A 121,896-nucleotide genomic window follows, 5' to 3' on the forward strand; every position below is an offset into this window, starting at 1 on the left:
TCCAAAAACATTATTTGGAGTCAAGTTGAGCAATTATATTAGGGCCTACTGATACATGCGGATGTACAAACATTGTGATGTTCTTTCGTCACTTTCGTAACAAAAATACTCATTTAGAGGCATACATGCTTATAGACGGAGTTCTACGGTATTATAGTTATAGATATAGGGCATAATGTTGCATTCGTTATACGTTGACAACAACTTGTCCCGAACAATGTCCGTAGTCCTCATTCCCCATCTGTGACAAACGATATACGATGAGTATAGAGCCCAAGAAAAACAAGAATGGATAGCCTATACTCTTTGCACACCAAAAATGAGCAAAATAAAACAAATATTAGTACATAACCACCAATAGATGCACCGATATACAAAGAGAACAACGTCTGACACGACTTGTGTCAAATAAGGGCGTGTGGGACTATAAAAACTAATGCTATAACATATTCGTATGTCAGTGGTCATTTCATTCACTTGTAAGTTATGTTCATAACGTTCCTTATGATATTACTAGCCGATTACCCGGCTTTCGCGGTTAAGTGAAGGCAACATATCGCGATTGATATACACGTTACCGGTTTGCCTTTATATTACAATCGCAAATTTCTTGTCTAAGGTCAGGACCGCGCCCCGTACCGCGATACCACGTCTCATTTGTAATTGTTCGGACCATTTTTTCCGACAATTTCGCAAGAAAGCTTAAAATTTCTCCTGCATGTACCGTATATATTATAACTTACGCATTTGAGCTTATAAGGGTTTTTTCATTCTAAAACCGTATAAGTGTCACGCAAAATCACTAGTTCTTTCATGGCAGTGTTGGGAACTAACATCTTGCAACAATTTTAAAACTTTAGTTGAAGATAATTCATTATCTCAACATTATATGCAGCAAATTGTTGACGTTTTTTGTTTAGATTATTCATCCAGTTGTTTAAAACATTATAATGTGAATCTTATTCTGGAACAAAAATTTGCAACCCACACCACTACGTTGCACAAGCCTCCGATATCATTGGATTTAATCTGATCACTGTGACATCTGATTGATGATGGTGTGACGTCATACGACGGGGAACGTCCCCGTCATCTGATGTCACATCAATCAGATGACTGATGAAAGTGAGTTGCAATTTTTAGTTCCAGCAGTATTTATAAAATAAAATGTTGAGTTGTTAACATGCAGAGTTGTAATGAGTTTTCTAAAATGTAGGCAAGACGTACGCATACAGGCTGTCATGGAAGTACTGTATCGTCGGGAACTGATTTTTTTGGGTATTTTAACGCATAAACCAAACAAATAACCGATGATGGTTGAGGAATATATCAGCTGTCACATACTTTTTGAATTTTGACAATTGACCGGTCCTTTTTTGAAATAGAAGAATTTTACGAAACTACCTCATTTTCAGCCCGTTCCACGGAGTCAAATTTCTCTATGCGCTGATGATGCGCAGTGTTTAGCACTTCGAAATCGAATACAGATCATGGGTTGATATTTGAATCCGTGGAAAATGGGGAAGTTCTTATATTTCAAGACCGGGGTGGTCAATTGTCAAAATTCAAAAAGTGTGTGATAGCTGAATTATGCCCCAACCACACAAGTTATTGTGTTATGTTTAGTGTGGCGTGAGCCAAACAATTATGTTTCCGACGATACAGTTCTTTCAGGGACACCCTGTACAAATTGGACCGTATAGGAGTAGAGGTAAGGATATAATTAGGAGTAAATTTCATATAATGTTTCATGAGTATAATCTATGCTAATTATTATACAGTGGCGTAGCCCGGGGGCGTAGCTGGGGGACGTGCCCTGAGCGCCGTCTTAGGGCGCAAACATTGGGGAAACAATTCAAAGAGTTATAATATGTTGCCAAAATGTGCGATTTGCTTTTTCCCTTTTATCTGTTTGCGTGAAAATGAACCAAATGTGGGCATATTGAAGGATTCATAATTGCTACAAATATGTGCGTTGAATTTTTGTATCGCTAGTTCCCTCCCTCCCTCATTCCCTCCCTTTCTTTTTATATTTTCGAGCGTCCTGGGCAAAAACAAAAATGGGGTCGTCAACAATTAATAATTTCAGTCGGCAAAAATATTGGGCGCCATTCTGTATCCTTGCCCCGGGCGCCACAGCCCCTGGCTACGCTACTGGTATTATAATACACATTTTATGGATTTGGGGTTAAGGTTAAGGTTAGGGTTTATCTAATAAATATATTTCTCACGAGTCACATCCCTGCATGGTGTAAGTTGCCGGGGTAAGTTGTTACACTATAATATTCGTGATACAGATATGATAGACGCCCTCTGATGAAAATCTCGGGAAGATAAGCTTTTTCCTAACAAGATAAAATGAGGGCGAGGGATAACCCCCTGCTCTCATCAGCCTGCTCATCAGGCTCCGCTCTCATCCCGGGCTCTCATCCCGGGAATCTACTAGTTTAAACTCATAATACGTGAATTGCTTCACAATATAAAACATCTTTAGAACTTTCAACTTAAAATGTATATACAACGACAAAAATGTAACAATTTAACAAAGTCAGAGATTTGTCACAGAGTTAATAGTGTTCTGATTGTTATGGTCCATTCCCATAGCGATATTTGGACATCCGGGATCTTGTAGTTGTGTATAGGGATCCATATTGAGGAGCACAAAACTTGCTGTTGCTGATGCTGCTGTTGTGATTGGTCGTGCATTTGAGGGGTGCTGCCATCTGTCGTCGGCTGCATACTATGATATTCTGGTAATTTTGCCTGTATGGAATAATTTAAAACAGAAAATTAGAAGTTAATTGATATACAAAATTTGGCATGTTTTATGTCTGTGACTACATAATTTGATATCAATTGGCATACGGTATTTCATTTGAAATGGAATAGACCGTTATAACTTGAAAGTAATTTTTCGTTTATCTTATAAATCATGTAATCATTAACATCGTGAAACAATTACAGGTAATCATGGTCATGCTGGTCCCAGTTCCTCGAAAAAAAAGACCCCAACGCAATATTGGTCAGTTGCTTGCAAAAATTTCAAAACTTTCGACAATTTGAATCCTGTCAAAATTTCATTTTGATATTGAGAAAATCGTCATCATCAGCAGTAAGCTTATTTTGACAATAGCCTTTATTAAGGGAAGGGTATGAACGTTTGGACAGTATTTATTGTGGGACATTAGAGCACATCAGACATATCGAATTGCATTCTGAATACGAAGAATGGCCTTCTGATATCAAATAATTTTGATTTTTGAAATTCGCAATGTAATACACATTTTATGGCAAATTATTAAAATTTGATATTTTTGATATTTAACAGTACTCGAAGTAAACTTTATAAATCTGATGATTTCTACCTAAAGTGTATGTAGGTGGGATGAAAAGCCGACGATCAATTGAAAATTTTGACCTTTCGTATTGAAGATATGGATTTTTTCCCAAAACACCAAAATAAAATAGGTCTTTTTGGGAAAAAAAATCCATATCTTTAATATGAAAGGTCAAAAATTTCAATTGATCGTCGGCTTTTCCTCCCAGCTACATACACTTTAAGACTATATCATTAAATTTATAAAATTTACTTCGAGGACTGATCTCCAAAATGTGAAAAATATCAAATAAAATATCGTGAATTTCATAAAATGAAAATTATTTGATATCAGAAAGACATTCTTCGTATTCAGAATGCAATTCGATAGGTCTGATGTGCTCTCATGTCCCACAAAAATGCTGTCGAAACGCTCAAAACGCTCATTCCAGTTCCTTAAACTGAACCAAATTTTGACAGGTAGGCCTAAATGTCAAAATTTACGAAATGTCGACAGTAGCTTAATTCATTAATTGTCAACAAAATGGGGTAAGATGTAATCAACGGCGGCAATCTAGTGGCGAACTTTCGGACAAAATCATGCACATACTACTGAAAGTCGACACAACTTGACAACAATGCTAAAAGTCGTAAGTGCTTTGCCCGGGTCCCGGGGCCGTGTGCTTTGTTGCTTTTGACAAGGGCCTTGGAGCTCAAAAAAATTTAACCTAGTTTTTGCAAGATAATACGCTTGGTACCTTTTTGTTGAAATTTTGGCTTTTATGGCTCTATATATTTTACCAAGCATTTTTGACTGTCAAACATCGACATTAAAAGGTCAACCCCATGAGAACTATACCTGCCGATTGGCCAAAAAGAAGTCTTCATTATCAATTGGCCCAATCAGCAACATTGTTAGAATAATTTCACCACACAAAAATCGAGGTGAATTGGTGATTAAAGTGAAAATATCATGTAATTGACCAATCAGAGGCAATGTTAGATCGCCAGGTAGTGCTCAGGGGGTTCATAAAGGTGTGTATAGGCTATAATAGCTCAATTGATAAACTATTCAGCTTCCCCCATTTAGTCAGTAAAAATGATCTCACCTTTTCCCTGGCCCAAATGAACCCTCTCGTTCTGGCCCATTGGTAATATGCACCACCGGCTCCCGGTAACCTCGTAGTCATGGTCAAAGTTTCTTCTAAATCTGAGATATATTCAATAGCAAAGCGCAATGCTTGTATTTTTGACATCTTTTTTCCCGGTTGTTTTCGGTGGGCAAGTTTACCGCGTAGTGCCTCAAAGGCATTGTTCATGTCCCTCATTCGCGATCGTTCGCGATCACTGGCTGTCTTGCGTTGTAGTATTTCTCGGTGCTCCTCTTCTGCTGGGGATATCATGTCATCGGGGGAACCCATACCGTTTGTATGATGGGTAGCATGTTGTAAGAGTAAAATATCGGAGGTGTTGGTCGGTCTGTCGTGAATATCGATGTTTTCCATGGTTGTTTCTGTATGTAATGAGAATGAAAAAGTAAAAATTATTAAATAGGTTGCATTGGTCGATCTAAGATTGACTACCATAGGCTTTACTTGGTTCTTTTATGAAATTCTCACTATTATCTACATCATAGGGGCCTATCTAAAATGATGAAATTATTCTTCCAGTGGTAGGGTTACCACTGGGCCGGGCCGGTGCACGGAGGTAGAAAAAATAATAATCCCGGTTCGTCAGAACAAAATATTTTCATGGTTTTATGAAATGCAGAAGGCATTATGTTTCATACGTGTCAAATGGCGCATTGAAGCTTTTGTCCAGTGCTATCGGGTCCTGCCCTTGTCAGCGGGTCTGAAAGATCCATTTTGAGGTTCTTATAATTTCCTATAGAACCACTCAGACTAGAACCATTGCTGTATTGTGTGTACCCATCTAACGATTGGGCTATTCCAGAAAATAAGTGCATACCCCCTAGCCCCTGTAGATATGGTGGAGGAGAGTCTGGAAATGTCAGGATTTCCAAGATTGTTTTCTGGAAAACGACTGGAATTCCAGTTACTTGAAATGGCTTGGAAATGCAATTAAATGAATGAAAAATCACGGCAATGTCTAAAATGGCGCTCAAATTGAGGATTACTGATTTTGAACTATTTTTCTGCTGGATTCGCATTTCCAACAATCACGACTGGACAAAAAGTGCGGAAATCTGATGAATTCCTCTATAACATTGGGGGTTGGCATCTATTTTCTGGAAAAGGACCATTTTCTCTCAAGTCGCATTTGAATATATGTCTGGTAAAATAACGAGTAGCTCAATTCAATTACAAATCATGTCAAATGTATCCCCATGCATAGTGTGAAGTTTGACATATAGGCCCTAGTCAAATTTGACATGATTTAACGTCAAAGTTTGACTGGAAATCGTATGAAATCTTATTTTTGTTAAAATCTTGTCAAATTTGACTATAGACCACATCTTTTTTTTAAAAACAAGCCGAGCACTTTAACCGTTTTTATTTCGGCTTTTTTTTGTATTTCAAAAAACACTAAATGTGTCTTCATAAACAAGGCAAAACAAAACATGTACAAGAAAGCTTTCTTATAATAACTTTGTTATCTCTATAAAGTTCTTATCTTATTCTGATCACTCCACCATTTGCATTACATCTCTCTCTTATCCGCATTTTGACAAAGACTTTGGAGTTGTGCCCGAAAATCGACGAGTTCAAGTTTTAGGGAGGTTTTGTACAAATTGAGGCTTGAATATTTAATTTTTAAAGTACCGTGTAATATATAGAATTAATTGTGTGATCCATAATTTCTCATGGTTCCTGAGAAAAAACAACAGATTGAAAAGTTATGTTTTCACTTATCTAAAAATTATGCCGATATAATCCCATTCAATGCATTATCAAAACAATAATTATAGTAATGCACAATCCTAGAAATGATGATTAAATATTGGTGTTATTAATTGTGTCAATCTGTCTTTCTATCACTGGTGGTTTTACCAGAGAGAATTGGTGGTTTACCGCTTACGTGCGATTAGCAAATTGTGCATATACCGTGAATAAATGATGTTGAAGGTTGAGAGTTGGATCACCCTGAAGGGGCGATGGAATTCTATTGTTTGAACAATAATTCTCACAATTTAATTGTTCGATTGACTTTTTGGTAACAACAACTACAGCAAATAAACTTGTATTATAAAATATATATCTTCATCATCATCAGGCCAAAAAAAAATTGTTGTGTTGCCCTCACAAGGCAAAAATCAAGAGGACCGGACGGTCGGAATTTTTTATTTTTTTAATTATATTTTTTTATTTTATAACATGCTATTTCTACTATTTTAAGGTTACAATGAGTGGCTAACAGTATTGTACACTAAATTTTCCACAAAAAATTAAAGCATGAGCATTTAAAATGCCAAAGAATTGTTGAAGATGCACTTTTGTTGTGACTGAAAATGTTAAAAATCTGACTTAAAAAAAAAATCTGAATTTGAAATCTGAAAAAAAAGGGTCGGTATTCTTTTGTACACTAAAAAACTTTTCCAGAATTTTCAAAAATCGGACCGGTCGGGTGAGGGCAACACAACAATTTTTTTTTTTGCCTCATCATCAAACAGTCAGTTTATCTCGCAACAAGCTATACCTCTTTATGCCACAAAATAAGCCAAGTTTATACTTTTATTCAGAAACGTTTGTGCGGGTCCGCAGGCCGCCGGCCGCCCAAAGACATTGATTGGACCTAAAATGCACAGCATTATATAAAGTGAATTCCTGATACCATGGAAACGGAATTAGCTTCAAGATATGAGAAAAATAACATATAGGCCTAATGATCAGGAATCAAAATTAGAAATTGCTAAATTACTGGACAGTGCCGAGTGCGGACCGCTGCAAAAATAAATCTGGTAACGAATCAAAGGATCGGTCACCTATCTTTGCACATTTTGTGGGACTTGGGATCAGGCACCCCAAATTGCATTTTGATACGAAGAATATCCTTCTGATAACAAATAATTTAAAATTTTTTGTTAAAATTCGCGATATAATACAAATTTTATGGCAAATTATTAAAAACTGTCCTCGAAGTTAACTTTATAAATCTAATGATATGTATTTAAAGTGTATGTAGCTGAGCTTAGCTAAGTTTCAATAAAAGACCTGAAAATGTGTTCGCATACTCTATAGCAAGAACATGAAGATCAACAAGTCCCTAATAAGGGTACATGTAAGCTTTATAAAATAAAAATCCTATGAAAAAAAACACCCTTTCTTATGAGCATTTTACCGGTCATTTTATTGACTTATCTTTCACTTTCCAGCTAATGCCTAACTTACTAAAACAAACACAAAGTGATCAGACTGCAAAGTACATGAAGGAGATTTGCATAATTTCAGATTCGACGCTCTTATTGGTTCCCAACTTTAATATTTAGGAAATATTTCTTGTACTCGGAGATAAAATCTAAAGTACAATGCAGCGGAGGATCGGAAGATCAAGTTGATAATTCCATATCTATCTCCCGGATCTATATCCATTTCATACATTATTTATTTAACAGTTGAATAATTAGAAATAAATTTGAATTCTGTTGCTGGATTTTACGCTTTTAAGTATGAAGGTTTTTGACACAAAACAAGAAGATACATATCTTGTTTTAAGGAAGTGTTGGTTTTCCGTCATGTTAAAAGTATAGAGAAACAAAGCAAAGTGCTGCATGACGAAATTGGCCTAAGGCGTTCTGAATAATCTCTTACAAGTATCGCCCGTACCGCGCCTGGTACTTTGGAGCATGTTTGGAACCAGTAAGAACACTCATGGTTTAAATGTAATTTTATTTTGTGTCCTCATCAGATTTGGGGGAGGAGAAAAAAAAATCAAAATATAAGAACCTTTTATAGTATCGAAGATGGAGGTAACCATTGTTACAGTCCTCTCATCTTTGCATCTTTAGATGAAAGTGTTTCTTTCTTTCTTTCTTTCTTTCTTTCTTTCTTTCTTTCTTTCTTTCTTTCTTTTTTCTTTCTTTCTTTCTTTTTTCTTTCTTTCTTTCTTTCTTTTTCTTTCTTTCTTTTTTTTTCTTTTTTTCTTTCTTTATTTCTTTCTTTCTTTCTTTCTTTCTTTGTTTCTTTCTTTCTTTCTTTTTTCTTTCTTTCTTTCTTTCTTTCTTTCTTTCTTTCTTTCTTTCTTTCTTTTTTCTTTCTTTCTTTTTCTTTTCTTTCTTTCTTTCTTTCTTTCTTTCTTTCTTTCTTTCTTTCTTTCTTTAGTCTTCTTTCTTGCATGCTTGCTTGCTTTTACTCTTAATATTTAAATACGACGCACACTATTATTATTGTAAGTAAATACTTTCAAGTATTACATGTACAGTTAACAGCGGTCTTAAAATTCTCTAAAATATAGGGCCAAAATGTATGGCAAGCCACATATCCTGCCCAAAGTCGTATCCTGGCTACATCATCCAGACCGAACCCTTTGATTGCTATTTAGTCCTCTTGTATCGGATAGTTTATTTTCCTAAGTGAACATGGATTATTCCTGGCTTATCAACCGCAAATTTGTGAGAAAACCATTTGTCCCTTAGGGTAGAATCTTATATAAGAACTTGGAGATTTCATGATCTTCTAATACGAAAGGGTCAGTGCATGAAAGGGCGATATGAATCACATTTAAGGGCTGGGTGTGAACGTTTGCACAGATTTTTTTTTTTGAAACATGAGAGCTTATCAGGCATATCAAATTGCATTCTGAATACGAAGAATGTCCTTTTGGTATCAAATATTTAACAGTCCTCGAAGTAAATTTTACAAATCTAATGATATGTACTTAAAGTGTAGACCTATGTAGCTGGGATGAACAACCGACGATCAGTTGAATATTTTGACCTTTCGTATTGAAGATATGGATTTTTTCAATATGAAAGGTCAACATTTTCAATTGATCGTCGATTTTTCATCCCAGCTACATAGTAAAGACTTCGAGGAATCAAAAAATTTTAAAATATCAAATTTTAATAATTTGTCATAAAATTTGTATTATAGGCCCTATCACCAATTTAAAAAATCAAAATTATTTGATATCAGAAGGACATTCCTCGTATTCAGAATGCAATTCGATATGTCTGATTTGCTCTCATGTCCCAAAAGAAATACTGTCAAAACGTTCATACCAGAGCCCTTAAAGACTATGCGTGGAATATAATCTTTAATTATTCTCTGTTATGTATCTTTTTGTATCCCATGCCAAGTTAGATCATATCACAGAAAAGAGTAGACTGTAAATAGCTACATATTTATTTAGGCCTACTTGGTTAAAGGCATAACACATAATTTATATTATGTGAAATCAGTCTTTATAAAAGCAGTAGGCTAGTCAAATTATGAAAAATTAATGGATTAACCCACCACTAATTGCATCAGAATCTATTTAATCACCATTCATTTCAGAAAAGCATATTTAATAACACGTACATCAAAATTCCCCAAAAATCAAGTAGTGGAACAGTGCCTAATTTGCATAAGGGACCGTTCACAAACACTTGTTGGGGGGGCTGATGCAAAAACATTTTAGCGCGAAAAATTTTCGCCCCCACTTTTTCAGGTCTCAAAAATTTCAGCCCCCACCTTTTTGACATGAAAATTATGGGTCAACCAATTTTACCATAGGCAGATACCGTAAACGTTCGCCTAATGACGCACATGATCTCCTTTGCCATGTACAAATAGAGAGCTCCTCCTCTAAAAATCCCAACAAGAAATAAGGGTATGTGCCCTATTTACTGGTGGGATTTTTATGGGAGGGCACTTTTAGTTTGTGTCTAAAATTCCAGTTATGTCGAAGGGAGCCCACAGGGCCATTTAGGCGAACGTTTACGGTATATAGGTGGTCCCAAACATGGTGTTTTGGGGCTAAAAAAAGGAAGATACACGTCACAGGGCATTATTGCTCTAATTTTTCTTAATGGAACTTTAGGGGGAGGGGGGGCAAACTTTATGGGACATGTGCCCCCCCCCGCTTCTACCGCCTATGTAAAAGAGTGACGAAAACGTGATCTGAGGGACCACCATTTCAATCTTTGAACAGAACATTTAATTCCATGTTTAAAAGTATTATTGTACATGTGGTATAGATTGTATCATTTTGTAAATCGTTCAGAGTAGCATCGTTGAGAGTAAAAGTTGTTGCCGACGTAGCAACCTTGTCTTCTATCGTTGAGAGTAGCCTAACACTAAGTTGACTATATTTTTATTCTTCCTAAAAAAATTGAAAAAAGTGTGGTACACTCTAAGAAATAAAGGTTGTAAAAAGTTTCTAAAGTTGTCCTCTCAGGAGAACCCTTAGAGGTTCTCTAAAGAACCAAAAATGGTTCCAAAACCGTTGAACATGTCCCCAGAACCGTTTTCGGTTCTTTAGAGAACCTTTAAGGGTTCTCCAAAATTAAAGAACCTTTTTGAGAGGTTCAAGAGGGAGGGTTCTCCTAAGAGGACAAAAAAGGTTCTTAGAGTGTACTTTACTATTTTGTTTCACTATTTTCTGAGTGGTCTTGGAGCAGTCCCTCAGCAATGCTCAAATTTCACTCTTGTACAGGCTATTCCAGTTAAAGACTCGACCTTAATTTTCGACACAGGGAGTGTGAATTTCAAATGGCGTTACTTGATTCATGTGATTTGGTGACTCCATTTGAAATGTACACCCCCTGATTAAGGTCGTTTCATCCATAAAGGTGTAAGGCTTTCAACCGGAATATCTTTACTGTTTCTGTTTCGTAGAATACATTGCTTCATTTATTGTAAGCTTGATTAAGCATTTGTTCACAATGTTTATTTACTATAAAGCAAGGGGTAGGCCTACTTTCACATAAACAGTGCATTGCTAAGCCTCAGTGTAGAAAGGTTGTCAGAAGTATATTGTCAATAAATAAATGTCCTATACGAAAAGAAACAAATAATAAACAGTTACAAACAGGTATTAATACCATGATTCACTTTATCATAAAGCCAAAATGGTGCACACAATAGCGTAAAACAACATCACAATATACATGTACATATCATCGCAAAACTAAACTGTTCCATAAGGGACGCACCATTAGATATCAAGGGGGGGACTGGGTAGCTTTTGAAGACAAAACAAAAACATTATCTCGCCATCTGAGCAACAACAAAAATTGCTCCACCTCAGACTTAAAATAAAAAATAAAAAATTGCTTCACCTCAGAACAACAACAAAAACAACAACATTTGCTCCACCTTGGACCAGGAAAAGAAAAGATTTGGTGTCAAAAGTGGACCTTTTGAGAATGTTTCTTTCCAAAAAAAAGGAGCGGTTTCATTGTTTTACAGAAAAGGGTAGGCTTTAAAAAAATTACTATGAGGTTTAGGGGGGTGCGTTGCACCCGCACCCTTTTGCTCTGAAGTGATGTCCAATTTTGGCCCGTACCATTTTGTCCTCTTTGAAAACGTATAACATTACCTTGAAGATCAGATATAAATGATAAAGTTATGAACCTCGAGCATGAACCGTGCAGCCTATCTCTCCGATCTATGGATGAACTAGAAATATGCATACTGCACCACCATTTTGCACTGAATACAAAATACCCAAAGCATTTACTCCAGAATTATTAACCAATTTTGTTTGACTATTTCTCCTTATACGTTTGCGTATTCGTTTATATAATGTTCATCATAATAAATATATTAAATAAAGCAATGGAAATTTTCTATTCTAATATAATTTTTTCAAATAGTAATATTTTTGGCTTGTCGACTTGGCTGGAATATCGCCGAGATAGGGTTAATATTCCCTAAGAAACCGGTTAAGGCACAGTCTGTCGGCTGCCACTGCTAAGCAAATTAAATAGCGTAGGTAATCTTACAAATGAGTCCAATTTTTAACACGCTCAGGGAATCATTATTACATTGTCATCCCTGTATTAACACGATTGCTCACACTTTTATCATCCAATTAAATGTGAATTAGCGATTCTATGATTTCTATCATTTATTTTCCAAAATTGATATTAAAAATTCAGATTTGAACCTCTATAATTATTTTCTTTAGCAAATCAGAGTTCAAATATCAACATTCAACCTATAGTCTGTATCCCTTCCTCGAGGCACTCTCAGGTAAAATCAAATTTTGTGATTTTCTTACAAGCTGCTAATTTTTCTTTCCGAAAATATATACTTTTATATACTTTATACTCATCATCATTATGTTTAGAGATACAATACAATAAAACAACATCTAAATTACCAGAGGAAGGTATATGGACCATATCTTCAAATTCAAATTTGGGCAAATAAAATCATCATGACAATTTAATACACGAGAGACATCGGAGAAGAAGAAGAAGAATGAGAAGAAGAAGAAAAAGAAGAAGAAGAAGAAGAAGAATGAGAAGAAGAAGAAGAAGAAGAAGAAGAAGAAGAAGAAGAAGAAGAAGAAGAAGAAGAAGAAGGAGGAGGAGGAGGAGGAGGAGAATATGATTATGATGATGATGATGATGATAATGATGATGATACTGAAGAAGAAGATTATACATACATACATACATACATAAAGGTATTTATATAGCGCCTTTAAAATTTATCAAGGCGCTTAACAAGGAGAGAAAGGATGGGGAAAAAAGAAAAACAGTGGAACAAGAAAGAAGCTAACTGAAAAGGTGAGTTTTCAGTTTCTTCCTGAAAACTGGAATTGATGGAGACTCCCTGATGGCTTTAGGGAGTTTGTTCCATTCCCTCGGGCCAGAGACAGAGAAGGTATTTAAACCAGATCCTCTATGTGCCCTAGGCTGACTAAGCAGAGTCTTATCGGAAGAAGATCTCAATTCTCTTCCGGGAGCATAGGCTGAAAGAAGCTCACAAAGATAATTGGGGGCACGGCCCTGAGAGCACTTGAAAACATAAAGCAGAAGTTTAAAAAGAATTCGGTCCTGGATTGGAAGCCAATGCAATTGAATGAGAAGGTCGGAGGTACCAGTTGAGCGAGGGACAGAGAAAATCAAACGCACAGCACGATTTTGCAGCTTCTGCAGTCTATTTCTTTCACCTTGAGTGATACCATAGAGGATTGCATTGCCATAATCAAGTCGGGACAGTATGAGAGATGGTGGTGATGAAAAAGATGATGATGATGTAATGATGATGTCGAAGAAGACGATGAGAAGATGATGATGAAGAAGAAGATGAAGATGATGCAGAAGAAGACGACGACGAAGAAGAAGGTGGAGGAGGAGAAAAAAGGAGGAGGAGGAGAAGAATATGACGATGATGATGATGATAATGATGATGATACTGAAGATTGTGATGATGGTGGTGATGATAATGATGATGATGATGATGGGGATGATGATGATGATGATGATGATGTAATGATGATGACGAAGAATACGATAAGATGATGATGATGATAATGATGATGATGAAGAAGAAGATGAAGATGAAGATGAAGATGAAGATGAAGATGTAGAAGAAGATGAAGAAGAAGAAGGTAATAATGACGAAGAAGAAGGAGAAGAAGAATGAGTTGATTTGATTTGAATTCATTCAGGAATTATATTCAACAATAACATAATGATAACATAATTATTGATAAAAATTATTTCATATGCAGTTACATTAAAATAATTGCATACAATTAAAATCAGATTAATAATAGATTTACACATACAACTAGCTGGACATGAGAACAGTCATATAGGGTTTACAAAAAAAAAGCTTTTGAAAAGGGCTTATAAATGCAATTTGGGACCTTTATAAAATATAATAATTATACAAAATAAAACAACCCTTTAAGTTATTTACAGAATACATGGGGGCTTCATATAACTCTCCAAATTAAAAGAAATTATCACTCCAACATGTCCAATGGAGTGAAATAAGAGTCGTTAACGCCATGAGAACTCCCTGCCGATTGGCAAAAAAGAAGTTTTCATTATCAATTGGACCAATCAACAACATTGTTAGAATAATTTCACCACACAAAAAAATTGGGGTGAATTATTTGCAAAGCTCCATTCTGATTGGTGATTAAAGTGAAGATATCATGTATATTGACCAATCAGAGGTAATGTTAGATCGGCAGGTAGTGCTCAGTGGGTGAAGTTAGAGTTAAAGTCACTATGAAAAGAGTGAACAAGGAGTGCAATAATATTCACTTTCAAATCAGTCAAGTGAGCAAAATCCACTCTATTGGCGTGGTCACTGTATCTTGGCACTCCATAAAAGAGCATTTTAATTCTTATACATGAGAGTGTTACATTTGAAATTAAATACGTTTACTTTCAAATACCAAGTAGAAGATGATTGAGTTTAATTTCAAATTTCAAGAATTAGAAGAAGAAACAGTAGAAGAGGAAGAAAAGAGTCCTAAGTTTTGTGATTTTATCATCGGAATGACAGGGTGATCTGATAGTATAACACATGGTGTTTTCCACACATTGAGATCCATCACCTTAACATTCTTATATACAGGCGTCAACATTGGGGGGGATGATTGTATGGACCATCCCCCCCTGGCACAATATTGGAAAAGTAGTCATGCCGATCAATTCAGATCAGGACCTACCCCCCCCGGATCTACGCCTATATCCTGCAAGTAAGCTTCGTGCAAGCCCTAAATTTCGTGTAAGAAGGAGTACATGACCGCTTTAAGCATATGCATATTATCAGGGAATGACCGTACGGCAAAAAAGCCAGAATTTCAAACCAAACTATAAATATCTCCCCACCCTATGGGCAAAATCAACAAATGCACAAACAAACAAATACCACCAATACAAACAAATAAACACAATGTTTATCAAAAACGCTAACCAGACTGAATGACGATTTTTACAAATAATTTTGTAATGCAACCAGTTTCTAGGATTCTAGGATCCGTGATGCAGTTCAACCCCTTGCATTATTGAAGATCCGAAAAAATATCAGTAATTTAGAAATAAGAACCACCTAAACTTATATTGGAGGTAATATTGCAAGCATGTATTTTTAAGGCCCTTCCTCCTCTGTCTGTATATCATATCAATATACCGTATAGTTTATACGATGTTCATGGAAAGACATCAACAACCAGCTGCAATACTATTTTGAAAATGACTCTTCAATATGGAAGGTCTTTACGCTATCGGTTCTGTCGAAGCTTCATTACTAGTATTATTTTATAGTGTTACCAATATGACATAATTAGGGATTCAATCATATTAGCGGCGTATAGTTTTGTAAGGATGTCCAGTATTAATTAAAGTAAATTTGCCAAAAATCTACAACAATTAAATATTTTAGGCCAATTTTAAATACCCTTCATCATGTTCATTGCCATACAGTTATGTAGTACCGGTATATAGCGTGAAGCGTCTGATCGCATGGTAATGGTTCCAAACTTTATAGGGTAACGCTGTAAATTATGGTGGTATTTTGTGTTAGAATGAGGGGACTGATTCAAATCTATAAAATCTAATAGTACAATTTACTTTTTTAAAAGCATTATGTTGTCCCTGTCTAAAGAATATGGGATTGCGAACTGCAAACAATATTGTTAGACCGTCATGAGGTACTTTCGTAACATGCATCAAATGCCTTTTAAGACAACTGTCTCTTTAAAAGAACACATTTCTTCTTAAAAGAACATTATTACTTATTAAACTTTTAAGTCATTGTTAATTGCCGTTGTTCATATTTTCAAATATTAAAGAACATAAAGTACTCACGTGTCAAACACGGCGAAGCTTCGTTGGCATTAGCGCAGTTGTTCCTTTCTACCTGAGCCGAAGTATTCTCCTCTTCTTTCTTCAACCAGCTCTCCGTGACTGTCACCGGGTACATCCCCGTGATTCACTCTGCTGAATTATCCCCACCACTAAAATACCCAGTTTTTAACCCTCTAAAGCATGCCGGGAGATAACGTGAGAACACATTGAACAGCCAAAAACAATGCTCTTATTTTGGTAGGACACCCAATTAATATACCGGCGGGTAAGCTTTGTGAATGCGAGCGGCAAAAATTGGATACCAAGGAGTTTACGGTATCTTCGTCTAGTCTCTGAAATCGTACGGGGGTGCTAACCTTTCTTTACTAATTGGTATCCATGATTATGATAATACAACCATTAGAGTCTGACGGGAGTATAGTAAGGAAGGTGTGGTCGTGGGTTTTACAGGGCTGTCGAATGCTGGATCATCATGATCAGGGTGCCAGAGTAAGGAAAAACGCATGAAGAAAAATGGCATTGTCAATTTTGTCCCAATATTTCGAGCCGAGGGTAAACGTGACCCCCCTCTTCCCCCGGTCGGTACGCCTCTGCAAAAAATGGTTCGTTCATACTTTTGTGTTCATACCTTTGTCCCGGTATTTCGAGCTGGGGGGGGGGGGCGGCACCTTGACCCTACCTCGCGGTCGCAACACCTCTGGAAACCAATACCCAAGTTCGTTCATACCTTTGCTAAAAGTTTGCCTCCAATATTAGGAACAATCCAAAAGTTTGACGACGTCCTATAAACAACAGCGCTTTTGTTAAGGTGGCTGTGTACTCTCAGACATGCATGTAGCAAAAGTGCAATAACTTTGTAATTATTCGCGCAAGACATATAAAAGTATACATTTTTATGAAGGCAAGACATCAATAAATCTTAATATAAATACAGATTTGGGGTAAAAACAACAATTCTGAAGAAAATCACAAAAAGTGAGTTTTTGGCAATATTTGTTAGGTACATCATAACAAAAAACACTCTTTCCAAAATATTTTATTTTGTTTTTAGCTTAATCTTGAGGCTCCGTTCCAAAAACGGTTTTTTTTTTTTTTGATATTGGCCTTATTTTTTGAGATATTGACCATATAAGGCATCAAATTGAACTTTTTAAAATTCACAAACGCTTATTTGCACAAAGTGATGCCTAAAATCGGAAATAGACCAAAATATAAAAAAATGAGAAAACCGTTTCTTGAGTCGATCATGCTTTTTACAATGATCATATTTGCTTACCTAAAGATGCTGTATTTATTGAGTTATCGTGTACCTAAATCGTCATTTTACCGAGAAAATGAACATTGAAATAATGGCCGTTGAAGTTTAAAGTGGTCACATTTTGCACTTGGATCGGAGCTCACAGGAGAATGCGGCATTTCTCGTTTTTCTACCTTACATTACATAAACATCGGGTAAATACACGGCCCCTTGAGAAGTTTGAGCGAAATCCATTCATAACTTGATATTTAAATCGGGGAAAGAACTTGAAAAAACACACATTTTATCAGCTAAAACGGAGCCATTTGACCACTAGGTTTTTGTGAAATCAGTGCTTCCGTGGTGTTTCCATATTGATGCGCCGCGCTTGCAGATAAGCGTCGCGTATGCGTAGCGTATTTGTGCGTTAACAAATTGCGCGATACGCAACGCGATGCGTTGTTGCGCGCGTGTACCCTGGCTGGTACAACAAAGATTTTCTTTCTTTTTCAATTTCAAACACGAGTGGAATAGTGAAATAAAATTCTAAAATATTGCAGTTGGAGTTTACAAATCTGGATTTTCATTCCTTGTATTTATAAAAAACATAACAAAGTATAAACATATCAAAAAAACTCAATTTCGCGAAAGAAACAATGTCTATAGTACACAGCCGCGTTAATAGGTAGTCCTTCAAGAATGACATCGGCTATGGGGGGGGGGCCTCGGCGAAGCTATATATAGTTTTAAACTTCTGTCGGCCGAGAGTCATTCTTGAAGGACTATTAGGAGGTTGACCCCATTCCCTCCCTCCCTGTAATGTAACTATTGAAAACATGTACTATAGTACTAGGATATGATAGAGGCATTCAAACAGAACAGATAGTCGCACTTGCCAAAGATCACTGTGCATGGGGAAATCTTGTGGTCGCCTGCTCCACAGCCAAAAGATGATAATGATGATGATTATCATTATTATATGCCTATAGTATAGGACGTCACCGAACTCAGATGGTTTGTTCCTTTACTGCAGATGAGGTGACATTTATGCAGTGGCGTAGCCAGGGGAAGGGCAGCTGCCCCTTGTGAGAAGTCTTGCCCCCTGTGGGATGCTGTACGCCCTGATATGCAAGATTTTTAGCCCCTTTTTGTACTCTTTAGCCCATTTTCGTCAAAGTTTGCCACCCTTTTAAAAAAGTTGGCTTTCCCCCTCTTTGCCCACCCTCTGAAAAAGTGCTGGCTACGCCATTGCATTAATGTTTATAAAGCAAAGGCAAGGGACTGGTCTGTCGATATATATGCTTGAAAGAACAGATGATCACTTCCTTTATCTGATTTGGCGCGAGTTTTAAAAGCACGCGCATTTGACTGGCAATCAAAGAACGATGGCAACTACCAACCAACTGTTCACCTGGTTTATTTTCCCCCACCTAATCTGTAGGCCTATTATTAAAAACCAAAACATAAGGTACCCAGTGGGCACAACTGACGTTGAAATCACGTTGAAATCAGGTTGAAATTTCGACGTCGAAATCAATTTCGACGTTGAAATCAGGTTGAAATCACGTTGTATTTGCAAATGGACCTCAACCTGATGGACTTCAACCTGATTTCAACCCGATTTCAACCTAGAGGTTAGTTGAAATCAGGTTGAAATTGCAACGTTGTATCAACGTTGAAATTTCAACCCGATTTCAACTAACGCCTAGGTTGAAATCAGGTTGAAATCAGGTTAGGTTGAAACTTCGACGTTGTATCAACGTTGATTCAACGTCGAAATCCTAACCTGTGCCCACTGGGTAGACTTCAGACCAAAGACATTTATGCTCCAGGCCCAATATGTGTACTTTTGAATTTGAATGTGTACGCACTCTTCCTCTGTGCGCCCAATAAAGGTATATGGCTATCTTTCCATAATTTCAACTTGGGAGCACCCCCGGAAAAAAATCTCGACGCAGTCTCAAATCCGCTACTAAGACCTCACAACGTAACAGTATTATCATAATTATACATATATATACACCCCTTTATTATTGTGTATATGTATGAATTTAAAATCGTGTTTTTATCGCAGTAAAATTGAGCCCGCGGGGTGAAAAGAGACGGTTTATACGAGGCGGTGACGCGTAAGAGCTATGAGGGAAATCTGATAACAACCCATCTACGGTATCACTCACTTCTATCGAAGGCGCTTCTTCTTCATTAGACTTTTTCAAAACACTCATTAATTGATGACGTAATGTAGTGCAATAGGAGACATGATAGGGAATACAAACTTAGGAGTTGTTCCTTTGTAAAATACCTACCTGGGAACTTAGCAAAACGCCAAAACCGGATCCTTTGATTTGCATAATTATTCTTGTTTCAAACCACCCAGTTTTAGCTCCAAAAACCAAAAATGATAAAATAAAGTGCAAGGTTCTAAAGTGCCCTAGTGCACACAAGCCCTTAAAACAGTTCATGACAATTTAAGAACCCTTTAGAGAACCACTAAATGTTTTTCATGCTTTTTAGAGCACCGCAAAATAGAAAAGGTTCGGCATTCTTAAGCGCATCCGAAAAGTTATGGTGGTTCTAATAAAGAAACATTTTTGTGCATTTTTTTTGTGCATAATAGAGCATTTAGTCTATAATCAAATATACTATTCCTCCTAAATTACATTTAATGTTGTTCCAAACCAGCTTTCTTAATTTGCCTCTTAATTTCTTCACAAGCAATATAATTTGACAGAGACGTTACTAAATATACTCAAAAAAGCCTGCAAATTGTGGAAAAAACCAGCGCGTAACTTTGTGTTAAAAAGTCTTAAACGGACTGAAAATAAATCAAAGCCTTCAAATTTAGACTGAAAAAGTACATCTCCGGTTTCATCGCTTCTTTGAGGACCAGGTTTTTGTTCCGAAAATCCGTTTTCTTATTTCGCCATCAAACCAGCTTACCAAAACTGAAGACTGGTGTCTTGATCAGAATATTGTTGGAATGCTTATCTTGCTTAAACTTTCAACGGAGGACCCTCCGTCTTCAAGTGGAGTTTGGCTGACTCAGATCAGAGAGTGAGCTATGGCAAACATTTGCATTTGTGGGGCACCATTTTATATCATGTCAGGAGTCTATAATAATAAAAATGATAAACTAACACTCATATTAAAACATTCAAATATAATTTGTCTCCATTGCAAAATCCTGCTCAATTAAGGGCAAACGTAAGAGAAATTGAACAGATTTGCTATAAACTAGGTGATTTATATCTTATTATTTGCAAAAAATCCTAACTTCGAAGTTGAAATGCGTTTAAAGGTCTTTACTCCGGTACGCCCCAGAAAGTGACGCATTGCATTGCAGTTCTGCGCCTCGCGCACACCCCTCCGCAACTTTCCGTTGACTTTTAATACCTTGACTGAAACCGATAGGGACAAGGACGTGTAGGCCCATACACCAAAATCTCAAATAGTCAGACAAAGATCTCCCAAATACCATGTGAGGTGGAGGAGGGGGGGGGGGGGGTGGTGGGACAGCTGGCTGAAATGATCCCCTCGATTTACCCATGCGATTACAGTCTTAGCACTAGATGTAGAACTTAACTTCTCATGCGACGGTCAGTCTAAAGCCAAGAGAAAGTTTTCTGCATGAGAAGCTAATTGTTACGTAATATCTTAATTCAACCTGAATTAATTAGTAACAAATATAAACAAACAAACTGTTTATGATATACCGCGAGAGAATTTATTAAATTGAGCACAATGCTGCCACATTAACTTTTTACATTGGTCTAATGTAACAAACAATTCTTCATTTTCGTTGCATTCACTCGAGCCATTTTTTTTTTTTTTCATTTTAAGGATTTTTGAAGAACTTTACAACATGTTTGAAACTGAACAAAATAACTGAAGAATTGTTTTAGTAAACGAAGGGCTTACAGACTAAACTTTAAAAAAAGCAATTTTATAGAAAGCAGTAACCCCTCCTAGCACATGTAGCAAACTTAAACATATTTTGTGAAATATTTCGTCAAAACGTAAAAAATATGTTTTTGAATGTTATGGAAATGTTATATACCCTTTATATATACCTTTTATATATAATAGACGTTTTTGGACAACCTTTTGCGAATAATGTCGAAAACGTTTTGTGTTTGCTGGGAAGGTAGCCAACAGAACCGGTGGGTACAAATCGGCAAAAGGACTGTCTTGTCTGTAAAGAAATAATAAAAAATTGGCCAAATTTTTAGATAAATATCCACCAAATCATGAATTTTCTGTTATATTGGTCTAAAATGTATAGGCTCCAAAAATCAATGGTAAATGTCTGCTTTTGGTTAGAATGGAGACTTTTCTTGAAAAAGTTTGCATTTGGAAAATCGTATCCCCACTCTCCGAAAAAAAATCCAGGCTATAGCCTGGAAATAAGAAAGCGTAAATGTTGGGTTATGTCATAGACCATTTAAAAACGGTCTATGGTTATGTATAGTTTTAAGAAGTTTATAACATTTTCAAATGTTGCCATATAACATGTCTAACATTTGCAACTTAAAAAAACCCGGTGTTTTTTGTAGGTTTTATACAAATTGTTTTAAAACTCTTTTATGATCTTTATATAACCCAATATCATAATATTGAAACGTGTTGACCATTTCCTGGAACCTAAAACCATTCAATATATGATTATGTCGCAATACAAGATATTCAAACGAATTTACATCCCGGGATTCGTAGTACCCTTCTGTTTTTAGTACATGGGCATCAATCCGGGGGAGGGGAGGGGAAGAGGACGTGTCCCCCACCTTTCGGCAAAATGACCCATTTGCCACTTTTTGACAATTCAGGCCGATTGTCCCAAACTTCAAGCCGGATTGGCGCTAATGCACATGGGTACACGACTCATTTTGGTTGTTTTACAGCTTTTAACGTCCAACCCACGCTATATTTAGATGTTTATTTAAAGTGTCTCTAAGAAAAACTTTTCAAACTCTTCAGCTCCACGGTAATCGCCCGGCGTAATCGATGTCTCTCAAACAAAAATGCAAATTCTATTTTGAGCCCCAATCGCCTGAAGGCTAAGTTGCGACATGTTGTTCATTTACACTTATCTTGTCCCTCGACTTAAAAATGGAGGTCTGTTCATGAGCTAATTAGCAATTGTTATTTCCCATTGATTTCATTATTACCACCTGAATGCTTCAGTTAACCATATTATATATGCCCGGTGTTTTTAGGAGAGCAGGTAGTGGTCCCGTGTGGGAAACACACATGCTGGCGAAGAATCCCGTGTGATGGATCAAATATGACCCGTAGAGAATGGGGAACAGATGACGTACAGATACCCGCTAGCGCAATTCAAATGGAAATAATGTGGAAATATGACTTTATGTGTTCCATATTTGCTGTGGGAAATAAGAGAATTTGGTTGACCTCTTTTTCATTTGTTTGAAGTATTAAAATATCTTTAATCTGCATAATATACGTTTTTTATAAGTTGTCAAAGAAGTCCGAGCCATTTATTTTGATCAGGTTAAATTTAAGCCAGTCTTGAGGGAAAATTTCGATAAATATAGCTAAGATGTCGTAACTTCTCCTAAATCACTGGAGTGCTGGACTCTTCCAAACTTGAGCTCTTATCAATTTCAACAACAACAAACCAATCATACGTATTCAACAGTTTAGTCAACTGCTACCATTAAACACATTGTTTTCACTTTGTAAAGAAAGTGAAGGCAAGAATGTGTTGAGAATGAGTGTTTTGAAACACTAATTCTAAACACATTCTTGCCTTTAAAAATGCTAAATACTGTTTTTGCAGTGTATACAATCAAGTCGCACAAAATGCATAGGTGTAGTAGACTATGAGCCCAGATTATTCAGCTCAGAAGATGGTTATGTTAGTGTAGGGCCAAGATTCAATATTCCATATTGCTGCTGGGCCACAGCCTGTACAGTATATGGTGCCAAAGTAGGGCAAAATGCAATTATTCAGCTCATGAGACACGTGGACAAAACTTGTTGGATATCACTCCCATGACAGGAGGATACTTGTCATGCCTTACTAGCAATGACAGCAATTTTGGCCTGTACGGGGCCCAGACAGTAGTCCCAAAGGGGTCCCCCATATTATAGTGTTATTCAGCTGAAGAAACACATGGATGAGTATTTTTGCTTCTGAACTATTGCACATTTGGGTTTACAAAAATACCAATGACAGTAATTTTTTCCTGTGCGGGGCCCCAGACAGTAGCCTCAAAGGCCCGGCTCAAAGGGCCCGATGTCCCATAACTGGTTATTCAGTTAAAGAGACACGTCGATGGATCTTTTGAATGGGAACTATTGCACATTGGGGTTTACAAAAATAGCACTGACAGCAACTTTTTCCTACACTCCTGTACGGGGCCCAGACAGTAGTCTCAAAGGGCCCGATGTCCCATAACTGGTTATTCAGTTAAAGAGACACGTGGCCATCTGCTTGAATTGTAACTATTGCATATTGGGGTTTACAAAAATGAAAATGACAGTAACTTTTTCTTGTACGGGGCCCATGCAGACAGTAGCCTCAAAGTGGCGACGTCCTGTAACTGGTTATTCAGCCAAAGAGACACATGAATGGATCTTTTTGAATAGGAACTATCACATATTGGGGTTTACAAAAATAAAAATGACAGGGGCCCAGACAGTAGCCTCAAAGGGTTGTGCCGAACGAGGCTTTAAAATACGCTACAAAGAGCTATTTATTGCTGATATTGGTATTGATGAGTAGGCCTAACTAGTTACTGCTGATATTGGTATTGATGAAGTAGCTAAACAGCCAATATTTGTATTGATGAAGTAGATATCTATACTGCTGCTGATATTGGTATTGATGAAGTAGCTATCTATTGCTGATACTGGTATTGATATAGCTATCTACTGTTGATATCAATATTGATGAAGCAATATCTGATGCTGGTATTGATGAAGTTATCTACTGCTGATATTGGTATTGATGAAATAGCTATCTACTGCTGATATTGGTATTGATGAAGTAGCTATCTACTGCTGATATTGGTATTGATGAAGTAGCTATCTACTACTGATATTGGTATTGATGAAGTAGCTATCTACTGCTGATATTGGTATAGATGAAGTAGCTATCTACTGCTGATATTGGTATTGATGAAGTATTGAATTAAACATAAAACTGATCAACTGGACTCACATTTATTTGAGAGGCTACAGTATCGCACCTAATCCAAGGTGCATCTTCACAAACGTATTGACGAAGTAGCTATCTACTGCTGATATTGGTATTGATGAAGTAGCTATCTACTGCTGATATTGGTATTGATGAAGTATCTATCTACTGCTGATATTGGTATTGATGAAGTAGCTATCTACTGCTGATATTGGTATTGATGAAGTAGCTATCTACTGCTGATATTGGTATTGATGAAGTAGCTATCTACTGCTGATATTGGTATTGATGAAGTAGCTATCTACTGCTGATATTGGTATTGATGAAGTAGCTATCTACTGCTGATATTGGTACTGATGAAGTAGTTACCTACTGCTGATATTGGTATTGATGAAGTAGCTATCTACTGCTGATATTGGTATTGATGAAGTAGCTATCTACTGCTGATATTGGTATTGATGAAGTAGCTATCTACTGCTGATATTGGTATTGATGAAGTAGCTATCTACTGCTGATATTGGTATTGATGAAGTAGCTATCTACTGCTGATATTGGTATTGATGAAGTATCTATCTACTGCTGATATTGGTATTGATGAAGTAGCTATCTACTGCTGATATTGGTATTGATGAAGTAGCTATCTACTGCTGATATTGGTATTGATGAAGTAGCTATCTACTGCTGATATTGGTACTGATGAAGTAGCTACCTACTGCTGATATTGGTATTGATGAAGTAGCCATCTACTGCTGATATTGGTATTGATGAAGTAGCTATCTACTGCTGATATTGGTATTGATGAAGTAGCTATCTACTGCTGATATTGGTATTGATGAAGTAGCTATTTATTGCTGATATTGGTATTGATGAAGTAGCTATCTACTGCTGATATTGGTATTGATGAAGTAGCTAAACAGCCAATATTTGTATTGATGAAGTAGATATCTATACTGCTGCTGATATTGGTATTGATGAAGTAGCTATCTATTGCTGATACTGGTATTGATATAGCTATCTACTGTTGATATCAATATTGATGAAGCAATATCTGATGCTGGTATTGATGAAGTTATCTACTGCTGATATTGGTATTGATGAAATAGCTATCTACTGCTGATATTGGTATTGATGAAGTAGCTATCTACTGCTGATATTGGTATTGATGAAGTAGCTATCTACTACTGATATTGGTATTGATGAAGTAGCTATCTACTGCTGATATTGGTATAGATGAAGTAGCTATCTACTGCTGATATTGGTATTGATGAAGTATTGAATTAAACATAAAACTGATCAACTGGACTCACATTTATTTGAGAGGCTACAGTATCGCACCTAATCCAAGGTGCATCTTCACAAACGTATTGACGAAGTAGCTATCTACTGCTGATATTGGTATTGATGAAGTAGCTATCTACTGCTGATATTGGTATTGATGAAGTATCTATCTACTGCTGATATTGGTATTGATGAAGTAGCTATCTACTGCTGATATTGGTATTGATGAAGTAGCTATCTACTGCTGATATTGGTATTGATGAAGTAGCTATCTACTGCTGATATTGGTATTGATGAAGTAGCTATCTACTGCTGATATTGGTATTGATGAAGTAGCTATCTACTGCTGATATTGGTACTGATGAAGTAGTTACCTACTGCTGATATTGGTATTGATGAAGTAGCTATCTACTGCTGATATTGGTATTGATGAAGTAGCTATCTACTGCTGATATTGGTATTGATGAAGTAGCTATCTACTGCTGATATTGGTATTGATGAAGTAGCTATCTACTGCTGATATTGGTATTGATGAAGTAGCTATCTACTGCTGATATTGGTATTGATGAAGTGTCTATCTACTGCTGATATTGGTATTGATGAAGTAGCTATCTACTGCTGATATTGGTATTGATGAAGTAGCTATCTACTGCTGATATTGGTATTGATGAAGTAGCTATCTACTGCTGATATTGGTACTGATGAAGTAGCTACCTACTGCTGATATTGGTATTGATGAAGTAGCCATCTACTGCTGATATTGGTATTGATGAAGTAGCTATATACTGCTGATATTGGTATTGATGAAGTAGCTATCTACTGCTGATATTGGTATTGATGAAGTATCTATCTACTGCTGATATTGGTATTGATGAAGTAGCTATCTACTGCTGATATTGGTATTGATGAAGTAGCTATCTACTGCTGATATTGGTATTGATGAAGTAGCTATCTACTGCTGATATTGGTACTGATGAAGTAGCTACCTACTGCTGATATTGGTATTGATGAAGTAGCCATCTACTGCTGATATTGGTATTGATGAAGTAGCTATCTACTGCTGATATTGGTATTGATGAAGTAGCTATCTACTGCTGATATTGGTATTGATGAAGTAGCTATTTATTGCTGATATTGGTATTGATGAAGTAGCTATCTACTGCTGATATTGGTATTGATGAAGTAGCTAAACAGCCAATATTTGTATTGATGAAGTAGATATCTATACTGCTGCTGATATTGGTATTGATGAAGTAGCTATCTATTGCTGATACTGGTATTGATATAGCTATCTACTGTTGATATCAATATTGATGAAGCAATATCTGATGCTGGTATTGATGAAGTTATCTACTGCTGATATTGGTATTGATGAAATAGCTATCTACTGCTGATATTGGTATTGATGAAGTAGCTATCTACTGCTGATATTGGTATTGATGAAGTAGCTATCTACTACTGATATTGGTATTGATGAAGTAGCTATCTACTGCTGATATTGGTATAGATGAAGTAGCTATCTATTGCTGATACTGGTATTGATATAGCTATCTACTGTTGATATCAATATTGATGAAGCAATATCTGATGCTGGTATTGATGAAGTTATCTACTGCTGATATTGGTATTGATGAAGTATCTATCTACTGCTGATATTGGTATTGATGAAGTAGCTATCTACTGCTGATATTGGTATTGATGAAGTAGCTATCTACTGCTGATATTGGTATTGATGAAGTAGCTATCTACTGCTGATATTGGTATTGATGAAGTAGCTATCTACTGCTGATATTGGTATTGATGAAGTAGCTATCTACTGCTGATACTGGTATTGATATAGCTATCTACTGTTGATATCAATATTGATGAAGCAATATCTGATGCTGGTATTGATGAAGTTATCTACTGCTGATATTGGTATTGATGAAGTATCTATCTACTGCTGATATTGGTATTGATGAAGTAGCTATCTACTGCTGATATTGGTATTGATGAAGTAGCTATCTACTGCTGATATTGGTATTGATGAAGTAGCTATCTACTGCTGATATTGGTATTGATGAAGTAGCTATCTACTGCTGATATTGGTATTGATGAAGTAGCTATCTACTGCTGATATTGGTACTGATGAAGTAGTTACCTACTGCTGATATTGGTATTGATGAAGTAGCTATCTACTGCTGATATTGGTATTGATGAAGTAGCTATCTACTGCTGATATTGGTATTGATGAAGTAGCTATCTACTGCTGATATTGGTATTGATGAAGTAGCTATCTACTGCTGATATTGGTATTGATGAAGTAGCTATCTACTGCTGATATTGGTATTGATGAAGTATCTATCTACTGCTGATATTGGTATTGATGAAGTAGCTATCTACTGCTGATATTGGTATTGATGAAGTAGCTATCTACTGCTGATATTGGTATTGATGAAGTAGCTATCTACTGCTGATATTGGTACTGATGAAGTAGCTACCTACTGCTGATATTGGTATTGATGAAGTAGCCATCTACTGCTGATATTGGTATTGATGAAGTAGCTATCTACTGCTGATATTGGTATTGATGAAGTAGCTATCTACTGCTGATATTGGTATTGATGAAGTAGCTATTTATTGCTGATATTGGTATTGATGAAGTAGCTATCTACTGCTGATATTGATGAAGTAGTTATCTATTGCTGACATAGTTATTGTATAGTTACATGTGTTTCTTTGGCTGAACAATCAGTTACGGGACATCGGGATCTTTGACTGGGCCTCTGTATTGGAAACAGTTGCTGTCATTGTTTGAATTGTAACTATTGCATATTGGGGTTTACAAAAATACCACTGACAGCAACTTTTTCCTGAACAGTGGCCCCAGACAATATTATCAAAGGGCCCGATGTCCCATAACTGGTTATTCAGCCAAAGAGACACATGGATGGATCTTTTTGAATAGGACATATTGGGGTTTACAACAATAAAATTACAATAACTTTTTCCTGTACGGGGCCCAGACAGTAGCCTCAAAGGGCTGTGCCGAACGAGGCTTTAAAATACGCTACAAAGAGCTATCTATTGCTGATACTGGTATTGATGAAGTAGGCCTAACTAGTTACAGCTGATATTGGTATTGATGAAGTAGCTAAACAGCCGATATTTGTATTGATGAAGTAGCTATCTATACTACTGCTGATATTGGTATTGATGAAGTAGCTATCTATGGCTGATACTGGTATTGAAGTAGCTATCTACTGTTGATATCAATATTGATGAAGCAATATCTGATGCTGGTATTGATGAAGATATCTACTGCTGATATTGGTATTGATGAAGTAGCTATCTACTGCTGATATTGGTATTGATGAAGTAGCTATCTGCTGCGGATATTGGTATTGATGAAGTGATTATCTACTGCTGATATTGGAATTGATGAAGTAGCTATCTACTGCTGATATTGGTATTGATGAAGTAGCTATCTACTGCTGATATTGGTACTGATGAAGTAGTTACCTACTGCTGATATTGGTATTGATGAAGTAGCTATCTACTGCTGATATTGGTATTGATGAAGTAGCTATCTACTGCTGATATTGGTATTGATGAAGTATCTATCTACTGCTGATATTGGTATTGATGAAGTAGCTATCTACTGCTGATATTGGTATTGATGAAGTAGCTATCTACTGCTGATATTGGTCTTGATGAAGTATCTATCTACTGCTGATATTGGTATTGATGAAGTAGCTATCTACTGCTGATATTGGTATTGATGAAGTAGCTATCTACTGCTGATATTGGTATTGATGAAGTAGCTATCTACTGCTGATATTGGTATTGATGAAGTAGCTATCTACTGCTGATATTGGTATTGATGAAGTAGCCATCTACTGCTGATATTGGTATTGATGAAGTAGCTATCTACTGCTGATATTGGTATTGATGAAGTAGCTATCTACTGCTGATATTGGTATTGATGAAGTAGCTATTTATTGCTGATATTGGTATTGATGAAGTAGCTATCTACTGCTGATATTGGTATTGATGAAGTAGCTAAACAGCCAATATTTGTATTGATGAAGTAGATATCTATACTGCTGCTGATATTGGTATTGATGAAGTAGCTATCTATTGCTGATACTGGTATTGATATAGCTATCTACTGTTGATATCAATATTGATGAAGCAATATCTGATGCTGGTATTGATGAAGTTATCTACTGCTGATATTGGTATTGATGAAATAGCTATCTACTGCTGATATTGGTATTGATGAAGTAGCTATCTACTGCTGATATTGGTATTGATGAAGTAGCTATCTACTACTGATATTGGTATTGATGAAGTAGCTATCTACTGCTGATATTGGTATAGATGAAGTAGCTATCTACTGCTGATATTGGTATTGATGAAGTATTGAATTAAACATAAAACTGATCAACTGGACTCACATTTATTTGAGAGGCTACAGTATCGCACCTAATCCAAGGTGCATCTTCACAAACGTATTGACGAAGTAGCTATCTACTGCTGATATTGGTATTGATGAAGTAGCTATCTACTGCTGATATTGGTATTGATGAAGTATCTATCTACTGCTGATATTGGTATTGATGAAGTAGCTATCTACTGCTGATATTGGTATTGATGAAGTAGCTATCTACTGCTGATATTGGTATTGATGAAGTAGCTATCTACTGCTGATATTGGTATTGATGAAGTAGCTATCTACTGCTGATATTGGTATTGATGAAGTAGCTATCTACTGCTGATATTGGTACTGATGAAGTAGTTACCTACTGCTGATATTGGTATTGATGAAGTAGCTATCTACTGCTGATATTGGTATTGATGAAGTAGCTATCTACTGCTGATATTGGTATTGATGAAGTAGCTATCTACTGCTGATATTGGTATTGATGAAGTAGCTATCTACTGCTGATATTGGTATTGATGAAGTAGCTATCTACTGCTGATATTGGTATTGATGAAGTATCTATCTACTGCTGATATTGGTATTGATGAAGTAGCTATCTACTGCTGATATTGGTATTGATGAAGTAGCTATCTACTGCTGATATTGGTATTGATGAAGTAGCTATCTACTGCTGATATTGGTACTGATGAAGTAGCTACTACTGCTGATATTGGTATTGATGAAGTAGCCATCTACTGCTGATATTGGTATTGATGAAGTAGCTATCTACTGCTGATATTGGTATTGATGAAGTAGCTATCTACTGCTGATATTGGTATTGATGAAGTAGCTATTTATTGCTGATATTGGTATTGATGAAGTAGCTATCTACTGCTGATATTGATGAAGTAGTTATCTATTGCTGACATAGTTATTGTATAGTTACATGTGTTTCTTTGGCTGAACAATCAGTTACGGGACATCGGGATCTTTGACTGGGCCTCTGTATTGGAAACAGTTGCTGTCATTGTTTGAATTGTAACTATTGCATATTGGGGTTTACAAAACTACCACTGACAGCAACTTTTTCCTGAACAGTGGCCCCAGACAATATTATCAAAGGGCCCGATGTCCCATAACTGGTTATTCAGCCAAAGAGACACATGGATGGATCTTTTTGAATAGGACATATTGGGGTTTACAACAATAAAAATTACAATAACTTTTTCCTGTACGGGGCCCAGACAGTAGCCTCAAAGGGCTGTGCCGAACGAGGCTTTAAAATACGCTACAAAGAGCTATCTATTGCTGATACTGGTATTGATGAAGTAGGCCTAACTAGTTACAGCTGATATTGGTATTGATGAAGTAGCTAAACAGCCGATATTTGTATTGATGAAGTAGCTATCTATACTACTGCTGATATTGGTATTGATGAAGTAGCTATCTATTGCTGATACTGGTATTGAAGTAGCTATCTACTGTTGATATCAATATTGATGAAGCAATATCTGATGCTGGTATTGATGAAGATATCTACTGCTGATATTGGTATTGATGAAGTAGCTATCTACTGCTGATATTGGTATTGATGAAGTAGCTATCTGCTGCGGATATTGGTATTGATGAAGTGATTATCTACTGCTGATATTGGAATTGATGAAGTAGCTATCTACTGCTGATATTGGTATTGATGAAGTAGCTATCTGCTGCGGATATTGGTATTGATGAAGTGATTATCTACTGCTGATATTGGTATTGATGAAGTAGCTATCTGCTGCGGATATTGGTATTGATGAAGTGATGATCTACTGCTGATATTGGAATTGATGAAGTAGCTATCTACTGCTGATATTGGCATTGATGAAGTAGCTATCTGCTGCGGATATTGGTATTGATGAAGTGATTATCTACTGCTGATATTGGAGTTGATGAAGTAGCTATCTACTGCTGATATTGGTATTGATGAAGTAGTTAGCTACTGCTGTAATTGGTATTGATGAAGTAGCTATCTGCTGCTGATATTGGTATTGATGAAGTAGCTATCTACTGATGATATTGGTATTGATGGATTAGCTATCTACTGCTGATATTGGTATTGCTGAAGTAGCTATCTACTGCTGACATAGTTATTGTATAGTTACATATGTTTCTTTGGCTGAACAATCAGTTATGGGACATCGGGCTCTTTGGGGCTACTGACTGGGTCTCTGTATTAGATACAGTTGCTGTCATTGATATGTCTGGGACCTCGTACAGAAAAAAAAGCTTTCGTGCCTCATGCGAGGAATTGGGGAAGACACAGACCCTGTGTGAATTGATTGAGTAAAAATACAGTAAATGTAATTATGTATATAATGAAATGCAACATATCTTGGCATAATAATGAGGGCTCGCTTACCGTACAATTCTGATTAAAAACCCGATTGTAGGATCTACCAGTTGATTGATCGCGAAAGCCCAAGTAAAAAATATCACTTGGGAAGCTAACAGATGGAGTACGGCGACTGAAAAGATCAGATGTGAAAATCTATCAATTGTACTTCTACACACATTAATCATGTTAATGCAAATAAAATGTAATGGCCAGCGTATACACAATGGGCAAGTGGACTACCGAGAAGTTATTTTTTGGGCTTGCCAAGTTGCCATTACTTGAACAGATGTGGAAGTGACAGTCTTACTGACCAGTTGTAGTCCTATGTATCCTATTGTAGGGCGCATTGGGTGGCCCAGGGGAAAATCTGACCCTAATTGTTAGACTATCCCTGTGCTCAAGGTGTAATTTACACCTACTCATGTTACTCTCATGTCATTTTCCAGGGAAACGAGGAATAGCAACGTGTGGCTTTAATATTTTGTATTAATATGAACCAACTGCATTTGTCGCACAATTTTTGCCGTTCGTAAATGTCGCCGCAGTTTTCTCCGTTGCTAAAAACACTCCAAATAAGGACAAGAGTACACCATATTAGGAAGACGTGTTTTGTATTTTTTATTAAAGAAATATAGCATCATTATAGATACATGTAGGCCCTATACCATACACATAGAGGTAGGCAACATCCTACTTGAAAATGAATAAATAAGGCAGCTTAGCAGAGCATCTATCACATTGGAAAATAATAGCCAACAAAATATGTTTTTTATCTGCATGTGTTGTGTATTTGTGGGTGTGTACACACATGGTGTATTCTTTTGGGTGGGTACAGGGGTGGGGTGTGTTGGTTCTGTAGGTGTCTGTGTGTGTGTGTGTGGGGGGGGGAGATGGTGGTGTGTGTGGGTAATTTGATTATAGGTGGAACAATTATTATAGGAAGATAAACGATCAGGTAATATCAATTCAAAATAATACTCTGCTTCCCAATATAAATCATGATCTAAAAAAAATAGTCATAATTTACTGAAAATATCGAAAATTCTGGCGTATCCTTAAAAGAAATTAGCCTGTTGTATTGTTATAGTTTGTCATGTTGGAGAATGGTTATTCATCAATATGCCAAACTTATTTGAATTATAAAACAGATAAAAAGCAAATGATAATAATGAAGTGATTTGGTACAAACAATGATATTAAAAACAACGACTGTGTAACTTTAAATACCTAAAATAAATATCACCTATGCAAATCTTGGGTTTTATTTATGCTGCCTGATGCCAAGTACCCAAAATGTTGTATAATTCGGTGTGCATCAGTTGTGGGTGACATCAGTGGAGTTATTCTCATCACTGGTTCCAAGCTAGGATCAAGGTACCAAAAAGACTGTATTACTCTGCATTCACTAAGTCAGAACAAACCCATTGCTATCACCTGCAACTTAACACCGAATATGAATTTGCTTTAGTTTTTAAGCAATTTACAGCAGCATATAAATCTACATAAATGGTTTGCTTAACTTTGTATAGCACCTTCACCTTTTGGCCCAAGTCCTCCAAAAATGTACAAAATGATGCAAGGATTAAGTAGGAGACAGCGAGTTCTCATGAGGGCAGACTACATATTGCTCATTAAAGGCAGCTCTACATATGTGACCGTTCACGGCGAATGAGCCGTAAATTCCTCCCCCGGTCAATTTTGTTTTATTTCATGTTTAACAAATATACATCATAAGCTTTAAAATGGTATATCATTTGACTTCAAACGATACCCAAACGCTGGGTTATAGTTTGTTAAACTTTGCTCCTTCAACGACATTGAATACGACATTCGTACACATTTTACGCTGTAACTCAGAATACAATTTAGGGAATTTACGGCTCATTCGTGCTGTACGGTCACATATTGTAATCGCACAATATTGGCATGTCCCTGACAAGTTGACTGCTCAGTGCCAGAAGCGGGTAAGTGCAATAGCTGCCCTGTGAACATTTGACAATTTACACACAGTATATTGTACTCATCTACACATGGCAGCTATTGCACTTACCCCACTTCTGGCATTAAGTAGTCAAAGTGTGGATATACATGTATTACCAAGATTGGGTAAACATATCACTCCATCCAGAACATAGGTTCATCTACACTACTCAAAAAACAAAACAAAAAACAGGCTCACACTTATTAATTAGCATTAATTTTAGAAAACAGCATTAACATTTTAAATCAGATGAGTGTCATTTCATTCAGCAATGTTCATGCAAGAGAAAACTTGCACTACCAAGTACATGTCCCATGACACTGAAAACACTTTGGCCACTACGCTTGCAAAGTTATGTAATAATCAGATTAACCACCATAGCAATAGGTGAAAACAATTTTTGTATAAACTACGCTGCACTTGTACGTTCATGCGGTACCTCGGCATTGAACCATGCTGATCACTCGCAGCTGTAAGATTAGTATCTTTTAAAAGACCGGTATTGTATTTAATCTATGATTGCAGACATACGCAGGTGATGAGTGCAACCTGCTTGTAGTGCAGTATGATATATTCAAAATTGTTTTCACCTATTGATAAGGTAGTTAATCTGATTTATTATGTTACTTCACCAGCAAATCATGATTGTCGGATTCTGATCCTTTTAGATTTTTTTTGAGTAGTGTATTTTTTTATAAGAGGCATGATGGATGTATACTCCAAACATAATTTTCTGCTTAATACCTTTACAATGTTAAAGCCCCCAGTAGAACACTTTACCCCAAATGAGGAAACAATGACTTATTACTCTACTTTAAAACAAAAACAAAATTGACTGTTATACAGTATATTAATATAATTAATTCAACTTTGTACATTTATATAAACAATTCTTATCATAAGTTACACCTTGAAACTAAAAACAACTTTGAATTCAACAATGCTTTACTTATCTAAATTATGGTAAAAGTGGAAATTTTTGCGATGCGTTTATTTTCACATTTTTCACCTTCCGCGAAAATAACAATGTGTGAATACATCCCTTTTATGTGTGAATAGATAAGTGTAAGGAAGCATAGAATTTACCGTGAATTTAAAAAAGAGTGAAATTGTTCAAAATTGGCAAATCGTGAAAATTGATTCTCACAAAAAATTCCACTTTGACAACATTATATATGCTACATCCTCTCATATCCATGCATTGCCCTAAGAAATTGGGTCTTTCAAATATTTTCAAAAATAGAAAAAAAAATTTACAAAGTCAATTTATTTATTGCAGCCTTCTACTACCCACCTTTTATAACCAAGAGCATTCACGGGATACTAAAAATATTACTACTTTCACAATTATTTTCTCATTAACGAGTTATCCGCACATACCCAAACGTACACAAAACTCACCCATACACATGAAAATTACAGCCATATAACACATTCACAAATTTAAAAAAAAATTAATTAAAAAGACCAACAAATTTTGTGACCATTTGATGTGTCACTAATTGGACATTGCAATGCTGGGAATGACTAGACACACCCAACAGCACTTACATAATTCAAGAACTTATGTTTGGAACCAAGATATTTTCATTAAATAGCCTTTACTTCACTAACTGTACAGATAGCAGTGACTGTCCTTGTCAAAATCTCACAAAATTAAATTGATTACAGTTATTCACTGCTATTCACTACTGGATTCCTAATGCTGCCGAGAGGTACACTGCTGCTGCCTAGCTACTTTGTGGCTACTCTAGAGCACCAGTGCAGTACCAATCCAGTACCAGTGCTCTAGTAGAGTACCCACACAGGTACTCTAGCGTACCCCGTACCAATGAAGTAGCTGGGCAGCAGTGTACCCCTGGGGATTGCAACAATAGGAATCCGGTAGTGATAGGATATAAATATGACAACTAACGAGTGAAATTCATTGTAAACTGTATACACCCTCACTCTATTAGACTGACTATGAGGGCGCTATAACACATGTTACATCAGCATCAAGGGGTACTGTATGGCAGCAATGACATCCATTTGATTCACTGAAGTGGTCATTTAGTAAATGTGAAATGGTGCTTTAGTAAATGTTACAACTGCTTCCAGGGATATTAGAGTAGCCCATGTTAATCCAATCAATGGAATTCAACTTTGTTCATCGGTGTGACACATTATGAGGCTGCTTAGAGCTGTGCCTCATTTCTGTTGTTTGTTGACATCGACAAGTCAGGCTGCTAATGCTAAAGTGTTAGTCCAAACAACAAAAATTACTTATCCAACATGTGGATTGCTCACATTGATCGAAAAAAATTAGTTACCTGACAAAATTGTCAGTTTGGCAAAATACGCACTTGTTAAAGGAAAGTATGGTAAGAAATATATTAAGGTCATATCAAGAACAAACTTAATCCAACTTCATCCAAAGGCTTAACAATGAATCGGAAGTATTATAGATTTCCTACAATTTTTATGGAAAGTATTTTCTTGAAATGGCTTGTTTTTTTGTTTTTCTTACCATACTTCTCCATTGTCCAGCAGCAATAAATAGAATATAAAAATGAACGTAGTACTCTCATCTTATAGTAGAATTTGAAATACAAACCATTTCTCCAAACCAATGTACATAATTTTAGTCATATTGGTTTTAAACAGTTACTAAAACTCCTCTAACAATCAGCCTTTCTGGGATTTTACCCTGGATTGTCTAACCTTGTTAAGAGTGGAACAGAGCGATTCTCTTAAGTGTTTTTGCTGCTTTTATATGGAAGGTCATACATCCAAAATATTTTTGCTCCGAAGGGTTATTTGTTCTAAAAGGTCATTTGTCTTAAGGTTTGTTTGTCTGAAACTGTCAGTCATTGCTCTAAATGGTCATTGTTCTGAAAGATTACTTCTCCAAAAATTTCATATCCCGAAAGATTTTATTCCGACGGTGCAACAGTCTGAAAATGGTATACATATCATTACTCCCAAAAAGCAAAAACCATTGTGAAGAAACAACCCTTTGTAGCAAAAGCCTTTTGGTGCGAAAACACCCTTGTCATTTTCAGAGTAATAACCTTTCATAGTAAAAACCTGTCGGGGGGGGGGGGGAGGAGACCTTTTGGAAAAATGACTATTCAGATCAAACAACATTCGGAAGAAAGTTCTTTCGGAGCAAAAACATTATGGAACAAAAACCCTTTGGAACAAAAACCTATTAGAACAAAAAAACTTTGGACCAAAAACAATTTGGTATACAGATTTGAACCCGTCAAGAGGTAAACATACACAAGGTTACAGGTTACAGACACTGAAACAAAGTAAGTTTCTGATCAGTGATGTAATCAGGCATCCCCAGAGATGTGGAAGTGGGAATGGTGCCCAGAGGAATGGGACTATTTATGCTCCCAAACCCTCACAACAACAGTTAAGAAAGCCATCATATAGGACTTATATATTACATAAGCTTGATCATAGCTGTAACATTTGCCTGATATTTATGATGCTAAAAGAACCTTTCCTAAAAGTAATAATTGACATGACCTCTGGCCAATTGTTACTTTTTTTTCAATCAAGCCATCAAAATAATATGCATCGTGTCTGTAACCCCATGAACAGTAACAAACAATACAAACAAATCATTCTAAACTTACATGCAGAAAACAGAAAAAGGCTACTTTTTATACTACACCCATACTATTTCAAATAACCAGGCCCAATCTATATAAAAAACCCAATTTGGAATGCCTATTTTTAGTCAATCTTACTTGTAAAGCTGGCATCATCTCTTGACCATCATAACCGTACTTATTGCACTTCATCTGTGTGCTCTTCTTAAGGTGGCATGCAGGGTCACTCAAAGTGGGAAATTTTAGACATTGTTTTGTATTGTATCTTTAAAAGTAATGATGGTAAGTACATAAAAGTATACATTTTCAGAAAGTAAATGATGCAAGGAATCCAACTAGCATGGCAGATTTCTGCAAAAATGAGCAGTTTTTGAGAAAAGCACCAAAATTGATTTTCCATGCCAATTTTTTTTCGGTCCGCCATAACAACTTATCCTAAATATCAAAATGAACAAAAATGGCATATCTGTGTTCTAAAGACACAAATCTAGAAAGTTTTTTCTCAAATTTTTGAATTTTTTCTTCGTTTTGAAAATATACCTTAAATTATCTCAAATTTTGGTCAAAATAGAAAAAAAAAGTCGAAATTTTTAAAACGAAGAAAAAATTTAAGAAAACACTTTCTAGATGTGTGTCTTAAGAACATATATGCAATTTTCATCCATTTTGATATTTTGGGTAAGTTGTTATGGCGGACCAAAAAAAAATTGACATGGAAAATCAATTTTGGAGCTTTCTCAAAAACTGCTCATTTTTGCAGAAATCTGCCGTGCTAGTTGGATTCCTTGTGTCATTTCCTTTCTGAAAATGTATACTTTTATGTACATTACTTTTAATGATAAGTGATCCTGAATGCCCCCTTAAACCAGAATGATGATGTCATCTTTGGTCAGTTAAGACTGATTATACAAGCTGACATGGATATAGTTCAAATACACGGCCCACCAATTGTACTGAATTATGGAATCCCTGGTTTTAAGTAGCTGCTTGTTCCTTCTTGACCACTGTCTCTTAAAACCATAAGCCTTTGTGGGTACACCTGAGGTGGTGTCATTTGACGTCACGCCAATGTGCACATCGTTTAACAAACATCGTTACTGCGCATTTCAAAGCCGCGAAGTGCGCAATAACGATGTGCGCCGTAACGATAATGCACATTGGCATCACCGGTCTACCCACAAAGGCTTATGGGATTTATCGAAAAGGTTCTTAATTCACCTAGGTTTCATTATCATTGAGGTATAGGACTTTTTATTTTTTAGGAGAAGAGCAGGTAGGGCAACTACTTGACTATATTTCTACATGTTCATACTACATACTCTGAAAATTTTAGAAAATTCAGACGAGTCCGTTTTTTTAAATCACATTTTTGTTCCTAAATGGGGTTATAAGCGCCCTCAACGGGCACTCTCTCCATAGGGCTACATGTAAAGACCAGTTATAGACAAATGGCCCTAAAATATAACGGACTCGTGCGAATTTCCTCAAATTTTTCATATGATGTAGATTTAACGTTTAGATTTAGAATGTATTGCAAGTGATGCCGTTGCTGCTCTTCTAAATTCATTTTTAAAATGTCCGCCCCAGACCAAGGTGTCTTGTCAACGGTAAATTGTGGATATTTATGCCACATATGAAATTACTCTATATTTCTGCATTTTGTTTTCAACTTCTGTTCTGCTTAACTGTAAAACAGAGACAGCTGTATGTCAATAGGTAATCTTTTGGAAATGGGCTATTCCAGTTGGTATCCATACACTCCCTATGGAAGACATGACATTGATCTTCTCCTGTGGATTTCAAATGGGGTTACCTTAATGGGTGACTCCATTTGAAATTTACACTCCTCGTGGGAGATTATGTCATGTCTTCCATATGGCGGTGTATGATTTCAACTGGAATAGCACGATGTCTGTCTATAATGAAATCCATAATTCTATGAAATCTGCACAACCTTTACAATAATGAAATGTACATGTACACCAGCTTGACTTTGACACTAGGGCAGTGGTATGTGTGAGCAGTAGTGCTTATGATATGGCAAGGCATATTTGGGCAGAGATGAAAGACAGGGATTTTGAAATGTACAAAAAAAAGTTGCATGTGCAGAAACAATTCAACCGAGGAGGTGGGATTGCGGTGGCTGAGTGGCTGAAATCATTTTGCCTAAAGTAGGCCGATTTGACATGTTTTTTGCATAAACCCAGGGTTTGTGCCCCTAAACCTACCTCCTGGGCACACACATAATTTATTGCTATAACGTTTGATAATTTAATTATTTCATACCTGTTTCTTGTCAAATATTATCAGAAATTATCCCATTTGCTTCCCATGCCCGCCTCATTGGTACACACAAGTTTGGTCCCAGGAGTTCGGTGCCCACCAGTGTTTACTCAGAGGCTGTGTGTCCTCTGAAAATTGGCCTATTGAAAATTAAGACTTGGCGCATAAGAAATTGTAATTCTGTATTACAATAAGTCAATATATGAGGACTTTTTGAGCCAAAATTGGTCCAATTTTGGGAAAAAAATGCTTTGTTTTGTGCACCCGAATTTCCAAAGAGAGAGAGTAAACACTGCTGCCCATATGTCAGCAAGCTTCAGGTTGGCAGTATTTGAGCTATATCTATGTCATAAACCTACAGGAACCCATCATCAATGAAGTTTGCCGAGCTCTGCTTTCTTGAATACTTCAGCTGCTGTGAATATGAAGGAATCAATGATACCTGCTACTGTGAATGTACCTCCTACGATGGCACACACCTGAAAGATATAACAACACACACCAAATATAAAATGACTGCAATTCATTTTCAACTTACCCTTGCATCGGGACACTTACAACAATTTCATTTTTGTGTGGATGTTAACCCTCTTCTTTAGATGTCACCATATAAGGCCAAAAAAACCGCATGTTTGTTTCCTGTAGCAGGTCCAAAAAGTCAAATGCGAAATGCATTTTTTGTTTGTTTTTTAATCCATGTCTTGAAATGGAAAAAAATACCCTTTTTGCTGCAAATTGGAATGGGAATTTACAGTGGGTTTCTCCGACACACACACAAATAAATCACATTTCTTCATATTCAAGAATATTTATGACACCCTTTCAACCTGCAGTAGTTTTTCACTATGCTCGTTTGTTGCGTAATGTGTAAATGTTTACTCCAGTAGTGTTTTATATTATTTTTTTTGTGATTTTTCCGTTTTTTTCTTTGTAAGTGAAAAAAAATTCAAATGCGCACAACTTGTTTTGGTTTTTTTTGCATAAGGGCAATTCAATCCCAACATCTTCAGACTCCAGATGAAAGTATGGTGTCACACATCAAAAATTCAAGTCTAAAAACAATTTTTTGATAATATTTTAAAACCTATGAACCTTTACCATGCTATAATGGATGTGAGAGTGACTGATAATGAAATGTTTTGTTGGTAAACATACCAGTATGCACATTACACATAGATACATAACATAGGCAAGCACATAGCCATATAGATGGACAGACAGACAGACAGACAGACAGAATCAGACAGTAATAGACAGACAGATGAATACATTGCACCAGTGAAATTCTTTTTTGTAAAATCTGATCCTGTGTTAGCAACATGCTTTGGCAATTAGTATTGGCAAGATAATGCAGAGAGATTAAAAAAAAGGTCCAGCATACCCAGATGTTGCACTAACTGAAGCAAATGCCTGGGTGTTCGTGTACCTGTGAGTCCCATGGACAAGTCATTGGGTGAGGGCAAGTCAGTCAGTTTTGGTGAAATTGTGTTTTTGGTTGCATAAATTTGCACACAGTTATATTTAAAGCCATAATGTACGATTTCCGTCAAATTTAAATGTTGTTATTATTTAGCCAAAATGCTGAAATAATATTAGTAATAACTGCCAGAAAGGGTTTTTGTCCATTTTAAACCGAAATAACAAGGTAACGTAAAAGAAACTCCACTGGCTATTTTGACTGTTTAACATGGAGTTATGGCGGATTTCAAGTCATAATTATGACTTTATGTCAAAATTGCTCTGTTGACATACAAACACAACACATTTGGCTGATTCTATTTAGGCGCAAGTTAGGACATGCGCAAAAATTACAAATATGCCAAAAAATATAGAAAAAAATTAACTAATTTCATATTAGATTGTACATGCTTTAAATTCAAACTTTTGTTCGCCCTTTTCATGATGAAATATTATCATTAAATTGTAGATCCAGAAAAAAAACCTAGCAATCCGTAAAAAAATCGGAAACTTGTATCCCTGACAAAGCTATCCAGGGTCTGATCTCCCACAACAAGCACAAGCAAAGCTTAACAGACTACACACTGGAGTTGGTTGGTTTAATGCCAACAGGTGGAGATGGGGGATCAGTCAAAAGCCCAGCCTGTGAATGTAGAGTAGAGAAGCAGACAGCCAACCATGTCATCCCTGACTGCCTGCTCTCCCTCACCCACAAAATGGAGCCCAGGGCCTGACAGACATTGACATAGATACTGGCTGCTTAGCACTCAACTTGAGATCTCACTACCCTTTGGTTTCAATGTTTCATTTGCAAGAAGAAGAAATGCATGCACACTGGCAAGAGTAAGGTAAAGATGGATTTAAGCACTGGAAACTCAGTCGCAAACATGTCATATAAACCATCTAATTGATGTCTAAAGCAAGCATGTCACCCAAATCCATTACAACTGTAAATGCATTTGAGCACCCGAAGAGATTGATAGAGATTATCAGAGATTTCCTGTACAAAAAAATTATGTCAAACTGAACCACCACCAAAAAATTAATAATTATAAAAAGGCTGATTTGATAATATTAATATCTCCTGTCTATTTCATAAAGCAATGCACATAAGTTCCTTGGTAAGTGCAAATTGCAATCCTATAATCCGAGTCTAAATTAAGAAGATTAGTTTGTGTCATCTGTCAATAAAACTAAACAATTTCTTTACGATTTGTTGCGATAAATTTCCGAGCGCAACGATAATTTGCATTATGGTTATTTTTGCACCTTCAAACGTGCCAACCTTCGCAAAAGTTAGGTTTTAATGATCTGTATGATCAGTGGCATAGCGAGGGGGCAGAGGGAGCATGTGCCCTGGGCGCCACCCTTTGGGGTGCGCTGAATTGACCAATTCAACATCCATTCTGCGCCCTCTTCTAGCTATGAAAGTTAAAAATTTTGCGCGCTTTTCAGCACAACATCATTTGAAAGATCAATTTAAGACCGATATTCAACTTCATTATAACCAAAATTAATGAGTGACAGGCCCAAAGATCGTCAAACACAAACCAATATTTTAATACCTGGCTCCGATTATAGCATTGACTGTTAGGTACATAGATAACCATGGTTTCCGAATTCGACGACCTCATGCGACATACTTAAAATCTGCATTCTTTTTGATGTCAGATTTTGACTTGATCTGATTGCTTACAAGTTTGGCATTTCTTCACTTTATGCCAAAAAAAGTGTAAAAATCTGAAATATTGATAATTTTTTAGGGTGTTCTGCCTTGTCTATTCCCTGATAATCCCTTGAAGTTCTTGAGATATATTGCAGGTGTAGTGCTAATGGTCCCAATGAGTGTTAGTGATCTGTTCAGTGGCATAGGCAACTACAGGGTGTCCCAATAAAACAGGCCTTTTAAACAAATGTGACTAATCTTTAGCTATGTAAATGTTGCCTATGATAAATATTGTTCCCAACCAAAACCTAAAATTGCACAAAAAATTACGACATGGACACTAGTAAAAACTTAGTCACATTTTTTGGAGCCTGTGTTTTTGGGACACCCTGTAGTACATAAAGTTGTCTAGGTTAACCATACAAAGAGCATTAGGGATGGTTTCAAAACCTTACTGCCTGATGACCGCTGACGACCTGGCAGAGCAGGTGGTTTAAACATGTTATTGTTAACCACGTTCAACTGCTGGTTCTGTGATGGTGCCAGCGGTCAGGTTTTCAAGCCATCCCATTCATTTCACAAATTTCAAGTTTGCGCAACACAGCAACAAGATCTACAAACAGATAGGTACACTGCAAACCTTTCACTCTACCATTTTTCACCCTAATGTGGCAGTGACGTCAATGCGTTGAGGCAGCAATTTCGCTTGAGCATCCAAGCAGTGACTATAAGCGTGTGCGTCAGCATTTTGAGCGACTGCTAGCGATTTGAAGCAGCGCCCAATGAAATGCGCACTGACGTAGCTGCCACATCAGGGTGAACTGCAGTGAACATTTGTATTGTGATTTGAAGATCTTATTGGCTCCCCTCTAGTGCCTATGCCATTGTGTGTTTATCCAGGTGCAATATTGTTAAGTACTCACTGTTGTAATGAATGTGTACACAGGTGGTCTCTTTTCGTGATATTTAACGGTAATTGCGCTTATTTCATAGCGGAACCAAATCGCCGGGAGTATCCGACGACCGTGTCCGTATGATGCATATTCCTGTGTTTAAAAAAAAAAAAAATGTTAGAAACTATAAATTGATGTCGGTGAATCATTATTACTTACAGTGGTTATAAAAGTGTAGAATGGCCCTCTTTTCATGGTATTTTACAGTTATAGGGCTGATGTCATATCTAAACCAGATAGCTGGAAGTACACGATGACCGTGGCCATATGATGTGTATTCCTAGAGTTTGATGAGAAAAGCATGATAAATTTATTATCAAGTTATACAATTAAGATGTTGTTTATAAATATAATAATAGTTTATTGAGACATTTTATAGTCGTGACCAAATAGTTCTTTCTCTTTTTGTAGGCTTTAAGATTGAGATGCCTATATACGCATTACCACATGTCTGTGATGGGTCACTACACCATCTGCTGTTGCAGTCTCATTCACTGAACATTTGCTACACCCATAGCAGCAATGGTTCGCCTGTGCATACACACCCGACACGCATCACAATATCACTACCTACTCCTATGCCTTTGTTAACTTGGTACATAGCCACCCCATGCAGGGATTCAATAGACCATTTCTTATCAAAACAGACTTATCAATCATGTCTGATTCTTTGCCAAATTAATTGCAACTACATCACCAATGGGCTGTTGTCATGCTCAATGATACTCAACGCACAAACAGTGGTGATGTGCCCGCATTGTGTGATGCAATTCCCATAACAGTTATTAAATTAACCACCCTGCTCCAAGGACACCGACAGTGCAAACATGTTGGCATATACTAGTCTGAAGGTTCCCTAGCCTGAAAGCTCCTTAGTCCGAAGGTTCGCTAGTCTGAAAACGTAATTTACCATTCGCTAGTCCGAATTCTGACAAAGGTTCACTAGTCCGAATATCGGGTTCTCTAGTCCGAATAATAAATAAGGTTCTCTAGTTCGAATATAGAATGAGGCTCGCTAACCCTAACCCTAAACCTTATTCTATATTCGGACAAGAGAACCTTCGGATTAGCGAACTGAATTTGGTTTTCGGACTAGAGAACCTTTGGACTAGCGACCCTTCAGACTAGACAGAAGTCACATTTTTAACTCCTTGGATTCTATTCTTACTCACCTTATATGCATATGTGTACTGATAGGATAGTTTTTGTTCACCCCATAAATCTTCATACACTGTAGGTACTACTTTCATGTAATAGTCATGTGACATTTCAGCTGAAAAAAAAATGGAAGACACAAAGGTCAGCAAATTATTCACACACAATTGTTGGTACAATTGGTGAACTGAGTACAACTTAGGGTTAGGGTTTATGGTTGGAGTAGGGCAGTCTTGTACCGGATTCAGTAATCTCTCCCAATTTTGTGATCCCATTAGGTAACTAGATTTGCCACAAATCACCCCTGAGCAATGTACTCAGCCCAATAGTTTAACTAGCAACCCAGAGTTTTTCGGAACTAGAGATAGATGCCGTTGGTGGCGTCTGTCCAGATGAAGGGGGCTATACCCGGCTACCTGTACATGTATAGACCCGTGACGTGACGCAGACGTCACAGGTCTATTAGATCTGTCGATTAAATGCACTTTTTTGGCCCAGATCTATGCTGTTTCGTATATTTATCAGCGTTTCCAACCCTTTTGAAACCATTCAAAATTATTTGATATCAGGACATTCCTCGTATTCAGAATGCAATTCAATACGTCTGATGTGCTCTCTGGTCCCACAATAAATACTGTGCAAACATTGCTATCCAATTCCTTAAACCCTTTTGTTATAAAAACTTGGTGAATAAAAGTGTACATGTAAAAACCTTTTCCTGAAGGAACCTTTTGATTTTCTTACCCTGCATCATGTTTTTGAGACATTTGTTTGTTTTTCTTTTAGAGACCTTTTTGAACCATTTGGTTTACATATTGCATTGCAAAGTATTAAATGCCCAATCAGTGATTTGCTCATCCAGATGATTGTAAAAATCATCAAAATTCGGATTTTTGTATCTTTGTCATTGTCATAGATGTGCTAACAAAGCCTGCTAGTGGTTCAGCCGAAAGCAGAGTATTTAAGACAAAAAAAGGCATTTACATGAATCTGTAATTTATATACAGACAGTATATAAATTAACTACCGTATTCATTCCAATAAGCGCCCATGCCCCAATAAGCGCCCACCCAGGGTATTTTTAATTTGCTAAAGGCGGGTACCATCAATGTTGAAGTGACGGATAGATGTCGATACAGTGAAATAGCTGGAGGACTAGATTTCTACATCAGAAAAGCTACTAGAACATTCTCAGGACCCATTTATAACCTACATAAATTTGTCTCTAATAAACGCCCCTAACAAAAAAAAAAATTAGGTAAACCAGGTAAAAAATAAGCGCCCACCCAAAATGACAGGGCGCTTATTAGAATGAATACGGTACATGTGTTTGAATGAGGCTTCAACTTCGTCAATACTGTTGTTTTCTTCGTTTTTTTTGCCGAATTTTTCATTTCAAAAATATCAAATGACAATTTGAATGACTTCTTCTTTACTTTTAAGCAATTTATAAATAATTTCGATTTATTTTTACACTTGCGCTGGGATCACTGAATGGGTCTTTAATTTTGATCAAAAGGTACATTAAGATATTCCAAATATAGTAGCAGTTAATCTCATTTAGTATATGTATTCCAAGTAAAACAGCATTGTCTGAAGGAAACCTTTTGATTTCCTAACCATGCATCGTGTTTTTGAGAACTAATATCAGATCAATCTTATTTAGTATAATAAGTATTCCAAGTACAACAGAATTTCCTGAAAGAAACCTTTAATTTTTCTAACCATGCATCATATTTTAAGACATCTCAAAAATATCTTTTCCTTATGGTGTCTTATTTTACTGAATTTTTATGGTAAATTACGGCATTTTACTAAAAATTACCTGGTAAAATACCAGGGGTTAATTTTGATTTTACTTACCGATTTATAACACTGTTAAGCTACTCAATTACTCAGTGTTTTTTTTTTTTTTTGGGGGGAGGGTGAAAAAATTGCGAAAAATCCCATTGCTATTCCCAAATATTCCATATGTCAAGTTTATTTGAAGATGTGACTCTAGAAGGCGACGAAAAAAGAAAACCCTGTTCTACGGGCCCGACCGACCCAGATATTGAACAAATTGGGAAAAAAATTTCCTGTACAAATGAATACCGACCCAAATTTCGACAATTTCAGGAACAAATTTTTTTTTTTTGCAATTGCAAATATTTACAGATTTTGGTGATTTTTTGGGTCATTTAAAAAAAAAAAAAAGCCCAACCGACCGACCCTACTTGAAAGGTCCGTCCGCCCGTAGAACAGATTTTCTTTTTTTCGTTGCCTAAGTCAGGAGTCACAACAGAACAACTACTCACGTTTAGCTTTACTTATATCTCTTCCTGCTAATGGATTAAATGCTCCGTTTACACTTTTATTCTGTAATAAAATATAATCAAGTAAAATGTTTAAAATACACATTAAAAAAATCATACAAGGTAGGAAAGAAAAAATAAACCCTCCCCAATTTTAATTTGTTTAGCATTTTGTGAAACCACCTATAATTTGGTATCATATGAAAGCTTTGAACACATTTTTCCCAGAATAGCCAGTGCACATAAACGTTTGAAAAAAACAAACCCCAAAACAAAAAAAGCCGGATTTGAACTGGCAACCTTCGTAATACTATCACCAGGCTCTAAACAACTGAGCTAAAGAGGCACGTTAGAAAAGAGCGGAAGAAAGAAATCTATGGGTATTAGGTTCAAATGGTGTTCGTCAATGCGACGAACACCATTCGAGCCAACATCCACTACTCAAAGTATTGGACCTGCCTGTCGTCTATCACACGGTAGCGGATAGTAAAAACAAAAATTCCTATCGTTTATTCTCCAATTCAAACATAATTAGTGAATTTTATTGGACATCACTGACTTTTTGGTTTGTTCCCTGAGATCATCTTGTATGAGGAAATGTTACATACTGTTATATCATCCCCAAAGGCTACTTCATGTATGATATGTGCAAAGTCTGGTGTAGTAGGTTGTGCTGCCCCTGCTGCATGTGTTGATACGTGGAAATTACCTGGAACCTACAAGGAAATAAAACAGTGAACACATTTGAAATGGTTTGAACTTTCACTGAAATGGATTCAAAAGACTATTTCTCACAAGGTGTGATGTTAGTGGTTTAATCTAGCCTTTAGTCCAATCTCATAGCAAAACATACACTACAAGATTCCTGGCGACGGAGTACCTCTGCTGCAATAGTACTTCGCGGCTACTACCGCTGCTACTACCGAGTACCCAAACCCTTTGTGGCCGATGTTGGTACTACACCAAAGTACCGGCGTCGGCCAACATACTGTAGATACCCCCGTAGCAAAGTACTTACATCGATACTCCACCATGCGTCACCTAAGAGTCAACTGCGGTGTGCCGAGTAGGTGACTTATAGGCACACCATAGTCGGGGTACTTCGATGGCCCTTCAGCGGAAGTACCTGCACAGTAACCGCATCCATGGTGTACCCATGTGTCAGCAGCGAAGTAGCAGTGAAGATACTCACCCGCGAGGTACTCCGTCGCCAAAATCCTTTGATCATAAAGTTCATTGACTTCAAGCGCGCGGCGCCCGTGGTAAACCACGCGGCCGACTGCGCGTTCAACTACGCGTTCAACAATGCTTGCACACGAACGCGTTGAAGTGGAATTATTAATTTGTTATGATGGATGCAATAATGTTTATTGCACAATGCAGTTTTTCCGTGCGCCGGCGACAGTGTTATAATTCCGTTGTTTTTCTTTTGTTTTCCGTTTTATTCTGTTAGGAAAATAACACGGTTTTATGTTTGTTTGATTGTTTACTTGGTTGGTTGGTTAGCTGTTTGCTTGGCTGATGGCTGCTCAGCTTGGTTGTTTTCATTTGTAATTTTTATCTTAATTAATTAATCATTTAGTAAGTATTATTTTTCAGAAATGTTTTGAAAAGATTGCATCATGTATTTTATTGACATGTTCATGCGTTGTTTTATTCATTAACTCATTATTTGCTTCAGTTACTTACTGATTTATTTATTACCTATTTATTTATTTAGTTGTTTACTTATTTATTTACTTATGTACTTATAAATTTACTTAGTTCTTTACTTATTTCACTATTTATTTAGTTGTTTATAGGCCTATACTTATTTTTTATCTTCACTTATTCATTTAGATATTTATTTATTCATTTATTTATTTAGTTGCTTATTTATTTACTTGGTTATTTTCTTGTTTATTTACTTATTTAGTTATTATTTACCTAATTATTTACTTATTTATATAATTAGTTATTTACCTATCTCCCTATTTATTTATTTATTTATTTATTTATTTATTTATTTATTTATATATTTATTTATTTATTTACATCTTTGGGTACTTATTTATTTAATAACTTATTTACATATTTCCTTATTTATTTACTTACTTACTACTTTAGTTATTTACTTACTTATCATGCTTATTTACTTATTTATTTACTCATTTACTAATGGGCCTACTTAACTTATCCGATTAAAAAATGCCCAAAGAATAAAATAAGAAACATAAATCAAGAACATATTAATCAATATAAATCAATATGGCAACAGAAATAAATAAGAGATGGCAACCCGCTTGCCTCATTATTTTGCCAGAGTACCCACGTCGGTACTCAGCTGCAGAGTACCTGGCAGGTGAGTACCAGTGTCGGTACTCGGAGTACCTTCAAAGTACCTACGCCACGAGGTATTCGTGAGTTGCAGCCGGCTTGCTGGGCCACAAGGGTCTGGTGGCCGACGTAGGTACTCGAGAGTAGCAGCGCTGCTACTCTCATGAGAATCCTGTAGTGTACACTACAAGATTCCTGGCGACGTAGTACCTCTGCTGCAATGTTACTTTGCGGCTACTACCGCTGCTACTACCGAGTACCCAATCCCTTTGTGGCCGACGTTGGTACTACACCAAAGTACCAGCGTCGGCCACCATACTGTAGATACCCCGTAGCAAAAGTACTTACATCGATACTCCGCCATGCGTCACCTAAGAGTCAACTGCGATGCACCGAGTAGGTGACTTATAGGCACACCATAGTCGGGGTACTTCAATGGCCCTTCAGCGGAAGTACCTGCACAGTAACCGCATACATGGTGTACCCATATGTCAGCAGTGAAGTAGCAGTGAAGGTACTCACCCGCGAGGTACTCCGTCGCCAAAATCATTTGATCGTAAAGTTCATTGACTTCAAGGCGCGCGCGCCTATGATACAACTACGCGGCCGACTACGCGTTCAACAAGGTTTGCACACGAACGCGTTGAAGTGGAATTATTAATTTGTTATGATGGATGCAATAATGCTTGTTGCACAATGCAGTTTTTCCGTACGCCGGCGACAGTGTTATATTATAGGCCTAATCCCGTCGTTTTTCTTTTGTTTTCCGTTTTGTTCTGTTAAAAAAATAACACTTTAATTTGTTAATACCAAATTACCATCATCATTGTTATGTTAATAATGTTTTAGCATGTTACTTATATATAGACCGATGTTATGTGAAGATTTTTCTGTTTTACAATTGCCTTGTTCCAAAACCTGAAGATTGTTATTTATTTTCTTGTGCTTTGATTTTTGTATCGGTTTTATGTTTGTTTGATTGTTTACTTGGTTGGTTAGTTAGCCGTTTGCTTGGCTGGCTGCTCAGCTTGGTTGTTTTCATTTGTAATTTTTATCTTATTTAATTAATTATTTAGTAAGTTTATTATTTTTCAGAAATGTTTAGAAAAGATTGGAATCATGTATTTTATTGACATGTTCATATGTTTTTTATTCATTAAATCATTATTTGCTTTAGTTAATTACTCATTTATTTATTACCTATTTATTTATTTAGTTATTTATTTATGTAGGCCTACTTATAAATTTACTTTTTCTTTACTTATTTCACTATTTATTTTTTATTTAGTTGTTTATATACTTATTTATTATCTTCACTTATTTATTTACTTACTCATTTAGATATTTATTTATTTATTTAGTTGCTTATTTACTTACTTGGTTATTGTCTTATTTCCTTGTTTATTTACTTACTCATTTAGTTATTATTTACCTAATTATTTACTTATTTTTATGATTAGTTGTTTACCAATCTCCTTATTTCTTTCTTTCTTTATTTACTTCAAGTTGGGTAATTATTTATTTAATAACTTATTTATTTGTTTACCTATTGCCTTATTTATTTACTTACTCCTTTAGTTAGTTGTTTACTTACTTATTTATTTATTCATTTACTAATAGGCCTAGGCCTACTTAACTTATCCGCTTAAAAATGCCCCAAAACAAATAAGAAACATAAATCAAGAACATATTAATCAATATAAATCAATATGGCAACAAAAACAAATAAGAAATGGCAACCCGCTTGCCTCAGTTTCTTGCCAGAGTACCCACGTCGGTACTCAGCTGCATATTACCTGGCAGGTGAGTACCAGTGTCGGTACTCGGAGTACCTTCAAAGTACCTACGCCACGAGGTATTCGCGAGTTGCAGCCGGCCTGCTGGGCCACAAGGGTCTGGTGGCCGACGTGGGTACTCGAGAGTAGCAGCGCTGCTACTCTCATGAGAATCCCGTAGTGTAGAGTACCGACTCCGCCATGTTGATGTGTCATTCATACTAGTGTACTATTTTGCTATGTACCTGGAAACTTTACATTGCGCCAGTAATGCACTGTGTTCACGACAGGGATTGAGTGCTACGTACATAAACCTACTACATGTAATGCTTTAATAAAGATGCGTGGTCCGATTGTTCATGTTCTGTTTTCTATCTTAGACTGAGGCCTACCATCACAACAATATGTTTCCAAATTTTGAGATGCATTGCTGTAGCGGTTTACTATAGACCACTTGCCATCACTGTTTATCAACAAAGGCGAGGACTCGTCTATCGATATGCTTTCGAACGAGCCGCTACACTGTTCAATGGCTTTCCTGTACTATATGAAATGTGGCGAGCGATTTAAAATGCATGTGCCGTTAGCAGACTACGATGTGTACGCATACTGCCGGGCAATGACGTCAAATGCCAAGTGGTCTATAGGATAGTACAATGTACATACACTTCTGGCATGGTAACCGCAAATCGCTACATTTTTTTATTCATACCATTTAAACGAAACATATCTTGGGCGTTAAATTTCACTGGAATAATGTGAAAATATAAGCTTTCTTCTGATACCAAACAGTTTTGATGAATAAAATGAGGGATGAGGCTGTTAATCTGGTCACAGCCCTTTAAGGGGGGTACTACACCCCTGTGGTAAATTTGTGACTATTTTTGCATTTTTCTCAAAAAATAATAACACACTGTTAACAAAAGTTATGTATATTATTGGGGCAAGGAATCCAATTACTACACTGGAATTTCAGTGACTCAAGACAAGCAGTTCAGTATATATGATAGGAAATGAGGTACATCCAAGCGGTACCTTATTTCTTATCATAAATAACAAACCGCTTGTCTTGGGTCACTGAAATTCCAGTGTAGTAATTGGATTCCTTGCCCCTATAATATACATAACTTTTTGTTACCAGTGTGTTATTAGTTTTGAGAAAAATGCACAAATAGACACAAATTTATCGAGGGGTGTAGTACCCCCTTAAGCTTGAAGATGCAAGATAAATGCTGAAGGTACACTATTTTTTGTCCCCATTCATGAGAAACCAATATGGCAGGTTCACCATAGCATAACGCACAGTCTAGTTCTGAGTCGGTACCCTTTGGGTCTATCTCTTTGTAACATACACCATTGTCATTTTGCCACAAATTGACATTCTTACAGTCCACTGTAAAACCAAGTTCTGACTGTTGTCACATAATAGGCTATCAAGGCAATTAATTTTCATTTCTTCATATAAGTTAGGTGTACCCTTAGATTAACAAAAGAACACAGAATAAAGCACATAATTCCTCATTGTAATCCATATCAAATTCTGTGTTCTCTTACATAAATGATAAACCGGAAGTTGTAATAATTTGTCTATTCCATGGTTTTCTTTAAGCATTTTGCTGAAGGGGTATATTTTTTTTTTTACCCTTAACACATTGCCCAGGTGGTAATTTTATTTTTATTTTGGAAGACTTATTTTAGCAGTGCGAGTTTCAATTTCACTGAATTGTTGACTCATTTTTTTCTTCGCAGGGAAATCAATCAAGAATCTTAAAAGAGTGTGTGTGTGTGAGGGATTGGGTTTAATAGAGTGTGTGTGTGTGGGGTGGGGAAGGGAGGGATTGGATAGAAACCAAACATTTTCTTCTAAAAAATTTTTCAATGCTTACAAGAAGGCAGATGTAGACCCCCATCACCTCCCAGATGAAGATATCGGGCATTTCTATATCAAATCATGGAATATTTGACCTTATACATTTTTACGATTTTGTACGCACTTGATTTCGCACTTGAAGAGGTACGCAAAGTAGTTACCTGCTATGTAAGTTATAACTTAGCTCATTATTTAGACTCGTTGCAAGTGCACGTGCAATCATGTGCTTATGCTTTCACCCGGGCTAAATACATTTTTGTTATTATTGTACCGTAATACTTATGCCATGCCTGAACTGTTTTATATTATATTGGGATTTTACAACCCCTTTACACCTACTGTGTAGGTTTGGTTGTTATTTTCACCATCATTACTCATTGATTTATAATTGAAAGCTTAGCTCTTGTGATAATAAGTTTTAAAATATACCTAACCCACAAGGCATATGTCTTGCTATTGTATTTATTATTATTCTAAAATTTTGTTTATCATAATTATTTAATACTAACTTTTGTAAAGGGTGCCACAACAACACGCTCTGTGTTCAGTGGCATCCTCATCATTTTCACCATATTATACGATGTTTGTAAAAGCTTTTTTATATTGTAATTATTGAATGGATGGAATTTGATGAAATAAAACTGAACTGAACTGAAATGCGTACATGTATATACATGCTGTTTGTGTGTTAAAGAAAACCTAGTACAATGATTTTGCTATTCACTTACCTTGTTTATGCTAAATTCTGTCTGAAAATGGCATCCTTTATTATTATTAATTGGTATTTTCTGTGTATTGCCTACATAGCCAACCTCATGCCTTCCCATATCATCTTGTATATCAAGACCAACAACTGAAACAAACAAATAAACAAATAAACATACAAGCATTATTGTGTGACATTAAGTGACTCTTTAATAGACCTCTATACATGGATAGCAGGTGGAGACCGAAAAAGTGAAACCACATGGCCGCCATATTGGTTAGGGGGAAAAAAAATTCACCTCACTGATGAGTATAAACATATCCCCCACCAAACTCTATAAAATTGAAAAAAAAAAAAAATCTCTTCCGAAGGTGGCGTAAAAAAAAAATTAAATTCGTTCAAATTGTCCTCAAGAAGACATGCAAATGCATGGAGTACAAATGAATCAATACCACGAACAGGTGATTGGTATTGTACTCACTGACCTTCTTACTGACCTACTCACTGACCATATTGGCGGGGGTAAAAAGCCATAGTCAGTGGCGACTATCCTATTATGTGTGAGCCTGCTATCCATGTATAGAGGTCAGTGGATGAATCCAATAAGGCATACGCTATAAAGTATGCTAAAAAAAACCCTTGGTGTTAGCTTGAAATTCCCATGGACAAGGAACTTACTGCTAATTGTCTCGTTGTAACCCGTACGAAACTCGGGGAGCTGATCCTGGTTGCGAAGGTTATTTGTGGAATGTCTAGGGTGTGCGCTCTTGTAGCAGCAAAGTCCCTGATTTGTTGTTAAATGGTTTATGGAATGATGTGGGGCCGTAGAGGTCAGCGACAACCTGTAAAGTGTGCTGAGGCTTGTGGATCAACGTCTAGGCGTTGTGCCTCAGCGTAGCGCACTATAAATCACTGCGCCTTTTTTTTTTTTTAATAGTGCACTATACCGAAGTCATAGGCCTTTGCATACTTTACGATTGATGCTTCATACATTCTTAGATAGCGAGAACCAATCAGAGCCAATGTTAGAACCAGAATTACGCGGTTGGTATTTACGATTGATGCTTCATACATTCTTAGGTAGCGAGAACCAATCAGAGCCAATGTTAGAAAAATGAGAAGCATGCATTAATTGTGTATACTTGTAATGAAGAGCACACCCTTTACATACTATGACGGTAAAATTGAATTGGAAGTACGTCGTTTTATATTAAAGAATATTTAGAGTATGTCATCAGCCTGCTACGATTAGCAAGTCATTTTTTGCAATTTTGAGAACGAAGTACAAAAAATGGTAGAAGCATGCATTTAAACATATTATTTATTCACCAATCTTTGCACAAGAACAAATGATAATGAGACATATACATATTTTGTACTTTGTTCTCAAAATTACAAAAAATGACGTGGTCAATTATAGTAGCAGGGTCCAAATGTTATGTGAAATGAGAATAATTTAAAATTAGACTTCAATACTACTTGTTTATTGGTACCAGGAGCACCTTCGAGGAACTTTCACGTCATCAGCCAATGTTTTATAGCTCTGATATTTCTTGGAAAAGGCTAGAGATCAACCTGATCAGATGACGTCACACCAGGTGACGTCACTGAAGTTGGAAAATGGCTGTCTCTGGTCTTTAATACTGGGTTTGATCAGGCTGTCCTACACAGGATCGTCTTCTAATCAGGTTGCTCTTTAGCTGTTTCCAAGAAAACAATGCCTGATGAATGTGATGAGGAAGTTCCTGGTAAGCAAAATAGGGAAGTAGTGTTGAAGTATAATTTTACATTATTCTCATTTTATTATCACTACGTATGCATCTGCAATTCTTAGGAATGGCTAGAGATCAACCTGATCAGATGACGTCACACCAGGTGACGTCACTGAACTTGGAAAATTGCTGTCTCTGGTCTTACTGGGTTTGACAAGGTCGTCCCACATAGGATCGTCATCTGACCAGGTTGGTCTCTAGCTGTTTCCAAGAAAACATCGGCTGACGATGAGGAAGTTCCTGGTACGCGAAATTGGGAAGTAGTGTTGAAGTCGAATTTTAAATTCTTCTCACTACCACTACGTATGAATCTACAATTCTATGTAATGTGAAATGGTTTGTCTTACTGAAGAATATTTAGGGTATATCCTTTACGTACAAAGCTGCAAGTCCATATTTGATGTGGAATGGTTTTTGTTTTATTGAAGAATATTTAGTCCATAATGTGAAATGGTATAAATGTTTTATTGAAGAATATTTAGGAAATATATGGTCCTTCGATCGTAGCTGCAAGTTTGTGTTTGATGTGTTTTGTTGAAGAATATTACGGGACTGTGCAATAATTATGAGCCCTGGGGGAGGGTAAAAGAAATTTTTGTCGAGCCGATAGGGGAGGGGGGCAAGAAATTTTTGGCGAGCCGAGGGGGCAAGCGATTTTGGCACACATTCATGGGGCGCCTTTTAAATAAAACACGCTTAGGAACACGGTACGGAAACGCTTAAATATGCAAATTTTCCTGCTCGCTGCACTCGCAACATGTATATAGACCATTTACGGTTTGGAAATTGGGATCTCAAAAATGCAAGGGGGCGGCAAAGAATTGTTGGTGGGCAGAGAGGGGGGGGGGCAAGCGATTTTTGGTGGGCGAGGGGGGGAAGCGATTTTTGGCGAGCCGTTTGGAAATTTTACCCAGGGGGGCTCATAATTATTGCACAGCCCCTAAGGGTACATGTGCTTTAAGCTGCATGTCCATGTCATGTATGGAATGGTTTATGGTATCATGTCCTTATTATACATGTAGGGTGAGCAGTTAGAACTGGTTCCTTGAGGGTTGTGCGCAAAGCGCTCAAGTGAAGCAGCCTTCAAGCACAGAGCGCGAGGGAAGAACTCAGGGATTTTGTAATGGCAGAGAGGGTCTGTCAAGGTCCCCTTGGAATTGAACAACTGCTAATGATCAGTGACAAACTGCTGTTAAGTGTACAGAGGAAATAGGGATTTGCCATGTAGCTGATTATACACTTCAGTTGCCCGGTGGGTACCAATTTGCATTTACCCAATGATCTTGTTTACGGTTGAGCTTGCCCCCCCTCTCTGCCCACCAACAATTCTTTGCCCCCCCTTGCATTTTTGGGATCCCAATTTCCAATTTCTCTGTCATTCAGAGGCGTATCATGAGGCATCTTACATTGTAATGTGGGGGAGGGAGGCCCGGGGGGAGGGGGCACATCGAAAATTTTGGTGGGTATGCTCCCCCGGAATTTTGAGGTGGTGGGTCTTTGAGAGCTGACGGCGTACCGATAAATGGGGATCTTTTGGAGCTACGAACAAGTAAAATGGGGACTTTTGGATTTGCCAACAGTCCAAATCAAGGGTCTTTCTTGGCTTTCTGGTTGAAAATCGCCTGGAAAAACCTTTTCAGAGCTGAAATGATCAAAATCAAGGGCCTTTCGGAGCTCTATTTTGGTCAAATATAGGGGTCTTTCGAGACTGCGAAATCCAAAAAGGGGGTCTTTCGAGGGAGCATACCCGTATGGTCATTTTGTGTTGAGTGCCCCCGGAGGGAGGGCACTTAGCCTGAGGGGATTTTCTCTTACTACTAACAAAATTTTTGAAGGAGAAGGTGCCTCAGATGCTCCCTTATGACGATATGCTGCTATCTGAAAGAAGTATTTGCATGTACGTGTGTGCAACTGTTGGTTTTCTATTTTTCATAGTGATACTGATATCACAATGTAAAAATCGTAAAAACTTGATGATAGTTAGCATGTGCTTACTATTGAGCACTTTTGAAAACATGAAATTGTACCAAAGTCAGGCGCTTTACCAACTGAGCTAATGGGGTTGACACATACCGTATTCGTCCGAGTATAGTCCCACGTTCGAGTATAATCCCACCCCCCATTTTTCGAAAAATTTTAGAAATTGTAAAAGTGTCCCTGGACCTAGACCTAGATGCTAGGATCATTCATGGTTGACCTAAAAAAAAAAAAAAAAAAATGTCAAGATATTTTGTATTTTTAATATGAAAATTGATAATTTGTATTCATGTCATACTCTATTAATGATTTCAAAATGCATTGAATTTGAATGCATTTTGAAATCATTAATAAAGTATGACATGAAAACAAAGTATCAATTTTCATATTAAAATACAAAATATCTTGAAATTTTTTAAATTATTTTTTAGGTCATCCATGAGTGATCTAGCATCTAGGTCTAGGTCCAGGGACACTCCAAACCAGAAAAAAATAAACTTAAAAAAAAAAAAATTTTTTTTTTTTTTTTTTTTTTTTGTTGAAATTGAGTATAATCCCACCCCCAATTATGAAAAATTTTCACATAAAAAACGGACCAATACGGTATTTGCAGGTTACTTGTTCGTATATAACTATGTGCATCGATGATTTGCTCAAAACCCTTTACACTTTTGTCAATGGGACTCTTCATGTTTGCATGTTTTAAAAGCGCTCAATAGTAAGCACATATGCTAACTATCAAGTTTTTGCGGTAGAAATCCTTATATTTTCCAGCACAATCTCAAAATGCAGACACATTATTTCCCCAAAACAAAGCATATTTATCATGCATTTTGTAATAAGGGCTCTGTCACCCACCTTTGCACGGAATTTTTTGTGGGACATGAGAGGACATCAGACACACTAAATAGCATTCTAAATATGAGGAATGTCCTTCTGATATCAAATAATTTTTATTGTTTGAAATTTGGAAATAATACAAATTCAATTTGATATGTCTGATCTGCTCTCATGTTCCACAAAAATACTGTACAAAGTTGCTATCCAATTCCTTTTTCCTAAATTTTTTTTTTTAACAATTAGGGTAAAAATTCTTACCTTGGCATGATAATCTAGGCAATGAAATATTTAGTCTTACTTGAAGTCTTTCTATTTCTCCAGGATTGTCAACATATAATTCACTAACTCTGAAATATCAATAACACATAAACATCAAGACATTTAAAGAAAGATTGGGGAAAAGACTACCTAGTACAGGCTAAATCAAAATGATTGTTACCCCAGCAACAAACAAACATAAGATGTGTCTAATTTAGAGATTAATTGGGCTATTCCAGTTCAAATCCATATGGCCCCAATATGACCTTAACGCGGCTGTGTACTCTAGGACGTATTTTGTTGTGTTTTTTTTATAAATTAGGAAAGAAAATCCAGATTTGTAAACGCCAACTGCACTATTTTATGGATTTTATTTCACTCTTTCACTTGTGTTTTCAATTTAAAAGGAAAGAAAATCTTTGTTGTACCAGTGGAGTTAACGCACAGATACGCTACGCATATGCGACGCTTTTCTGCATGCGCTGCGCATCCTATGGAAGCACCACGAAACAGGGTTCGCAGGTTTTTGCCGCAGGTGGAAAAAACCGCGGTTTTAACCGTGGTTTTAACCACTTGGCAAAAACAGTTTTTGCCAGTTTTTGCCGGCAAAAATGGCAAAAACTAAAAAAGTGATTTATAGTTCAATTTTTTCATCTCAAAACAAATTATTAAGTTACAAAAATAAGTTGCCGAGTGTAACAAGGCCAGATTTTGTAATTATAAGCTATATATTAAGAAATTAAAGGCATGCGTTTTCATTGCTCAAGTGCATTTAATCGAAATGTGGCATGTATCAAATTCAAAACTTTTTCATTTTAAGGACTTGATGAGACAAAAAATATGTTGAATGATTCGTTGAAAGATGTGTGTGTTACTGTTTATGAGCTTTCTGTGTCACTTTTTAATATTTGAGTGACTATGTGTGAGTTTTTGCCAGTTTTTGCCAGTTTTTGCCAGGTTTTTGCCACTTTGCCGGCAAAAACAGGTTTTTGCCGGCAAAAACCGAACCCTGCCACGAAAGCACCGATTTCCCAAAAACCCAGTGGTCAAATGGCTCCGTTTTAGCTGACAAAATGTGAGTCTTTTCAAGTTCTTTCCCCCGATTTAAATTTCAAGTTAAGAGTGGATTTTGCTCAAACTTCTCAAGAGGCTATGGATTTATGTAATTTAAGGCATAATTTATTTCAATATTAATTTTCTCGGTAAAATGACGATTTAGGTACACGATAAGTCAATAAATACAGCATCTACATGTACAGGTAAGCAATTATGTTCATCGTAAAAAGCATGATCGACTCAAGAAACCGTTTTCTCATTTTTTAATATTTTGGTTGAATTTTCACGCTTTTTTACACTCTACATAGCTACCGTGAAACACAGTCTTAGCTAGGATTTCACAAGTGCCCGTCATTTTCACAAAAACTGCCTGTCAAAATTTGACCCTGAAAACATAAACCTGACCTCTCTGTCCCTTCTAGGGGTCCAGTCAGTTCAAATAGCTATTGCTTTTGCCTTGATCTTTTAAGTCTCGTCTTGTTTTTACTGCACAGAACAATTTTTAGAATTTAGCATATATTTTGCCTATCCCAGGAGTGAACTGCCCGTCCAAAATAACGGGGGTACGGGTGGCTAGCTAACACCATGCCGTGAAAATAAAATGAGTGAATGCACTTTTATGCCTAGGTCTATGTACACACAAATGCACAAATTTAAGAACAAGTAGTTCAAAATTTGTAAATTGCAAAAAAATAAAACTACAATTTCGCAAAGTGCACTTTTACAGTAAAGTAAAACAGGTGGCTCCCGTGGGTGGCTCATTATCTTTGCTGACATAACCGATGATTAAAGTCAAATTAAGGTTTGTTCATATGTGTTAAAGCAGACACTACCTAATGTATATGTTAATGAAAAATATATGAACAAAACAATTTATAAGGTCAATGAAAAGTATAGTGATCAAAACAATTAGGTACATCAATGAAGACTATAATTATATGAATGAAATAATTAGTTGAGTCAATGAAAAATATACGCCTAATTATATGAACAAAACACAATTAGGTAAGCTAATTAATAACATTTTGTATGAGCAAAACAAATGGGGCGTATCCAGGGCATGATTTTGTTCGTATCGTATAGCAGTTTAGGCCAAAAAAAAAAGAAGATGTTTGCTTGCCCTCAACCGACCGACCCTAATTTTGGAAATCAAAAAAAAGGTTTTTTTTTCTATTTACTGTACAAAAGAATACCGACCCTAATTTTGAAAATTCCTGAAAAAGTTTCTTTTCAAATTTTTGTATTCTGAAGATGTAAAAAAAATGTATTTTAGAGTTTTTGTTCAACATTTTAGTTGTTTTGTAATGTTAGTTGATTCATTTTGACACCAAAATTGTCTGATTTTTCATATTTTGAGCCTTAATTAATTACAAACAGTAGAGTTTGTTAGTAATTAAAAAAAAAGAAATCCCGACCGACCGACCCAATTGTTAAAATTCAATTGAGGGCAAGCAAACAATTTTTTTTTCTTGGCCTTACTACTCAATCTTGGCAAAATGCTATGCAACTGTATTTTCATTTGCATACAAAAGAATACAACAGCTATACAAATTTTCATCAATATCTGTTTTGCTATACAAATGGCCAACACTAAATTATGCCCTGGGCGTATCCACAGGAAAGGAGAAGGAGAACCAGGACTCCCTATAACGCCATGTACAAAAGCAACGTCAGCTGGGGGGAGAATTGGGTGTATTCGGGTCCTTGCCGACAATACGCAGAGACGAAAAACAATTTTGCGTTTCATCTGAAGGCGTCTTTGTATCATGTGCAGGTCACATCAAGTGCGCCTCTTAACTGCGCCCATCATCCATGTCACAAAATTTTTTGCTCCATGACTGTTTCAAGATGGCAGTCGAGTCCTGCTTCTCCTTCTAGGGCGTATCAAAAATAGAGTTGTATCAGTGGAGAACAAATGGTATTTTTTAGGGGGTGGAATTAAAAATATATTTAGATGTGAATCAACCAGTTACCAAGCTCACATGCAATCTACCTGACAAACAAGTTAAAGGGGCATTTCGTGATCCACAGCCTCATCCCCCACTTTTCTCAAAAAAAGTTGAGATTTTTATATCACTGGAAACCTCTGGCTACATAATGTTTATGTACAAAATATTTCTTGCAGATTAATTCGTTTTGCAAAGATATCGTGAAATTTGAATTTCGTTCTGGTGCACCAGAACGAAATTACAACGCATTGTCTATGGAGCAGTGTAATACACATAATCATGCATAACTCGCAAACGCAAAATCGGAATCAACTGAAATTTTGGGAATAGGCTTTTTTCGTGGATATGTACTGAAAAATGTCATAAAAAGAGGATGCTAGGATCACGAAATACTCCTTTAATTGTTACTTGTTAACATAGGGTCTTTATCTAATTTTGAAATTTTGAATTACGGTAATTATTTTATGCAAAAGTACAAAACACAGTAATTTATTATATATATTAAAATTACAGGTCATGACGTACGATGGTGCTCTTCAGAATTTGATAATGAATTGAAAACTTCTTTTGACTTCCAGAAATAGTATCTATACGTTGGTATATTACAGTTTCATGTAAAATGTCTTATAATTATTTTGTCTTTCATACACAGTGGCATAGATTTCTTTTTGACATTGGGGGGGGGGGGGGTTGGAAAAAATTTCTTGAAATATAGTGAATCCAGCACCTTTTGGCGACAGAATAAGTTTATGATACAAATGCGCGAAAAGCGCACAACATTTTTTGCCATTTTGGAAAAAAAAAAGGGCTTTGGGGGCTAAACTGGCCAAATATGAGGTTAATTTGGTCAGAAACCCACATATACAGGAGTCAACATTGAGGGGGGTGATTGTATGGACCATCCCCGGCAAAATATTGGGGGATTTATCCCCCATCCCCGGATCTACGCCTATGTTCATACACTGTGTGCCGATTAGCCACCAGCATGCTTTATCACCACACCTATTCCAGTAACAAAGGTTCAAAAACTGAATTTTGCTGATTTTTACAATTTTCCGAATGAGCTCCTCAAAAGGCAGTCCCTGCAATAATGAGAAATGATTTTTAAGTCTGCACATACATAAATGACAGACAGTGAAAAATGCACTGGTCACCCAGGATTTGAACCTGGAACCGTTGGATCACTATAAAACCGATGCTCTACCAACTGAGCTAATGAGTCAGATGGGAAAGATCAGTGATATTATTATCTCACAGCATTCAGTTCAACACCCAACCTCTATCATCTTCTTTAAAGGAAGGTGACCAGATATATTTGGAAAATCAAATTCTTTATAACATACGTAAACATAAAATGCTGTCCCTTTCAAGCCTTCTTGCAAAAAGATTTTTTTTGTTGCAATTTCGGGTACCCGGTTACCCCCGAAAAATGCGCCGGGTACCCGAGCACAAAATTACCCGCAAATGACACCCCTAATTATTACATAAAGGATCAACCAAATTTTCTCACAGAGTTTTATTTCTTTTCGCTCTCAATTGAATACCTGAGTGGAAGAAGGGCCCAACTCCAATTTTTTACAAAAATGAGTTAGACCCAGCATTTTATTGCCAGCAGACTGATCTTCCTTGTGTGTGAAAGATAAGCCAAAATCCACTCTTAATAGTCTTTCATGTACACTTAATCATGGTTTTCATGGAAGAAAGGCCCAACTCCATGGAGTTGGGTCCTTCTTCCACAAATATAGGGTTAAAGAGGAATTTTGTTCATCCATGAAATCTGCTTTTCACTACAATAAATTTTCTTGCTAACATATTACATGAGTTGTACTTGTGCAATTAATGGTGATTACGTAATTTCTGTAGCTATTTATAACACAGAACTGGCACTTGCAGTATATTAGTGGAAGAAGGGCCCAACTCCAACTCGTATTAAGACCTGTACCGCTGACATGGAAACATCAAATATAATTTCGAATGTATGTATTATTGTATGTTCATGTATTAAAGGTCCCCTTAAGATGAAAACGTTCCGTCGATAAAACTTTTCCAAATATTAAGTTTTTTCTTAATATCTCAAAAACAGTTTTGATGGAGTTGGGCCCTTCTTCCACTCAGGTATTCAATTTTCCCCTGGATCTCAATTTCGTAATTAGACTGTCTTCAACCTGACTGGAGCATATCATGTCTCATATATTACGGATTTACCAAATGGATTGGTAATGACTAGGCCTGATCAAGTATGCTCATTAATAACTATGTATACTGCATGCGTGGCACACCAAACACCTGTTTCGTTTATCATAAATGGTAATTTGGCTCTAACATGTGTAGTTGGTCAATGTACAGCACTTTTAAATGACTAAATTTATTTGTCATTTTTATGAAAATCCTAACCAGTTTTTTTTTTCCAGGAAAGAGGGAGCGGGATTTGTCTAAAACATTGTCATTCTTCAATGATATTTATTCTGATTGGGGAGGAGCTTGGGATCAAGGTTAAAGAAGATTTTTTTTCTGACTGGGGGGAGGCAAAGTTTTAAAAATGTTCCTACCTTTACAAACAGCATTTTTTAAAAATCATTTTAATAATGTTGTGTATGTGCTTACATGTGTTTGATTTTTTTTTTTAATTTATAAAAATTTGTAAATCCAAATAAATTGGGAAAACTGGCATCTCTGATTAACATTGCAGAAAGCAGGAAAATGCAACGAAATTGAGTGATTCTTTTGGCTGTATCTCCATAGCCACAAGCAAATAATTTGGCATCCTGACTATCACTTGGATCGTCATAATCTAAGGACAGGGAAAATGTGCGATGCGCAAAAAACCCTGAAAATTTCGCATTTTTTCAAGTACTGATTTTCCAAAAACCTGAAGTTTTCACTAAAATCAAAGAATCCATAAGGTAAAGGTAAAGGAGGCGAACCTGTATATAAACAGTGAACGGAGTGCCCATCTCTCTTTCATTGGCGATTAGGCCAGACTCCTCCATGTAATGTTGCTGTAGGGGGATCGCTACACCTCCTCCACAGCGAGTCTGTTACCTTCCCAGCATTAAAGAATGCCGGTACCCATTTATACACCTGGGTGGAGAGGAGTAATCGAGATAAAGTACCTTACTCAAGGGCACAACACGATGGCGTCGCCGGGGCTCGAAAGAATCCATAATGATCTGCAATGCAATCCATGTTAAAACAAGTATAGAAAATAGGCTGTCGCAAAAAGTTGCAAGAAAATATAGAAGAAAAACAGTCATTTTTTAAGAATATTGCATATATTTGAACTTTTTAGGGAGAAAATCATTCATTTTGGTATTAGCGCATTTTCAAAAACTGGCAGGCACATTTTACTCTAAAAAATAGTGCATTTTCCCCATGCTTACCATAATCAATGTCAGTGTTAAAAATATGCTGCAGCCTTGGGGCATGGGGGACAAATGTCCCCAGTCGGAGAATTGTACCCCAGATTCCCCCCATAAAAAACAAAAATAGAGAATTAACATCTTTGCAGCAATTTTATCAAAATTTCATGATTTTTGAAAAGCCACTTGGCTTTATGCATATTGACTTTGTTTGACTCTACATCAGCCAATTAAATAAACGAGCATTCATACTCACATAAAAGCTACAGGAGTGTCAGAGGCCTCAGACAAAAAAGAGAAAAATTACTAAAAAGAGCTGACAAACAGCATAAAAATCAGTGTAAAAATGCCAAATATGGGGTGAAAAGAAAAGAAAACACATCAATTTTGGCTGAACTCTCACACTCCTGAAGCTAAAAAGATAGTGAAGATTCATGACAGTATCATCAATCACATTACACTAAAATGACAAGTTTATTTCCATTTCCTAAACAGCAAATTCTGTGTTATCTGTGATGAAATTTTTTTCAAGGGAACAGGTGAAAAACAGATACGTTTGTACACGACATCAGTCACAAAAATCTTCCCCGAAATGTTAATTTTAAAAGGTTTTTTTTTCTTCACATTTTGCAGTTGTATCTTATTTATTTATAGCAGCAAAATGACGCTCTCCGCGATTTTCTGTGATTTTTTTTAGTCTCTGGGATATGGAAAACTTGCCACTCTACATTAAACACACACTAATGAAGATCTAAAGTAAGTGCATCATGCATTTGCATAGGAACAAAGGACTCTTTAACTGGAAAAATGCAGCCAGGAGATCACTGTTATATTGCATAGCACTCTGCTGTTTCCTTGAATTTAATGAAATGTGCTTTCAGTTTCACCATCACCCTAAATTCAAAGAACTTTTTTATTAGCTTTAATGCACAAAAGCAATTTTTAATTTTCGTTGAATCTCACAACCTAATGTTAACAAAATGGTAAAATCTCAATTTTCAATCTTTGTTGATTTATACTAGGAATTTCAATTGAATGAACACAGCTTTCAACAGCTGTACACGATCCAACCGCGATCGTGTATTTCAAACTACAACGCCAACGCACAGCCTTGGATACAATCCTAACCAATTATGAGTGCGTTGGCATGGTTGGATTCACTTCCATGTTACGCACGCACAGGCGCACACGCTAGCGTACCAGGTTTTGCCGTTTGAGGAGAGCTAGAGCGATTGCTCCCCATCACTCCCCTCAAATAAAGCTGAGGAGAGCTTTTTATTGCTCGCCTACCTTTGGTGTAACAATAATAACCACATATATACAGTCAGTAAATATGCTCTCCTAGTGCTCTCCTGTAGCACTTAAAGGGGGTAACCCTATTGGTTTTGGATATGGATTGTCTTTAAAATTACATAATAATATCAAATATCTCCCCTTTATGCTGCTTTGTGAAAAACGAGAGCATTTTCAGCGTAAATGTGAATAAATAGCCAAATTTGCAATCCAATACCTTGTATCGTGAATTGCATTCTGGGTAGGCATGCAACAACAACAATTCCCGTTCAGATGACGAATGCTGACATGCTGCAATGCCGGCCCGTATTGAACGGAAAATATTTGTTTTTTTTGTTTTTTTGTTTTTTTCGTACCGTTTCAGAAAAAAAGGAAACAAAATATATTTCCCCTTGCAATATGTACATTTCAAATGAATATAAAAAGTTTGGGTTAAAAATGGAGAGGAAAAAAACCTTCCGATACCGGGTTTTGAACCGGGTACCTCTCGGGTAAAAGAACGGCGCGCTAGCCAATTGAGCTATTTCACCAACTGAAATATTCAAGGAATTGTTTTAATTATATACGCCGGACCGTCTCCTCAGCACTTAGCGTAGTCTTCTACACAGCCAGTTTGCGTCGGTCTGACACTCGTCGATCCTCGTGATAGCCACATACAGTCTGGCCGCGAGACTACACTTAGCGTAGTTCGCTTTTTTCTCTTCCCATGATCCAAAGAAATTTTTATTGTTTACAAACTGGTAACCTGTAAAACCGCTGTGATTCATGATTTCTCGAAATACATCGACTTGGAGCGTCAAATTTCAGGATAGTAATGAGAAAAATAGTATCTATTATGTGATACCAAAACCTCATCAACAATGAAAAAATCGGGGATGATGCTGTCGATCGGGTTACGGACCTTTAAGGAGAGCGATAAAAGCTCATTAAAGTACATTGCGCAGTTTACGCAAAAAATCATCACACTGTGTCAGGCTGTGTTCATTCAATTGAAATTTCCACTATAGTTGAATGAAGCAATTAGTATAAAAAAGTTGTTACTAAAATCTATGATAAAAACAGATGAAAAATGATTGTATTTTTATACTTACACATCTGGTACGATGAAAGTCTTAAATTCTGACAGCAGTAAGAACAAAATAAATAATGCGCTAAAGATGGAAACTGTAAATTAAGAAGAAGAAAAAAACACATAGCAAAAAGCTTTAATTAATAACAGGAAGCTATCTTTGACAGCAGAAAGTTCATAACAAATAGTGTACATTGTAATTAAGAGGAATATTGCTACATGTATGGACATGCCAATCAATATACGGTATATGAAAAACAATCTTCAGAGAATTCCAACGACGTTCTTGTGGGAAGAAATGATTATTATATATTTTGATTAGTTTTTCTTCTTGAATTTTGACAGCCATGTTCAAGGAACAGAGTACACTTCCTTAGTCCTGTAGCTATAGTGACGGCATTAGCATTTTGTTAAAATTAAGGTGGGGTGAGGATATTTTATGCCGGTTTATTATGCAGGGATATTTCATATTTGTGCGTGAAAATTTCCAAATTTCAGATTATTTTTGCCCGAAATGAAGGTAAATTTTGGTATTTGATTAGCCAGTGTGCGTAAAATTGTGCAATTTACCCTTAATAAGTGTTTGCTTTATTTTATCTTCTGTTAGGGTTTTAGGAGGGACATCTCCCATGGAAATATTTAGTGGGGGAATGTGTCCCCTCCAGCATCCCCACTCCCACCACCTACATTTGTATGGTTATTATTACACAATGTGCAACTTATTACTACTATTGCTAACTATTTTTTTGAAAAAGAGAATTGTAATTTTTTGGATATCAGATTACTGACAGTAATGTAGCACTCCAAATATTAGGATGGGCTTATACCCAGAGAGGGGCTAGTATAGGGGTAGACATAAGGAGCAATAATCAGCTGGCCTTCAGGCCAGCTGTGAAGGTTCCCAGACATTTGTTGTCTCACTTCGGTGGTAATTCCCACCAAATTTCATCAACCTGTGACTATCTATAGCAATTTCACCCGAATGACCCCAAAATGATCTTGACATTTTTGTCTCGCTTCGGAGGTCGTTCTCAACAAATTTCATTAACCTGCGAGAATCTATGGTGATTTGCAGCTATTATAGACGAATCCGACGAGCCAAGTGATGGTCAGGATTAAGTCGGCCATAGCTGGGGGCCATCTGCGCCAAACTAGCTAATTAGTTCATTTGGATTGCGATCCAAGACGCCCACTATCACAAGCGCATCGGAGTGCGTAGCACTTGCACCGCATCACGGGAGCGGTAAACGCTGCACGCCTGGTGTTGTGTAAAATGGATGAATGGCCCCAGCTATGGCCACCAGTGAGGTGTAGGAATGTGGCTCATCGGATTCGTCTATACACTAGCATGCTTTCCCATCCACCCACTCAACTGATAAAATAAGGTTCATAAAATATGATATTAAAGTAATGACATGATTTCTCCCATATATTACAAGACTTACCTAGTGCCCCTGCTAGGGTGGGCTGTGTGAGATCCTTTGGAATTTTTCTGTACACATCAAACCTGTAACAATTATGAAGAAGTTAGCAATTTATGCTGAAAGCTTTCAAAATCAAACAAAGTCAACAAAAACAACAACACGACTGAAATCAAGCAACACATGTCTCCTGCTTTGTGATTGGTTGTGCTCTCCCCTGGGGGGTACTCAGTACAAATGACCATACGGGGACGTGCCGCAAACATGGCTAGCATTTTCAGCCTTCTGGTATATCAATGACCCCTTTTTCAAAGCCTATTTTGGTATATGAATGGGTCCTTTTTTTCAAAATTTTATCAATTTTTTCGGAAAACATCTCAATTTTTCCTTAATCTAGCCAAAATTTTCAAAATGTTCCTAAAATTTTGGGAAAATTTGTAAAAACTAAGACAATTTTGGTTAAATTTGGCTGAAAATTTGGACTTTTGGTATATCAATGGGTCCAAATTTCTTGAAAAATTGGTATATTTATGGGTCCACTTCCAAAATCTCAGCGGCACGTCCCTACCAAAACCAAACTTGAGTACTCCCCCCTGGGTGCTCTCCATAAAGTATATTGTTGATAGCGATTGATAGGTAAATGTGATACATACTGGGAATGACAATGGCTTATGTAAAAATGATCGAATTTAAATGAGCCCTTTTCATTCCCTAACCCTCTCTAATCCAAAACAAGAATTGTCTTTAAAAAGACAAAGTTCAGAGATCAGGTGTACAGGCTATATCAAAATGATTGGTATACATCAAGTTTCCATTGGTTATGGATTGATGGACATGACCAATGCAACATGCCTTGTGATTGATTGCCTTGGCTGTGCTCTCCATTAACCCTAACCCTCTGTAATCAAAAAAATCCAACAGCACAAAGCCACTGCGCATACATGCATCCCAGGTGAGTGGATGACGGAATTGTAAGTAATAGGCACGCTTTCATTGCCGGGCCCAGTGAAAGATCCATGCCTACTGGTGGCCGATCGAGTTGTTGGCAAATGGGGTTAGGGGTTCAAATCACAAGGGGAACAAACAAGTTCTTTTTTCATCTTTTTATTCCTCTCTTCTTTCCTTTCCCATAGCCAAAAAGTCCTGGCCCCCCAACTCAGCACAAAAGTGACAACCATGAGAGTTACCAAATCTTTCAAAGACCCCCTTTGCAATGATTTTTCATCAAATTTACCCCCCTTTTTCATGTAAAATCGAGGACAAAATTTGGCCAAAAACAACCCCTTTTTTGTGCTTTTCACTGAGCAGAATTTCAAACACCCCTTATCAATGACACTAAATATTGACATAAAATCACAGGAATTTTCCCAAGTACATGTACCCCTTTTACACAAATTTCACGGACAGTGCAAATTAAATACCCCTATTTTGCCTATTTCACGGTCAAATTTCGCGGGCAGTCCCAATTAAATACCCTATTTTGCAAATTTTGCTGTCCTTGCTACTAGTAAAAAAATTACCCCTTTTCCGCGCTATTTGGTAACTCTCATGTTGCCAACTTTTGTGTTGAGTGGGGGCCGGGCAAAAAGTATGGTGGAAGTTAGGATTAAATTACAACTTTAATTTGCAAAAGACATATTACCAAACAATATAGAATAGAAAATTCGACATCAACTTCTCAAAATATTGGAGAAATATGCTCACTAAACATTGGGAAAGTACGCAATCCAATTCCCATTCAAACGTGTGGGAAACTGAAAGTGCATAATCTAGAGTCCGAAGTTTACCGTTTTCTAAAATCCATTTTCCGTGTTGTAATCTGTGTTGTAAAATGTGTAAATCCATGCTATTGCTTTATGAATAAAGCTGAAAATGTATTAAACAATGAAATTTACCGGTATCAACAAATGAATGATATTAATGTCACAATAAAGTGTTCAATATCGCGATCAATATGCTCTGATTGAAATATTCTCACGATAATACGCAGACTGTTACGATGTTTGGATGGATAGGGGTTCATGCCTTGGTAATATACCTTTATTTCGGTATTCTATTACCCCCACGACCCATTATTCAAAATCGCGCACTGTGATTTGTTGAAACACGTCATGTGACAAACCATTAATTAGCAATAAAGTGGCAAGGGCAACAAACTTTGGCTACGCGCACTAGGCTACGCGTAGGCGCTCCACATTGAGGTAAACAACTTGAAATATTTGGGTAAAAAATGTGATATTTTCTCTTTAAATCGCACTATTTTGTGGTAATAGAATAGAAATAAAGGGTGCAGCATTATCCTGCGCCTCACCCATTATTTACGTTTTTACTGCCTCGGACACATTATTTGCGTGTAAAGGATATAAATGCATTACCCTTTTTCTTAATTATTAAACAGTATTTTTTATCATAAAAATTGCCACACACATCTCAAGATTGTTTTTAACATGTATTTCTCTTATCTTTTAACAATGTTTATTATGTCATACAAAAATGTAATTTTCCATGTTGTTCCTCTGATCCCATGATTTTTTTCCGTTTTCCGTAAAACGGAAAATTTCGGACTCTAGCATAATCCTAGTAGTAGTACAGGGAACCCATACCGTAGTAGCTCTGCACAACGGTAGTAGCTCTGTAGTGACACGTAGTAGCTCTGCACAAATTTAAATAGGGCAGCATAGCTCGAGATACTCTAGCTAAAATACAGGTTTACATTTACTATCTTGCTGTATTTCAGCTAGAGCGCCAGACGACAAGCTTCCGGGTTTTTTGGAGAACAATACTGTTACGTAAGATGAAGAAGAAACCAGCCTCGCAGCCCGCCCTACTCATTATTTCATTGTACTTATTGCAATTTGCCTCACACATTACGTAATCAACACAAAGCTTTTGTGAGGATTAGTGAGTGGATAAGAAATTGACAGAGGAGGATACGAATGACATGCCGATTGTTAGTTGTCAATCATGAATTGCCGCAACGTTTTAATATTTTACTGCATGGCATTCCGCATAAGCACCAAGACAAATTATGCCGTATTTTTCCAAAGATCATCTCATATGAAGTAAGCTGAATGCGATCTGTACTTTTGTAACATTCCGATCACTATTGATCACCTATTATCGGCGAATTTGCTTGAAAACATGTGAGTTCATGTTGTGTAAACATAATTAGCATAGACACAAATGAAATTACGATACAATACAATGCAATTTGAATGCGCAGCAGATCTATAGAAATAAGGCTGCCCTAGACTCGCTGAGTCTCATGGACACCGTTCCTATGTCCATCAGACTCGTATTTCCCATTTTGGATGTCAATGGGAAATACACACTTAACGATTCTTGCCGGTTAGAAACTTGAAAAAAATCTTTAAAATTTTATCAATGTATATAAAAGTGGTACCAACCTTATTGTGCTTGCTAATTTAAGACTCGGTTGAAACAAAATTAAGGATCGAATGCATTTTAGTGTCCAAAAGGCAAAATTATCGTCAAAGTTCTGCGAAATCGGCACCCTTGCGAAGGGTTCAGAATTGAATCGAACGAAAATATCCGATCTTTGCGATCAAAAACACAAAATTACAACTTTAAACGTACTATTGGCAACAGACATTATTACCAAACAATATAGAATAGAAAATTTGACATCATTTTCTCAAAATATTGAAGAAATTTGCTCACTAGACATCGAAAAAGTACGCAAACCAATTCACGTTCAAACGCGTGAGAAACTGAAAGTGCATAATCCCGACTAGGCTGCCCGCTTTTATGCAGAATTAGACCACGTCTGGGGCAGCACTAATACGAAAATGTCATACCGATAAATGGTGTCTGTTTTGCCCGGTTTTTTAAGTTTGCGTTGCGAACCAATAATACTATTAGCATTGTTAGTTACACTGGTTCTGGACATTCACTGTATGACTGTCAATGGTTTTTTTTTATTTTCCATTTTTATTCAACTGTACTTGGGCCTGGTGGAAGGGAAAAAAGAACTTGTTCGAAATGTTCTAACTTTCGTATGAACAACCGATAGCTTGTGATACGAAAGTTAGAACTTCTAAGGATGTTATCGTATGTAACGTACTTGTTTACATGTACGTGTGATACATGTACGCAGTTGCCATACAGAGTACAATTTCATGCATATGAATAAAAACTTCTTACTCAAGTTAGTTGTTGTCTCCAAAATATCATGAAATAGTTCGTGACATATTACCGACACACTGTACTATAATATTTTCTTAAATTTTCATACATGTACTTACATTACGAAAAACGTCAATATTCGTTCTCCGAACGGCTTCGATCAACGCCGTGTTTCTGCTGTATATGCACCCACTGACCTCCAGCAGTGTTGCCAAAAATGTTAGCCCAAATCATGAGTCAAATAAATTAAAAGTCGATCGATTGTTTTTAAAATTCATACATTGGTATCTATGGGATAGCAAAATACCATAAATTGCCTACGCCAGATTTGAAAAGTTGCTCAATTACTTTCTTAACCATCAATTGGTGTCTATTGGACAGGAAACTGTAGTGTGGAAAATCTTCAAAAGTCATCCTTTTGGGCTACTAAGTCGCTGCTTTGCCAATCCTGAACTCCATGACGTGCTTATTCCACCAGCCGTCTACACTGCGCATGTACTGTGACCACTGATCAGTGACTGTGACTGATTATGACCCGGATGTACCCAATTGAAAAAGGTCGTCTCTAGCGTGTACATCGGTGACAGTAAATCGGCCATGATCATTGCTCGGAGCATCTCACTGCTGTGACCTAAAACATCTCCAGAATGTACTTCAAAGATGTATTTTTTCTCTAAAAGTAAGCAACCTTGAATCCGAAGATACATTATGTTAGTCCAGGAAAATTGTAGCCAAAAGTGACATTCGGAAGAATGTTTTTACTACGTTATAAAAAGTATCAACGCTATGCAGACGCTGCGTTTTCAAATAGTCGTAAGTTCTATCTTATGCACACATAACTCTCGTGTCGTCGTGCATAAAAGATAGATTTTTCGAAAAAAAAGAACATACAGACATGGTCCACCAGACCCCATCTTAATTACGGTAACCAAGATAGATGCAAAGATACAATCAGATTATGACAATGAGATTTAAATAATACTGCCCCACCACGACAACAGGGCCCAACCAATACCTCTGTTAAAAATTATTTAAAAAAAAGAGCAAATGCTACGCTACCAAGAGTGATGAAAAAGGCAAGCAGAAAAAGAAGTGGTAGCCCAGCAAAAGCATGAAAACACAAAGGCAACTGTTGGGTCCCCCTGCCATGGGTGGGCAGAATCAGCACCATACAACATGCATAATAAGATCAAGCAACTCATGTTGGTTACGAGTGCATCAAAAAATTAGACCAGGGATTTTCTACACAAAACACAAATCCCCCCAGACACCCCACACACAAACAATATGAATATGACTGTCAATGTTGACAGTCAGTGCAGTGCCAGTGTTGTTACATAGCGAACTAGAACTACGACATATTGTGAGCTATTTCTCAATTAACAGCTTATACTTTACATCAAGACGAATTGTCTCTTACCTCCTTAAATCAAACACCATTGTTATTCACTTGTTAATTACTGCTACCTGAAATATAAAAGCAAAATTGGTCTTATGGAACCCCTCCTACTTCACATACACAAGCCCTTCACACGCCGACCATTCATCAATAACAAAACTAAATCTAGAACAACAAAATTCTCTAAATCAAAATAAATAATTAAAAACAAATAAACAGCAGATCCATTTTAGAAAAAATAATATGGTTATTATATTTAAGTTTAGAAACCGTTTTATGAATTCAATTAATTTATTTTTCATATGCTAAAATATTAAAAAACTAACGTAGTTTTAGAGAAAATTTTATATGCCTTTAAACGAGCCCTTGGCCAGGTGGACCACATGGGATGTTCTGATTGGTCAATGGGATAAAAGGACCAAGGTCATAAACTTGTAATGACCTGGGTCATGTTTGCCCTGGCCATTCAAAAACATTTTGTGTTTACCTATATAGGGTGGTATTTTCATTTCTATATTTTGCCAGAAAATTAACTAAATAACAAAAAAAAAAAAAAAAAATAGTAAGGTATAACTGTGCAAGTGCTCCAATAAATAAGGTTAATAAATAAACACAAGAAAAACAATAAAGTATATTAATGAACTATATTAAAGCTAGTATAAAAAGTAATAAAAAAAATATTCCATAGTCAAAGCTCATAAATAAAATTAACAATAAATAATAACAAGGGGAATATGAAAAAAAAATGATATCATGAGTATGCCACAATAAAAATATTGTTATGCGTGAAATATCATCATGTAGGCCTAAATTAACATTTTGCTATATTGTAATTGTTTTAATTATGTTTAATTATGCAGGGCCTCCTTGGAAATCAGTGATTTGTCATTGAAGGGGCTACCCTGCCTAAAGAAAGTTTAAATGAATAAAAAACGAAGGAAGGATGGTCGACTGAGCTTCACCCTCCCACCCTGCACCCTATTTATACCAAAATCATAATTTTAGCATCTGAAGAAAGCTCAAATTTTTCTCATTATTTTTCTCATTATAATTATACATTTTAGTGTTAAAGCTATAATAATACGATTTCCTTCCAATTTCAATTTTGATATTCTTTACCCGAAACGCGGAAATAATGTTGGTAATAAATGCCGGGAAGGGTTTCTGTCCATTTTAAGCTAAAATAACAAGATAAAGTACCAAAACCCCATTTTGGCCGTTTAACAAGTAGGCCTAGTTTGACTTTTATGTCGAACTTTGCTCTGTTGACATACAAACACAGCTGATCACCCTCGGACCCATGGACAGCAACCCTTCCCAACAGTTATTAGTATTACTAATATTATTTCAACATTTTCAATGAAGACTAGCAAAATTAAAATTTGAAAATAAATAGCCAATGAGGTTACTTTCTTTTTAAACATTTTGAATGAAGAATAACAAAATTAAAATTTGAAAATTGTACATTAAGGCTTTAAACAGCCAAAATAGCCAGTGAGGTTTCTTTCACTTAATTTGTTGCTTATGCTTAAAATGCAGAAACATTTCATAAAAGTTATTTCTAATAATGTTTAAGCATTTTGGGTACCTAAGGGCTATAGCACATCAGATGCGAAGAAACGGTCCAGTTCTCACTGATATCAAATGATATTTTTGATTTTTTTTTGCGATATTCGCGATATAACACACATTCAGTATGGCAAATGATTAGAAACTGATGTTTGATATTTAGGGCCTAACTGTCCTCAGTAAACTATATAAATCTAATGATGAAATCTGGGATGAATGAAGCCGACGATCAATTGAAAATTTTAATCTTTCGTATATAATTTAGATATGTTTTTCCCCAAAACACTAATTCTTAAGTTGGTACAAAATGTATATCTTCAATATGAAAGGTCAAAAGTTTCAATTGAGCGTGGGCTTTTCATCCCAGCTAGCTACATACACTTTAAGTACATTTCATTAGATTTATAAAGTTTACTTCGATGACTGTTTAATATAAAAAAAAAATTAAATAATTTAAAAAAAATTAAAATTTGTATTTATCGCGAATTTCAAAAAATCTAAAATATTTGATATCATCAGGACATTCCTCGTATTCAAAATGTAATTCGATATGTCTGGTGTAGGCCCTACTCTCAGCTCCCAAAATACTGTGCAAACGTTATAATATCCGATTCCTTTATAAATAAAATCAAAACTTGTCGGAAATCGTACATTATGGCATTAATGTCTGGCATTTATATGGGCCAATGGTTTCTTTCATTGGCAAAATGTTTTATTTTTTTAAATTTTACTTTGACTCACATTTTAATAAATGATAGGTTTACTGACAGATTTAAATAAAATCAGAAAAGATGTACATGATTATTACATTTCATTTATACATCTTCTCTGATAAAATGTATACTTAGTATAATATTATAAAACTACATCGGCAAACTTGTATTTTGTTTTTGGATTGGAAAACCCGATTCTCTCTCCAGGTTTATGTTTACTATATAGCGCGCTGTGTTGTTTTTATGAATGAATGACATCACAACCTCTTTAGAAGACTGTTTGCTTAACGATTGAATACGCGAAATACAGTATGATTTACACGTATGTATAGTATGTAGCAGAGATTAATTGACCTTGCACAACCGGAATTGTTCATGATTGGTCAATACCAATCGACGTATTTTTCGTCACTAACCATATTTAGAATATGATAATTATATGACCAATCACGAATCGATTGCGTTGCGGTTGGTTCTCATTCATCGCGAAGACCATTGAGAAAAAGACAACAAAACTGCGCTATACCACACACTACGGCAGTACAAGAGTATTTTTGAAGTTGTTGTTTCTTGAAATTGAACATTCCGCGGCACTGAAATTTTACAAAAATCAACAAAATGACGGTTCTTGTTCATGTGAGACGTATGTCAACTGCTGAACTGAAGTTATCGCTAAGTAATGATGAGAAAAGTCGAATTTTAATTATCGATTGTCGACCATTCCTTGCCTACAACTCTGACCATATTAGCGGGTCACATAATATTCATTTCCGCGAATTCTTCGGCGCAGATCCAAAGGTCCGTTGCCTTTGAAATACATTTTGACATGTCCTGAGACACGGGAAGAATTGTTAGCAGGCCTGTATCAACTTGTGGTGGTATATGATGAGAATTCTATGGAATTGACGGGCAGAGAAAATGGTGATTTACAACCAGTATTAGAAACTCTTCTGGATGAACCCGTTAGTCATCTTACTACCGAAGTCTGTTTTCTTGAAGGTAAGAGCAGTAATAAATATTATTAAAAATAAATACGTATATAACTTAGGCCTATGTAAAATGAACTTTGGACATTGCAGAATATAGAAAGGCTATTTATGTATTTACTATTTAGGGGCCTACATTTATAATTTATGGGTATAGTTTGAAATATAAATAATAATTCAAAGAGATAATTATATTATATTATTAGAAAAAAATAAGATGCATTTTTTGCATAACAAATTATATTTTCTAATTTTTACCATTCCAAGAATTTAAATTATAAAATTGGCTACATAACTATATTTTATTATACTTCGATTTTAGTATGGAGTCCAAGAATTTAAATTGCATAAATTGGCTACATAAGCCTACAAATGTATAATACTTTTAATATGATTTTATGATTAATGTATTTAGTTTCCAAACAATGTCTAAATGAGAAAATGTCGAGTTTTACTAGAAATGTTGTGGTAGATGTCATCTCATGTCAGGGACGGGTTTTCTTTACGCTTATTAAAACTTAAAAGTGTTTTTTTTACCCCTTCAGCTTTCCACTTTTCCCCCCCCCCCCATGCTCTATAGATACATTATGTTAAACATCATGAACGGGTTAAAACATTTAAGATATGGGTTTTTTTACCCCTTCAGGAAAAAGCTTTTAAAAACCTGTCTCATATAGTTTTGTGAAACGCCCATGCGATTAAATGATGAAAAAAAATTGTGACATAGGCATTTAAAACATGCAAACGATCTTTCAAACGGAAATTTAAATGATATGTGTGAAGATAATCATTAGTACCTGCACAAGAAATTTGAGCGGTTTACATAGTACGGTTTGATTTTGGCAGCCATTTGAATATTTCATAGAATGCTCCCATTTTAAGTGTTTTTTTTTCATAAATTAAAAAAACAACACCTGATAGTGTGGTTGAATACCACACTACAGTTACCACAATAGCTTTTAAATACATTAATGTTAGTAAATTATAGCATATTCATTATTGTATCATATTACACAAATCTGGGTACCGGGTATTCCAAAATAATCACATGCTTTAATTTTAAAACATAAAAATAAAAAGACGTCAAAATACTGACATTTATAAGACACTGCGATGATATTAAAAGACTGACATTTTAAGACATTAAAATGCCGATGATGATATATTCATCCGGGGATTTGGGGTGATGACTTTTAAAACACGTGCATTTAATTCATTGTGAAATTTTGATCATGTACCGGTAATTTTGGAATTATGGGAAGTTATATTTATAGAACATATCTTATTAGTGCCTTTATTCGGCCGCTTCCCGGTTAGTATTAATACCAGAAGAGTAGGCCTGTAGGCCCCTTCTTGTGTTTAATATGGGACTTCCCATTCATGATCCAAGTGCTTGTGGTAAATTCATAATAAATTTTAAAAAATGAGGCACATTTTTATTAGACAACGTCTAAAATATTTTGTTAATTCTAACGATGTCTTCAGCAGTTCAGCTTCATACAACAGCTCAGTGCAGTGCAATGTATGTACTACTACTGAAATTTCAAATTCAGAGAACATCTTCAGTCGATTGTTGGAGATTAAAAGTGTAGGCTACATGGCTATTAAGCAGAAAATGAGAAAATGCTATTGGTTTACCATGAAAACAAAATTAAAACTTCTTTTTCTTTATAGAATTTCGGATTCTTTTTCTTTTCTTCAAAAAATGGGAAAAACATGCTATACAGCACAGCACTGCAAAACAATTTCTGGAACTTCAAAATTGAAATGAAAAGAAACACGTAAAATAAAATAAACATTGCGGTTTTTTGAACATCAGGTTCTTAAAAGAATTCGCATAATTATTTATTAAATCTTCATTATAGAATTTCAGATTATTTTTCTTTTCTTCGAAAAATTAGAAAAACATGCTATATACCATTGTATACAGCACGAGAAAACAATTTCTGGAACTTCAAAATTGAAATTAAAGAAACACGTCAACTAAAACAAACATTGCGGTTTTTGGTATTATTAAAATATTGTTAAAATTCGCATAAAATAATCTTCATTTTGAAATTGGAAAACCCCAAACCCTAGTTTGCAAATGGGCAGGTGTCATTCCTATAATGAGTGTGGGAAAATGAGAAAATTGACTATAGATCTGCGGAAGCCGATTTACCATGTTTACTAAATCGGTATTGATAGTATTAAAATTATTGACTATGCAAATTGATCCCGTTATAAATAAAGTTGAACAAAAGACGTCTGGTAAACATGGTCAAGCACTTCCGACTCGTGTTAAAAAATACATATTTGTGTACTCACTATCTTTTGTTTCCGATTAATGAGCTGCACATTTATGGGGATTTTTTAGAATGAAACCTTTTAAGTTTTATTGGCATGTGTTTGCGCATGATTTTTTTGTAGCCATGAACGTGACAGTTGAATGAGATATTGATCATGTTGGCTTCTTGCTGTTTCCCGCCGGATGTTATGTAACTTTTGTAGGATATGTTAAAAAATACCGCCCACACATATTATTCATGAAAAAAAACACCCCATTACCATGACAAAACTATCTGTCAATTCAAAAATAGAAATTGTTGCTATTTTTGTGTTTAAAAAAAAGAGATAACGCCTTATTCCATATGTGATGTCACTTGAGATATGCAAATTGACATTTCCAACAACAATTTTGTTTACGCTATAGCATTATAGTCTGTCAAAATCTTGATGTTTAATAAAATGCATCGATCGTTTTGATGCATGTTCGGGATATAGGTTGACACCTATCGAAACATTTTGATATATAGTATTTCTAAACATAATTTTAATGTCTTTTACTACAATAAAATTAAATATTTTAAACTCATTTCGGAGATATTTTTTAGCGATATAAGTTTGATTCTAATTAATATAGGAATAGTGACCTACATTTATGAATACGATTTTTTTTATTAAAGCGCAATATCCATGATTTAGTCTTTTACTTCAACTATTTTTAACTCACACGTATATTTTTAGCGATATTTTAATTAGTGTACATACGCTTTAAGAACCACCGAACAAAACATCGCCACATTCCGGTACATTTAATAAAAATCATTGTTTCATCAATATTTTTATCCAACATGTTGTAAAATATATGGCATAGTTTCATTATTATGCATATTTTGGTCGAATGCAGATGTTTTTGCGGTTGATTTATAACACGGGCATTGTCTTAATCATCGGCCCATTCATCGCTCTTTAATATTCACACCATTTCAAGCTGGATAACAGTAGATATCCCAATGGGAGAGTAAAACGTATGACGAGCCATGAAGAAAGACAACGCGATTTGTCATACCCTCCACGTGACTGATATGTCCGTTTATGTTGAAATCACCCCATTGTATTAATATTATTAACCCATATGACGAATTTAATTAATGAAATATTGGATAAATTAGAATGAAATTATGAAAATATCACCTTAATTTTATATATTTATAATTTAGTTAAAAATTCAGTTGTCATTTTTAATTTGCTTAAATTATAACATTTTTTATGACAGATCTACATGTTTTGTTTTATTGTAATCGTAATTTATTCATATACAATTTGCAAATACGTCATATATTTCTTCAGAGTCATGATGATATTGAAACAATGCAGACATTCAAACTCAAATGTATTTCGCGTACCTTTGGAATTTTATGATTGTACGATATTATGTTTCTAATTAAGATATGTCATTTTTTTAATATATCTAAAAATATTTCATTTGCTTTATTGACATTGACATTTTTCTTTTATTAAAGATATTTTAATTTGATGATAAGATTTTGACATTTTTATTTTTCAAAGATTGCGCAGGCATTCAAGAATGCGTAGGTTTGCTTAGTAAATAAGCCAAATCGCTATTGTAACTTCCGGTTTTTTTAGGACACTTTGCCCTTTGACCTATCTGGAAAATTCAGAAAAATTCGGGTTTTGTGCGTACAAAATATAATTTAAAATGTGTTACTAGAATAAAAACAAACTTAAAAAACATTATAATTAAATGAATTAATTATTTAAATATTTTTTAATGATAACATTATGACAATAATAAATAAATTATTAATAATTACAGCAATTATCCTGATAGGTCAAAGGACAAAGTGTCCTAAAACTGCAAAAACTGTCCCACAATGCATTGCAAACTTCCAATGCCGATTGGGCTTATTACTCCCGCCTTTTTATTCATCGCTATGTGTATGAAATTGAAGAAAAAAAAACATCTTAAAAAAAAGAAGAATGTTGTAAGTTTTCTGTTTTGAATGAAGTTTAACCACAAAATTGAATTAAAACTCGAGTATATAATTAGAGATGTTGAACATGGTGAACGCCCAAAAGAGGCTCTGAGGAGATGCGATGCATCATGCATAATTTAATATTGAACTTCCGGTGCTCTTCCGTTGTATAGGCATGTTTAATTTTTCAGTAGATGGTTTAGTGAGGAATGTAAGGTTGTAAATAATGTATTGCTTAGCAATAGGGATAAGCTACTGATGTTGTTTGCTCACGTTACTACCACGCAAATTGCAATTATTTTACTTTCTAAATATATACGTATAAATATATTTTTATCGTGAAAACAATGAAAAAATGGTGTAAATACACTATTGTATTATTCAAATCACAGTCCTATATTTACTTACTTATTTATATTAATTTTAATTTTAATTTTATTTATTTATTTATTTATTTATTTATTTATTTATTTATTTATTTATTTACCAATCATTGGTTTTACTACCATCGCTTGGAATCATTATTTATTTATTTAGTATAATCCAAAAGGCAGAATTGTTTTTGATATTCTCCCTTTACTATTTTCGCTCTTCATACTTCTGAATTGAGCACTTTCTTATTTATATTAAATTAATTATTTATTTATTTATTTATTTATTTATTTATTTATTTATTTTATTTATTTATTTATTTATTTATTTATTTATTTATTTATTTATTTATTTATTTATTTATTTATTTATTTATTTATTTATTTATTTGTTTATTTGTTTGTTTGTTTGTTTGTTTGTTTGTTTGTTTGTTTGTTTGTTTGTTTGTTTGTTTATTTTCATATATATTTTCAGTTATTACTTATTTGTTTATAATTTTTTTTTTCCAACATACCCAAAATGTATAGGCCCCAAGTCCTAAATAGATTTCAAAATAAGGAGGAACTTGACCGGAATGTCTAACAGACCAACTACCTTCTTTCTCATTAATAGCATGCTGAAATCACGATGATATGCATTTAGGTTAACCAATCAAGACGGTAATACGGAAGTCATACCTGACCACATAATTAGTGTCCGACCGTTACATTTTTAGGAAACCTTTAATAATTGCATGACTCGCTATAGACCTGAAGTCCATGTGTTGGTTTATCATGCTAATTAATGATGACTATATATGTGAACTTAATTAACTATACTAATAAAATCACTTGGTAATTAGCATGAATTGGATTAGTTGTAATTAAGTTGGAGTGAACAAGAGCGAGCGTCTATCAAAATTATATATTTCTCATTCGATCAGTTCATTGATAGGCCTATAAATATCTTGTTTACATCATATCGACTCAATACATCGACATGTGTTTACTTAAAACCGTAAAGTTTATACTTTCAGTTTAAAAGCGTAATATATCACTGTGCAACTTTCGAAATCATATAAAGAAATTCTACGATTATGTTACCATCAAGTGAGCTTGTATAAACACATTAGAAAATACCCCTTTGGTAATTATTTCTATTTTTGATACCACAAATATTTCACATTCTATACGTCAATTCTGGACAATTTCTTAAAAGTTAACATGGTCAACGTCAGAGTATGTTTGAAGTGGGAGAATACATGTGAACTTTATATCCCGGAACTTTATACATGTATGTACATTGTATACAAAAAAAACCCAAAAAAAACTAAATAGTATACGTGTATACGTGTTATTTACATCTATTCTAAGAAGGTTTATAATTCTATATAATTTAGTTTTTTGAATCCTTTCAAGCAGGCAAAACATCATCAGAATACAATGATTGGAGAACAGTTTCTGATTGTAACTGGTAGGACCGGAAGGTTTGGTTTTCCGCCTTCGGACCAGCATGCTTTATAAAATACAAAATTATGTAGGCTACTTGTCAAATAATTGAACTCTATATGCTGGGGACATGGTGTCACGTACACATGCTTCCGCCAACGATATGAATCAAAATAATATATTAAACTCAGGATATTAAAATCTTAAGTTTTATACGGTGATGAAATTGATTGTACATCATTTTAATATAAAGGCAAGCACGTCATCTCCGGAGAAATTTATACGACTCGATCGGAGAAATAACACCGGGTATATTAAACATAAATAACATTAATAACGTTGATCACACTAGCTATAGCCAGGACCTAAGCATGTCTCCGTACGGAGTAGCTATCGTACTCATTTTTTAAAAACTATAAACCGAATTTTGACACCCCTCTACCCCTTCCCCCTTTCTCTCTCTCTGAACCCAGGATGTACCAAAAACAGTCTGATGAGAACTCCAGCGTGTTTCCTCACGGTACCATAGCTTAAACAAACATTCTCACATTAAATCATGAATTTAGCAGCCTGAGAGAGTAATGTTTTTGTTGATACTATAATAATCCGCGTCATCATGTCAACTTGCACACGCTTAATTTCAAAAGGAAGACATGAACATTGGTTCAATCCGCTTTCAAGTCCCCGATGGGGAAATATAACGTTATACACGTCACACGAACTTGATAGTTGCCTTCCTATAGGCATGTTTCCCTCCAAATCACACTGATATGTTTCTTCCTTCAAAAGCGCGCCAAAATCAGTGACAACTGGATTGCACATCCGTTCAGGTGCATCTGCCATCTCTTCAATATCAAAACAAGTTCTTTTTTTCTATCGCAATTAATTGATCATGAATCTTTTACAAGATGTATACTATTGGGCCATATTTACCATGTAGTATGATTCATTTAAGTTTTATTTACCGACTTTCATGATGGAGATGATGTCCGCACACTATTAAATTTAACAGTATTTTTCCTCTGCGCAACATAAACATCAAATTGTAGGCCTAATTGTTTAAAAGTGGCAATCACGTGCCCTATACACCGTCAAAATAAGTCAATCAGGGCCTTTAATTTGAACTTGGAATAAAAACCAAAACCTGGTTTTTTTACAGCCCTTTGCAATGGGGGGGGTGACAAAATGAATATTTTGCTGATGATGACCCATTGTTGGGGTGCCCGAGGGGCTATCGACCTGAAGTGTCAATAAGTAGCTGTTTTGTCATTTGCCAAAATATGGGGGACACGTCCCCCCCCCCGCCCCGGATTGACGCCCTGAGATTGATGCATACACCACGACAAAAAAAGGGGGGGGGGGGGCACCTATTCCTTATTCTCACACGTCGAGGATATTTTTGGTATACAGGCCTAATAATAGGTATATCACCCCAAAAATAAGCGCAGCAGAAACATGTTATTTGACGCTTTTAATTGAATCATCGTTATGAATGCTTCAAAAAACAAAAAACAGAATTGAAATCGGATAATGCAAAGTGATGTAACGTCAACTTGAAGATACCCGGAAATCGGGTGAAAACCTGCCACAAATTGCTATAAATGGCAAAATGGTAATTTTGGGATTTGTAATGCTTATTCGGACACTTACTTGAAAAGGTAGCATTGATTTAAGTATCACAGATTAATTGCATATCTTTCCGGACTTCGTTAAAGAAAACAAGATTAAAAAATCTCTCCTCGAATAAATGTAATAAATCCACCAAATATACAATTTTAGCCATTTCGACCAATCTGCAGACAAATAAAAGCTTAAAAAATGACTAAGTCCAGCTAATTAATATGCAAAAATAATGCCAACAGAGAACCGTACATGATATGAGGATGCGGTTTTTTTTGCACACATAAGTACCCAAAGTTCTTTCATTTGGTAACAAAAAATACACAAAAAGTCATTAATTATGCAAATTAGCTAATTACATCTAATTATATATTTATGCCATTCTTATGTTAATTAGGCATATGTAATTTTTACTTTTTTCAATGTTTTATTTATGTTTTATTCATACAGCATGATTTTGTCAAATATGAACCTGCTGTGATGTTGAATAAAGAAACTGCAGTTAATTGCCTAAGTGCACCGAGTTTTCAATTGGTATAGGGAAGTGTTTCACTCATTGTCCAAGGAAAAAAAATACATGATAACAAACACTGGTATTTCAGACCGGTGGTACTAGGTCCTCTATTTCGAGAGACCTATATTTATTGATTTATGGACGATCTAAAAAAATTCATAAAACAGGTCTTAACTCTTAAACTAGGCAGTGTTTAATTTCGGCGGAGTTGATAGTGATTTAGGAAATGTTTCACCTACCATATATTAAAAAGACAAATTATTGTGATCAATGAAACATAACGAGGAAATCGTTTTTTGACATGTATGTTTTCAAAAATTGGCCAACTTTTATCCGCGCGCTTTTTGATTCACTGTTATGTATGCGTGCACAGTATGACAGAATTATTGTGCAGCCACTGTGACATACCTACTAATAATGTTTGCACTTTTTTGTCGTTCTATAGGTACTAAATGAGTATACCGGGCTTACATGTATTACTAATAGAGCCTGGGGTTATTAAATGTGTATATTTGTCACAGAAGCTTTGAGAGCCTTAATGTAGCTAATTGAATTTCCTTCATTTAATATTTTAAACAAGGATGTGCACTGTCAATGGCAATTTGTGAACCTGAGGCACGGGTATCCTTACGAGGGCTTATGTAGGGTTGAAAAAGTGACAAGCATTTTTAATGATCAACGGTTTAATATGAAGTAGGACGATGTGCTTTCATTCATTTAATTTCAAATGTTTAAATATTTAAACTTAGTTTGGCGAAAGTGTTAAAGAAATGCGCATAAATTGCTTAAAAGTTAAGAATACGTATTTTTGCCATTTGGTAATTTTGATGAAAAGTTTTTCGAAATACTATTAAAATAGCAGTATCGACAAAATTGGAGCCCATTCAAATGCATAATTTCTATAATATAGATATTTAGTTATTACAGTGTCATGCATAGAATATCATATTTTGTATATTTAATTCACTGCTTTCAGCTTAGCCGCTATCCCGGGGCAACTATTATAATAGTATATGCTGTATATCTGTATGGTCACCCCAGGTTAAATAAGAAATAAATAAATAAATGACAAAGTGCGAAAAACTAAATTTTGGATGATTACGATTGTCCGAATGAGCAAATTGCTGAATTGGCATTCAAATTCCAAGTGAACATAAATTATATAGGCCACATTTTGAACAGATATAAAGCAGTTACATGTGTATTCTATAATACATGTATCACCTTTCCAGCTAATTACTTAATGTTAAGAAATACATACCCATGTCAAAATTAGTTTCGTATATCCTATCAGAAACAAATACGAATTTTGTAACTTTCAGATCAAAGATATATAAAGATAAAATAATAGAAGATGCATCTTCTCAGAGAAGACGCGGTACATCTTTTAATCTCTGAGAACCCCTAAAATGATACCATAACAGGCAAATTAGTTTCAAACGCCCTGGGCCCTAAATAGTAATTATACGAATTTGGTAACTTTTCAGATCAGCTGAATCTTTGACATTTCAGCCTAAATTATAGTTGTTGCAAGTTGACAGGATGTCGTCCACGTTTTCGCGGTCAGTTCGATATTAATGAAAGGGAAACCCAGAGAAGATAGGCCTACACCTTCTGGGAACAACACTAAATGATAATATACCGTAACATGCAAATCGTGAGCAAATTAGCCGCCCTTAATAGAAGCCCCTAAAAAACGAATGTTGTAATTTTTTAGATCAACCGAATTAAATGTTGACATTTAAGCCTGAGTGGTTGACAGGATGTCGTTTGGAAGGTTTCGGTTTAATAATGAAAGGGAAACCCAGAAAATGTGCATTTTCTGTAGGAAACCCCAAATGATACCGTAACATGCAAATCAGGAGAAAATCTTGATTGTACGATTGAAATGTGTGATCATGGTGATGGAGACATGCATGCAAAGATCGACATCGTCAGTTCTTCCGGTTTCAACTTCCTCTTTCATTCGAGATGAAATTGAACCGGAATACATTTGCTCTTATTTCCATTTTCCAGCTGCAATTTTGATTATCATTTGTCTAATTAACGCAACACCGACATAATTAAATATTTTAATTAATGAAGGTCTCCTCACAAAGTACGTGGTACGTGCCAGATTGAAATGATAAGCGCGAAAATTCTTGTCGAATACCATAATTTGTTTTAAATTCTCTGCATCTATAGTTAAATTCCGTCACATATTGCAGAACCGGCTGATCGATTAGAAACTCTTGACTGTACTTCCTTGCTTGGTGTGTGTGCTAAATATAACCAATATTATTTTATCATAGAGCGGAAGGATGTGATGACTGGCCACAATAATAGTAGATATCAAATAGTATATAGTAAATGGACCGTGAAATACAATGGATATAATGATGAAGGTTGGCAGTTGTGTGTGGCAAATATAGGAAGTGACACTGTATTTATAAACACAATAATGAATAAACCCGATGAAGCTGATAATTAAAAGAATAATAATATAGGTATCATGATGTATCGGTGTTCATAACAAAAATATTAATAATATTGATAATGATAATAGCGCATTGAGATGTTTTTTACGTTGATGCGCTTTATAAATGTTTTATAATAATAATAGGTCTAATAATATACTTCTTTTTCTTTTTCTTCTTGCAGGTGGATTCAATAAATTTTCCAGAGAATTTGCCCAACTGTGCAGTAGAACTCAATCAACCGAACCAGGGACTTCGAAAAAAATGAAGAAGGCACCACTTACGTTGTCCCTCCCGCCACTCCCACCTCGACCACTTTCCTGCAAACCCGCATTTCTCAACATACCGCCTTTATCAAGTGATGTTTCGTCCCCACTCCCCTCTCCTATGCAAGTAAACACGCCATTGAGTGCGGGGCCGAATTACGAGAGGGCCGACCCGGTGCAAATCCTACCTCATCTGTATTTGGGAAGTGTATGTCATGCGTCACGTAAGGATACCTTAGATGCGCACGGAATCACGGCTATCATTAACGTGTCAAACTGCTGTCAGAATTACTTCCCTAGCTCTTTCAAATACAAGCATATTGCAGTGAATGATGATGGAGAAGCCGATTTGCTCTCGTGGTTCGACGAAGCTGCCGAATTCATTGGTAAGAATAAGTCCTAATCAGCATACCGTAATGATTCGCATAATGGCGCACATGGGCGCCTGTCGATGTCTTTGCCTTTGGATAATGTCAATTCCGCGTACAAATAGAGAGCTCCCTTCTCTGGTGAAATTCATCAAGATTTAAGGGTACATAGGCCTGGAGGGATTTTCACGGGAGGGCACTTTTAGTTTGTGCTTATAATTTCAGTTATGTCAAGGGGAACCCATATGTGTCATCATTAAGCGAATCTTTACAGTATATGCCTTACCCTGAAAACCAAATAAACACAGCACAGCATGTAATATGTTTGTAAAAAAATGCATTTGTATATAATAATAAAAAAGGACAAAAATACATATAATATTTCGTTTGTCGCTCTAGACTCTAAACAATCTTATGATCTACATCATATAGACCATCCCTATAATTTACATCTTCCTGTCGTTGACGGGGTGAACTGTGAACATGATATTGAACACATCGATATCATGTACTACAAAACAATGAAGGCGAGTTCAAGATGGATATCATGTGATTTTTAAATAAATAATTATACGTGATACCGGGACGTGATATCTTCTTGACCTCACTTTGTTCACCCCATCAGCGACAGGAAAGTGCCAATTATAGGAATGGTATATATGTTCTTTGATAAAGTAATCTGTCAAGAACTAACTATAGGCAACGTGGTGCCCAATCAAGCACCAAATTGCTAGCATCGTCTCTTTGCTTCCTAAGCTCCTCTAATATGCCTTGCGTATATATGAGCCACCTTGATAGACTTGGATCATGCTTTTGTTGCTTATAGCCTAAAGTTATGCAATTATGTTGCATGTAGGAAAAAGTACCATTAGCCAACTAAAGCATTGCGAATTATATGCGATAGTCTAAACAATATTCTATTCTTGTTTCTTCCTTTATACAGATTCAGTCAAGTTATGCGGAGGTCGTGTTCTCATACACTGTTATGCCGGAATAAGTCGATCGGCCACTGTCTGCCTAGCATACCTAATGAAATCACGAAACATGCGACTGGAGGAAGCTTTTGAATTTGTGCGCAAACTACGCGCGGTTATCTCACCCAATCTCGCCTTCATGATGCAATTGTCCAAGTACGAGGCGGAGTTAATACAAGAAAAGGAAAACACAAACACTTTGTTATCCCGACGTCGAATCGTCAATCAGCTATCGGTGACAACTACAACATCTCATTTGGATGGTATCAAAAAAGCCAAACTATCGCGAGAAATGAACTTGTCTTTCACCCACAATGCAGCGGCTGCGACGGTAGCGGCACGTGCGTGTCTTCAAAGGAGTACCTCATTACCAGTTGTCAACAAGGGTCACCATAGCAACCAAGTGGAAGGACAGAGATTTGTCTTCAATTTTGGACTTGCTCCTCCACCTCAATTTGGACTTAGTTGGTCATCGTCTCATAATAGTCCGTCCCCGATCTGCTCGCCATCGTGAACGTAATAATTATGCAAAACAACATCTCATTATAGTATTAAAAGTGATGCAGTGCGTCACTTTCATTATTTTGTATATCATAATTTCGTTTGTATTATATGTTTTCCATTACAAATACAAAGGCCAGATTTTGATGTAAATTTTGCTTAATTAGCCTTCCATCTTATTAATTAAAGCAAATATAGAGTTTATAAATACCCATAATATTTTTGGTACAGGGTTTACGTATTATATTGTCAATCCTATTTGTTTAATTGTTATTAGGCCTACCAATTACAAAGAGGCTGATGACGAAAGGTTAATGATTGGTCATTAAAGACTTCACTATAATGATGATGATGATGATGGAAGCCAACTTCATATAATTAGTAAGATGTGACTATAATGACGTCAGGCCAAGTTGTGTACAAATGCTGAGCTCTTGCCGTTTCAGAAAATAACTATGCACATGATAGGCTTGATTTGAATTCACCGTTTCAGTAATCCCATAAACCTTCGCGAATGAACTTCATACGTCATGCCGACGCGCACATAATTAAAGTTAAACGGCGGTGTGATGTATAATGTATAGGGTTAATTCGCAAAGGCTCATGGGATATTTCGAAATGTTCAATTCAAAGGTGGTTTTGGCCCGGAAGTTGGAAATAGTACATATCGGCTTCTCTGAAATTTTTGGTTAACCAAATTGTCAGCCCAATCAGCTGATTTATTTTAGTCGGTTAGTTATTTTCTCATCAGCGGTTTATAAATGATGGACTATATTTCATAAATAACCTAGTGTGGAAACATAATACCTTGATATAGCAAATTAAAATTATTTATGGAATCGGGGAGAGATTCCTGTGAAAAGATGTGGGCCATTGTTGGCCTACGATATATCATTGTATGCAAACGTAACGTTTATACTTATAGACTATTTTGTTCAAAATTTGTATTGTTTATAACAGAAATAAGATGTTTTTATTAATTGTTTTGTTTTCTGTTTTATCAACTACATGTATGTGATTCATAAATTTATCGATCATGTTGATTGTTGTATTTTGTTTAATTGTTCAAATTATATGTATATAAAGTGTGAAATTAATTTTTGTAACATGTCCGGTATTATTTATTATTAATTTACAAAGTGCAATTTTAGAGCAACTTAATTGAAAGTTGTGATCAGTATTAAATATTGTGTATTTTTTATTCATTATTTCGTAATACATTTATATGGACGCCAAACAGTATATTATGTCACCAACTCCTTATTGATCAGATATATGTTATAAAGACCAAAAAGATATTGTATGGCTCGAAGCTTGCGAAAAATGTACAATCCTTTAAATTTAATGCGGAGTGCGGCCCACGGGTTCCCCCAATTTTTTCACCGATTCAAACACAATCAAAATAAGTCGCATTACTATTGTTAGATCAACGAAATATTTTAACTATATAAATCACAATCTTCCAATAACATGTTTAGGGATGAAATTAAAACTCGACCGCCGGTTCCATCCGGTTGCCATTGCTTAGAACAATAGGAACCGGACGGTCAACCGCCGGTCGAGTTTTGATTGCATCCCTTATATATAATGATAGACTGGGAATGCGCACAGCAAAATAAACGGCAGCTTGGAGACATACTTGTTTGCCTATTTTATTATTCAGGGTTTAGCCCGAGAGTCGGGACCAAGAATAGGGATAAAATTCAGATTTTAGGAATGTATAGCTAGAGACGTACACATAGGTAGTCTCTTATGCGCGCGAAAAAAAATATCACCAACATTTTCCTCAGAAGGATTTTTTTTGTGTAAAAAAATGTGTACGCTTTAATATTGTTAGTACGTTTTTATACATAAGATTTATCATGTTTATAAAAGGTTTTTTTAAAAATATTTTTGAACATTTTATCGTCAAGCTCCGTGTGAGTTGAATATTAATCCACACACATTCTATTATTATGATATTCATGTTCTAGAATTAAGATGGTGAATCATTGTTAATTCAAATGAGTAGTATATTGTACACAAATTTATAGCGTATTCATTTCGTACAAAAATGATGTAAAGAAAGTTTAAAAAAAACCTGGAGCTGAAATATTGATGTTTATATCTCGGTGATTGAAATAGGTGTAACCACATTTTGAAACCGAGAATTTCCAATTTGAAGTATTATTCCGCACGCAATCATTGCGCCTTAACCCCCTGAGCACTACCTGCCGATCTAACATTGCCTCTGATTGGTCAATTACATGATATCGTCACTTTAATCACCAATCCGAATGGAGCTTTGCAAATAATTCACCCCAATTTTTTTGTGTGGTGAAATTATTCTAACAATATTGCTGATTGGTCCAATTGATAATGAAAACTTCTTTTTGGCCAATCGGCAGGTAGTTCTCATAGGGTTAACCATGTCGTCTGATGTAATGACCTTTGCTCATTATCCTGTTTTGTGAGAGCAAGGACTCATGCGTGTTTCTGTAGGGCCTGGCCCTTGCCCATACCGTTTCTAATAACAGTCATGGAAGAGTAAATGCATACCATGATGGGTGCAATACAAAACAGTGTCTAGAGAACAGAGATTGAACATCTTTCTCGTAATCGATAAATAAACATGTTTAAAACTAAACATGTTTGTTTATTTTGATGGTTTGTGTTTAGGAATGTGAATATGTGATGTTTGACATCCATGTTTAATAGGTTTTAAACATTTTTCAAATTGGTGTTTAGGTTTTTAAACGTGTTTACAAATCGAGTACAAGCTGTATCAAAATAATTGGTCCCCATCGTTTTTGGTGTTTATTGACAAGCCTGCTTCTTCAATATGCAACATTGGATCCTCTTCACTGCAAAAACAAGTGTTTATATTTAAACACCATATAGTGTTTATCAGAGCAACACTTAATAAACACATAATTCATGTTAATGGTCTAACACTAATGTTAATTTTTCTAACACTAATGTTCATACATTAGTGTTAGACCATTAACATGAATTATGTGTTTATTAAGTGTTGCTCTGATAAACACAATATGGTGTTTAAATATAAACACTTGTTTTTGCAGTGTTGGAAAGATCCAGGATTTTTTTTTTTTTTTCTGAATGTATACAGAACATCCATATATATATATAAGGTAGCACCCATGTTCCATTTTGATATGGCATGATCGCTGGAAGCTGATGGGTACCAATCATTTTGATATAGCCTGTATGCATTAGACACTGTTTTTGAATTGGCCTGCAGGAGGCGGCGTCAAAGGAAGGGGAATAAGGCCTCGTATCCATAGGCTGTTCCCTTGTAGCGTGTGCCCTTGTTCCGTGTTTACTTTTTCCCATGTGATCTGCCACACAGACAACGAACCTTTGTTTTGCTTTAGTGGCCGTATCCATAGGTTGTCTGTGTGGCAGGTCACATGGGAAAAAGTAAACACGGAACAAGGGCACACGCCACAAGGGAACAGCCTATGGATACGAGGCCTAACATTCCCACTGTTCATTAAAAACTTATTCTACAATTGAATTTTAGGAAATATTTCCATCAAGTCTTTCGATCCCTACCCTTTTCTATACGCGCTTCCCTCTCCGCTGGTTGAGTGACAATCAAACTAGATTCTAATTTCACGTTTATAATATCATGCAATTCAAGTATGCGTCGCGCGTTATATTAGATGTACGTAAGATAAGAAGTTGTAAGATTTAAGAGAAAAAAGTTGTTATTGATTCAAATAAATGAAATGAAGATTATAGATGAAATATGACTTGCTTTCAATGTGTACTATTTGTCTTTGTTGTGGTACATTGTAGATCTCTTGCTTTAGAATTTACTACAGGGTTCCCAACATGTTAGTCCCCCAAGACATTTTGGTATAATCCAAAAGCCATAAAGCCCGGGATAGGGGCCTATGTTTGGGCCACAGAGCCCAGGTCTATATAAAATACAGCTAATATAGGCTACAGCTCTATACGGTACGGTCCGGGCATATATCTCCCCATTTCCCGGATTCCCCAAGGGGGTATTTTATATAAGTATTTGACTACAACATAAGGCTCCGCTAATTGAACGGAGAATGCGCAGTTGTGCTACCCTTGGCACATTACGCCACTTATATATAACGTCAATTTGGAAATAGGCCTATCAGGAAGCCGGTCCAGTGCAGATCCGTCGGAACACGCACCCTAACCCGTAACTCCTAACCCTAACTTACCTCATCGTGACGTCATCCAAGCAGCAAAGTTCATTTCCCATTTAAAAAGCGATGATCCGACGGATCTGCAGTCGACCATTCTGTCAGTTATTGATAACATTCACTTTAAAAGGAAATAGCCAGGGCTATAGTCATTGTGATTTTGGATTCTTGGTTCTAAAGTGCCACGATAAGGGGTTCCGGAGGATGTCATGGTGGGTTAAGGTTGCCATGTTGGGTGCCATGGTGCATGGTCACAGAGTGTCAGCATGGGTAAACGGGTATCGGAGTGACAGAGTGGCCGTGGGGCGTCAGGTGGGTCACTCGGGAGTGTTGTCGACTGCCATGGTGGGTTAAGAGGTATCAGGATATGTCAATGGTGTCAGAGTGGGTCAAGGGCCGGGTCAAGGGATGTCAGGATGCGTGGGTCAATGGTGTCTAGTTTAACCTCATGTTGGTGTTAAAAAACAAAAAAAACAAAAAAAAACAAAAAACCTGCATGGGCTCATAAACCTATTAGTATTAGTATAAGTTATAAGAAAAATAATTAATTCTGGGTCCCTATTTTCAGGATTGCCCATTTCTAGGATGCTTAGCAATAAAATAAAAGTCAATTTGAAAATGTCAGTTATTGATAAAATTTCCTCAAAAAGGGAATTGTTTGTAACTTTGATCGCGGATCCTTGGTTCTGAAGTGCTACAATAAGGGGTTCAGGAGGGTCAATGGATGTCTTGGTGGGTCAAGGGATGTCGACTGTCATGGTGGGTCAAAGGGTGCCAGACTTGGTCAAGGGATGTCAGAGAAGGTCAATGGGGTATCATGATTGGGGAATGGGTGTCGTGGTGGGTCAAGAGGTGTCAGAGTAGGTCAATAGGTATACAGGTGCCATGGTGGGTAAAGGGGTATTATGAAGAGAAAGTGCGTGTCATGGGGTGTCACGGTGGATTAAGGGGGGGTCATGATGAGTCAAGGGCCGGGTGTCGTGGTGGGTCATGGGATGTCATCATGGGCTATAATATGGTTGGTCAAAGGTGTCATGATGGATCAAAGCTTTTATGCCAGCCATTGGTCTCTGGTTTGACCCCAGGGTGGTGTCAAATGAATGAGAAAAACAAAAATTGGGGATCATTCACCTAATAGTTTGATAGAACAATTTTAGGTCCCTGTTTATAGGCCTACCCATTTCTCCAACGAGGTCAAATGTCACAATGGGCAAGTTGACTACGGAGAAGTCTAAACAATTATGTGCATATGCTAGGGAGATAAGGAATTCACCCTCAGTTGGGTTCTGAGCAAGTTTAGTATGTAATGGTAATGGCTAACTCAATTCTCAAAATGTCCGATTTTGGTCTTATGATCAGATCATGCCATCAGATATGTGTCATCAAAATATTACCAAATCTCAATAACATTAACCCTAAAAGATCTGTTGAAACGCACATTTTCCGTACTTTATGCATAGAATATGGCCTTACGTCCCATACATGCCATAAGAATAACGAATAATAGATTAGATTTTTTAACAGAAATATCCGTAAAATTACAGGTTTGACGAATATATATAGGGCTGCATACCACTCGGAAGTTTGAAGTTATGAATCATTATATGTATTATGTGTCATCAAAATATACCCAAATCTCAATAACATCCCTGGCCATGCTGGCTGTGCTATAAATGTGTAACTTAATTTAATTGCAGCTTTCCTTAGGATGTCTCTATAAAGTCTGTCATTTAAGTGCTTCCCCCTTCCCCTGTCCCCTATATAGCTTAGGGCATTCTCTTTGCCTAATAAGGCCATGAAAAAACACAGAAAAACACATAGTTTCTCGTCCGGTCTTTTTGAAAGAATAGGGAAGAGGAGGTCACCTTTTTCAAACCAATTCTATACAGGGTCAGAATTTCGGCGTGAATCAGAGAATCGATTCTCGCAAAGATTCTCGTAAACAGATTTGCGTGAATCAAATTAAGTTGATTCCCGCAATGTAGTTTACACAAGTTGATTTGTGAGAATCAAATGATTCCCGCAAATTTATTCTGCAAGAATCAAGATTGATTCTCGCACTGTGAAACGAAATTCTGATCCTGCTATATAAATCTATCAGAAATTTATTTATTTCAGGCACACACACACAAAAACAAACACCTTAAGGTGGTACTACACTACACCCCTGCCCAATTTTGTGCCTATTTTTGCATTTTGCTCAAAATTATAGCGCATTGGTGACAAGTAAGATATGTATTATAGGGCAAGGACTACAACTACTGCACTGGAAATTTTATTTCAGCACAGACAACAGTTGTGGAGTGACAGTCAAAAATGAGGGAAAACCCATTTTTGATCAATAAATCAATAACTACTTGCCTTGAGTTGCTGAATTTTCAGTGCAGTAGTTGTAGTCCTTGCCCTATAATATACATATCTTACTTATCACCAATGCGCTATACTTTGTGAGAAAGATGCAAAAATAGGCACAAAATTGACCAGGGGTGTAGTACCCTCTTAATTTTTGTTGAACTTGTAAAAAACGGGTGACCTGCCAAGTTCCCCTGTCCCTGCATGCCAAGTAATCCCATTTTAACGGAATAATATAAACAATAAAGATAATAATATGATTGACAACAGTCAACACGATGAAATACAAAACTTGCATGAAAATACATCAAGAAATTATTAATTAAACAAGATATTTGCATATTTTTGTAAATCTTTCAAAGAAATTTCACACGCCAGCGATCGACAATAATTCTCTTTATTTAAAATGACTTACCATTTCCGAAATTGAGCCCTTACAAAATATTTTTATTTGATGGTTCTGAGGGTTGATTAGCACAAAAATCGAATGTGTATTGGACAGATGTAAATCTATTGCCAATAATTCTGTTAATTTCTAAAAAGTGGAGAAGATTTCTTTTTGACATGGGGGTTCATTGGAGTTAGAAAAAATTCTTGTAAAAAAGTATAGTGAATCCAGCACATTAAAAAAAAATTTACATGGGAAAATTTCAAAAATAATTTGATATTGATATTCAATTCAGATGACTGACAGGTGCATTATCAGCTGATCATGTAGTATTTTTGTCAAATTTAAGGGTAGGCCTATTTCGAATCTGCGGAAAAAAAGGAGGAGGGATATCTTTACGCCTTTACGGGGAACATGTACACCTCGGGGTAGGCTACACCTAGTATGGTCATATGTGTTACTAATTTGGTAACAAATAAAAAGAAGTTTGTTTCACCCCCTCTTCATGGTATATGGTATCATTTGCTGATTCAAATAAAAGCCATAGGCCTACTTTCACGTGTTTCTTCCAGAGCAGAGCAAAAGACCACCTTATTTTATGACGACTGAAAGTTAACACCAATGCCAATTTTCAAATCCCTATATCTTCTTTTCCAGTCTGATTTCAACTGGTATAGGAAAACTGGGCCTGGGCTATTAAATTTACTTTTTATTGGTTGCAAAAATACGTTTTTATCTTTGCTTGTTTATATTGAGTGGTTGGCGCCCGTAACTTTTTCTTTTGGTGACGGGCTGTATGAAAGTTCGTTAATTGCAACACTTCCGGTTTTCCGCATGATGCGGTTGTCTTTCTTCACATGCATCTTTTCTCTGACTTTTATTCCATAAAGTTGATCCCACTATCATCCCAGTAGTAATTTAAGTCATTTCGACGAACGTATACAACTTGTAAGCAAATCGAGATGACATGGCAGCTGTTCTGATTTGACCTGAGTTGGACTGATGAGCAGTGATGGTAAGCTTAAAAAATCCATGAATCTGCTTCTTGTTTACGCTATTTTACAAAGACCTTTAAGCTTTCACGCTGTTAAAAGTAGTTAAATGTATATTTTACAAAAATATGGGGTCATCAGTACACAACCTGAATAAAAATGGGGTCATTCGATCTGAAAATGAAATGTCCAAAATTTCCAAAAAGGGGGGGGGGGGTCATTGCAGTTGTAGTAATGACAGATTGATTTATGCGCACAGAGCACATACTTTTTTGGAATGGTACATGCCTTGTGTTTTTTTATCCCCCCAAAAGTTGAATTTTATTTGATTCCCCCCTTTTAAGGACCCAAATTTTTTTTCATTCCCCTATATTTTTCACCCTCCACTCCTTTAAAATAGGGGGTCTATCCCGAGGCACATGCTGCCTATCTGTTATGGAAGTGCCCCCCTGGGTTGATGCTACTTCAAGCCTGCATCAACCTACATGATCATTGTAAAGCATTAGCAGCAGAAAAAGTATTCAGTTTTAAAACCATCTTGAGATCCGGGGGCACTTCAATATGAAATGGATATAGGTGTTGGGCTGGCACTTTCGCACTAAGGGGCATTCGGTGAGAGCAAAATGTAAAAAATAAGGGGTCATTGGGTGAGAGCATGATTTTTGGCATTCGGTGAGAGCAAAATGTAAAAAGTATGGGGTCATTGGGTGAGAACATTACCTTTTTTTTTACCGGGATCTTTGGGTGAGAGCCAAAACAGCGCCACAGAAACCGTGAAAATGGAATTTCTAGTTCTAAATGGCTTCAAATTTCGTTGTTTTTTCAAAATAAGTAACAAAATTAGTGATAAATGAAAGTTGCTGTTCAAATTGAACTTGTAAGGGTCTTTGGGTGACAGATCAAATGGAAAAATAGGGGGTCTTCAGGTGACAGAGTATGTGTTCGTAAAAAATATGGGGTCTTTGGGTGACAGCGATGCTGAAAAAGGGGGTCTTAACAGCCCTACATAAGTTTTAATGGGCCATTGCCTTAGCACTATGTCGCCATGCACGAAGTTCTGTCGATATGTTGACATAATTCACTTTGTCGACATGATTCCGACAGAGGACCTGTCGACACCGGCCTTAGTAGATAGGTCAAGCTATACTTTCTGAATCTTAATTAAACAGGAATACTTTGGTACACGCGCAGTGCCAAGGTATTTTGATGGGGGATGATGCACTTTTTTTGTGCTGCGAGACACGGGGGTGTCTGAGAATTTGGAAACATTTTCAAAATCAAATCCCAAATGAAGCCATTTGATGCACAATTTACACCCTTTTTAATTTAGTACAGCTGCTCTACCTCCTCCATTTTCCTCTTGCTTCCCTCTTCTCTTTCTCTCTTTCCTCCCTTTCACCTATTTTTTTTCCAAATCATTGGGGGTGGTCTCCCCCTGCCTCCTTTTGATGCAGCCTTGCTTTGGTATGGTTTTCCCAGATGCAACCAACTTGAAATTTGAGGTCTGCATACCTATAAAACTTAAAAGAGGGTCAGAAGGGAGGTTGAACTGTACAGATATACTATACTGCGCCAATAAAGTATCCTTACATTTCCAAACTGAACAATATTGGGGTAAATTTGTTTTCTTAACAGATGCACTATCTAATTCTGCACATTATGACACCACATCGAATCCAATGTGACTTCAAGAAGTAAAGTTACAAGCATTTGATTAGACAAAGGTCCAGTTTTAAAAGACAACCTGGCCTATTCAAAACTCCACAGACTAGACATCTGGTTTGAGAGTGGTGAATGGCAAATTTATGCGTTTGGCTTTAATTTAAAAACAAATGGAACAAAAGAAAACTGAAACAAAAGAACTGACAAATAAAATGAAAGTTATGAAAAGTACAGAGAAGAAAAACTGGAATAAAAATGCTTTAAATAACGCTTCATTGAAGAAACTGTGTTGTCTCTTTGTTGCGCTTTGTTGGAATCTTTTTTTGCGCTTGGTATAGGCCAGTTTGTCACTTTTAAAACTGGACCTTCGCCTATTCAATTGCTTGTAACTTTACTTCTTGAGGTCACATTGGATTCAACGTGGTGTCATAATGTGCAGGATTAGATAGTGCATCTATTAAAAAAATAAATTTTCCCCAATATTGTTCAGTTTTGAAATTGTGATTATTTTTCCAAGTGTAAGGATACTTTATTGGGCGCAGTATATAAAAATTATTTTCTAACAATTTTTTTTACTGCAGGGCATATTGCAATTACAAGAATTTAGAGAGCAGTATTGTTTCCATCTTGCTACCAACAATGTTGCAACCATTCAGATGCATGATTTGTGCCGCCGGTTTTGACTCTTTTGACAAATATTCACTTCATACACGTAACCATAAGATGAAGTATAGAACACTATGCTGCAAGAAGAAGGACCCTAATTACTTACTTTGCCTACAGGATTTGGAAACTCACGCCAGAATCCACACCAAGGAGAAACTCTATCAGTGTGAATATTGTCAGAAATGCTTTGAATGGAGACGTTATCTGAAGATACACCTCAGAACTCACACAAAAGGGACACGCTATCAGTGCGAATATTGCCAGAAATACTTTGAACAGGGATCTCATCTGAAAAAACACCTCGAAACTCACATGAAAAGGACAAGCTTTCAGTGTGAATATTGTCAGAAATGCTTTGAACAGAGATCTTATCTGACAAAACACCTTGAAACTCACACAAAAGGGACAAGCTTTCAGTGTGAATATTGTCAGAAATGCTTTGAAAAGAGACGTAATCTGACAAGACACCTCAGAACTCACACAAAAGGGACACGCTATCAGTGTGAATATTGTAAACTATGTTGCAACACAAAGTCTCATCTTACAACTCACATTAGAACTCACACCAAAGAGAAACCGTACCTCTGTGACCATTGTGGGAAATCCTTTGACCTAAAGAACACTCTGACAGCACACATAAGAATTCATACCAAAAAGAAACCCTATGCATGTCAGTATTGTGGGAAATGCTTTGCAACTAGTACACATTGCAGACGACACACCAGAATTCATACCAAAGAGAAACCTTACCAGTGCGAACAATGTGGGAAATGCTTTACAAACAAAGGTGATATGAATAGACACGTGAAAATTCACAGCAAACCCTATCAGTGTGATCATTGTAAACTGTATTTTACAAAGGAGAGTGATCTGACAAGTCACATCATAATCCACAGCAAAGAGAAACCTTACCAGTGTGAGTATTGTCAGAACCGTTACAGACAGAATAGTGCACTGAAAGTACACAGAAGAACTCACACCAAAGAGAAACCCTATGAGTGTGAGCTTTGTCATAAATGTTTTGTACACAGCGGTCACCTCAAAAGACATACTAGAACTCACACGAAAGAGAAACCCTATCAGTGTGTTTATTGTCCGAAAGGTTTCACGAAGAAAAGTTATCTTGAAAAGCACAATGCAACTCACATGACGTATGACTACTTTGGTAGTGGTACACAGTAAGGCTGAAAAAATAATGCTATGTCTCAAAGCCCTTGCCAGTTTAAAAAAGAATGCAGAATGCATTTCTCTCTCTATTTTTAAAGATTTTTTTAATAATGTTGAAGTGTTTAAATGTGCACAGCATAAAATTGTGGTTCATTTATACAATTGAAGTACAAATGAAGAGCTTGGTTGCAAAACCCCTTACATCCATTGAGCAATTTTAAGACAACATCAAAAAATCGTCAAAAAAATCACTGACATAAGTGGGTTTGCAACAAAAGCAGTTTTTAGTGGGATCCTACCCAAGCATCCCACTAAAAACTACTTTTGTTGCAAACTCCCTAATCAGTGATTTTTTTGATGGTTTTTTGATGTTGTCTCAAAATTGCTCAAGTGGTTGTAAGGGGTTTTGCAACCAAGCTCTTCAAATATCGATTACTTTATGCCTATAATTAAATCAAATAAATTTTCAAAATAATTTATGTCAGCAATTATATCCCTGGTCATGGGGCATGTGTAATTAGCGATCTGACAAGTCAGAATTCACAGCAAAGAAAAACATTGTCAGAACAGTGTTCAGTAGATAAATATTTCATCAATATCATTATCAGTAGCAGATAGCTACTTCATCAATACTGATATCAGCAGTAGATAGATATCATATAGTACTTCAGCAATACTGATATTGTCGTTAGTAGTAAATAACTAATTCATCAATGCACAGCATATATAACTACTGATCATCATACCCGTATCAGCAGCATAATATAAACTAGAAGGCTATATATTTGTACACAAATACGGCTATACCCGCATGTTATCGATGTAGCCAAACTTATAGTCCTTATTTGCTGAGGACTTAAAATAAAATAAAGAAATTGTAAATAGTCGTCCAATTGGGCAGAAAATGTGTAAAAAGTGAGTCCAAGTCACAAGCTTTAATTGAATGTAGGTTGCACTGTCGTAGCACTTTAAATAAAGAAATTGTAAAAGTCCCTCCCAGGGAGTCGCTTCACGCTGGTATTTCCAATTATGATATAATACGCTATGTCTGTTTAGTCCTATGTGTGTGGGGTGGATGGGTGTGTGGGTGTTAGTAACAATATAATTCTCAGGCCCGGAAGCTGCTTTCTTTGATGAGAAACGGCCCGCCCTTTGTTTTAACATTTGGGGCCCTGGGGCCCATAATATTTGGCTTATGAGGCCCATGTACATAATTATGTTGAAGTATAATTCTCAAGTGCTATCAGTAGACTCAAGCTGGGCAGTGTAGCTGCTTTATTTACTGAGTAACGGCCGGCCCTATGTTTTAGCTTTTGGGGCCCTGGGGCCCATATTATGTGACATATGGGGGTTATATATACATATGACAATATAATACTAAAGCCCTATCTGTGTACCAAATCTGAACCCTGTAGCTACTTTATTTGATGAGAAACGGCCGGCCCTTTGTTTTAACATTTGGGGCCCTGGGGCCCATAACATTTGACTTATGGGGCTCATGTACATATGTTGAAGTATAATTCTCAAGTACTATCAGAAAACTCAAGCTGGGCACTGTAGCTGCTTTATTTACTGAGTAACGGCCGGCCCTATGTTTTAGCTTTTGGGGCCCTGGGGCCCATATTATGTGACATATGGGGTTATATATACATATGACAATATAATACTAAAGCCCTATCTGTGTACCAAATCTGAACCCTGTAGCTACTTTATTTGCTGAGAAACGGCCGGCCCTTTGTTTTAACATTTAGGCCCCTGGGGCCCCTAGCCTTGTACATATGGGGCCAAAATGGGCAAAAGGCACATCTACAACTTAGGGCCCATACATATGCCACATATGAGCCCTAGTCATCTTATACTTATAGAGCTAGGCTTGTCAATCTGTTGTGCAATATTTTAACATTTGGGCCCCTGGGGCCAATAATATATAACATATGGGGCTCTTGTATATTTGTAAATATTGAGTACCCCTAGGGCTATCAGTGTACGAACTCAGGGCCCTGAGGCTGCTTCATTTGATGAGAAACGGCGTGCTTTGAATTTTCACATTTGGGCCCCTGGGGCCCGTGACCTTTGACCTCTGGGGCCAAGATGGGCAAAAGGCACTTCTATGGGGTAGGGCCCATAAGTGTACCACATATGGGACCTGGGCCCTTGTAGTTTTAGCGCTAGCCTTGACAGAATGATGTGTTTGATGGGAGGAGAAGGAGGAGGAGAAGAAACCACAGGATGGGAAGATACCCTGCATGCTATTGCATGCGGGTATAACTACTCAATCATCAATACTGATATCCGCAGTAGACAGCTGCTTTATCAATACTGATCAATTATCAGCCGGCCGTATATAACTACTTCATCGATACTGTTATCAGCAGTAGATAGCAACTAACTTCATCAATACTACATCAGCAGTAGATAATTAAACTCCATTCCCACTAACTAGAAATTATTTTGGGAATTGATAATTCTCTATTGTTGTTAAACACCAAACCGATAAAATTGGCATATTTTAGACTAAAATAGTTATATTGTATATAGTCTACATGTGTCTCTTATCATAGTTATGACTTCTTGAGTACCCCTTTGGAACTTGTGGTTAGTGAAATTAATGAGGTAAACCATTAACCTAGTAAACAAACCCAGTTATAACCTTCTCTCTAATAGAGCGAATGGGGTTTACTTCATAAATACCCTTATCAGTTGTAATATATAGGTACTTCTGTGATTATCAGCAGTAGATAACTGCTTATATAATATACCCTTATCCGCAGCAGATACTTACATCATCAATACTAGTTGTGTTCATATTAATTGTGGTTGAAAAAGGTCACAGAAACACCGGAAGTAGGGTGTAACTCAAAATGTGAACAGACTACTGATATCAGCAGTAGATGCCTATTTCATCAATTATGATATCAGCAGTAGATAGCTGGTACTTCAAAAATACCATTATCAACTGCAATAGATAGGTACTTCTTTAATACTGATATTATTATCAGCAGTAGATCAATTCTCTTATCCACAGTAGATAACAACTGATCATACCAATATCAGCAGCAGATAGCTACTCGTCAATGCCATGAATACTGATACCAGCATTAGATATATACAGTTACTTCATAAATACCATCAGCTGCAGTAGAAAACTACTTCATAAATACCCCCATTCAGTGTGATAGCTACTGTATCAATACTGATATCAGCAGTAGATAACTACTTTATAGATACCCTTACAGCTACTTTATCAATACTGATATCAGCAGTAGATAACTACTTTATAGATACCCTTACAGCTACTTTATCAATACTGATATCAGCAGTAGATAACTACTTTATAGATACCCTTACAGCTACTGTATCAATACTGACATCAGCAGTAGATAACTACTTTATAGATACCCTTACAGCTACTGTATCAATACTGATATCAGCAGTAGATAACTACTTCATAGATACCCTTACAGCTACTGTATCAATACTGACATCAGCAGTAGATAACTACTTTATAGATACCCTTACAGCTACTGTATCAATACTGATATCAGCAGTAGATAACTACTTTATAGATACCCTTACAGCTACTGTATCAATACTGATATCAGCAGTAGATAACTACTTCATAGATACCCTTACAGCTACTTTATCAATACTGATATCAGCAGTAGATAACTACTTTATAGATACCCTTACAGCTACTTTATCAATACTGATATCAGCAGTAGATAACTACTTTATAGATACCCTTACAGCTACTTTATCAATACTGATATCAGCAGTAGATAACTACTTTATAGATACCCTTACAGCTACTTTATCAATGCTGATATCAGCAGTAGATAACTATAGATACCCTTACAGCTACTTTATCAATACTGATATCAGCAGTAGATAACTACTTTATAGATACCCTTACAGCTACTTTATCAATGCTGATATCAGCAGTAGATAACTACTTCATAGTTACCCTTACAGCTACTTTATCAATACTGATATCAGCAGTAGATAACTACTTTATAGATACCCTTACAGCTACTTTATCAATGCTGATATCAGCAGTAGATAACTACTTTATAGATACCCTTACAGCTACTTTATCAATACTGATATCAGCAGTAGATAACTACTTCATAGATACCCTTACAGCTACTGTATCAATACTGAATGATATCAGCAGTAGATAACTACTTTATAGATACCCTTACAGCTACTTTATCAATACTGACATCAGCAGTAGATAACTACTTCATAGATACCCTTACAGCTACTTTATCAATACTGATATCAGCAGTAGATAACTACTTTATAGATACCCTTACAGCTACTTTATCAATACTGATATCAGCAGTAGATAACTACTTTATAGATACCCTTACAGCTACTTTATCAATACTGATATCAGCAGTAGATAACTACTTTATAGATACCCTTACAGCTACTTTATCAATACTGATATCAGCAGTAGATAACTACTTCATAGTTACCCTTACAGCTACTTTATCAATACTGATATCAGCAGTAGATAACTACTTTATAGATACCCTTACAGCTACTTTATCAATACTGATATCAGCAGTAGATAACTACTTCATAGTTACCCTTACAGCTACTTTATCAATACTGATATCAGCAGTAGATAACTACTTTATAGATACCCTTACAGCTACTTTATCAATACTGATATCAGCAGTAGATAACTACTTTATAGATACCCTTACAGCTACTTTATCAATATACTGATATCAGCAGTAGATAACTACTTTATAGATACCCTTACAGCTACTTTATCAATACTGATATCAGCAGTAGATAACTACAGTCATTTTGTCATTGTCTCTAGTAGTATATGCGCAAGATCTTTGCAGTCATTTGTTGCTGTGTTCGGAAGATAGTACTAGCGATATGCAGTTATTAATTGATATCTTCAATAGATAGTACAAGATATATGCAGTCATATTGTTTCTGTATTCAATTAGGTAGCACCTGCTCATATGTAGTCATTTAATTTTTGCTGTCCTCAGTAGATAGAGCCTTCATATTGTCGTATGCATGGGGAAGTATGCTGCTGTCTTCAATACTACATGTATACCTTTTTTCTTTGTATGTGAAGTCACCTGTTAAAGCCATATTATAACATTTTCATACAAAATAGATTAGCATTTCTTTGCCATAAAATGTTAGGTTTTATTGTCAGATATATCTCCTTTTAGTTTGAGCCGAACAACCTCGGCAAAGCAAAGAAAATTGGAATGTACCACTCCTTCGGTCATGTTATGGTACGACCCTTTGTTGTGTAGATCACCGTTCCGCATGCCGTGTACGTACTGTGTGTTATAAATATTGTGTATGCGTTCGACTAATAATTCCATCGTAATAATAAAACGCCGGTTCCGGCGTTTTATTCAATATCTCAGATTGTGACAAAACTGCACCACCTAGAGTCTTGATTTTTGCAGGGTATATTGGTTTAATAAAGTACAATATAATCGTGTAATAAAATGAATTTTAAAAAATCAGTGAGGGCGTCCTCCTCAGCAAATGTTATAATATGGCTTTAAGGTTAGCAACTATTTTTAACTGTTGTGATTTGGTAGTTCACATCATCTTGCGAATGCTAGTGAGCTTTGGCAAAAATTGCATTGATCATTTCATAGCGAGTGTGTACTGTGTAGAATTCAAATATCACAGATTATACTTTTATAGGTCATGTGGTTCTTGAGTTATGTTGTAAAGAGGGCTGGAACAACACTTGTAAACACTTGTAACAACACTTGTAAAACGTAGGGGCCTATACATAACTCATTAACAATACTGAAATCAAGCAAGCAACTCAAGCAAAGTTTGATTTGTAGAATGAACTTTTGCAAAACATCAAAGTGTTATTTTTCAATAATATATTGATTTAGATACCGGGGTATTGAAAATCGATATTTTGGCTGCTTCAATTCATTTATTGCTTACTTCTATAGATTAAACCATGATAACCCAGCAAACAATAATGTTTTCGATAAAACATTCGGGTAGGGTTGTATAAAGGATATTATGTAAAATGCTCAGTGTAATAACATTAAAAAATTGCATTTGTGCAAACCTGCTGCAAAACATTTTAATGAACTTCACAAAATATAAAAATGGTTGCCAATATATATGTTTTACAATAACATTTTGATTGCTGTATTTCTTTTATATAAAATGTTTATAAAAATGTTTTCATGGCATTAAAATGTTATTTTAATAAGCGTTATTTTAAAAAACGTTTTGACCAAACCAAAACGCGTTTAGTAGGCCTATAACCTGTTGTGTTTCCTGTGAATTCACTTTGGCCTATTGGTGCTGTCTTGAAGTATCATCATCAATCCGGCGAAAGTTGGGGTGGGGTGGGGTGGGCCGGTGGGGGCGGGTGCCTATATGTCCCGTCCATATTTCGGGATGAGGACAAAATATCAAATGCCCCTACGTTTCGGGCTGGGCAAAAGCTTCCCTTGTAGATTTTACCGGCGCACGTGGTACAACTCCGCAGACTTAATGCTTTGCGTGCTAGCCATGCGCTTCAATGGAAAAAGTTCAAGTTTTGAAATATTTTCTCAAAATATCAAGAGCTATCTTAAGAACTACTTAACCAATACTAGGCTTGTTTGTACTCATTTTAATGCATTTTTCAGGCTGATTCCAAATATGGTCATGAAAATTTACATTTCTGAATTTTTTGCATTTCTAAATTTTTTTTGAAACTTGTCGTCTGCAGTCGACACCCGCGTGAAGAGAGTTAATGATAGTCTCCGGTGCAAACTTTATAAATTTAAGATATGATTGGAACGACCATGATCGATACAAGTCATGATGAATAATATGCTAATGATCTGATTTACTTTGTCTCGGTCTCGGAAAAAGTCGCCTTTTGCCCCTAACAGGGCCCAGTACAGTCCCCTTCTGCAAGATGTCGGGCTACTAGCTGAATAGCGAATAGGCTGAAGGGTGAATCTGAATGACTCGCAACGCACTAGACTATTATACTGCCGCCATTTAAAAGGAACGATGAGTGGCGCATGGCGGCGCAAGCATGTATTTGCGGGAGGCCAACAGGGGGACAAGCATACAATCCCGGCAAACACTGCATGTATTAACTACAGATTTTTTGTGATGGTATTAGGGACCAGATTAGGGACCGTTCACAAACACTTTTAACGGGGGGGGGGGGGATGCAAAAGGGGGCCTGAAAATGTTCATCCATCTGAAGAAAAAAATCACCATAATTTGTCTTGTAGAACATGAGTTTACACTATTTCCTATGGGGTTGACATACATTTTTCTTGGCCAAAGGGGGGGGGGCTGAAAATAATTTTAGGCCCGGGGGGGCGGGCTGAAAAGTTAATTTTTCATCTTGCATCAGGTCCCCCCTTTACAAGTGTTTGTGAACGGTCCCTTATCAGTAGCGCTATCGCCGTTAAAGGGTGTGTGGGGGTGTAAGGGGGGGAAATGTTAGAAAAATGTATCAAAATGTAAATCATGGGCGCGGCCATTCGTTTTGTAAAAAGTAGCGGGTGGAAAGGGCAACCTCTTTAATACGCATGGGGGAGGTGGTCTGAGGGGATGTTCTGCCTGCAAAATGAAGGCCCAATTGAAGCCATGCATTACGGTGACGATTTTAACACTATTATTGTGTAAAATTTTACTGAGCAGGCCTAGTCCCATATTGCTGATCACATAAAGTGTACGGGTGTCCAAAACAAACGAAAGCGACCACTTCTTGATCTCACGCAGGGGTGTCTGCGTGGGGATGGTCCACCTGAGACGTTGGAAAATTTATATAGGCCTAGGCCTACTATAATGAAGGTCCACTTGGAAGTCATTTGGTGCATCATTTTTGCACTATATTATCATTGCTTTAAACAAAAAAGGGCCGAAACTCAATTTGCAAAAGTGTTGCACTGGTCCACTGACATTTTTACTCGCAAGTTACCACAGTATGAATGGATTCAGTGCATAGATTGATGTTGACCCCCCACACACACACAAAGGTGTGTTATGGTTTTTATCTTTCAACTTGAGACCCTTTGCAATGATTTTTCATCATTTCATCAAATTTTTCTTTCAAAATCGAAGACAAAATTTGGCAAAAACTTTTTTTTGTTTTATATGAATAGAACTAGAATTGGCAAAGATTTTTTGGCACGTCAAGTCAAAAGGAGTGGGAAAAGGTATTTTGGCACAGCCCAGATACGACACGGAAGAAATAAAAAACAACACATACTGCAGTTACTGTCCGTTTTCCTATACACAATACACAGTGCTCTCACCATTGTCGCGTGACCTCTACAAATGATGTATGTTGGGAGAATGGACACTTGCCTAGTTAACATCACTGTGTGAAAAATAACCAGCCAATATTTTATTTATTCTCCAAAACTTCTAGCAAATACTTCTAACATGACCTAAAATTACAGCTAGGTTAGATGTTCAGAAATGGTCGCACTTTTGTAAAATATGAGTGAGGGCAAGGCATAGCTAGCCAACTCCCCGTGTTAATTGAATGGAGATTTGACCGAAAATATTGGTATCGGACCGCTCACTTCTGAAGGATGCCACAAAAAACGGTAAAAGCTACATTTAAATTATTCTAGTTCTAGAAAATAAAGTTTTGTAACATGTCCTAAATTTTTAGCTAATTTAGGTGTTTGGAGAGGGTCGTACTTTTGTGTTTTAGGAAGGATATGTAAACGACAGATAACACCAAAAATATGAAGAAATTATTTCCAAACCGTGTTAAGTCAACAATCATTATGTTGCTCATTTTCAAGAATGCTGGTTTACAAAAAGCACGCCATTGTCTCATTTCGTGAACAATAGTACACATACCATTGTTTCCTTTCGTTTCCTTTATAATCGGTTACCCAACTGAAGCTATAATACAAACTTTATTGCGATATCGCACATGAAAACAGTCACATGTGCACAGCCAGAGAAGATCCGATTTAATCAGTTGAGCTGTTTCAATGAGTGTTATCTTGGTTTAATAGCTTTTAATGGGGTTAAGTCCTGCAAAGGTCGAGATGAATTCTACTGTAGACATGCACTGCATCATGAACTTTACAATCCTGCTAATTGACAATTCAAGTATGTGCGCCCTTAAATACGACAAGCTGTATTTACCTCCACGCAGCCACCGCGTCGCATAGGTCGCAGGTCAACTCCAGCCGTCCGGTGCATCTTAAACTTGTCACTTTGTTTAGAGCTTCAAATTATTCAGATTCAGTTATTATCAACTGAACTTGGTTAAGGTAAGTAAAGGTAGAACACATTTTACATGTATGTATAAAATAAAATTTATACTTAGTGTACGTATAAACCATTATTATATTACTATTCAGTATAGCAAATCTCAACACAAACAATTACAATGTCTGATTCATATGGATCGATTACCGGTACAATCAAATCAATCAATAAATCAAATGTCAACGACTCAACATGCATGATATGCATGCATGGTCAGTAGTGCAGTGCACAAACTGCACATGATGAGTGCAGTGCAGTGCCAGTGACTGATGGTCAACGAAAATGTGATTGACCTTGATTTAAAACCGCTTTAATGTCCCCAGTCTGCCTGCAGTGGCACAAGACTTGTGACAAGTCAGTGTTGTACTTGTAGTCGAGGACCTCATGTCCAAGGCCAAGGACTTGAATGTGGATGGTCAGGTGTCCGAGGCCAAGGGACCGGTTACTATTTATGCCACCGGGGGGAATGGAGGATTTCAATTTTTTTGTCAGACAAAAAGGATTTTGGTACCTTTGTCATTGTCATAGCTGCTAACATAGCCAGCTGGTGGTTCAGCCGAAAACCGCACATATTTAAGACAAAATAAGACATTTTACAAGAATCTGTAATTTTTATACTGACAGTATGTAAATTAGCTACATGTATTTGAATGGGGCTTCAACTTCGTCAATACTGCTGTTTTCTTTGTTTTTTGTCACATTTCAAAAATACCAAGCGACAATTTATATTCACTTTTAAAGGCTGTGTACTCTCAGACATGCATGTAGTAAAAGTGCAATAACTTTGTAATTATTCGCAAGACATATAAAAGTTACATTTTATGAAGGCAAGACATCAATAAATCTTAATATAAATACAGATTTGGGTAGTAAAAACAACAATTATGAAGAAAAACACAAAAAAGTAAATTTTTTTTTTTTTATTTTTACTAAAAAAAAAAAAAAAAACACTCTTTCCAAAATATTTTATTTTGTTTTTAGCTCAATCTTGAGGCTCCATTCCAAAAACGTTTTTTTTAAATTTTTTTGATATTGGCCTTATTTTTTGAGATATTGACAATATAAGGCTTCAAATTGAACTTTTTAAAATTCAAACGCCTATTTGCACAAAATGATGCCTAAAATCGGAAATAGACCAAAATATAAAAAAAATGAGAAAACAGTTTCTTGAGTCGATCATGCTTTTTACGATGATCATATTTGCTTACCTATAGATGCTGTATTTATTGAGTTATCGTGTACCTAAATCGTCATTTTACCGAGAAAATGAACATTGAAATAATGGCTGTTGAAGTTTAAAGTGGTCACATTTTGCACTTTCATCGAATCTCGCAGGAGAATGTGGCAGTTTTTATTTTTCTACCTTACATTACATAAACATCGGGTAAATCCACGGCCCCTTGAGAAGTTTGAGCGAAATCCATTCATAACTTGATATTTAAATCGGGGAAAGAACTTGAAAAAACCCACATTTTATCAGCTAAAACGGAGCCATTTGACCACTAGGTTTTTGTGCTTCCGTGGTGTTTCCATAAGATGCGCCGTGCATGCAGATAAGCGGCGTGTATGCATAAGCGTATTTGTGCGTTAACAAATTGCGCGACACGCGAACGCGATGCGTTGTTATGCGTGTACCCTGCTGGTACAACAAAGATTTTCTTTCCTTTTCAATTTCAAACATGAGTGGAATAGTGAAATAAAATCCTTAAAATATTGCAGTTGGAGTTTACAAATCTGGATTTTCATTCCTTGTATTTATAAAAAACATAACAAAGTACAAACATATCAAAAAAACTCAATTTTGCGAAAGAAACAATGTCTAGAGTACACAGCTGCCTTAAGCGATTTGTTAACAATTTAGATTTTTTTACACAATTGCGATGAGATCACTGAATGGGTCTTTAAGGTTATACGAGGTATTGTTGGTCGAAACAGCCAAAAAAATAGATTCTCATTAAATATCTAAATCAATATATTATTGAAAAATAACACTTTGGTGTTTTGCAAAAGTTCATTCTACAAATCATATACTTTGAAAACCTGCTTAATGTAGAAATTGTTGTTATTGAGTTACCGTATTTCATCAAATAAATGCCCCCCGGTGTTACATTTTCCCAAGAGGCGTTTATTCAAGGTCAATTTTAGAACGATAATTCCCGTTAAAATCATTAGGTAAAGACTAAAAACACATGCTAAAATGACGAACTATGAACTAGAAACACTGACTTCTGGCTCACTTCCGGGTTTCTGAATTCTGATCCAGATTTTCGCCAATTATTGACGCTATTATTGACCATGTGCGCAACTTGGTAAGCTTACTACACAAGATAGCATGGAAATATCGGCCATTTTGAAACATCTTGGTTGAAAAAAGTGGTGGGGGCGTTTATTTGAGGGGGGGCGACTATTTGACGAAATACGGTACTGTATGTACTTTTTACTAAAGTTGTTGTTTCAGCCCTATTTACAACATTACTCAAGAATCACATGACCTACAAAAGTATATCTGATATTTGAATTCTTCTACACACTCGCTATGAATTGAGCAATGCAATTTTTGCTAAAGCTCACTACCAGGGTTCGAAATTTTGGTTGTCCGGTTGCCCGAGACAACTAAAAAAGTCGCCGGACAACCAAAAATACTGATTCGGTTGTCCGCCGGACAACCATAAATCTAGCAAAAAGTCACATTTGTAGGCCTACGGACAACCAAAAACTTAGACGGACAACCAGAAATTGTAATCTGGTTGTCCGTGGGACAACCATTTATTTTTCCTAAATTCGATCACTGCTATCACTACCATTTGCAAGATGCTGTGAAATACATTTTTTTGTTGCTGCTTCGACCAACAATACATCGTATTACCTTAATCTAGATCTGACAAACTATCACACAGGCCTTGAAATAAGCCAGAATTTCTGAGGGCTATTTGGGCCCTTGATCTTAATTGGTTTTTTTTTTTTTGAGGGCCCTCACAAATTTGTGTGGGCCCGAATTTGGGCCAATGGTTTAACCTATGAACCCTCACTGATTTTCGGGGGCCAAGGGCCCTTGGGCCCTCCTTATTTCGAGCCCTGCAATCACACATGTTTGAAATATGCATTAACCAGCCTCAAGTAACTTTTCTGTGATGGATATAGATAGCTCTTCTCTTTATAGTAACTAGAGTTTTAATGTACTAGACCTATCTAAGGTCTCTTTTTGTAGAAACACGTACTATGGATATAGGATATTTTAAAGTTAAATCAGTACCGGTACTAATAAGGAGGCTACTATGGTAATTTCATAAAAAGCTTTTCAATTTATTTTTACAAGTCTTTGGGAACTTAGAACTTGGGAGCCCTTTATTAAATACTAGGCGGTTACCCGTATTTCGCGGTTCTCGGCTGTCATGGTTATTGGCTTTTGCCGATCTCAAAATCTTTGACCATGGATGACCTAACAAACACAAACCTGGGCTTCCTTGGCCAAAGTTACACCCACCGACCAAGTTTGAGCTCCATGAGCAATTTTTTGACCTATGACCTCTCAACCGTAGGTCTGACAAAAAGGTCACCATGGACTTTTGTTTGTTAGTCCAATCTACACCTACCCACCAAGTATGAGCTCCATAGGGGCAATTTGAAATTTTTACCTTTTTTACCTTTGACCTCTTAACCGTAGGTCTGAAGAAAAGATCACTGTGGAAACTTTTGTTTGTTAGTCCAAGGTCCACCCACCCACCAAGTTTGAGTTCCAGAGGGGCAATTTGAAATTTTGACTTTTCTTGACCTATGACATCTTAACTGTAGGTCTGACAAAAAGTTCACCGTAGAAATTAGTCCAAGGTCCACCCACCCACCAAGTTTGAGATCCATAGGGGCAATTTGAAATTTTGACCTTTCTTGACATATGACCTCTTAACCGTAGGTATGACGAAAAGGTCACCGTGGAAACTTTTGTTTGTTAGTCCAAAATCCACCCAACTACCAAGTTTGAGCTCCATAGGGGCAATTTGAAATATTTACCTTTCTTGACCTATGACCTCTTAACCGTAGGTCTGACAAAAAGGTCATCGTGGAAACTTTTATTTGTTAATCCAAGGTCCACCCACCCACCAAGTTTGAGCTCCATAGGGGCAATTTGAAATTTTTACCTTTCTTGACCTATGACCTCTTAATCGTAGGTCTGACAAGAAGGTCATCGTGGAAACTTTTATTTGTTAATCCAAGGTCCACCCACCCACCAAGTTTGAGCTCCATAGGAGCAATTTGAAATTTTTACCTTTCTTGACCTTTGACCTCTTAACCGTTGGTCTGACGAAAAGGTCACCGTGGAAACTTTTGTTTGATAGTCCTAGGTCAACACAATGGCATGGCTAGATTTGCCATTTAAAGTGTTTGAAATTTACTTCAATTGAACTTGACCCCGTCCTTGACCTTTGACCTTAAAAAATATAAACTCGTTCTTCCTCATACCAAGCTGCACCCACCCACCAAGTTTGAGGAACGTGCGACCCCCAGTCTCCGAGAAAATAGGCGGACAGACAGACAGACACACAGAAACACAGACGATGCGTATTATCTATATAATAATACGCATCGTCTGTCTATCTATCTGTCTATCTATCTGTCTATCTGTCTGTGTGTCTGTCCGTCTATTTTCTCGGAGACCAGGGGTCGCACGTTCCTCAAACTTGGTGGGTGGGTGCATGTTGACCCCACACAGATCAAGTTTGTATTGGTTAGTGGGTCAAGGTCACCCGAGGTCATCCAGGGGTCAAGTCAGTCAAAACTGTTTTTCTCAGAGACTGGGGGTCGCACGTTCCTCAAACTTGACGGGTGGGTGCGTCTTGACCCGGGACAGAACAAGTTTGCATTGGTTAGTGGGTCAAGGTCACCAGAGGTCATCTAGGGGTCAAATTAGTAAAACCTGTCATATGGGCATGCAACTTGGTGGGTGGGTAGGTGCATCTTGACCTAAGATGGAACAAGTTTGTATTGGTTAGTGAGTCAAGGTCACCCAGGGGTCATCTGAGGTCAAATTAGTAAAAAATGTTTTCTGCCTATTTTCTCGGAGACTAGGGGTCGCACGTTCCTCAAACTTGGTGGGTGGGTGCATCTGGACCTCAGACAGAACAAGTTTGTTTCGGTTAAAGGGCCAATATCACCCAAGGTCATCCAGGGGTCATCTGAGGTCAAATTAGTAAAAACTGTCGTATGGGCATGAAACTTGGTGGGTACAGTCAACTTTTAGAGTCAAATTTTTAGGTCATTTTGGGGTCATCCGGGGGTACCCAGGGTCATCTGAGGTCAAATTAGTAAAAAATGTAGTATGGGTATGAAACTTGGTGGGTACAGTCAACTTTTAGAGTCAAATTTTTAGACGGTCATTTTGGGGTCATCCGGGGTTACCCAGGGTCATCTGAGGTCAAATTAGTAAAAAATGTAGTATGGGTATGAAACTTGGTGGGTACAGTCAACTTTTAGAGTCAAATTTTTGGACGGTCATTTTGGGGTCATCCAAGGTCAAATTACTAAAAACTGTCATATTTGCATGAAACATGGTGGATACAGTCAACATTTAGAGCCAAATTTTGGAAGGTTATTTCGAGGTCACAAGGGGTCATCTGAGGTCAAATTAGTAAAAACTGTCCTATGGGCATAAAACTTGATGAGTACAGTCACCATCAGTCAGGTAATCGCGACAGCCGAGAACCGCCAAATACGGGTAACCGCCTAGTTATATAGATTCCACCTATGATATTTAACATTTGCTTAAAGGTGGGTAACCTGATTGACAGCTTCATCGCCCACTTTTCCCCATCAAAATGCAGATTTGGTATCAGATAAAAGCTCATATTTTGCTCATAGAACTTTTTGAAATTAGGCATTCCAAATGAGTATATTTCTGAAGAAATCGTCAAAAAACTGTCAAATTGTATGTAGTCTCTTCAGCAGATTCATCAGTTCATATTCAGATTTTAAAAAATCTGCATTTCTTTTTTTTTTTTTTTCAAACCGTGCGATTTTACAAATGCACACGCAAGCTTTGAGACAAACTTTTTTTGGGCCTTATCAAGAGTGTTTATTTTGTTTTTTATTTACTTCTCTATTAAATGTATTTTAGAAAATGTTACCTCATTTTATCCCGATTTTTATTTCCAGGTTGTTTCAGGCCCGGTTTCAAGATGGTACAGTTCAAACCGTATACCTGTGGATTCTGTGCACATACTTCGCTCTCGTTTGAAAAGCTACAACAGCATAGAAAAAGACATGGGATTAAGTACACCCTTGCCAAAAGGAAAGTGTTTGGTGACGATGAACAAAGCAGTGATTTAAAGTGTGAGTTTTGTCAGAAATGTTTTGCGCAAAGTAGTGACCTCAAGAGACACGCCAGAACTCACAAACTCTGTCAGTGTCAGTATTGCCAGAAAAGCTTTGCTAATGTGAGTGATTGTAAGAGACACGTTAAAGAGAGACCATATCATTGTAAGTACTGTCAGAAATGCTTTACTAGAAGAGGTGTCAAATTGCACATCAAAGCTCACACAAAAGAGAAACCGTACCAGTGTGAGCACTGTAAGAAATTTTTTGAACAAAGTAATGACCTGAAAGAACACATCCGAACACACACCAAAGAGAAACCCTGTCAGCCTGGTGATGTGAGTGATTGCAAAAGATACAACAGAGCCAGCAATGTAAAGAAACCTTATAAGTGTAAGTATTGTCAGAAACGTTTCACTCGAAGAGCCAGTGTCAACACACACATCGCTATTCACACCAAAGAGAAACCCTACCAGTGTGAGTACTGTCATAAATGCTTTACTCAAAGAGGTAATCTCAAAAGGCACATCAGAACTCACACAAACGAGAAACCTTATCAGTGTGACCATTGTAAGACGTGTTTTATACAAAGTAATGACCTGAAAAAACACATCAGAACTCACACCAAAAAGAACCCCTATCAGTGTCAATATTGCAAGGAAAACTTTGCTGATGTGACTGATTGTAAGAAACATGTCGAACTACACAATGACGAGAAACCTTATCAATGCAAGTTTTGTCAGAAATGCTTTACTCGAAGAGCTAGCGTCAAAATACACCTCCGGATTCACACCAAAGAGAAACCGTATGAGTGTGAGTATTGTAAGAAATGCTTTACAAGAAGAGGGGACCGTCAAGTACACATCCGAACACACACAAAAGAAAAACCATATTGCTGTGAGTTTTGTCAGAAATGCTTTGCACAGAATAGTGAGATTAAAAGACACGTCAGAACTCACACCAAAGAGAAACCTTATCAGTGTCATTATTGTGGGAAATGTTTCGTAGATGGAGGTGACCTCAAGAAACACATCAGAATCCACACTGAAGACAAACCCTACCTATGTGAGTACTGTCAGAAATGCTTTACTCAAAAAGGTAATCTTAAAAGACACATAAGGACTCACACAAAAGAGAAACCGTTTCAGTGTGAATATTGCCAGGAAAGTTTTGGTGATGTTAGAGCTCGTAAAAGACACATCAAAACACACAATGAAAAGAAACCTTATCAGTGTAAGTACTGTCAGAAATGCTTTACCCGAAGAGACTGTGTCAAAAAACACATCGCTACTCACGCCAAAGAGAAACCATACCAGTGTGAGTACTGTCAAAAATGCTTTACTCAAAGAGGTAATCTCAAAAGGCACATCAGAACTCACACAAACGAGAAACCTTATCAGTGTGACCATTGTAAGAAATATTTTGCACAAAGTAATGACCTGAAAAAACACATCAGAACTCACACCAAAAAGAACCCATATCAGTGTCAATATTGCCGGGAAAACTATGCTGGTGTAAGAGATTTTAAGCGACACATGAAAATGCACAATGAAGAGAAACCATATCTGTGCGAGTACTGTCAGAAATGCTTTACTCGAAGAGCCAGTGTCAAAATACACATCAGGATTCACACCAAAGAGAAACCCTATGAGTGCAAGTATTGTAAGAAATGCTTTGCAAGAAGTGGTGACCTTCAAGTCCACATCCGAACGCACACAAAAGAAAAACCATATTGCTGTGAATATTGTCAGAAATGCTTTACACAAAATAATGAGCTTAAAAGACATGTCAGAACTCACACCAAAGAGAAACCTTATCAGTGTCAGTTTTGTCAGAAATGCTTTATAGGTGGCGGTGACCTCAATAAACACATCAGAACCCACACCAAAGAGAAACCCTACCCGTGCAAGAACTGTCAGATAAGTTTTACTCAAAGAGGTAATCTCAAAAGACACATCGGGACACACACCAAATAGAAAGAGACAACATTTCTAGTCTCTTACTCTGCCATGTTTGTGTGTTGCCACTGGAAGTTAAAATGGTACATCTCCAGATTATTATTGCTATGCAACTGGCAAACTTCAATTAAAGTCTGTGCTAGTTTGCCTTCTGTGTGTAATACATTATACTTCTATCATGCTGCATGTTGCATCATACCATTGTAATGCGCAAAGCTTAAAATTTATATCATTTTGATGGTTAAAGTGCCATGCTTTATAGTCTCATACAGTCACAAACTTACAATCAGAAAACAGTACAGCCACTCTGAATGACAATCAGATTGATAAGTCTCGAACCAGAGCAGGAACACATGTTAAAGCCAAGGAAATCAATTGCTACAACTTTGTGGATGTTCAAGGAAGTCAGTTGGTGCCACAGATATACATGTAAACCTAGATGAAGACCGAATTAAAATGACTAGTTTGTGTTTAATTCTGTCTTCAAAAGGACCACTGGACCAGTCACAAGACAAGCTAGGTGGAGGAATGGTATTCAAATTAGGAGATTGATGATTATGTCTGTGAACACTGAACAGTGTAGTGGTTGCCTACAGTTCGCTCTTAAAGCATATCGATATACATATATAGCATATCAGAAGGCTAAAATGCTTTGTCTCAAAGCCCATGGCAGTTTCAAAAAGGAATGAGGAATGCGTTTTTTTTATACGATTTTTATTTTTGTTTGTTTAAGATTTCAAGTGTTCAAAAGTACACAGCATAAAATTGTGGTTGATTTACACAATTGAAGTACAAATATTATTACCTGAGAAATGCAGGTATCGAGTCAAATAAATTTTCTTCACAATATGTCTCTTAATTTCTTAAAAGAAATGAATTTGCTGCTTTAGCTGACATGGACACGCTAAGAAAAATGAATGTGTGCGGCGGCGGCGGCTTTGAGACAGCTTATAAGCCTACTTATAGCTTACATGTATAAGACATAGCTTTTGTTTTAGTTTAAGTTGAAATTTTTGTATTATAAATGTATCTCCTCACAAGAATATACTGCATTGTAACAATAATTGTATTTTGATTATAATAATATTCTTGCTATAGTATTTAGTATTCTATACTATTCTTACATATTGTATCATGTAACATAATCAGTGACTGACAGTGTATATGATAAGATATGAATTATATAACACTATAATTTTGTCTGCATTTGTCAATTTTTTGTTCCTCTTTGCCATCCCCATCTCCTCCATGAGAGGTCTTGCCCCCACTTTCCATCTGTGGTGGGATGCTCTGGCCCGTAGTTTTAGGATTTTTTATTCTTGGTATTTTTCAGTCCATTTTTGTACGTTTTGGGGGGCTATCAATTTCTTTGGAAGCGGGGTCCCAAATATACTGGGGGTCATAAATTTTTGGAAAGAAAAAATAGGGGGGGGGGGTGACATTTTTGATGACCAAAATGTAGGGAGTCACAAACCACAGTGTTTATTTTATTCAAAAAGACTGATTTCAATACCATTTTATTCTGTTTAGGGGGTAAGGTGTATCGGTGGTGGGGGAGTCATAAAAGTTTTGTTGCCGAAATAGTGTGGGGGCGCAATTTTATTGATGCTGACTTTTTGTAAATTTTTGACTCCCCCTCCCCACTTCTGAAGGAAATGATAGCCCCCTTAGTCCATTTTTGGCCATTTTCGGTCATGTGATGTTGTAAAAGTCCTGGTCTGGCTATGCCACTGCCCGCAACCACACTTTTTCAAACCCAATTATTTTTATTTTTGATATATAAGGTTCTTTACAATGAGTTGGTGAGAAGCTTTGATATCTATATA

At 36.4% G+C, this 121,896-nt stretch overlaps 5 protein-coding genes across 6 annotated transcripts; 3 read left to right on the forward strand and 2 right to left on the reverse strand.

Moving 5' to 3' along the window:
• Window positions 1–1,801: 1,801 nt before the first annotated feature.
• On the reverse strand, window positions 1,802–16,309 carry LOC140147897 (uncharacterized). Its single transcript, XM_072169685.1, has 3 exons — window positions 16,041–16,309; window positions 4,426–4,829; window positions 1,802–2,763 (listed from the first exon to the last, which is right to left on the reverse strand). The coding sequence occupies exons 1-3, from the start codon at window positions 16,153–16,155 to the stop codon at window positions 2,560–2,562; spliced, it is 723 nt and encodes a 240-aa protein (XP_072025786.1). The 5' UTR covers window positions 16,156–16,309; the 3' UTR covers window positions 1,802–2,559.
• Window positions 16,310–39,773: 23,464 nt separating this feature from the next.
• LOC140147898 (endoplasmic reticulum-Golgi intermediate compartment protein 1-like) lies at window positions 39,774–75,251 on the reverse strand. 2 transcript variants are annotated; one of them, XM_072169686.1, is made up of 10 exons: window positions 75,119–75,251; window positions 69,577–69,638; window positions 68,154–68,226; window positions 59,406–59,494; window positions 54,581–54,705; window positions 48,500–48,607; window positions 47,895–47,955; window positions 45,615–45,715; window positions 44,413–44,535; window positions 39,774–40,844 (listed from the first exon to the last, which is right to left on the reverse strand). In XM_072169686.1, the coding sequence occupies exons 1-10, from the start codon at window positions 75,136–75,138 to the stop codon at window positions 40,737–40,739; spliced, it is 870 nt and encodes a 289-aa protein (XP_072025787.1). In that variant the 5' UTR covers window positions 75,139–75,251; the 3' UTR covers window positions 39,774–40,736. The 2 variants fall into 2 exon arrangements, with proteins under 2 accessions (XP_072025787.1, XP_072025788.1); XM_072169687.1 differs by lacking the exon at window positions 44,413–44,535 and adding an exon at window positions 44,602–44,722.
• A 2,596-nt stretch (window positions 75,252–77,847) lies between these two features.
• LOC140147899 (dual specificity protein phosphatase 1-like) lies at window positions 77,848–93,101 on the forward strand. The gene is given in 4 exon segments (XM_072169688.1): window positions 77,848–78,145; window positions 78,148–78,378; window positions 89,198–89,665; window positions 90,591–93,101. Coding segments are annotated over 4 exon segments (1,392 nt in total). The 5' UTR covers window positions 77,848–77,997; the 3' UTR covers window positions 91,136–93,101.
• Window positions 93,102–98,883: 5,782 nt separating this feature from the next.
• LOC140147900 (uncharacterized) lies at window positions 98,884–102,637 on the forward strand. Its single transcript, XM_072169689.1, has 2 exons — window positions 98,884–99,061; window positions 101,282–102,637. Exon 2 carries the CDS (start codon window positions 101,340–101,342, stop codon window positions 102,546–102,548), a length of 1,209 nt encoding a protein of 402 aa, XP_072025790.1. The 5' UTR covers window positions 98,884–99,061; window positions 101,282–101,339; the 3' UTR covers window positions 102,549–102,637.
• A 9,043-nt stretch (window positions 102,638–111,680) lies between these two features.
• LOC140147901 (uncharacterized) lies at window positions 111,681–120,637 on the forward strand. The gene is made up of 2 exons (XM_072169690.1): window positions 111,681–111,808; window positions 117,954–120,637. The coding sequence occupies exon 2, from the start codon at window positions 117,977–117,979 to the stop codon at window positions 120,086–120,088; it is 2,112 nt and encodes a 703-aa protein (XP_072025791.1). The 5' UTR covers window positions 111,681–111,808; window positions 117,954–117,976; the 3' UTR covers window positions 120,089–120,637.
• The last annotated feature ends 1,259 nt before the right edge of the window (window positions 120,638–121,896 follow it).

This window comes from Amphiura filiformis, chromosome 3 (assembly GCF_039555335.1).
Source record: "Amphiura filiformis chromosome 3, Afil_fr2py, whole genome shotgun sequence".
NCBI lineage: Eukaryota > Metazoa > Echinodermata > Ophiuroidea > Amphilepidida > Amphiuridae > Amphiura > Amphiura filiformis.

Bases quoted from the DNA above. Each gene is read 5' to 3' on its own strand.
- LOC140147898 (XM_072169686.1), bottom strand. From the start codon at position 75,138: ATGGTGTTTGATTTAAGGAG. The intron at 68,227-69,576 runs GTAAGTCTTGTA...CTTAATTTACAG, and splicing joins CACCCTAGCAGGGGCACTAG to TTTCCATCTTTAGCGCATTA. The intron at 48,608-54,580 runs GTAAGTGAATAG...ATTTCCTTGTAG, and splicing joins CAGAATTTAGCATAAACAAG to GTTCCAGGTAATTTCCACGT.
- LOC140147897 (XM_072169685.1), bottom strand. From the start codon at position 16,155: ATGTACCCGGTGACAGTCACGGAGAGCTGGTTGAAGAAAGAAGAGGAG. The intron at 4,830-16,040 runs GTGAGTACTTTA...CATTACATACAG, and splicing joins AGCTTCGCCGTGTTTGACAC to AAACAACCATGGAAAACATC. The intron at 2,764-4,425 runs GTGAGATCATTT...TATTCCATACAG, and splicing joins TCATTTGGGCCAGGGAAAAG to GCAAAATTACCAGAATATCA.
- LOC140147901 (XM_072169690.1), top strand. From the start codon at position 117,977: ATGGTACAGTTCAAACCGTATACCTGTGGATTCTGTGCACATACTTCG.
- LOC140147900 (XM_072169689.1), top strand. From the start codon at position 101,340: ATGTTGCAACCATTCAGATGCATGATTTGTGCCGCCGGTTTTGACTCT.